The 144,179-nt window shown below is 32.3% G+C and overlaps 4 protein-coding genes across 9 annotated transcripts in view; 2 read left to right on the top strand and 2 right to left on the bottom strand.

Annotated features, from left to right (window-relative positions):
• Positions 1–41,261, top strand: part of LOC140452516 (zinc finger MYM-type protein 3-like) — a 76,360-nt gene extending 35,099 nt beyond the window's left edge. Inside the window, exons 6-12 of one of the 2 annotated variants that reach the window (XM_072546830.1) lie at positions 5,798–6,315; positions 20,305–20,575; positions 23,575–23,822; positions 27,859–28,314; positions 31,501–31,639; positions 31,847–31,946; positions 37,191–41,261. In XM_072546830.1, the coding sequence (XP_072402931.1) occupies positions 5,798–6,315; positions 20,305–20,575; positions 23,575–23,822; positions 27,859–28,314; positions 31,501–31,639; positions 31,847–31,946; positions 37,191–37,365 (1,907 nt within the window). In that variant the 3' untranslated portion in view covers positions 37,366–41,261. Of the gene's footprint in view, positions 1–5,797; positions 6,316–20,304; positions 20,576–23,565; positions 23,823–27,858; positions 28,315–31,500; positions 31,640–31,846; positions 31,947–37,190 lie in introns of both variants that reach the window. The other variant, XM_072546829.1, reaches the window with a different exon arrangement.
• Positions 15,328–16,887, bottom strand: LOC140452517 (uncharacterized). Its single transcript, XM_072546831.1, has 2 exons — positions 16,654–16,887; positions 15,328–16,464 (listed from the first exon to the last, which is right to left on the bottom strand). The coding sequence occupies exons 1-2, from the start codon at positions 16,827–16,829 to the stop codon at positions 15,870–15,872; spliced, it is 771 nt and encodes a 256-aa protein (XP_072402932.1). The 5' UTR covers positions 16,830–16,887; the 3' UTR covers positions 15,328–15,869.
• An 8,895-nt stretch (positions 41,262–50,156) lies between the features above and the next one.
• LOC140452525 (HEAT repeat-containing protein 5B) lies at positions 50,157–112,595 on the bottom strand. Of its 2 annotated transcripts, XM_072546847.1 has the most exons (16): positions 112,201–112,595; positions 101,600–101,811; positions 97,708–98,141; positions 97,484–97,650; positions 89,264–89,657; positions 85,289–85,904; positions 85,129–85,238; positions 82,276–82,439; positions 81,868–81,900; positions 81,662–81,736; positions 78,212–79,129; positions 77,773–78,094; positions 69,309–71,326; positions 62,487–62,700; positions 54,789–54,928; positions 50,157–53,972 (listed from the first exon to the last, which is right to left on the bottom strand). In XM_072546847.1, exons 1-16 carry the CDS (start codon positions 112,324–112,326, stop codon positions 53,799–53,801), a joined length of 6,117 nt encoding a protein of 2,038 aa, XP_072402948.1. In that variant the 5' UTR covers positions 112,327–112,595; the 3' UTR covers positions 50,157–53,798. The 2 variants fall into 2 exon arrangements, with proteins under 2 accessions (XP_072402948.1, XP_072402949.1); XM_072546848.1 differs by lacking the exon at positions 81,868–81,900.
• Positions 112,596–115,027: 2,432 nt separating this feature from the next.
• LOC140452122 (uncharacterized) lies at positions 115,028–141,500 on the top strand. 4 transcript variants are annotated; one of them, XM_072546198.1, is made up of 3 exons: positions 115,028–115,050; positions 133,625–133,867; positions 139,783–141,500. In XM_072546198.1, the coding sequence occupies exons 2-3, from the start codon at positions 133,625–133,627 to the stop codon at positions 141,076–141,078; spliced, it is 1,539 nt and encodes a 512-aa protein (XP_072402299.1). In that variant the 5' UTR covers positions 115,028–115,050; the 3' UTR covers positions 141,079–141,500. The 4 variants fall into 4 exon arrangements, with proteins under 4 accessions (XP_072402299.1, XP_072402298.1, XP_072402296.1 ...); XM_072546197.1 differs by lacking the exon at positions 115,028–115,050 and adding an exon at positions 115,391–115,591; XM_072546195.1 differs by lacking the exon at positions 115,028–115,050 and adding an exon at positions 121,162–121,425 and having other exon boundaries at positions 133,625–133,864.
• The last annotated feature ends 2,679 nt before the right edge of the window (positions 141,501–144,179 follow it).

The raw sequence follows: 144,179 nt of genomic DNA, 5'->3' as shown, positions 1-144,179 counted from the left end.
AACTTGAAATTTAGTACTCGTAGGTTGTTTTTAAATGAAAAATAGCTTCCTTTAGTGAGAAAAAATTGTCCATGGTACAATACAATGGTGTGTATTTAGAAAAATTTTTCACCTTTACTTTTTTTATGAAGTCAGCTATTCTAAAACACAATTATTTTTATTGTAATTGAATTAACAAAAAAAAAACTTTTGTTGAATTTTAAAATAAGTTATATGATGTACTAATGGTTAGTAACAAAAACTAATTTGTGGATTAATACTGCATTTAAAACACTTAGCGAGTGTTTTTTTTCCAAACCAGTTATTTGATTAACCAAAAACACCTTGTATATTTTTATATTTTAAAGGTTGGGTTAAAATAAAGGTTTTTATTTTTATTTATAGATAGCATGTGAGAAGAAATTTCAGATAGACCAACATGTGAGAACTGCTTCACACATTGCAAAAAAAGGAAAAATAGGAGGAAAACATCAAACTTCAATGGCTAAATGTTTCCAATCTACTTCAAAAAAATTAGATGAGCAAGAAACTTTTAATGAAGACTTGTGTCGCGCATTAGTGTCTGCAAACATACCGCTTTCAAAATTAGCAAATGTAAATTTTAGTTCGTTTCTAAAAAAATATTGCAAACTTAATGTTCCAAGTGATCGGTCTCTAAGAAGAAATAATGTGAACGGGCTATACTCGTCGGTGTTAATTAATATTAAGGAAGAAATTGCAGATAATTATTTTTACATATCTGTAGACGAAACCACTGATTCCTCAGGAAAGTATATTGCTCATTTATTGATTGGTGTTCTTAAAGAAGATACCTTACCAAAATCTCATCTTATTTCATGCCAGCAACTTGAGAAAACAAATGCTTTAACAATTTCGCGTTTTATACAAGAAACATTAGCAACTTTTTTTCTTCCGACAACTATTCCTTCTAATAAATTACTGCTTATTTTATCGGATGCTGCTCCTTATATGGTGAAAGCAGGACAAAATTTAAAAATATTTTTCACAGATTTAATACATGTTACTTGTGTAGCGCATGGATTAAACAGAGTTGCAGAGGAAATACGAAAAAAGTTTCCTCTTGTAAATACCATGATATCCAGTGTCAAAAAAGTATTTCTTAAATCTCCTATAAGAATTCAACTTTATAAAGAAATGCTAGCTAACATTCCTCTTCCACCACAACCTATTTTAACGCGATGGGGAACATGGTTAGAAGCAGCTAATTTTTATGCAGATCATTTTGTTAAAATAAAGAACATAATTGATACGTTAACAGATGAAAGTTCCCAATCTCTTTTGGATTCTAAACAAACTTTTCAGAGTAACTTGCTTCAACAAGAACTTTCATTTATAAAATCAAATTTTAGTTTTGTTCAAAAAACAATTACTCAGTTAGAATCACCAAAACTGTCATTGTTCGAAAGTACAGCATTAATAAAAGAATTTGCGTCATGTTGTCGGAACGTTAGAGGTAATATTGGAAAAGATATTTTAAAAAAATTTGAAGCTACTATGGAAAAAAATAAAGGTTACCATATTCTTTCTGAAGTAGTCAGTGTTCTAGCTGGAAATATTTCGGAAACAATTAATTTAGAACCAAATGTTTTGGTTAGTTTGAAAAATGCTCCCGTTACATCAGTTGATGTTGAACGAAGTTTTTCCATATATAAATATATGTACTCAGACAGAAGTTTTTGTTAGAAAATTTTGAACAATACTTGGTCATTTATTGTTACCATAATTCTAAATAAGTTTATTCATACTTAAAAATGATGTAGTTACTTAAAATAAATGTAAATCTTAATGAATAGTAGGAAATATTTAGTTATGTACACTTTTTTTTTAAATAAAATTGTTACTATTTTACGATTTTTTTATTTATTTGTATGCATATTTTGTAAAATATTTGCATATTTTCGGGTAAACACGTGCATATTTATGCGCATATTTTCTACATTTTTATTTGCATATTTGCCGAAGTCTACTTATTAGATTTTCAGATTCAATTAATTTATTAGCACTAGCAAAATTATTGAGTTCTACCTTAATTTTATTCCTACCAACTACCGGAATTTCAGGTACTGAACGTAAAATTCCAATTTGCCGATATTACCGTTTTTTATATGTATTATATATGGTACATTATCTCCTAATTTATATCTATTATTTAATTTTAAATTTATTAGTTTATTTAAATTTGGATTACCTGATCTATATATTTTATTTAATTTGGTCAAAGTTGCATCGTTATTAAAATCAAATTGGTTACATACCTCGTTAGTGCTAGTTGTTTGGCTTTTTTCGTTTGTTACCTTATCATTTACTCTAATGTTCTTATTTTTTAATTTTTCAAATTCCATCATCCTATATTCTCCTAATTCTATATAAAATTTCCTTCTGTCTGGAGGCCTCGGTGGAATTTCTTCCATGCCGATTTATTAGAGATTTCATTCCTACACACGAAATATATACTTTCTTACAGACCACTAGTTTAATACGGCTCTACAGTACTAGTGATACCGTAAAAGTGAAGAAAAAACCTTAACTTTTGCACGCAAAGAATAGGTAACGTTCTTTAAACTTCAAACGATAGTAAGTGAATAATTTTAAATGAAACACCCTATATATATATATATATATATATATATATATATATATATATATATATATATATATATATATATATATATATATATATATATATATATTATAATTTTAATAAAAACAAAAGAAATCAGTCTTTCAAATAGTATTAGGGTTCCCTATACCTAAAATTAATACTTTTGGGAGATAATTGTGGTTTAATGTTAATGATAAGATATTTAGTGTTTTATTCTAGCAGGCCGTGCATGAATATGTCGTAATTGTCATTATTTGTCGTTATTGGCACTTTTGCAAAGTGGTAGAAATGGCTCGTTAAGAATTAAAAAATGGAGAATGCATAAATTTACTTTTAATATATGGAGAATATGACAGTTATTACTAGAACATGTGCTTTATTTGCTAAAAGTTATCCAGATCGGCCACGAACTACCCGTGACACTGTGAAGATATTACTTAGAAATTTAATACATTTAGGTTGTTTTCAACAAAATGTTAAGAAAGCAAAGCCTAATATTAATAATAATGATCATACAGTTAATGTTCTTGGTTACTACGCAGCTTATCCCGAAGCGTTTTTAAACGAGAATTAAAAAACAAAAATATAACTATTCTTTCACCACACTTCAAAGTTTAAAGAAAACAGACTAATAAAATAATAAAATTTGTAACGATAAAACGTCAACATAATGAATTTTTGAAGAATATTATATGATGTGACGAATCAAAATTTACAAAAAACGAAATATTTATTAGGTACAATTCGAATTGGTTCTCAGGATCGATGGGAGTGGGAGTTTAATAATCTTTTGTCGATCACAAATAATATTAATTATGGCATATTCATACACGGCCTGCTAGAATAAAACAATAAATTTTGATTAAAAAGTCATTTATAAAAAGGTACATTTATTTAAAAGAACCCATTCACGCTACATCACAGAACGTTTTAGAAATGACTACTTTAGAATGTATGAAGTATGTATGAATGAGTTAAAAACAGTTATGGGAATTAACATTTTTATTTGCGTCTAATAAAAATTTTTCTTCTCATTGCGCCGTCTCCTTTCGAAGGTTGGCGATCCAAATGGCAATTGTAGTTTTGGAAACTGCTGCGCGAAAGATCTCTGCGGATGAGCGGTCGAACCATCTCCTCAGGTCTTTCAGCCACGAGTTCTGGCGTCTTCCTACTGATCTTTTGCCCTGTACATTTCCTTCTAGTATAACTTGAAGTAATTCATATCTTTCGCCTCTCAACACATGACCCAAGTATTGCATTTTCCTCTCTTTGATTATTCTTAGTAATTCTTTTTGTTTACACATGCGACGAAGTACCTCAACATTAGTAACTCTTTGTACCCATGGAATCCTCAACATTCGTCTGTATATATACATCTCAAAGGCATCTATTCTTTTTTCTATTTCAGAGTCCATAAAAATAGGTTTGTTCTATTATATTGTATAAAACAATTTTTACACAATTTTACAGTACATTTTCTATAATATGTCCTTGGTTTGGCTTTACAGTTTTCTCCTGAACATCGTCTCTTTCCCATCGAATTGCATGTCCGTAAATACTTTAGATGCTGATGTTTCGATCTTTCTACTATACTTTTTTTACTAACTCAAGTTTAGGTTGGGAACTGCTACAATTCGATGAAAATCTAATAAAGTAATATTTGACTTACTGACTCATTTTTAGAAAAGCCACGAATTTATTAATGCCATATAAATTGGTCGTGTGAATATTGGTCAATATCACTTAGTTCTGATTTTATTAGCATATTTTCCAACAAATATCAGTGTTGATACATGCCTCCTATAGATGTATTATATACTTCCGGTTAAGAAATAAACATTTTCTTTTGAGCTTCTGATTTCATCTAGTAGCTTGTGCGAGATGTTCTATATTTTTAAAATTAGATGCTATAGTAATACACTTATTATCGCTTCATTTTACAAAAAGTATCTCTCCATTTAAATCAAATCGAAAAAGTTTTTGTATCTTATATAGGAGATTCCGCTAATAATTTTCCCGCAAGGTTCCTATTGCTCTGTGTTCACATTTTTGTAAATGAAATAATAAATCTCTGCTGGTAAATGAATTATTAAAAAATACCCAGTGGCTTGCAGGTTCAGAAATGCAATCTGACACATCAAGTACTACTCTTGATCCTAAGGTCATATATTCGCTATCAATTGTAACCATTGTTAAGCCATTATAAAAGTTAACTACTTTCACAAAAATCCCAAAATTTGAATCCGAATCGAATAAGCTTTCCGCGTATAAATTACTTCAATGAGTAATATCCATATTATTTCACAATCATTTCATTTACTTTATTTTTATATTTAATATCCAAAATAATATAAGTTTTTATGCAAATCGCAAAATCGTTTATATTTCCTAGATTTATTCATGAATATAATTTATAATAAACATTAATCAACGAGAATAATCCAGTAAACGATAAAAAAGGGCCGATATGAAACTTTTAAACGAAGCAAATGTATCCGATGTTTATAATTTTTTTATTGAAGTGTATTGGAAATATAATACAACAAAAATTATAATTCAGTTTACTACAGCCAAAAATATCTGGAAATTTTTTATTTAAATTCAAACCCATTTTAAGGGTTAAAAAAAAATAAAATTTTCAGTGATCTATAAATAGGACTCTGGCCTATAATGGGTTAATGAAGACAAATGTGTAGCAAATCCATCAGCAGAATGTAGTAGGCTCTAGGTTGCTAATACTAAAAGAAGAAATCAGCAACATAAATATACTAGGATTTATGGATTTATAGAAGGTCAGAGATACATCATATATACATATACAATACACAATTATCTACACAACACATAAACTCGCAACAAATCAGAATTTAATATCGTCCCCAGATAAAACAACTCAAACCATAGCATATCTGCCTGCAAGATCGAGGCTGAGAGAGTTGCCCGACAATTAATTCAACCGCCAACAATTCACAAACATTTAAAACGATTTCCAGGGTGGAAGTCGAAACGTCAAAAACAAATAAAACACCAATTTTCATTACAACCAATTGTGAGTTAATCACATGTAAACATAATATTTGTTACTTTATTGTTACATATTTCAATTAATTAAGGTCATAAAATTAAATTTTCATTTATTTCATATTTACACTGATTCCAAATATGAATTTTTAGATGTAGCTGTATCGGACGTGCCTATGATGCCAATAATTTCCAGTGTTCAGAGTCTTGCCAACACCAATGGTACTTTTCTACCTCCACCACCAGTGCCTCCTAAAGGTACTCGATTTACGCGTTCAAAGAGTTCTTCAGGAGCAAGCCTTTTGGCTTCTACCCCTAGAGTAATCAGCTCATTATCAGAAATACCATTCCAAGTTCAAATCAAACATCATTTTATTTTAAAACAGGCGCCAGTGCCTGAACAAAGAACAGTTGCAACTATGTGTTCTACTAAAAAAATGAATAAAGGCATACTTGCGACACCTACTATGGTAGATCAGGCAGTTCAGACTGACGAGAGAGAAGCAACAAAGATTTTGATACCTGTACCAATTCCAATTTATGTCCCCACACCGATGCACATGTACAGTACACCAACTCCTGTTCCGGTTCCTATTCCAATACCAATACCTGTTCCAATATTTATACCTACAACAAGAAATTCAGCTGCTGGAATTATGAAAGAAATTAAGGTAAAGTCGTAATTTTTTTCTATTTATTTCTTTTTTTTTTGTATTGTTTTTTTCCCTGGCAGCCTTCTACTCTACGCCCGGTATTACTGTGGCCAATTGGTTTATTGTACATATTCCATTAACTATTATACATGCCCACGAAACTTCCGCATATCTGTTATCTAAGCTCTCCGCCTACACCTGATAAACCATTATATATCCCCGTGTAGTGAGGTATTCAGATATTGATATAATTAATTAATTTATAAAAAGGAATACTTTTTATAAATTACGTAAATTGTTTACCCACTTAAATTAGAAACTAGAGTAGTCAGTATAAGACGCAGTCAGAATTAGAGTACTACATCTACAACTTCGACTTAAATCTAACAAACTTCGTAAGAATAAAAATAGGAATCTTAGGCCAAGTAAATACTGTAGCGAGATTAAATAAGACGAGCGGTTCGAATTTATATAAATATATTTATTTATAAGTTTACAGTTCGGTACTCTCTTATTAACTAAACTCTACCCCTAACATCGTTACATATATAGACCAAAAGTATTATGTTCCAGAATATTCTGGAGTAGTCCCACCTCTAATTCGCCTACGTGACGTGTTGTTTCACCTCGCACTCGATACATCGCGAATGTTCTTGATGCCTCTTTAGAGATGCAACCGTTAAATGGGCCATGCCGAAAGCATGTTCGTAACACTGCTCCCCTCTTAAATCTGATCAGCAACTCTATATGTAGGCCCAGGATGGCGGAATCTACAGAGCTCTCCAGCTCTGCATGAACCCCTCAAGAAGAAATAACAGTCTACAGACTTTGAAGGACACGATCTCTTCGGGTTAATACAACACACAGTAATTCGTACGCCGGTTTCTCGGAAGATCACTTCAAGCATGCTTCTGACAATCTTCCAATCCAGATTTTCTAGTGCATGGCCTATCTTGGCTAAGGCCAAATTCTTGATGTCATAATACGCAGCTTGCTTGCAGTACCTCGTAGACGCAGTACTTCTGACACTTTACTTTTAGGTACAATCAACTGAAGCTTAGATTCTGTACGACTTCCTGGTCACCATATACAGCAAAGATCGAGGACCATCTTCTAATCTCAGTACTCTTCCAACTTTAGGCTGCTGGTTTTTTAACTCATCCAAACGACTGAACTTCCTATAGAATACAGATGAGATTCCTTTAGTCATCTCAAGATCTTAAGCAACACAGTGGGCTAGAGAGACGTTATGCGGAACACTAAAAAGATCCTGCTGAACTTCCGTCGTCACGCCGAATCTAGCACTCTTTCTGTCTGCGTAATTTGACATAAATTCATTAAAGCTTAGTCGCCGGTCATCTTTGATCTCATGTTGAAGTGTTCGGGCTTCTTCTGTTTCATTTGAGCCAGCATAAGGTGCAAGACGATTTATGTGAACTACTTTTGGTTTACCTTTCGGCAACTTCTTAATTCGGTATATTACATCATTTATTCTCTTTTTAATTTCATACGGACCCTCCCATTGTCTTTGCAGTTTAGGAGACAGGCCACGACGACGTTGTGGATTATAAAGCCAAACAAGATCACCTACTTCATAGCTTTCATTCTTGCATCGAGAATCGTATTGATCTTTCATTCTGTCACTGGCTAACTGGATGTCGGGCAAGTTTATGAATGTTGTTCATTCTTAACTTCAGGCGTTCGACATAATCTTCGCTTGCAACATGTTCTTCGGAAGGTATGCAGCCAAACTCTAGGTATCGCATAGGCCTCAGTCCATTTTGTAAAATAATTCATGGCTAGGTACCATTTCGTAAAATAATCCATGGCTACCAGGATATATTTATTTCCATCATTTGTCTCTGGAAGTGGACCTGCAATGTCGATTGCTACTCTTTCCATAGGACTGCCAACATTGTACTGTCTCATGGGTGCCCTCTTTTTACCAACTGGACCATTACTGGTTGCACACAGTTCACATTTCCGGCACCATCTTCTTACATCATCTTTACAGTTCACCCAATAGAACCGTTCTCGAACCATTTGCATAGTCTTCGTGATACCAAAGTGTCCACCTGATGCACCGTCATGCAACTGACGCAGTACTTCTGACACTTTACTTTTAGGTACAATCAACTGAAGCTTAGATTCTGTACCATCATCGTTCTCAAAGGTTCTATACAGAAGATCATCTTTTAGCACTAGGCAATTCCATTGGCTCCAGTAACACTTGACTTCGGGACTACATGCACTAATGTCTTGCCAAGAAGGTCTTTCACTTCGACGCATCCAATCCAATACTCTTTTTATACATGGATCATCTGCGTGAGCATCTTGTAGCTGTTGAGGTTGCCATTGATCATTAATGACGGTGGTTCGTCTCACGGGGCAAAGTCGTTCTTCTAATTTAAGACAGTGATTACAATTTTCACTGCACGGCCGTCTCGAAAGCGCATCAGCATTTAAATGAACTCTTCCAGCCCTTTGTTTGATTTGTTCCAGCTTTCTGACTGCGTCGCCATCATGCGAACATCTGGTTTCGTGTCTCTTCGGCATCATGTTACGAACTACTTTCCGTACGATTTCCTCTAGACGTTTATTGGTTTGTTCTTCACTCTCTTCAGAGGTTCGTACTCGATAGCTCGAAACCGATAGCTTGACTAGCTGTTTCATGTTCCAAAGCAATAGCGAGCGCTTCATCTACAAATTTCGGTCTTGCTAGTCGTAAAGCTTTCTGTAGTTCACTGTCTTTCAACCCATTGACGAAGGCATCTACAGCAATTTCTTCCAAAATGTTGTCTGGTGCCTCTGGATAGGCCAACAGCGCTATACGAACAACATCTGCTTCAAACTCTTGCAAACTTGCACTTGCTCGTGGAATTCTACTTTTTAGTTGCGCCTTGTAGATTTGTTGTAGATGGGCATCTCCGTAACGTTTGTCTGGTCGAGTGAACAAGGTCTGGTAACATTTTTCTTGACCCTTAGGAATCGATCTTAAGATATCCACAGCATCACCTCGTAAAGCAGCAGTCAAGGAAACAGCTTTTTCCTGTTCTGTCCAATGATTGGCTGTCACAATAGCTTCAAATTGTCTAAGGTATATGGACCAAGAAGACTTTGGCAATTTGAATCTCATATTATGTGTCGTTTTGTCTCTAGGTGATTCTTCTTTCACTACCGGATCTAAGGCTGTTGTATTAACTGATGGTAGCACTTTTGTGTTAGTTATCATGGTCTCTAATTGTTTGATCTTCTACTTTATCGAATGTTCTTGAGACTTCTTCAAATTTCTCATTGTTTTGATTACATACTTCGTCGAATCTTTTAGACATATTTTCGAATTTCTCGTCGTTTTGTCTAGCTGTTTCTTTAATAATTTGAGACGTTTCATCGAATCTTTCTTCAATTTTTTTAGAAGTTTCTTCAATAATCATTTGCGACACATTTTTGATTTTCGTTAAAACTGCTTCTTCTGCTGACTGGAACTGGAATGTCTCTGGGTCTTCTCCATTCTTGTTGAGAACAGTCTTCAGTCGTTCTTGGAGTATCTTCTTGGACCCACTGCAGTCTTCATCGCGTTCTTCTAGTTGCTCACGCAACTGTTTTACTGAAAGTTCTACTAGCAGCATCTTTGGTCAGGCACACACGTACTTTTTAAATCTTCTTTCATACAAAGATCACTACCGAACTACGCGGATGTTCCCGATGAATAATACTTTTTTTTAAGTTCAAAAGTCTTTTTCAAAAGTCACTGCTCAATTTATTTTCAAATCTCACACCGGACACCAACTGTAGCGAGATTAAATAAAACGAGCGGTTCGAATTTATATATAAATATATTTATTTATAAGTTTACAGTTCGGTACTCTCTTATCAACTAAACTCTACCCCTAACGTCGTTACATATATATACCAAAAGTATTATGTTCGAGAATATTCTGGAGTAGTCGCACCTCTAATTCGCCTACGTCACGTGTTGTTCTACCTCGCACTCGATACATCGCAAATGTTCTTGATGTCTCTTTAGAGATGCAACTGTTAAATGGGCCATGCCGAAAGCATGTTCGTAACAATACATTTATTATAGACACAGGAGCGGATATTTCTATACTTAAATGCTCACAATACTTTATGCGGGATATAAGACCTAATACAAAAACAAGAATAAAAGAAGAATTACAAACAAAATCGAGTCAACACTAGATGTAAGTGGCAATCTTTTTGTACATACCTTCCAAATAGTAGAAAACAACTTTATTTACTATTTCAACGGATGGCATACTCGGAAGAGACTTTATAACCAGCTATCAATGCATATTAGATTACGCGAATTCAAAAATGCACATCAAGGATGACAAAAACTGTTAAATTAGTACCAATATTTTAGATAATGTATATGACAACACGATAATAATGCCACCTAGATGTGAAGTCTACAGAGTAGTTCAATATTTTAAAACGCTGAAGATTGATAGGGTAGTAGAACAACAAGAAATACTATCTGTAATATTCATAAAGAGGGCGATAATATTGAGAAATAACCCGTAAATCAAAATTTTAAACACTTCTCGTAAAACGGTTACGGTAGAGACAAGTAGAATCAAAACAGTAGATATGAAATTGTTCAACGTATACAAATCAACTATCAATCAACAAATACTAATCAACTACAGTAAAGACAGGAAGAAAGAAGTAAGGGAATCACTAAGGCTAGACATCCCAGGATCACACATCGTTTTCATGATGGCGTCCGATAGTCAAGTCACAGTTTTAACGGCGGAACTAAATAAGCTAAAAAAGCATAATAGTGAATTTAAAGTTAGCACTGTCCGGTTCTAATCCTCATTAGCATTCAATGCCGAATATAACCTAGACGTTATTGTGTGTGATCAGTGTATAAAGACTAACAAGGAACTAACTCAAATAAAAAGTGAACTTGCAGCAGTAAGTAAACTATCATTACATCTAGAAAAACGTACGGAGGAGCAACAAGATTTAATTTATTAAAAGATAAATATAATAAAAATTCAGCCATACCCATACCAGCGTCATCTATCGAAAAAACTGCAAATAAAGCAGGCCCGAGGAACTTAGGTTATACCAGTCAAGAACCCATTAAAATGTCATTAAACAAAAACACAAGTCTACCTCATTCATACATGAGTGATAAACAAAAAGAAAATAAAAACAATCTAAAAACAGGACACTTATCTTGGAATACCCAATCGAAAAAATAAACACAAGCCGATTATTGGAAGCAACGAATCTTCTACTGTAAACACCATTCCTAGACAAGGTCATGTACATGAGTCCCGCATAGATGTTGATATGAAAGCCGATGATCCAAAATTTTTGGGTGAGACTGTACCCGATATTACTTTTAACTGCGTGAAATGGCATAAAACTGACAACTACTCCACAAATAAGGTGGATAATAGGTTTTCCCTTTCGATAAAATTGACGAAGTCTACAGTCCTAATATTTGGCCCAAAGGAGCTGCCATTAGGAGGTTTAAATTCAACAGAAATTTTCAGCACATAAAGAAGACGGAGGAAGAATCTTTTACAAACGTTTGTCAAAATAAACTAAGTCGACTAGGTACGGTAAGCATGTTTCATGTTAATTTGCAGTGCATCAAAATTTATATGACGTCATATGTTTTTCGGAGCACTGGCAAAGTGGAAAAAATTTAAAATTAATTAGCATCTCCGGCTTTTTATTAGCTGATTTCTTTTGTAAGGTAAAAAAGAAACAAGGCGGAGTTGCAATTTATGTAAAAGAAAATCTTATGTATTCTTCTCTTAATCTAAATGAATATAATGTAGAGTAAAGTTCTGAGCTTTGTGCAATTTATGTCCCTTCAATAAAAACCAATATTTTAACTATATACAGATCGGGTAAGAGTGACTTTGACTTGTTTTTGTTGAATTTTGAGAATGTCATAACGTCCTTACTTAGTAAAGAAGACAAACTGATCATACTAGGTAATTTTAATATAAATTTTAAAATTGAATGTGACCCTTTTTTTTTGTTATTCAAAATCTATTAACATATTTTGGTCTAAAAGTAACTATAAGCGGTTATACTAAAATCTTACAAATTTGAACTTTGTTTTTCTGACCATCGAGCTCAATTTTTATTTATTGACTCTGAGCATGTTGTTGACACTAATCACAAATTTCAACGGTTTATTACTTCTTCTGGTTTACAGAATCTTAAACGTGCGCTAGATAGTACAAATATGGACTTTTTCTATGATATTAATAAAGATCCTGATTTTTTCACAGTTTTTCTTACTGAAACTTATAACAATATAATATTAACGCATTTTCCACTAAAAAGGTAAGACAAACTGCTGAAAAAACTTCGTGCAGTGGTTTAATAATGAATTAAGGTCTTACAGATCTAATCTTTCTCTTATTAAACACATTGCAGATGCCACTAAGGATCCCGATTTGTTCAAAGTCTATAAACAACAAAAATTTGAATATAATCAGCAATTACAAATTGCTAAAAAGTCAACTTCCTGTAATTTTATTACTAATTCCAGTTCGGTACAACCTGATCTACCTCCACACGAAATAAATCAATTTTTTAATACAATTGCAGGGAATATAATTATATCTCTTCCCACTATTAATGTCGATGTCCTCTTCAATTATAGAAATTATCCTTCTCCGAGCAAGTCCTTTTTTTTCGTCCCGTTGTGGAAGAAGAGGTCTCTCAAATAATAAAGTCTCTTAGTAGTTCTAATTGTAGTAACGTTCACGAAATTAGTAGCAAAATTTTAAAAGAAACTTACCACCTAGTTTTAACACATTTCACTCATCTTATTAATTTAATTCTATTAACTGTATTTCCAGAAGTAATACAATACTCAAAAGTACTACCAATCTACAAAAAAAGGTGATTCATCAAGAACTGTCAATTACAGATCCATAAGCATTGTTTCTAATTTTTGGAAAGTGATTGAAAAGGTTATGAAACAACAATTTTATTCCTATTTTAAGTCAAATAATTATTTTAGCAACTCACAATAGGGATTCTACTACGAACGCGGTATTTAATGTTGTGAGCGAGGGGATTGAGGGGCTTGACCGCGTCAATCGCATAGCAATTTCTCTTTGCGACTTGTCGGAGGCTTTTGATTGCGTTTTTGATTGCGGAATCAGAGGTATCCCTCTTAAGCTTATAACTTCTTATCTATGTGGCAGACAGCAGGCAGTAGTGTCAAAAGGTCATCTTTCCGATTTTCTATCCGTAATACATGGAGTTACACAAGGTTCGGTCTTAGGACCTCTTTTGTTTATTATTTATGTCAACGATTTGCCTAAATTCATATCTCGGTACAAAACGATACAATTTGCAGATGATACGACATACGTTATATCAGGAAAAAATAATGATGATTTAAAAATGTCTTTTGAGGAACTTTCTACTACATCGAGCTCATGGTTTCCTGTAAACAAACAAAAACTTAACTCTGATAAGGCTTAATTTGGTTATATTTGCAAGTAATTTACACAATGATCCAGATAACAAAGAGACTGTTAAACTATTGAGAATAGCCATAGATAGTCGACTCAACTGGTCGGCTCATATCTCACAACTTAAGAAAGAGCTATCAAGTTTATTATTTGTTATTCGCCAACTACCAAGGGTTGTCAACTTTGAAACATTAAAAATTACATATTTTTCTTTATTCCACTCTCGCCTAAACTATGGTGTAATGATATGGGGCAATTCAACAAATGCATTTCAAATTTTTAGAATGTAAAAAAATCTGTTAGGAAGCCATTTAATAAAGCAGTATGATGTCCATGTTCACAATACGCGAAACTGTCACTCCCTACGAACAAATCGCTGTAGATTAAGTCTTTCAGAAAAAAATTGTCGTAATTATAACTATTACAATATTTTACCAAAAAGTATAAAACAGCTAAACTGTAGTAGTTTCGATAAATATTTTAAAAATATCTTCTAAAACATTGTTTTTACTGCTCAGAAGAATATATGAATCATTGTAGAACATCCATTGAACTGCTTACCATAACATTGCCATAAATTTTTTTCTGTTTAATATGTGTTCTCGTTTGTATGTATTAAAGTTACGTTTTATATACCTTTTTATATACTATGTATTATTTTTTGACTTGCTACAAACAATATTTGAATCGCAAACTGCAGAAAGGCAACAAGTCCAAGTTTCCCAATTTTTCAGGAGAGATAAAAAACTTGGTAAACTCAAACACACTACTGGTATTAATTTTTTTGCATTTAAGGATTATGTGATTGGGCATTCTGGACTACTACAGACTTATAAAATATTTAAATATTTTAAGAGGAGAGGGTAGAGAATTTTTTTGTGTTAAGGACATGTTCCCTTTTTGCCGTAATCAAGAAACTTTAAGAAGTTCTAAGGAAAACAATCAATATATAAACAGAATATTTTATGAGAACTAATTTTAATGAAATAAAACAATGTCCTATACATGAAATAAAGCAATTAAATCATAAATTAAAACTTTGAAGTAAATTTCAGTTCAAGTTTTTAGTTTTCTTCTGTTAATGCCGGTGTAATTGGCCATGACAAAATCGGATTCCAAAAATTAATTTTTTCTTCCGGGATGTATACCAATGTTTTCTTCAGGTCTTCCATTTTCTTGTTGTTAATTGGAAGTACAATTGAATATGCTCTTCTATTGCTATTGAAGAATATGCATCTTACATTGAACCGTGTTAGGATTCTTTGATGAAAAAGTCATTTCTCTGTATTGTGATATGGCAAAAGCCCTTTTTTGGTTTCTTGGGACATTTTTGCCATACGAATCATCACTTAGGCAGGTTTTTTTATAAAACTGGGGCCACCATGACCTAAAGTCAATGAAATCATCAGCAGTCATTTTAATAACAGAAAATTTGCCGTCAATTTTGGATGATTTCATTATAAGCTCTACAACCTCATTAATAGTATAATATCGTTCTTCTTGCTTTAATTTTCTTCTGATGATGCCAAAATCTCTCATTTGGCATAAAAGAGTGGCCCCTAACAGGAAAGGTTAGTTTGACTTCATTAAACTTTTTTATCTCACACAAGTACATCATCATGCGAATCACAGTATTATTTTTATTTTGCCCTGCGCAGTTGTCCCCAAACAGATAAAGGTTTTTTACACCACTGCCAATTTTGTTTTTTATGTACCAATCTAACATAGTACAAACTTCGTTTGAGCCTTTACCCCCTTCACCTTCATGATAGATAAAAATTGTACATTCCCGTGTCGCGAGATTATCCACACCAAAAACGTTTACAGTGAGCTGTCTAAGGTAATAGGTATCTTGCACAGGAATACAAGGTAGAGATACGTTGGCCATAAAATCTATGCAGATACCAACATTTTTTTCAGGCATACTGACACACTGCGTGGTCACTTCTTTCAGTGATGCATAGAACTTTTTAGATTTACGTTTATGTACTGTTAGCTCGGCGACAGCTACTCGCTTTGCATTCTCATTCAAAACAGGACTTTTTATTTTTAAATTTAGTTCCTCACACATGCATCTTTAACTGGTTATGCAAAGCCAATAGAAGGGTAGTTTTCCTTGAAATATGTCGAAAAAAACTTGTAGGAGAGCCTTTTCTCAGTTCCTAATGTTGAAATAAGGAAACTATGTTCTTTTTTAATGAACATGTCGTACATGATTTTTAAATTCATATTAGCTGAAAAATACTTTCTTTCTTTTCCTGTATAGTGATGTACTTTGGTGGGGAATGATTCTACATGGGCCCTTAATTTAGATAGTACGGACCCAGGTATTGCATTTCCTGAAACGTTTTTTCCTCTGTTGTCAGTTGCTGTTTCATTTAGTTGCAATAGATGGGACAAACGGTAACACTGCTTTGCAGTGTATCCATAGGTTTTCATAAATCCATTTTTACATACTTTTGTACGTTTTCCATTGTGTACTACATAATAAATCACACTGAAAGCCTTGGGTTTCGCGGTTGACGAACTAGACCTGGGTCTTTCCCTTGCAATCTGACTAACTTCCATAACAGATTGGATGTAAATGTCCTGTTCCGTTTTGGTTGTCATGTTATGTAGTTTGGCGAATATTTCAATCATATCTTTTTCAGTGAAAACTCCAAGGCAATTGGATTTGCAACTGAAACAACAAAAGACTTTATTGTAACAGTAATTTAGAGAAAAAGATATTGGAGATAAGTAAATGACTTTGAGGTTAGGTTTTAGTAGCCTAATATTACTTCGAAATATACACAAGATTAAAGTATCAGTAAAATCGTATTTAAACCAAAATGTACAAATTAACAACAATGAATAAAACAATATTTACCTGCAAAAATTTGAGCCTGGTTTTTTAGCTGGTACAGTTTTGCCAACCCAGTTTACATGTTCTTGTCCAGCTACTTTAGACTTCTTTATTATATTCCTTTTATATTTGTCATCATTCGTAACACCTTTTCTTTTCTTGTTTATTCCCATTCCCCATTCCTCATCTGAACCACTCATTTTAATCTAATTATTAACCACAGTGAAGACGACAACAATCATCAATAAATACAGCACAATATTGTCTGACTCAACTCAGCTGTGAGGATAGTTCGAATATTTGCCACGCAGCTCTAGCGCCGCAACTGTTTACCGCAGAAAGAAAACGTGTCCTGGACTAGTTTCTTTTCTGCAGTAAATAGAATATTGAAAGCGTTGCCATGCCAATACTAATATGCGGACGTGTTTCCTTTTTGTAGTAAACGTTGCGTTTTGCTACTGGAAACAATTTTAATAAAATACACAAAATTCGTACATATTGGACTTGTTGCCTTTCTGCAGTTTGCGATTCATTTGTATCTGTTATGTAGTTAAATACTCTACACACGAGATAAATTAGTATCGTTATGCGAAGACTTTGCAGATATATTTGCATTAAGACATTTCATACTGACATGCAACAACTTTTATGTACAAAAACTGAGATTAACGGAGCACACACTAGTTAACGTAAATTATAGGACACCGCGAGCACAAACAAGAATTAAACAGACAAGTACAACAATTAAGAGAACAAGGAATCGTCGAGCTATCGACATCTGAATACAACAGCCCGGTTGTACTAGTGCCAAAAAAGGCTATAGACGGAAATAAAGCATGGAGGTTATGTATAGATTTCAGACAACTGAACAAGAAACTAGTCAAAGATTAATTCCCGTTACCAAGAATAGACTCAATATTAGAACTACTTGGGAGCGCAAAAAGGTTCTCAGTAATAGACTTAATGTCAGGATTTCACCAGATATCATTAGAACAATCATCAAGGAAATACACATCCTTTAGCACGAAAAAAGGAGCATTTCAATTCACCAGGTTACCTTTTGGACTAAATCCCAAAGAGCTTTTCAAGAATGATGTCAATAGCATTCTCAGGCTTAACACCGGAAAAAGCATTTCTGTACATGGATAACATAGTGGTGATAGGAATATTAGAAAAATGTCACTTAGACAACTTAAAAAAGACATTTGAGATATATCGGAAATGTAACTTGGAAGCTGAACCCAGCAAAATTCCAATTTTTCAGAAGAGAGGTCACATATTTGGGACACGACCTTTTCTTAGGAAGGAGTATCACGCGATAAAGCAAAATAGTCAAAGGACAGCGGACGAAGCTAAAAGGTTCTTAGTATTTTGTAACTATTGGACGTTTTATTTCAAATTTTTGTAGAAATATGCATACCTTTAAATATGTTGTCGAAAAAAGGAGTAGAATTTTTTGGCCGCAAGATTGTGAAGAATCATTTAAAAACTTAAATCATCTTTGACCAAACCACCAATTCTCAAATACCCAGACTTCAGTAAACAATTTATTATAACAACAGACGCATCAAATGCGAGCTGCTCAGCAATTTTAAGTCAGAATTATGACGAAACAGATTTACCAATAGCTTACGCATTGCGCGGCTTCAACAAAGGAGAACTTAACAAACCTATAATAATTAAGGAATTGCTCGCAATTGATTGAGGAATAAATCATTTTAAATGCTATTTATATGGTGCATCAACATTTTTGGTAAAAACGGATCATAAACCGTTAACACATCTATTTTCATTGACAGAACCTACCTCGAAACTCACGAGAATCAGACTAGATTTATAAGAATACGACTTCTAGATAGAGTATATAACAGGGAAAAATAAATACGCAGACAGTCTTTCGAGAATATCAATGAACCAACTGAAAGACATATACATATTCTAAAGTACCAGAAACAATAGAGGATGAAAAAGAAAAACTCAGGATAATAGAAGAATACCATAATCACGCGATGTTTGGAGATCACGTGGAAAATAATAGACTTGTAAAGAAACTAAAAGCGAGATTTAAATGGAAAAATACAAATATATTAAACATTGTCATAAATATCAATAACAAACCAAAAATACAATTTTTTAATGGCATGCCACCCCCCAGTCAATAGGGAGTTGTGAAAAACTACATAGGGCATTAAATGAATACGTAACATCATTCATATACGAAAGCAAGGAAAATTGGGAAGAATATTGCAGAATATTCACATATTTTTACAACACCACCTCTAACTCACATCATGGCGTAAAGTAAATTTGCCAGAAGATCTCACACAAGAAATTCAACCATGCTATAATGCTGATTCCTACTATAACGAGCTCCGATATAAATTACAATTTGCTCACAAAAGAACAAAAACATTTCTATTAAAGCACAAGGGAAGACAATTCGTAAGCAAGCTAATAGCGACACCTCAACATTTTAAAATACGAGACCTAGTTCTACTCAAAAGAGAAAAAATAATAAGTTTGATAGTCTTTATGTAGGTCTTTTCATAATAACAGAAGTAAATAATGTTAACTGTAAAATTAAGTTAGATACAGGCAAGGTTACGGAGGGTGCATAAAAACAGGTTATACGCTTACAGTCGGTAGACATACGTGAACGCGGTGATAGTAAAAGACAATTAGTGATTTGATGAAGTGATAGAACAAATGAATAATCTCGGCGTACATAAACTAGACTATAATTTAGACGTAAAAGACGAAGTGATAACTATTTTTATTACCTCTCGTAATTAGAAAGACAACGTGTATGTTTATTATAAGTAACATCGATAAATAGTACTTATTTGAGGTCAAAAAATGTCTCTTCTTCCGAAGGGAAAGAGAGAAAGGCTTTGGGATTTTTTAATTATATCAATATCTTAATATCTCAATACACCAATATATTCAGGCTCTTGTGTCAAGGTGACACTGAACTTTCGCATAGCAACGGTAAGTTCTGCCATAGCTATTTTCATAATGGTCTCTTCTCTGCTCGTTCCTTATATATTTTTATTTGTAGATTTATAACAGTAACTCTTATGTTATTTGTAACAAACTGCTGCCAGGCACGGCGGCAGTGCGCCCATACAGTGTTCTTTAGCTTTCTGGAGCATCGATTGGATAACATATTTTTTTCTTGTACCATGCACTCCCTGGGCACGATGGGATTACACTTCGGGATTGGGGAGCGCAGTAGTACCAGTACAAATCTCACCGCGTAGTTTTTGTTTATGCGTGAGTTGTGTATGTCATGTTCAATCAATAAATATGTTCAATCAATGTCATGTGTAGCGAATCAATTTTTTTATCTATTTTCTAATTCTTTTAAAGTCATTTACTAACTGGTATTGGTCATTTAGTATCATCTGGATAAATCTTAATGTATAGATTTATTATGTATGTATGTTATTACTTCTGATATTTTCTGCTTTTTTTTTGTTTTATGGTCCAACTTTTTTGTAATATGTGCTATTTTTCGATTCGTTTTGAATAATTAGAATCTAAGTATTTTCTCAATATATTATATTTTTAATATATGTATATCTCAGAATGTATGATCTCAAATTTATCCTTAGTATGATAATATTGTATTAGTCAGTTTGATAATGCTGTAAATGTAACAAATGATTCTTGTAGAAAATTCAAGTCAAGATACCAACAGATCCGTATGAAGCTGAGCTTCTGATGATGGCAGAAATGGTAGCTGAAGAAAAGAAGGATGACATTACCGATTCAGAAAGCGATGTTGACGACACAGGTGGTCCAGAAGATAGTTACAGCCCCGAACCTGTTGATGCTAGCAACACTTTTGGTGACGACATGTTGCAGATGGCATTAAAAATGGCTACCGAACTAGATGAACCTGCAGTTGACCTGGAAGGGGCACTGACAGCAAATACTATAACAGGTGAGTGTTCGTTTGGCGTTTCTATTGAGATTTACCCATGTTTAAAGTAGTTCTAACTATACTGTTATTTAAAAAATCTGAGATTGGGCCCAAAATGGCATCTGTTGGCCGTCGAAATTCTGCGGTATCCCAGGTATACAAATTCGTTCACTGCTTCGATGACGTCGTTTTCTATAACGAGTGGTCGTAGGATTTGTGGTTGCGTGCTTATTTTCATATACTTCGTTTTGTTGGTGTTTATTATTAAACCCATTTTTGTAGCTGATTATCGTACAGCGTTTTCCATTCTCCCAACAATATTGATATTACCCAGCGTAGGCCAGGATTTGCATTGATTTATTATATATTGAACCAGTGGTTGTGATTTGTGACATAGTATTACTTTTCCCAGAGCCAGATTGAACAGTATACAGTCAGCCCATTATTTGTTTTAAAAGGTTCAGACAGTTCCCCCTGAATTCGTACTCTTCATTCAACTTTTTCAAGAGTTAGTTTTGTTAACTTCACCAACTGATTTGGTATTCCTAGCTTTTTCATTGTTTTAACATTTCTCTTCTATTCACAGAGTTGTAGGCTGCTTTGTAGTCTATAAATATGTGATGAGTATCAATACCATATTCCAGTGTTTTTTCCAAATTTTTTTTCAGGGTTGCGATCTGATAAATTGTAGATTTACCACCTCTGAAACCAGCTTGGTATTTTCCTACGGTGACATAGTACTGTTTAAAATATTTTATACGCTGTATTTAAAAGCGTAATTCCTCTGTGGTTAGAGCATTCAAAGAATATCTCCTTTTTTGTGTATGGTGAAAAGTATTTCAATATTCCAATCATTGGGGAGCGATTTCTGTGTTCATATCTCTATATTATTATTATATTATATACTATATTAGCACAACCCGAATAGCTAGGTAAAAGCAATAAATATACGAGAATTAATCACATGGACCGGTAATTATTAGTAAATCCCGTATTAAAACTGTAAAAGTGATAAATTTCAATACCGTTAAGTAAGTGCGTAGAAGCTTCCGTAGTGGAGAGAGGTGTATTAGTCACTGGGACATACCAATGCCAAATAAGGCGCGTACCACAGTGCTAGTAAATTTGTAGTCGGAAGCGGGTAATGTCTAATACACTATTTTAATTGAACGAGCGGTGTGGCGGTTCGAGTGATCTGTGCATACTTGTCTACAATGAGTGATTTAGACTCCATGAAAGCACGATTTAACGATCAAATTAATACGCTTAAATCTGGAAAAGGAAAAAATCGTCAGCTTCACAAGAGATGAGTATTATGCACTCGTTGTAAATCCTTAAGCCATGCAACTAATTCGAGATGTCAAATCGATCTTATTGACATGCAGTCACAAGCGGATGGTAACTACAAATTTATTTATGGTCTATTAAGACCATCTTAGCAAATTTGTCCACCTCAGAGCATTAAAAACTAAGCGTGCCGAAGAACTTGCGTACTATTTGTTTTATATGTTCACCATATTTGGAGCTCCACACATTTTACACACCCTTAATGTCGAGAATTCGCAAACAAGGTTATTGAAGAAGCCTGCAGTATGTGAGATGAGCGGAAAATTGTTCACGGAAACCCAGACACAGCCAGTTACAAGGTTCAGCAGAGAGAGCGAATCATGATATCGAGAAAATGTTGGCCACATGGCTGGAAACACACGAAATAAGTCAATGGTCGGAAGGAGGCAAGTTTATCCAATTTATGAAAAATAGAACTTACTATTCCCGCATTAATGTTAGTCCATACGAAGCACTATTCGGTTGTAAGGCTAAAGTAGGATTAAAAACATCCTTAGCTGCTGGTACTTTATCCAAAATCAGAAGCGAAGATTTAGAAGCGATATTAGCAGATCAGTCTGATGACGCTGAAGATGGAGCAAAACACCATGGTAATGTGGATGTCAACAGTACAACCAAGGATTCACAGTTAGCGAATATTGAAGATCCAGGTAACACTAACAGCTCAATCGAATATAATGCGTGTGCGGTAGTTGCTGTCACTGAGGAATACTGTGCCAGTATTGGAGTTAAAGAAAATGAAGGAGACTAAGAACATAGCACTGCAATTGACAAAACTTTCAAGATCAAGAGATTTCAGATTTTTTAAAACAGTCACTTGTAAAACAAGCTATCAGAGTGTTAAAGCATTATAATGATGGATTCCCTGTTGCAAAAGTAGGTCAATGTCCCCAGAGTGAGGATTCCGTCACTGCAATTGTAGTGGCCAATGCAATTTAAAACGCTGATAATGTAAAAAATTAAGTGTTCTTTGTAGTCCTAACTGCCACAAGAGCCTTTCCCAGGCTATAACAAGTACTTATAGTCTGGTAACATACAGGTTAATGAACTTTATTACCAACTTTCATAAATAATCAATAGTGAAGTCCAAAATGCGTTTTTATTACAATAATCAGGATTGGTAAGAAAGTATTAATAATAGCCGGTAAATCTAATTAGAAATGCATTATTAATTACGACCAACTGCTACGGTTTCTATTAATATTTACCGGTAGTTATTAATACACCGGACTTATCACATCAACCGTAACATATACACAGAATAGTTCTTACTTCTAATAAAAAATAAAAGAATTGCTAGGGCAACGGACGTCCTAAGATCCGGTACAAAAAAATACGGAGATTTTATTAAAGAATACCTTAAAATAATCTGATAGGGGCTCTTCTACCAATCACTGGAAATAATAGTTGGGCCAGAATACTTAGAAATATAAAGTAGACGATTGATGGATGGAACGCAAGCTCTTCTTACATTTTAATATATTTACTAATTATTTTATGTATTTACTAAATGCACTTAATTTTGGTGGATTCTATATAAAAAAAATATATAATTTCCAATACATTAGTATATACAAAAATAATAATAAAAAGTAGTTACGAAACATTTAAAATGGGTATCTCAATATTCTTGGTATAAAAAACCCTAATCTACTTATCCGTAGCGTCACAAGGTGGTGAACCACATCATCCCCAAGATGAGAATGTAGACGAAACTCAGCCCATGCATCATATGATGGAGAGGAGCCCATCAGCAAGAGGCAGAAAGAGGGGAATGCGACAATCCAGAGGGGGAACTAAGCGTGGTAGGCGAATGTCTCATCATCAAGTTGATATGCCAATGATGCAGCATCACCAAGTACAGCAGCCCCCTCCACCATCAGAACCTGCCGAGAAGCCAGATGCTAACATGTGTTTGAAGGTAAAATTAGCAATGAATTTTATTTTGCACTTTCAATGCCCTTTAAATTATTCTTTATAAATTAAGTAACAGTAACTTCCTTGGTAACTTGAGTTTTCTAATCAGGTGGTTGTTCAACATTTTTTTTGTTTTCTTTAGATTGTTTAAAAGTTTTGAATACCATAGAAAAACTTACCAAACTAAAAATTGCTTTAAATATTTTTATTTCAAAACTTGTTTAAGTAAAAAATCCACGTTCACATTGGAGTAAAACCTTCCAAATATGGTATCTATGAAACATATGAAAATAATATGTAGTCAATTAAAGACAAGTACAATTTTAGGCCTCCAAGCAGAGACAGTAAAGTTGATTATGTATTTAACTCTACAAATTATATATATATACATACATATATATATATATATATATATATATATATATATATATATGTATATATATATATATATATATATATATATATATATATATATATATATATATATATATATATATATATATAATGTTCCATGGTTGTGTGGATGCGTGTGATAAACTTATTTACCACGGAAACAAAAATAAAAAATAATAGAATCGAATAAAACGTAGAAAAATGTGTTAATAATATTTATTTTGTAAAACGTAATTAATTCTCGAAGGGACGGTATTTTTTGTATTTGTATCGCGGACCGATGCAAATGGTGTCTCAATGATTACTGAAAACTCAACACAGAACACGCGTTCTTTGTTTTTAAAAGCCAGGCCATAAACTTTTATTATCGGACTGGTCGTTATATTAATCTCGTTTCCCATAAATGCAACGCACTCAAAATGTATAATTAAAGTGTCGAGCATATCTAATATCTGTAGTAAATAAACATATTGAAAAAACATTTCTATTTCTTATGTATATAAACCATTTGCGAAAATTTAAATTTTAATATGAGATTGTTTTATTTAATTTTTGAATTTTTAATACAAAAATTTAATTCGTAATTAGCTTGTCGCTATATATATATATATATATATATATATATATATATATATATATATATATATATACCTAATCATCTATATAGTTAGTATACCAACAATTTACTAGGGAAACGACACCTCTAGCAGATGTCTCCACCATCTTCAACAATAATAATCTCATAAGACAATTCATCTGTCTTAAGATATTTAGGAGCTATTGGAAGCATCTTAAAAATTTTAAGAGAGGTATAAAATAGCTACAAAAAACTGGTCAAGTTGAAAAAAGAAAACAGACCATATAAACCACTAATAAAAGTACCTACAATAAAATCAGCCAAAAAAGTAATGTAATATATAGTAAATGGTAATAAATTTTATGCAAACGTGTGAAAATCAAAATTTAAAATATTAAAATGTAACCAAAAAGTATCAAAATAGAAAGATTAACAAAAAATAAATAGTATTTATTAATATTTGGGATTTTTGTCACCAAACCAAAAACTCAAAGCACAAACCTACAAATGAGATAAGTTACGTTGGGCGTAAATGTGTAACAATATAACAACCAATGTATAAGACTGGAGTTACTAGTTATAACATTCTGTGCTAATCGTTTAAGGCTTCAACTAGCTCTAGTATCTCAGGTGTAGGTACTTCTTATCTTTAATGTAAATCTGAACAAAGAGAAATGGCAAGAATAAATAAAAATTTCCCAGTCTTCATTTATGTCTATCAGCCCAGTCTCCTGGTCGTAGTATTGCCTTTTGGACTCCATTAAGCCATGTTGTTTTCGGTCTTCCTCGACTTTTTCGCTTAGATGGTTGCCAATCCAAGATTATCTTCGGTAGACAATGGTCTGTCATTGTCTGTACATGCTCGTACCAAATAAGCTTTTGGTTTATTTCTACTATAATGGTGGTTGTTCTGTCCATGATTTGTCTTATTCTTTCATGTGATATTCTTTCATTATTCTCGATATACCTGCTGATCTGCGCCAACAGTCCATTTCCAGAACAAAGAAGTAAATCCTGCCTAAAGCTGTACAAAATGTGAAAATAATACTTATGGCAAAATGTATTGTTGGCTACATGTAGTTGAATGTAGGTGAATGTTGGATGTAAGCTGAGCTAGGTTCAGGTAGGTGTTAAGTTCTCCATAGTAACCATGTTACTGCAGATTAGTCCCTGGGGGTGTACCGTGATTCGGGAAGTCTCACCCCAAAAAGGGAACAAGAAAAATTGTAATCAAACGAAAAAATGAAAACAAAAGACCGTGTGTTAGTGACAGCATAAATTTTGCAACATTTCCTTCCGATGTGGTTTTACAAAATTTTAAAAAGTTTTTTAAAATAAAATACTTTCCAGGTGGCTAGGATTAAATGAATATCATTATTATTAAAATAAATTAGTTAAATTAAATAAAAGATTCTACTTACATATACAATTACTAAGGTTGAAAAGAAATGTGGCTAGAAGTTAGGTTATGTCAAAATATTATAACGAATTACAAAATACAAATAGGTGTATGAACTAAAACCCCACTTGAAACAGACAAATGAGATACATAAAAAACATTGCCCTTTCTATAAATGAAACTGATATGACAGAACGGAAGTCACAATTGCCAACCAATCTCTATGGAGTAGATACGGGGAATATATAAAGAGTAAATGGGAATAGAACTGATATAAATGAAAATTGAGATTAAAGAATAAAGATTAAACAGAATATTTAGTTGATAGAAGAGTTGAGCGCCAGTAAAATAAAACTGAAAGTTAATAAATGAATAAAATCAACAGAAATTGGAATAAAATAATTATTTGAAGTAAAATGTGACGTTTATAGCGTTACAAAATATTTTGATACGTGGTATATAATAATCACAGACTAGTATTAAAGGTTTTTTGAATTCTTTAAACTTGACCAAACAAGTGACAGTTGAAAGAGCGAAAGAAATTTTTTCTAGATATGGTATGTGTCAAAAGCTTCGATCTGATAGTTGCTAACAGTTTCGCAATGAATTTTTAAAATTTTAACAAGAATATGATTTTAAATTACTAACCAGCAGCCCTGTTTTTCCACAATCCAACGAATTTTTTGAGATTAAGTAAAAGTTTTGATAAAAAAATGATGACTTTCAAAAGCTCTTTTAGCTTATAGAACTACCCCCTAGAATGTGGTTTTCACCTGCTGAATCGGTTATATGGTAGAAAGATAAGGTCATTTCTTCCTTTGTCACTAATTGACTTAAATAAACCTATCGATTTGAGTTTCTTGTGGGAAAGGGAGGGTAGGCCTAAGGATAACAGTGCAAGACAGTTTAACAAAAGATTGCCGGATCTAACGATTGGGAAATGTGTCTGGGTAACCGATGTTAAAATTTATGCTTGTTGTGAGTCTCTTAGATCAACCTAGATCTTAATAAAATTAAATTGAGGTTAGATTTACCGCCGTAATAGTTGGCATTTAATACCAATACCTTATTACGTAAAACCGAATCAGTTTTCAGTGTTAGTGTTTCTATAGTTGACTATTGTAGATTACCAGTTAGGGCTATGAGGAGGTTAGGTTATTCTGGGCAATAACTGATCGAACTAAAAATGTTACGGATTATTTGTTAAGCCAAAATAAATATATAATAATAATAATATAATAAATAGTAATTTTAAATATACATAAACCCAAACTAAGCTCTATGTAGAGAATAAATTCATGCAATAATAATGCAATAAGTTGCAATTATTCTTTGTTACAGTTTGTAGCATTGTTACATTGTTCGTGTTTGTAGCTTAGTCATCGTTTCATTTATTTTTAGTTTAGCCCCCTATCAATAACTATATTTTTAGCCATATGGCTAAATAGTAGAATAGTAGCTTGAATAGTAGATAGTACAGCAATGTACACTGCAAACGTCGAATATATGAATATTGTCCAGATATTTCGATGCTATTAGATAACTAGTGAAGCATCTGAAATATATGATTTCAGAATAATGTTAAAAATATTTGCTGACAGAATCTCGTGGAAAAATTAATCAATTTATAAGAAGTTGAACTTCAATTATCTAATAGTCCTTTTATTTTAGTACACCTTTGGAGTAAATGCCTGGAAGCAGTGGGTTACTACGAAAAACTCTGACTTGGAAAAAACTCGTCATGTGAAACTGTTCAAAACTGAAATTCTACAATTAACGGCTGATGAATTAAATTTTTCCCTCTGTTTATTTGTGAAAGAAGTCAGGAAACCGAATGGTGCGGAGTATGCACCAGATACAATATATTACCTATGTCTTGGAATACAACAGTATTTGTTCGAAAATGGCCGCATAGATAATATATTTTGCGATCCGTACTATGAAAAATTCACAGATTGTTTAGATGAAGTGGCAAAGAAGTTTTCAATTCTGTACAATGATTCACACTACATCGTTACTAGAGTTGAAGAGGAACATCTTTGGGAAAGTAAGCAGTTAGGAGCTCATTCACCGCACGTTTTACTGAGTACTTTGATGTTTTTCAACACCAAACACTTCAATCTCACAGTAAGTATTGTTTATTTTTTAAGCTGAAACCATTTATATTCTAGCACAGAAATGGTTAGCATATGGGAAAAATGGAAAAATTAATTCCGTATATGCGAATCATTTAATTACAAAATATCGTTCTACCATAACTTAGAAATTAAATACAGACTTAATTTTTAATGAACCAATAGGTACTGGGGAAGATTTATTGCCTCTGACTGATATTTCTTGTTCTAAAGGTGCCTATGTTCCAGTCATTTTGGCGACCACATTGATCCATCTTATTCTGTTCACAGCACCTCGAAATAGACTAGTTGACATTTAGATCAGAGGTGGTCTCTGGTCACTATTCAGAGACCTGGCGGTAGAAGCTTTTACCAGATCAATATTCTGGATCGAACTTGGTTCTCTGTCGTTTTTCGTGGCGTTTTATACTTTTGGCCGGTATTCCATCTCCAGCGCGCGTCGATGGTGGTGGTAGGTTGTTGGTAGGAGTACCGGCTTACAAAGAGAAGCGTTGATGGCGAAATCGTACAAATTTTATGAAAAAAATTTATTCTTTGTAACAAATTCTGCATAGTCCAAAGCCTAAACTACAAACATCAGATATCAAATTTTTAATAGTCGTATACGAGGATTGTCAAAAAATGTATTTTTTTACACCAGAGTAAAGTGTGTTTTTTTGACAATATCATTGGTTTTTGACGATAACGAATATTATCATAAAGAAAAGATGTTTAGATTTAAAAATAACTTTCAAATATTCAACATTGTTTATGTATATTAAAAAAAACTATTTGGTTCAACATTTTCTCTGCGATAACGTTAACAATTTAAGTTTGCTCATTAATGTAATACATTTAATGATTAAAAATTTAATAAAATAATTCTAAATAAACCTTTATGTAAAAATTCTATTGTTATCAAAGTAATTTTCTTTTAATTTCTGTTATTCACCGATAACTTTAAAATTGCTTAATTATAAGTGTGTAACGTTGTATACGACATATTTGAAAAAATAACAAACTAATTTCTTCTGTTATAATAAATACAAATGAACCATTACTATCTTCAATTTACTCTAACGCGTTCGGATTCTATGTCCATACCGTTCTATGACAAGATTCCTAACATACGGGCAGTTATACTACGAATTGCTTCAGTAATTATTCTCTTTTGATGGTGAACATCTTAAAATGGCAGTTGGAAGCATACCTTTTGCTTTAGTAAGTAACCACACAGGAAAAAATCGAGTGAGTTTATTAAATCTTGATGCCAAGAAATTTCAGAAAAACTATGAAAAATTCTTCCATTGAAAATATTTTCAATGTATTGACGTACATCTAATCTGCTGTGGGGCACGTTCAGCTAGGAGAGGATGATCAAGAAGATCACTTATCTTATTGTTTAAAAAGCACATAACGATCCGCATTCAAGGTGTGTCGGAAAAAGGAAGAAAGAATAAAGATTAATTATTTTATCTTTATAAAGTCCCACCACACAGTTGTTTTGAACGTAAAATCACTTAACCAACGGTAGTTTTGGCTAGAAACTGTTCCAGTTGATGGTAATGTTGCTTCATCTCAAAAAATAAGACATATTTATTTAAATGAGTTATCTAGTGCTAAAAGAACTCAAAAAAAGAAAGAAAATCATATTTTTAAGTCGTCCTATTACACATTTTTTAGTAAATAGTGTTTTGCTTAAAAAAATGCCCTGAACAGCCTAAACAAACCGTAGTTATCCCCATACACAAAAAAGGTAATCCTAAATTAACAAAAAACTGCAGACCAATTTCAGTAATTACTTCACTTTGTAAGATTTTAGAAAAAGCAGGGATTTCCACGGAAAATGGCGTATTATATCTATCAAGTAAAATATACAATTTAGTTGATGACAACGTACCAATATATAAAAGGCAGATTCCAGGTGGATGTATAAACACCGAACTTACGAGTCTTCGATTACGAGGTGAAACTCGAACTGGCTTCTGACTGAAAACGTGTGTTCTTTTATCCGTGAGATTCCTTTGTTCTCAGGGATTATGGCGTAGATTTTCGGGCTTTCCAGCTAAAGACCAATCGGCAATTTTTGCCGCTGTGAGAGGTGTTGTCGTTACGCTGATTGGTCAGTGAATGATCGCGTCCGACAACAATTACTTATCTCGGTTCAAATATAAATGAGAATTGGGAGATGAGCAAAGCGATAAAAATCCGCATTGAAAAGGCCAGAGCAGTGCTCTTCCGAATGAAAAAAGTATTGTTTGGAACGAGTATTAAAAATAACCCAAATAATCTGAAAATAAGACTCGTCTAGTGTTACATCTTCTCGACATTATTGTAATTAGTTGAAAACTGGACTCTTACTAAATCGCTACTAAATAAACTTTAAGCTTTCAAAATGTGGGTGTATGGAAGGCTGCTACGCATAACCTGGGTTGACAGAGTGACAAATGAAGAGGTATTACGTTTAAAATTATAACCCGAAGTAGTAAAAACCTTAAAAATACGAAAATTGAAGTATTTTGCCCGTGTCATGCGATACTCAGAACGTTGTGGAGTCCTTTATTTTGTTATTCAGGGTAAAATATGTGGAAAGAGAGAGACTAGCGGAAGAAGAACATGGCTTCGTATCTCAAGTGAGTGGTTTAATCAGTCTTCTTCGTCCCTCTTCAGAGTTATGGTAAATAAAATTATGATAGACAATATTCAGTAATGGACATGGTACGGAAAGAAGAAGTGCAAACTTAAATTTTTAAAGATCTAAATAGTGCAAAGAAAATATGTAACAAAATAGTTTTGTTAATGTAAATAAGCACTGTTAAATTTTTTAAGTTTTTTTTAAATATGAACATTTTTTTTCTTTATAATAGTAAGAATCACATTTTTTGATAAACTTCGTATACGACTAATAAGGAAAGATCTGCCCTCTACACGTTGAAGATGATTGCAACAATTTGAGTATACATCTTTCAACATTAAATATTTAAGTTTATGTAGTATAAACTTTAATGGAATATTAGAAAATGCGACTGACTATCTTATTTATCCTTCTGATATTGGTCCATGTATGATCAATCATATTTCAGTTAAGACTTAATGTTAATTTTGCTGAATTTTACTAAAAAATACTACTTTGACACTATACATATCCATCCTTAATGTTTTAGAACTTTACTGTATTTTCAATGTTTTATTTTTATAGAGTGTAGATGAACATATGCAGCTGTCTTTCTCACATATAATGAAGCACTGGAAAAGAAATCCAAACCAGCCAGGTGCTTCTAAGGTACCGGGTTCCAGAAATGTTCTTTTAAGGTTTTACCCTCCACAAAGTGCAATCCGTAAGTTTATACTACTATCTTTTTTTATTTCTTAAACTATTCATACTATTCATTTATTCTTTAGCGGTTGCTGAAGTTTTGATTCAAATTATTTTGTATGGAAGCTATTTTGCTCCGCAATAACTAGATTCATTTTAAGAACGGAATGTGTCTGAAGTAGAACTTTAAATCAGTTTAGTCTACTTTATAAGCTCTTTTCTATTTTAGAAAATAATGTAAGGAAGAAGAAGGTCTATGAACAACAAGAAAATGAAGAAAACCCTCTAAGATGTCCCGTTAAACTTTACGAATTTTACTTGTCTAAATGGTAAGTTAAACGTTACTTTTGGAAACAATAGTAGGAGTTTTTTCGTCTGTATACTTTGGCAGCTGTTGTTTGCATTAACACGGGTCAAAAAATGATTTTTTTTTACAGTTTTCCGATCATATTTTTGCACATTCTAATTTAGATAAACTAGCTTTTTGATACAATACAATGTATTCGCATATTCGCACCGTACAGCTGAATTAGTATCGCTGTCTGTAGGTTTGAAAACATTTAAAACATTTATAAATCTGTGGTAATAAAACAAAAAAAATTGTAATTAATCGTAAATATAGTCTGTATATTAATTATTTATATATAAATAACGTTATCGTAGTTTTTATGTATTACAAATACATTTCTTAACAGTTCAAAATTTGGATATTTTTACGAACACAGAAGTTGGATTTGTCGATTATCACAAAGCATGCGACAGTATCGAGAAATGGGCTTTGTTAACAGCATTGGACGACGCCAGAGTAGATTCAAGATATGCTGCCCTCCTTAAGAATATATACGATGATGCTATTTTTCACTTAAAAATAGATGATGATCTGGGAACTATGAAAATAGACCTTGGCAAAGGTATGAGACAAGGCGACACCATCTCACCCAACTTATTTACTTTGGCATTAGAAAATGTCTTCAAAAAACTAAATTGGGCCGAAAAGGGATTAAAAATAGATAGAGTATATCTTAACCATTTGCGTTTCGCAGGCGACATAGTACTAATAAGCACAGATATCCATGAACTAAAATCAATGCTACAAGATTTAAATCACAAATCGAATCAAATAGGATTAATAATGAATCTCGACAAAACAAAGATATTAAGCAACAGCCTAGAAAGCATCACGATAGATAACATCAATATATATATATATATATATATATATATATATATATATATATATAATATATATATATATATATATATATATATATAAGAAATACGCCGATTTAACGCCCAGTGTGAACACTTAAAGTTTACGGTCGAGAGAGAAGCTGATAATATGATTCCGTTTGTAGACATGCTTATACATCGTGGCAGTGATGGCATGCTAAGTACGGAGTGGTATCGTAAACCTTGTTTTAGTAACCGTTTCATAAACTTTTATTCCCAACATCCATCTAAGATGAAAACAAATTTGGTTTTGGTCCTTAAAACTAGAGTTATCAACTTATCACACATTGAGTTCAGGGACAAGGGACTAAAAAAGTTGAGATCTATACTACAAGAGAACTCCTATTCTACAGGGCTTTTGAATAAACTCATTTTTGGTTCTCATTTTCCTTTGCAATTTTCTGACGACCAAAATTTTCATAATAATGAGGTGAATGAGGTCCGACAACTGACACAGACATTGACACAGAACACATCAGAGCTACCACAATCTAAAATAACGTATGGTTGCCTACCCTATATTCCAGTTCTCACACCTAAGCTATTGAACATTTTCAAAAATGTTAGTGGCTTAAAAATTGCAACTAAGAATGTGAAAACGGTATCGAAGTTGTACACAAAGACAAAGGATCCTTTCACAATACAGGAGTCATCGAATGTTGTTTATTCTATACCGTGTGCCAATTGTAAAAACGTGTATATCGGAGAATCATCTCGTAATTTTCACAATAGAGTAATATCACATCGCAGCGACATAAAAACCAAAAAGATAAACGCATGTGCGCTCACAGAACATGCATTAACTTTAAAACATGAATTTAATTTCGAAGATTCCTGTATTCTGGCAAAGGAAAAAAACCATTCAAAACGTGTTTTCTTGGAAATGTGTTTCATAAAATCTAATACGTCTTGTATAAATAAAAAGTCAGACATAGATAAATTGAGCAACATTTATTGTTACTTACTGACAAAACATCAAAAATAAAATAAAGATTTACTTTTACATATACACACCGTAATACACCTGCATACAAAACATGTTGCATGCTATCAAGACAGGTTTAATATACTACTTCCATTAATATAATAGCAAGAACTCCTAATTACTTTTTAATCACACTATTTTTGTTTTTTTTTTCTGTTCTCTATGGATCAGTCAAAACACACCATGAAAAGATGTTACTAACAAAATTTTAACTTTCCAACTATATTTTAAAATGTATATTGTCCATTATTTTAAATGTTATATTTTATATGTGTGTTTTTAATGTTGAGTGTCGTAGCTTTACAAAAATAATCTCAACGACTAGTAAGTTGTAATGACAATTTGAGATATGTTGTAAATATTTACACTTTCTTCTAATTACAGTGTCTTGAAAAAGGAATAAAAGAATTCCGAAAGCTCGACCAAAAGTCAAAAGAGTGTTTTTATAACATCCCGGCCAAACCTACTGACTGCAGCCCTAATAAACTGTGTTATTTGTATATATATATATATATATATATATATATATATATATATATATATATATATATATCTAGGACATGCAATTAAAAACGAAAAGGAAAATCAAACCCTAGAAATTAAAAGAAGGACACAATATTGTCATGGGCTGCTTTTGGTAAGTTGAGCTTCATTTTAAAAGACAGAAAAATCCCAATACACTTAAAACGAAAGACCTATGAGACTTGTATACTACCAGTTGCAACTTATGGATTTGAAACTATGGCAATAAAAAGAAAAATGGCAGAACAATTAAGAGTAACTCAACGGGCCATGGAGAGGGCCATGTTAAATATAAGCCGTAGAGACAAAATTCCTAACACCGAAATACGTCGAAGAACTAAAGTAACCGACATCATGGAAAAAATAGCGACATTGAGATGGCAATGGGTAGCACATGTAGCAAGACAAGACACCAACAGGTGGTCTCATAAAGTGACATTCTGTAGAACTCAAGAAATAAAAAGAAGCGTGGGAAGACCCAAAAAGAGATGGATAGACGATATAACAGCTGTAGCTGGAAAGCAGTGGATAAGAATTGCAAAAGATAGAAAAGCGTGGAAGCAATTGGAGGAGGCTTATGTCCAACAATGGATAAATGAAGGCTGAAGAAAAAGAAGAAACATTTTACTAGCTTATTATGTATATATTTGTAACAATAATATAATACCAATTTATAATTATATAATGTATAATTGTATAATTACAGAGTTTATTTGTACTAAAATCGAGTTTGAGTAATTATTTCAATAATGATTTTTTGAGATCCTAATTCTAACCTCACTTTTGCAATTTTAAATGCAGATTTACTGTTGTAAATATATAAATTATAATAATAATATGTAATAGTATTATTTTTTTCCGGAAACGTTTTATAAAACTAGTTAATACGTTGTAACAATATGTGGAATTTAATTTACAGTAATTATTGCATAAAAGTTTCTTTCTATATAAATTATTAGACCTTATAGCTGCAATCCACAGTTCGCATTGATGCTTTTTATGATTTGACACTTTTACTTTTATTGTAGCAGTTTGCTATGCAGCAAACATCACCTACTATCGTTTTAAACAATTATTATAATATTGCAATATAAGTTATAAAAACCTTACGGTGATGAAAAATTTGGCCGATATGAGCGCTTTAAACGTGACATATATCCCCTCCCATCAACTGCACAGAACGCAGATGTTGATATTTTAGTATGAGAGGATCATTTGATACGAGAAGAGAATTAGAACTATTATTAATGTTAAGAGACAGACATGGTTCATACAGGATGTTTCAACGATTTAAATGAGAAGTTTCTTCATCGTTAGATTGGTCGAAGAAGTGAATTTCGATGGCACCTTGATATCTGTTATTAAACTCTTAGAATTCCACTTCTGGAGATACATGAAGAACTGCTAATTTTTTTTTAATTAAAATGATATTCATATTAAATAAATCCAGCAAAATATATAATTATCAACGGAATATCCAGCATCTGTCAAATTATCAAATCATATTAAGTATCAATGAAGCATTTACAGATATGTATGTTTTCGTAAAACAAGCTATCTTCGGTATTTTTATTATTCTTATCATCAGTGGTTACTATTATTATCCAGATTTAGCCAAACGGCTCTCACTCCCTCCCTCTTAGGGAAAAATTTACTTATCCCAGATACCTACGGTATCAAATCCCCTGGAAGCGATCCCGATCCCCTGGAAGCAGTGATATCCAAAACATACTTAAAAGACCCTTTTTTCGGCCAACTCATGTATCCCTAAATTGTATACGTACATGTTTCTTTTATAATACGCAATGGAACAGGCAAAGCCTTTTCTAGGTCAAACGTAAAACAGTTAAGTTTTTCTCTATTTACAATAGAAAATTCCTTGTCATTATCTTGACTTGTTCTTGCTTTTTCAGCCTTTAACAGATGCAACGCAATCTGTGTTTTTAGACTAGTCTTTTCCTGCTCATTGGTGACACACGCTAGTTTTGCCTTAAATGTACCACACACTTCACACAAATGCGTCTTTAGATCGACTATGAAAGTGTAGATTAAAATCACGATCGAATGCATTTCGGTATACATTACTTCCGATACGAGGTATTTTCTATTCGGATTATGACTTCGGGTGTAATGGGACTGGTACATGGGGAAACTGCCAATGTGTTCACGTACATATTGAACGTATTCTTCAGGAGTTTTATATCTTAGTTTATTTCTACCTCGCAAATCTTCTCCAGGCGATGAAACACGCATACCTTGAATTGCTCTTTCAAGTCGACCATTCGAAATTTGAAAGGTTTGCAAAAGTACTGTTTAGAAACATTTAGGGATTATGTATGTTATTTAATAAAAATAATTTAGGGGTTATGTATTTTGTTAAATGTAAACAATAAGTATTTGTACCTGGAGATAATGATTTTGAATTCACCAATCTGTCGGTTCATATTCACTCTCACTGCCAGGAAAAGGTTATATTTCAGATTCGCTAGAACTCAAGTTTCAGATCTTGTCGCTCTCAAAATAAACTGATTTTAAACACGCTACTAAAATCTGTTAAATGCCACAGTGGTATATGTCACGCGTCTACTGACTTGTATCACTCTGCCTTTCAATGCTATTAGCATTTCGTTTAATAGGTAGACTAGTTATGTCATCTCTAGGTACAATGGGAAACATAATGTACTTTAGAAACAAAAGGAAACTCTACTTTTTTGTTAACAAAATCTAAATAACCAAAGATAATATCGGGATTAACCTTTATCGGGACACAATCTTAAGTAAATAGAAAGTCTAACTAAAATATTAGTATTATTTTATTATTTTTATTTTATTTTAGCCCTGAAAGTGTAAAAACAAGAAATGACGTGTTCTACTTACAACCAGAACGATCTTGTGTTCCAGACAGTCCAGTATGGTATTCAACAATGCCACTACCAAGAGAGGCACTGGAAAAGATGCTTCATAGAGTAAAAATGGTTAAGGAGATCAATGTTGCTCTTTTAACAAGTTAATTTTTCAGTTGTATTGTAACGCAGCCATAATATTTAGTAATATTGAGTTGAAGTTGATAACAAAGAAAAAACTAACCAATGTCTTAATGATTGACCTATTTTTTGTGTACCATTTTTATTTCGAGATAGACCAGGCTGTTAATATATTTCGAACATTCATTAATATCTATTAGTATTATCACAATTTCTTTTTTTTTTTTCAAATATTTAACTATATTTTAAATCATGTTAATTAATGCTTTATAGCTATAATTTTTGTGCTTATTCCATGTGATTATATATTTATTACACTTTATATTATTTGTTTTGTAGTTTAAAATGGTTTCTTGTGTCTAGTAAAAATTACTTAAACGTTTTAAACATCGTATGAACATGGCTTCAGAAAAATATTAAGTAAATGAGTTTACATCGACTATTATCCATATTTCATGCCAGCCACTATTTCGATCAAATTTCTGCTGAGTTATATAATAAACGATTTTTATATGTCTAAGTTTTTATTTTGGGTGTTATTTCAGTTGGCTTTGGTTCAGTTCGTATATTATCTACTGCACTCACATTATTTTCACAATCTTAAGTTACCATCTTATTTGCAATAGTATTTCTATTTTTATCCTATTTTAAGTTTTAAATTAACTTAAATTGTCTTCCAAGAGCGTCCAGTCTTGTAAGAAAATGGTGCGCTCTAAGTATTTCAAAGTTCAATGAATATCGTGATAATGAATCTCACCTTGGAGTTTCTCTATTATCTGATCTAATATTAATACGAATACCCACAACTAATTTATCCTTTGAACTTAACGGTGATCCAAGTCGACATCAATGTGAATAGGTATGGATCTTGACATTGTGCTCTGAAGCAATCTCAGTCTCATATGAATTTTATCAATCTGCCCTACACTTATATAAATATATTTACCACAATTTTCAAATACTCAACAGGAACTCATTTTCCATTCAATGACCACTACATAACTTGACGAATTATTATGGTTTCTTAAGATCAATGAAAACCATATGAATACCGTCATCAGCCTCAATGCTGTTGTTAATTAGCCTAACATAAATTTCAACTGACTATGTCATTTTTCTCTAATGGATTCATCCATTGTTTCTCTCCCACGTTTTTATGGTGTGATTAATTAGGATCCTATAAATTACTCATTGTTCTGCATTTTGATTGTTTTTGTACACATGCACTAAGATAGTAGTTCTCTCCAGTCTTAAAAAAACTATTTTGCAACTAGTTCCTGTTTCAACTAAAGCTTTCCATGCCTTTCCAGGATTATCATCTGTCATTTATGGAGTAATTTCGTCGTTCGTTACTTTGTATACTGTGTTAAGTTATGTATAAAGTATTTCTTGGGAGCAATTTTAACATGTTTTCGTGTATTTCTGTTATTTTTGTCTCAAATACATCTAATCTTAGCTGTCTATGTTTGGCCATATTTTTATAGTTTTTTCTTTTATTTTTGACTTCGTATGAATTGCAGAGTCTACTAATACCAATTATATTTATGCAAATTATATGGACCGTTTTTTCCCGTTCTAACACATTTTCTTATTTTTTAACTGAAGTGAATCATAATTCAGTTTTATTATTTTGTCATTTATTGCTCTTATGGCTTCGTATATATAACCACATTGAAAAATAAAAGACGTGGTATACACTCCTTGGTTACATAATTTCATTGACCCATTTTCTTGTTTGTTATAGAGATGATCAGTTTAGCATAAAGGTGAATTGCAGGAGATGCGACCGTTAACAAGAACTTTAATTTAGTCAGTTTTTTATCCTCGAGCTATAGATAAATTTTACAATGCTAGAAAACGGCATTCAGTTTGTTTTTTATTTCTTCTCTATGGGTGCATATTTTTCCTAGTTCTATAAGAAATCATCATAATTATTACAATTAGCTCATAACTTATTTTATTAACTAGAAAATTCTAGGTATTTCTTGGTTAATTCATTTTTAATTTTAACAAACTAGTTGACACACCTTTACTAAAGTATATTATGTATTAGTTATAAAGCATTAACCATATCATTAAACCATATTTAAATATATAGCGAAGCAGAAATACTAAGCCCCTTTTACTATGTTTCAACGTTAACTTTGAAAAGCGGCTCTTGTATTTTAAATACAATAAATTAGTTTTTTTGCAACCACTTAATAAAGATTTTTGCTGGTCATTTACAAAGAAAAGTTAACGTTTACTGAGAACTTGTGCAGTAAAATCTGAGTGCTCACTCACAAATTTACTCGAAGGAAAAGAATATCTGTTAGATCAAAAATATTTCAAAACTTGTAACTTTCAATTGTTTATACGAATAATCAGACATGACAAATAATACAATATCTTTAAACATAAATATTATGTTTATGTGCACAATTGATTGTAATGAAAATTATATGTTTAAATAACGTTTCATATTTCGATTTCCACTCCGGAAATCGTTTTCAGAAAAGTATTATTTAAAAAAGATACAGGAAAATGCATAACCAACAAGTTGTTATTTGTAGGTTGCTTTTCAAAATTGATTGGTTGACCCACTCGGTCCCGAACTCGGCAATAGCCTTCTTTTAGTTGACAAAAAATCTGAAGTGAATTCCATCCTCGGAATATCAAAATTCGGGCTGTTTTGTGTGTTTTATTTGTTTGCATAAAGTTTTTGAAAGAGTTAGTTAATTAGTTAATACAAGGAATTTGGATGTTAAGGCGATGTCTTACCGCATGTTTCTAATACACGAGTTGATCTTTAAGAGATATTCTGATACAGTACTTGTAGTAGCATAGAAAGTTATTTAAATATGCAAGAAGCATTGGTATCCTAAGATTATACATTAGGGAAACTACACAAGATCTTATATTCTCATACAAAAGACCTTATATTGTTCATAGCCTAAATATATCGTTGTAATATACTTCAGTTTATTAGTAGCACCCAATGCAACCGACCGTATATATTTCGTTGATACGAACAGGGTAAATTTATCGTTATACTAAACACTTCTAGCACTAACAGCATGTAACTAAGAGACAATGTATTTTGATATACGTACAACAATAAATCTTATTATACGTAAGTAAATCTATTTCAATTTTCACAACTAATAACATATATAATAAACGAACTTTATAGTGGATATAAAAAAACAAATAAAATTTCCATAACAAATCTTTAAAATACCAGCACAAATACTATTAATTGATTGTCAATCTAATTATAAAGTAGCCACAACTTTCACACAAAAAATACCTTTTGAACAAATACATAAATTTAGGAATTGTGAAATAAAATTTGTAAATAGAAGTCTGATATATTTTTTGTTTTAATTACTTTGACTCTTACATTGGCGTATTATCATAAAGTATCAATAAAAAACGCAAATATGGTTTTTACTATCCTTCCATAACTAATAATGTCACTTTAATTTTTTTATTAATTTTCGGTTTTACTGTTACTTTTTCGGAACTTTTGGAGTTTTAAAAATTTGGAAGATTTGGCTTGAAATAACAATTTTTCAAATTTTGATTCTACAGGTTTCTACAAATGATTTGCTATATTAATTTATATTAGGAATAAGTTAAAAAAATTTTAAACGGTGCGGAATATAAATTATTAACAAAAAAATCGGTCACATTTTATGTACCTTACAAGGACACGTTTGTTTTCGACTTAATATAGACCGTGGTCTGAAGCCAGTAAACCAATGTCTTACTAGGAGATACCGGCCGTGAATGCTGACACTTCTTTATATGTCTTACTTTATAATATAGTTTTAATATCTTGTTTTATTTACAATTAGGAATTTGTAATTTTTGTAAAAAATCATTGTCAATATACAATTTTCAAAATAAATGTTTCTCTCTAATAAATATATTACAAAGTATTTGTTATTCATTTTATTCTAAGTGAATCATACTGAATCAGTTTTAGATACAATGGAAATTCTGCACCCACTGGAGAACTCTTTAATCTATCAAATTAAGATAACAAGATATCAAATTAAGGTAACAGAAAACTTAAGGAGTGACTAAACCATTCAGAGCAAAGAAAACAAAAAAAAAATTAAAAAAAACAACAATATCTTTTGAGAATTAAAAAATCAATTGAAAAGTTGATGAACTAATTTATTTTAAAAACCAAAAATTTGAAAAGGCAGTAAAGCAGTAGCATCATCAAACGCACTGTTGAAGGAAAAAAACGTGTCCAAGGCAGCCAAGATTCGAACTTATGAAACAATAGTAAGACCAACAGTATTGTATGCATGTGAAACTTGGACAATGAATCAAAAAGAAGAAAAAAAGTTAGAGATTTGGGAGAAGAAAATCCTGAAAAAAGTTTTTGGTGGGATGGAAATCTATAAATAACCTAAAATAACGCAGAAAATCAGATCACAGAGAGTTATGATGGTTGGGACATGTTTTACGAATGCCAAAAGAAAGACACGTCCTAAGAGTCCACAAGAAAACTAAATTCCTGTCGTTGGCTGTGTACCATGTATCACAACAATTTTATTTAAAAAATTCCTTTATAAAAGGTATAATATTAAAAGCCTATTGGGCTACATCATAGAACGTTTTCGGAATTAATATTCCATCATCAGTGCAATCTGGATGTACATGTTTGAAGCCACTAAATATATGGATAAAAGCCCTTTAAATGTTAGATTAACTTTGAGTTACATTTTTTAAATTTATAAACTATGATGTTTAAGTTACAACAGGAATAGATTACATGGCAACGTTGCCAAGTTCAACATCATAGTTTATAAATTAAAAAATGTAACTCAAATCTAATTTAACAACATTTAAAGGGTCTTTACCCATATATTTAGTGGCTTCAAACATGTACCGGTTTTCTCATTATATTTTGACCCCCACTTATTTTCCTTAATTTCTGGAATACAAAAAAAAAGTTTCAAATAAAAGTTGTATTATTTTATCTGTACCTACCAACAATGTAGCAACAGTAGTCATGTATAACACTGTGTGATATGACACTTTTGTGCTGATACTTTACTGTGCGTCATGTGTATTGACACCGCGACAATAAAGTGTCATGACACAGTAACAGTGTCGTAACACCCCGAGTGTTTCCGGCCCGAGCAATGCAATTCACCGCAATAGTGCGATTTGATACAAGATACAACAAAAAGAGACAGAACAAGAAAGTTGTGCCTTAAAGTTTTCGAATCTCACCGAAACGACAGTGTCTTTCAACTGCGTTGACTATTTTGTATTTTACCTGGTTGCCACGTGTTATATATTTTACAGTGTCTGCAGATAATTTTAAGTCTTAAAAAATAAATTTGAATATATTTCTGTTTATGCAGATAAAATAATTAATAAAGAAAAAAACTGTATTATAAAAAAAAAACAAATAAATAAAATTTCAAATCTAGGTCCAAACAAAAAACAAAAAATTTGAAATTAAAATTGTTATTGTTTAACCCTTTCGCTCATAGGGTCCTCATATGAGGACATAAAATTCTTCATTTTTTGTATTACTCGAACAACTGTGGTAAACGTTTATTCATGTTGTCCCCATACAGGCACACAAAAAACTTTAATTTAAAACATATATCGCCACCTACTTGTGGGTAGAAGCACTACAAAACGGATTTGAAAATGTGTGAATAAGTGAACTAAATTAGAGGTAAGTTAGTTTTTACGATGAATATTATAAAATAATTAATTTGCTGTTTTCTTCAAGTACTAGTGCTTCAAAATGAGCAGGAGAAAGCCACTTACATATGAAGAACTGCTTCAAGAATTGGAACGGGGCTTGTCGGACGTTGAATGTTTATCAGATGACGGAGACGAATTGTGGGAAATACAGAGCAATACAGGTAATTTTTATTACTACCGAACTAAATCATACAGAAATCAATTAGGGATTCTTTTGTAGAGCAACTGGATCAAAATATTAACGAAATTGATGACATTATAGTTGAAGAGGTCGCTAATGAACAAAATGAAGGAACTTATGCTGGTGGAAGTAGTTACCAAGAAGATGAATTTATAAGTTCAATAACACCAAAAGGTGACATCAAATGGCATACAGGTATTACCTATGTTACATCTACTTTTCCTTATCATCAAGAGGAGGAGATTGAAGTTGTAGAATTGGAGAGCCCATGTACTTTTTTCTTCAAATACTTTACGGACGATTTATTTTCTCGTATGGTGGAATTTACAAATTTATATGCTGTGCCGAATAATAACATCCTTTCACCTACAAATATAGTAGAAATGAAATCGTTCTTTGGTGTTAATATTCTTATGGGAAATTTACACTACCCAAGGATTAAATGTTATTGGGAACCTAAACTTGCTGTTCCGCTAGTTTGTGAAAGCATGCCAATAAACCGTTTTTATAAGTTGAGGCAAAACTTGCATTTTATCAATAATGAAGAGGCGGAACAGAATACTAACGATCGCTTTTCGAAGGTAAGGCCTCTTTACAACACTATAAGAGCTCACCTGCTTTCTCTTCCTTTGGAAGCAAATCTTTCTATTGATGAGCAGATGATTCCATTCAAAGGAAAGCTGAATGTAAAACAATATGTCAAGAACAAACCAAAGCCGTGGTGGGTAAAAGTTTTTGCAATCTGTGAAAGCAGCGGCCAGATGTTTGATTTTATACTGTGTCAAGGTTCCAAAACAGTTTAATCATACTTTGCTAAAGACATTTGGAGAGTCCGCTACTGTTGTACAATTTAGCTGCAGACTAAACAATTCAAAAAATTTCAGAATTTATTTTGATAACTATTTTTCAAGATACAATCTTCTTCAATACCTGAGAAATAAACAGATATATGCAATATGTACAGCACGGTTAGATCGCTTCAAAAATCCACCCTTCAGTGATGACAAAGAAATAAAAAAACGAGGCCGTGGATGTTACGAGCAAGTAGTTAGTGGGGATGGTGAACTCATTATGACTAAGTGGTATGACAACAAATCAGTTGTCGTAGCATCCAATTATATGGGCTCTGGTACACCTGATATGTGCGATCGGTGGGATTCAGGTGAGAAAAAATTTATTAAAGTTCAAAGACCCAAACACATATATGGGCGGTGTTGATAAACTTGATTTTCTAATTGCATTGTACAGGATTTCTATTCGATCTCGTAAATGGATATTGAAAATGTTTAGCCATGCTATTGATTTGGCGTGCTCAAATGCCTGGATTGAGTATACAAAATGCGCCGTGTCTCTTGGTGTTCCTAAAAAACACATTTTAGATTTACTACATTTCAGGGCATACGTGGCAGACACACTTATTTTGGCTAATCAAACTGTTACTAGGAAAAGAGGTCGTCCATCCAATGACTTTGAACAGCCAATTTCCAAAAGAACTAAGGTAGAAGTACGCCCAGTAAAGGCCCAGTAAACAAAAATGATACCAACATAATATATTTTTTGTAATACGAAATAAAAAGTCGTGAGCGAAAGGGTTAAATTTGTTATAGTTTAAATAATTATAGTTAACTTAAAAATCAGTGGAGAGATATTAAACGCTAAAGAAAGAATAAAGATACCTACATAAAAAATCTAAATCTAGGTTAACGCAACAAAACAAAAAATTTAAGTAAAAAAATATACACCTACTTATTCGTTATTGTTTAAGTTATAACTTAAAAGAATCACTTGAGAGATTTTATCCGTCTTTAATCTCTCTCGCTTTTCGTTGACTAGGATATACCAGCAATAGAGGATCCTGGGATATACCGGAGCTATCTTTTCTTGGTAAAATGGGCTCTTTTAAATATTTGTCTACCTCAACAATGGCTGACGCTGTTGGGTTGCTTGGTTGTTGGTACTGTTAAACTTCCTTGTCAAAATCTTTCCATAAATTTTGAAGTAGATCTTCTTTATACGGTATATTTTGAATTGGTTGTTCAATATTTTCCTCTTCGTTTTCTTTTTGTGTGGGTAATTTTGTGTTGGCTATCTTGCTGTACAAACTCTCTACTGCTTTGCGATATTGTCTTTCGTCTATGAAACCAAATTTTTTTAATCTGGGGTCCAAGATTGTTGCTTGAGCTATTAAAGTATGTTTCTCTATATCTGAAAATCTTTGTTTTAGTTCAAATTGCAGCTTTTTTACCATATTTTGAACCTGAGGCATCATTGTATTGTCAATATGTCATATGTCAATTGAATTCATGTGTTTCGTAATTTGTTTGTAATAAAATATTATTGACGAAGCACTAACTTTTTGCTCGGAACTTATGGCAGTTGTAACTAAATTAAAAAATTCCAGATCTTTAATGGACTGTTCAGCAATGTTCGTTTTGTAGAGGCCCAACAGATTCTGTATCGGAACTATTTAAAACTGCCAATGTTGATATGATTGCATTTTTCATCTGTAAAATTCTCTTAATCATATCAAATGTGGAATTCCATCGCGTAACTACATCATTTTTTAACTTCGTTTTGACTTTCCCGTCGTTAAAGGATTAGTGGTATTATCGCCATTATTAATAGACAAATACGTTTTAAATTTCTACCTGACCGCTCAGGGTTGAATCAGGTACGGCTAATGTAATCAGTCATTAAAAATCTCTACTTGCAACTGTGTGTATAGTATATTAGTGAAGATTGTTCGTAACAAATATGTTTCGTCCACGGAAAAATAATCGCTCGAGATCTACTAAACATAATCAAAAGCATTTGTCATTGGACGCAAAAAAATAGTTAAAAATATGTGTCATACTTTAATAGATAGGGGCCTAATCAAACAGAATGTTGTGAAAAGAACATATTTACTTACAAAAACGTCGATATCGTCGACAAAGGCTATTGGCTATTGTAAGCGAAGAACCATTGGCAAGACGAAAAAAAGTAGTAATTTTTAGTCTATATACATATATATATATATATATATATATATATATATATATATATATATATATATATATATATATATATATGGCTTTAAAATAATTAACATTTTTTAATAAAGACTCATAAATTTCAGTTTAAGTACTTGTTTGGCGCTTTTTGTAGCTGTAGACTGTAGTAGCTTGCGTTATCCATGACGTTTACACTACTTTCAGGAATATTTTTCAAAAGAGAATTTTGAAACCAATTTTCAAAAAGTTCTGCACTGGTATCTTCATGATAGTCTAAGCTAAAGTCTTTGATATTCTTTGCAGATAAGAACAAACAGTTTCGAACCCACATATCTTTCGAACTGGCGTGAATTATTGTTATGCGTTTTCCTTTATTTAAAGATGCTTTCGTATGAAATTTTTTACTAAAATCGACCTTCTTTTATATAATATATCATGAGTATCAAACAATGTTTTATCCAGATATATGATAGATTTGTTTTCTAACCTATAATTTCAGAGAGATACTCAGTTCTTCAAGTGTTTAAAACTTATTTTAGAAAGGACTGTATGGAGAGTGGTATCTATATTTGTTTCTTCTTCCTATAACTTCAATTTAATTTATCTAACGTAGGAACTATCTGATTTTCGTAAAGAACAACTTATTGTTCTTCTTATAATATCTTATTGAGTACTGTGCAAATAATGAGACTAAAAATTACTACTTTTTTTCGTCCTGCCAATGGTTCTTCGCTTACAATAGCCTTTGTCGACGATATCGACGTTTTTGTAAGTAAATATGTTCTTTTCACAACATTCTGTTTGATTAGGCCCCTATCTATTAAAGTATGACACACATTTTTAACTATTTTTTTGCGTCCAATGACAAATGCTTTTGATTATATTTAGTAGATCTCGAGCGTTTATTTTTCCGTGGACGAAACATATTTGTTACGAACAATCTTCACTAATATACTATACACACAGTAGCAAGTAGAGATTTTTAATGACTGATTACATTAGCCGTACCTGATTCAACCCTGAGCGGTCAGGTAGAAATTTAAAAGTCTATTAATAATGGCGATAATACCATTAATCCTTTAACGACGAGAAAGTCAAAACGATATATTTTGAGACAAACTATACTTTTATACTAATTTTATCTTTTTTTGTTTCATTTTTATAGAACTTATTTTTATTTTAACACCTACTACCTCCAAAAAATCTAAGCGAAAATATGGTTTCAAAGATTTTATTTGGAAAATACCAAATATCTTATTTTTAATTAAAAGACGTAATTTTTCGTCCAGTTTAAATTTAATATAATACACCTGCTCCTTCCTAATGCCTTACTAGTACTGACTGTCTTTATTTATTATGCTTTATGAAAGACCAACCCACGAACCCATGAAATACGCATGGCATACCAAACTAGTTCTGTTCTGCTTGTTATCACAGTATTAAAATCAAAGTATCGTTACTTTGACGACGCGACGTTGCCAAATAATTTTGTATGAAGCTTTTTTATTGTGGCGTCATAATGCAGTTTATTTTTATTGGGAATAAGGCACAATGTGACTTTAAAATAAGCTTATTTTGAGTTTAAATTTCCAATTCGGAAATCGTGCTTAAAATACGAAATATTAATAAATTTTATTTATACAAAACTATTTCCGAAGTCGAAATGAAAATGTTAAATTAAACTTATTGTAAAGTAAAATTGTGGCATATTCCCAATAAAAAACAGTAAGCAGCCATTTAAATCAATTCGCCCAAATTTTATTAACTTAGAACATTGTTCAAACGCTAAAAAGACAACAGGTCAAATAAAACCAATAAGTTTGGCAACGTTGAACTTCAGCTCTTCTGTTAAATTTATTATTTCCACTAAAGCATTTTCGACGATATAAAGGGCGGACCTAATATACTTCTCTCTCTTTAAACAGATGTTTCTCACTCCATCTCACGTAAGGTCCATATTGACGATAGATTATTACCCAGGCTGTATATGGAAAACAATGTAATTTTTTTGGATACGAATATAAGTTTAGAAAAAAGTATTAGAGGACTTTTTTGTTCCAAATTGTGTATTATATCCATACCTTAAAAGAACGCACTATTTTCGGGGACCCTAGTATATATATATATATATATATATATATATATATATATATATATATATATATATATATATATATATATATATAATTTCTCCCAGCGTATGAAGTGAGCCACATATCAAAAGAAACTGCGGTTGAAGTGAGGTCCTGTACAAAGTGAGGTGTAGTATATGGACCTCACTTAGTCAATCAATGTAAGACTGTTTCGTAGACATACATCGTACTGATACCAAAAACTGTTTTTTTTTACAAAAAAAAGTTGGACCTCATTTTGTATGGTCTCATGGACCTCATTTTTTTGATCTCATTACCTAAAAAAATGGCAAACAGAAAATTTTTGTGATGAATAATAAACATTAAGCATTTTAGAAAATTGTAAAATAGTTATGCAAAAAGTTAATTGTATTGTACAGGGTGAGTCAAATTAGATGCAAAGTATGGGGATCTCGTAAACAGTAAGAGATAGGGAGAGGGAAGAGGGAGAGTAATCAAAAGCGCAATAATTTGACACTAAAAAATCAAGGATATCTTAAAACGTTTTGAAAAAATTCGCAAAAAACATTTTTAATAATTTTACAATTATTAAAGCGACATCCAAACTTATCTAAAACACAAATAAACTCATCTTATTATCAATCAGTGGCGTGCATCGGGGTTACTAGTTGCACAATTTTAAATAGAACTTCTACGCCACTGCATATTTGGCAACATTTCCAAATTTTAATAAATTCTCAATCAATTTTACATAAAAAATGTCTATTGTAAAAATGTCGTATCTCTTTTAGTTTTTGAGAAAAACAGCAGTTAATCATTCTTTGCAGATATTTTTTAAAATACAAAAATTTATTTTTTTAATATATATAATGCCGAACTTTCTTTATCGTCTTCAGATTAAAGCCATTAAAAAAAAATGTATGTATACATACACATATTTTATGCAACATGAGATTTTTTCATTTGTGCGCATAGATTATTATTGGTTTTTGGAGTCTGTTATTATTTTATGTACAAATGTATGTACTTGTTATGTATGTATTTTTCATTTAAATGAAATAAAAGATAAAATGCATTTTAAACGATACACCATGTTGTAGATTTAACAAATTTGGAACCGATCTCACTGAATTTGTATTAAAATAATTGATTCCCTATACGACTTTTCGCTTTGCGACCAAGTTTCGTGGAACGTATCTAGGATGTAAAGCGAGGGATGAGTGTACTAAATTTGAAGAGAGTGGAGGCCGTGACTCATTGGCAATAGTACTGACTTACCAAGTCCGACGAACCAGGTTCGATCCCCGGCACAGACACCAGAAATTTTTCAATTTCTAATTTAACTGAGTATCCATCGTACTTTGGAGTATGACTGAGCCAGGTGGTTACACAAATAGGAGATGTACAATAAGCCAATTGACTACAGTACGACTGGTTATTACAACAAATTCCCAAAAAAAGTTTGATGAGAACTAGTATTTGATAAAGGTATTAAAAAAAAAGAAAAATTGATATTTAAACCAAATCATTGTTATGCCAGGATAGTATCACGAAGTTTTTGTTGAAATGATAGAGTGATTTAAACATTTTTTATAACCATCTTAAGATTGTCTTGTTGCCAATTAAGTTACTTAATTAGTCGACATAAGATTAACTTATCATGATCAAATTATTAAGATCAAATTATGATTTTTTTAAAAATCTGTTAACTTATTATTAACTGCGAAACTTTGTAAACTAAAGAGTTTATTTTAAAATTTATGATTTCTCCCAAGAGGTAATTTAAAAAAGATGATGTGGATGATGCTTATTAGTAAAATACTCATATAGTTTAATATATTATATAATTAATACAAATTTAAATAAATGTAAAATACAGAATTATAAGGGATTTTATACTTAAATATTCAATATATATATATTTACATGATTAATGTTGTCAATTAGTAGCAAAAATAAAGAAAAAAAATTATGAAAAAGTAAAATACTACATAAATATATATATATATATATATATATATATATATATATATATATATATATATATATATATATATATATAAATCAGTTTCGGAAATAATTTATGGTGGGTATTACAATATTAGCGAAATATCTAACAAAGATACTCACAGTATGTTTTCACTTATTATCACAATCGTATTTCCCCATTATAACCTAACGATAAACCGATTGCTTTCGATCGAATTACACTCTTCCAAGTAAAATCTCTCATTTATTTCAGAAGTAGCTATTTGTGACAATTAAATATTCAATATGCCGACTGTTTACACAACTAAAGAAAGATTACAAATAATAAAAGTTTGTACTTTGGGGGCCATTCTTTAGAAGAAACTATTAATTTATGTATTACAGCTGTTGAAAAGTTTGGTTGTACCAATGGCAGATGTAACAACTGCTGCCCTTCAGATCAACTTAGGGAAAAGAAAATTAGTCAAGAACGAGAAATTAGAGAAACCAAGGTCTGTGCTTTGGCTGAAGCGACGCCTTGTTCAAGCAAACAAATTTCCAATGAGGTTGACTTGAAAGAAAAAACAGTGAGAAATATTTTGAAAAGACATAACTACCAATGTTATACAAGTTCGACGAATATTTTGTTTACAGGCTAGTCCTTCACAATTCACAAGATGCATATTTCATTGATTGTACGATAGTGGTCTCAGAAAAATAAGCATATGAATGTGTCTGTGTGTACGCAGTATCCACAAAAATTGAATGTTTGGATTGGAATTTTCGAAGATCATATATTATTGGTCCTTGTTTTATCAAAGGAAATCTAAACGCAGTAAACTATCGAAATTGCGAAAACTATTACTGCGAAATCAAATTATTCCTGCACTTCAACATCTTCAAGTAAACGAAATTTGATTTCAAAAAGACGGCTGTCCTTCACATAATGCATAGACCGTTAGAAACGATTTAGATTTAATTTTTTAAGAAAGTGTGATTAGTATACAAAGTAAAAAATAAAATGACCCATCGGTCACCAGCTCCTCTAGATTTTTATTTTTGGGGAATGCTAAATACCAATTTGTACAGGCATGAATTTGAGCGAGCCACCAACATGGAGCAACTGATATAAAAGATAATCGAACTTAGCCAAAACATCTCGGCAAATGAACTCCACGCCATGAGAAAGGCGTTGTACAATAGATTTGGTTCCTATTTGGCACAAGATGGTGGTTTGTTTGAACATTTAATTCGCTAAGAATTTTACTTGGTTTAGAATTTCTAATTGTTTGGAACTATTTTTAATTTAAGCAGTAGTGTTGGAATTATTTTTTATTTTATTTCACTTTTATAGAACTAATTTTATTATCACAAGTACTACTTTCAAAAAACCTAAACAAAAATATGGTTTCAAAGATACTATTTGGAAAATACCAAATATTGTATTTTTTATTAAATACGTAATTTTTCGCCTATTTTAATCTTAATTGAGTACATCCTTCCATCGATGGTCAGTTAATATTGAATTAATATTCCCTTTTAGTAATAGAAAAGACCACAATAATACAATTTATTATTTTTACTGGGAATAAGCCACAATTTGACTTTAAAATAAGTATATTTTGACGTTTCGATTTAAACTTCGGAAATCGTTCTCAAAATACAAAACATTAATAAATTATATTTATTATACGAATAATATAATATAATATATTATATATTATATTATATATTATATATTATATATTATATATTATATATTATATATTATATATTATATATTATATATTATATATTATATATTATATATAGTATATAATATATATTATTATATAATTTAATATTATAATATTTTGTATTTGTAAAGGGGGAATTAAAACAAATAAACTTATTTTTAAGTAAAATTGTCGCTTATTCCCAATAAAAACAGCAAGCTGCCATTTAAATCAATTCGTCCAAATTTAATTATCTTACAGTTTTCCAATGCTAAAAAGGACGGCACGTCAAATAAAAGCAATAAGTTTGGCAACAATGTTAACCACCCCTCTTGAACTACTTCCTTCTTTAATCCGGTTTACCAGCATACGGAACTACCAGAACGACATGCCTACTTTAAATTATTTCCGAATATATATATATATATATATATATATATATATATATATATATATATATATATATATATATATATGTATATATATATATATATATAATTTTAAATATTGAGAAAATCTGCAAAATAAATCTCAATGTGTAACAATTGTACGTTTTCGTAAATGTTTATTCACTTCTTCAGGGCTGAACGAAAGAAAATATCCGTTAGCCATAATACGTCCTATGTAAATTGTTAGTTGTATTACCAATACGTTGAATTGTAACGTATATGTGTAAAATGTTAGTTGTATTAACAACGGGATAAGGATAAATTTTCTTTCTTTTATTATACTCATTCACAAAAACGGTGGGCCGTAGAACATTGATATATTGAGATTTTTATTGCAGATTTCCCCAATATTTAAAACATATATATATATATATATATATATATATATATATATATATATATATATATATATATATATATATATATATATATATATATATATATCATGTCCAATTAAGTCTGTATTAAAAAGATAGGCATGGTCTAAAACCTAAGATGCAACCTAAGGTGAGATATCAAATTTTATCAATCTTATACGAGATATGTCAATAAATATGAATTCAAGAGTTTTATATTTCACAATATCAATAGAAAATTTTTATTATGACAAGTTGTTTGGAATTAAAAACTATTATTTTAATATGCAATTCTATCCTTCTAATTGAAAAAAAAAATGGCAATTTTTTCTCAAATTACCGACACCCAAAATCATTTTTATTTGTTACAAATATGATAACTCAGACTAGATAGAACTAGATTTTTAATGTGTTTTGTTTTATGAAAATTTTCTTATCATTTTTTATTGGAACGGAAGAGTTATCATATTTGTAATAAATAACAATCATGGATAACGGTAATATGAGAAAAAAAATTTATTTTTAATTAAAGGGATATAATTGCATATTAAAACATAATTTTTAATTTCAAACAACTTTTGATCATAACAATTTTGGATATTGTGAAATATAAAGGTACTTCATTCTTGAGCGACATTCATTTTTTGCGACATACCTTGTATAACATTAATAAAATTTGATATTTGATGGATGTATCTTAGATTTTAGACCATGCACAACTTTTTATAAAGAATAAGTGTTTTTCGTAAAATTAATAATAAAAAAAGTTTCCCATATGATGCCGACTTAATTGGACACAATGTATATATATATATATATATATATATATATATATATATATATATATATATATATATATATATATATATATATATAGATAAATTAAGAGAAAAAAATTAACTAAGATAAAATAATTGTTACAACAATTAGTTAGTGGTATACATACAGCTAAAATTTAAGATTTCCTAATCACAAAATTGCTTACGAAAAATTACTAAAATCTGTTTTTAATTTTATGGTTGGAGTAGTACTAGTTACTTGTTGATTAATATTAATGTCATTTTTAATTCTGCACTTCTGTGTCTGCTGATTCCGTATGGCATTTTCCAGTTTTAATCGAAGATCCTTAGAATGTAACATCATTCGCTTGAATTCCTAAAAGTTATTAAACCATGTACGTTATACTAAACAAAAAAAAAAAGAAATTGCTGATCCAAAGAACGGACTTTTTTGTGATTTTCATGTTTATCAGAAACTGTTGAAGATATAACAGCTTTTTATTTTACTCAAGTTTTAAAAACACTTAAAAAATATTCCAAAAATTAGAGAATTAATTTGTTGACAAATTAACAGAGATTTTTTTTAATGTGGAGACCTAAAAAAGTAAAAACGCATACCTATATGGTTCTGAAATTATTTTATTATGGCCTACTATCATCTACTCTCTTTAATGGGAATAAAATACAATTCATCTGAAATAGTTCTCAAAATACAAATTAAACAAACTATTTTATTTTTTTACTTAGAAATAGAAAAAAAATCTTCAAATAGTTTCATATTATGTCCTACACATAATGGTATTCTGACATATGCTTTCAAATGATATATCACACTTCATATATTCTCATTTAAGAAAAATGTCGATGTAGGTAAATAAAAAAATTTTTTCTCTCACTATCTTGTAAACTGAAAAAGTAAATTGATCTATTCAACCGTTTCGACCATAAAAGCTTTCCAAATTATTAAAGATAGTCTTTTTTACACAATTGCCATTGAATTTTGAAAGACCTTACGTGGTCATAGAAGCTGAACACGTTGAATAAAAAGAAATTATAAGTCAAAACTAATCACAAATGTATTGATTTTATAATTTATGCGATCGTTTCGCCAAGATATTTAAAATAGCAATACTCTTTTTTTAATATTGCAATGGAAATACAGTACGTTCTTTGGATAACATTCCAATTTTACCTGTGGATATTTTGGTCCTATTTTCATTAACCATTGCAAACTAACATCATGCAGTGACGAAGTATATTTATTCTTTTTTGAAGAACCAGGAGATAAGTAGCTTACTAAGGCCGGTACCAACAACGTCAACATTTGTAGACCTAGTAAAAGACAAAAATAAAATATGAATGGTAAAAATTGTATTAATGTATAATTAACTTGCGATATTATTCAATTCTACTAATTATGTCTACCTCTACAGAGGTATTGAATACATAACATGTTGTTCTAGTGAAGGCACTAAATACTATGAAAGTATAATTTTCGCTATTATAATTTACCTTTAGTACTAATTTTTAAATTTCTAATGGTTTAGCGTATTTATAAATCATCACTTAAGGTATACATCTATCGTTTAATATTTATATAATATTTAGAAATCATCATTTAAGGTATACATCTATCTTTTAAGGAGCCTATCACTTTGTCTTTATTGTGTTTTGTGTTTAGATCGATTAAGCTGTACATAAAATAAAAAGGCCATACTGTATCGACAGCATGATTAGAAAAAGTAAAAGTAATATTGTAGATTTCAAAGGGCTAGTTTGACCTCGAATACTTTTCCACACTGCAACTTGAAAGATCTTCTTTGTAGAAACTTATTTTGCACGTTTGTTTGATATGATTAAGGATTGAGATAAACGTCAGATGAACGTATAGGCAGCCTGTTATATTATATTAGTGTGTGTATACAAATAAACAAAAATAATATGTAACTATGTACCAATTATAGGGCCTTAAAATTAGGCAGATTATGAACATATATTAAGCAATAGTTGATTGATAAGTATATACAGAAATAGAAGTATTAATATGAACAACGTCCATATGGTATTCACTGATATATTGAGAAAGCTTTTTTTGAAGGATGTTTTTTGCGCGGATATCTCTGATTATACACTTTTGAAGCTAGTAAACCGTTTCTAAGGTATTCTCACAATACAAATGTCATGTCCATCAATTCTTCAGCTGAAAAATTCATATTTAAAATATACAAATTTGTTACAAATAACAATATATTATTAACAATATTATACTGTAACACAAGTAGAGACTATTTTAATCAATATTTTGATAAATACATTTAGCGTTTCTTTGTTATAAAGCATACTTTTTTTTCCAACCACCCAATGTCACATAAATATGCAGCCTTCCATAGTTATATTCACCGCCTAGAAACAATCCCACTATCACAATCCAACTACCAAACAGAACTCAATATTCTAAAGCAAATAGCATCCTACAATGGGTATGACCCCAACCTCATTAACAAACTTATTAATAAAAGACAACTCAAACTATTGAGAGAGGCTGCGTTCCCCAGAGACTTGACCATTAAACCTCATTATGCTTCTTTACCTTACCTTCAAGAACGTCTTTCTGGAGATATCAGATATATCCTAAAAAGATCTGTTGAGAATACCCACATTTCTTTTAAAGTCCTGAACAATCTAGGACAATGTTTAACCAATTCAAAAGATTGTATCAACTACATGGATCGTAGTGGTGTTTACAAATTACAGTGCTCTGATTGTGATGCTACATATATAGGTAGAACCTGTAGATCACTAACTTCCCGTTCCTTAGAACACACTAAAAAAGAGAACACTTCCACCTTCTCACAACATCTTGCACAACATAAACATACCCTCAACATACCAGAAGACGTCTCTTTGTTACATAATATACCCCAAAAAAATTTTCTAAAATTAGATCTATATGAAGACTTGGAAATAGTCAAAGAAAAGCAAAGAAGCCCCAACTGCGTTAATCGCCATGTATCTTTCAACCGTGACTTTCAACCCTTACACCGACAACTCTTCTCATAACCCACACTTCTCAAATTTACCCCATCTTCTTTATCTGACCTTCCTCTATAAACGTCAACACCTTAATCCTTCTTAACAATTTTTGCTTTTAAAACAACCATTCTCTCTACACTACTGTCACAACACTCCCTCCAAAAGAATTTTTTCAGCCCCCTTTTGTTAACATCATATCTATTATACCTCACTATTTCATTATTTTACAATCTCCACGTTTACATCATATTCATGCCCATTCTTTTTTCTTTTGCTATTTCTCTGTCATTTCATATATCTACCATCCACTCATTAGTTCTAAACTCAGTAACCATTTAAACACAATCCAGCAATTCATCAGAATTCACTTTCTCCCACTTTGCCAAAACCCTTAATCAACCATTGCTCCCCCCTCTCTTAGTCAACAACTTAGTACATCATACTCACAAATAAAATTTCAGGCTTTTATGTACCGAATTTAATATAATCAAAATATATTTTGTTCAGGGTGCTAGATGCTTCAAGCATGAAGGACCTCTTTCATCTCTAATTTTGTTGATTAACTCATTTATTTTCCTTTATCCCACTCTCCTTTATTCTTTAGTCATTTCATCTACTTTTATTCCTGCCAAGTCTCTGAGGATCTCAGCCTTTTCAATTTTTAAATTTAATCACATATATTATAACTTTAATTCCTTCAGCCGGAAGATTTTTAATCCCATTTCTCAATCTATTGGACTCACTTATATTAAAATTTTTACGATACGAGCAGTATTAAACTACTTCATTTAAATACGAAGTCTTACATTAGCTACAAATATATACTATTTATTTTTTTCCTTGTCCTAGATGTAAGCAACATAAAAGGACATTTCCATATATTTAAGCTAATTCGTCACAAATTACACTTTTTAGACCACACTCCATACGATAAAGAGTAACATAAGCGGCCTAATGCATACGTCATTCTCTTAAACATGACCTTCAACAACACCAGTAATTTACATCATGATGATTTAACATCATCAAAGTTTTTTAATCTTTTGGCTGTAGTAATACTATATTTAACTAATATTGTTTCATGGTACATTGACATTTTGTTTTTGACACCGTTCATGGGTATCTTCTTATCAATCAGTTACCAGCTGAAGTCCGTTTGAAGAGGTTTACTCTCCGGACACTGGAACTCACTTAAGCATGGGTGTATGTTACCTGAAGTAAAATTAAATTAAAATATTAAACATCATATAATATTATTAACATCATGTACAATCTTTGGTAACACATTACATTTTAAAGGGTTTTTACCCAAATATTTTGGTGGCTCAGGCATGGTAACCTGTAAGTATAACCATTTTGCTTTTTTTAACCTTAGTCAAAATTTTAAACCACGTTTGCTGTAATTAAATGGTTTATACTTATTTTAGGTATTTTAACCTGATGATGGAACAGTTGTTCCGAAAACGTTCGTGCTTTTAATGTTGCCCTTTTAAGGGTTTTTATAAAATAAAATATACCCACATACAAAGACTAACCTCTTTTTGTTATACGTGGTATACAGCCAGCTGCAGGAATTATTTTCCTTGTGGATACTTTATACATTCTCAAAATGTAGGTATTGACATTAAAAAGTTATTTAACTGATCTTACTCGTAAATACAATTTAACTAACGATAAATTTAGTTAAGAAAAGAGATCACAAATTCATTTATTTGCTAAAAATTACTAGGGTAGATATTAAATAGGTTGTTTATTTAATTTAATAATGAATAAATTGATACTGATTACATTTATTAGTCAGGTAAATATTATTTTGCAACATGATAAGTTATTAAATTCAACTAACTTTTACTAGCATATGCTTTTATTTTAGTGTATGTTTCTAAAATCAAATTATAATTTTTATTTTTACAAGAAAACTAATTGTTTAATAAAAAATCAGCAGAAACATAAAATAAATATATAGTTCTTGTCTAAATATATACAAAAAGAAACATGTTAGATATGTATAACCTCATACCAAAAGAAATGCCGTAATATGTTCTACAAATTACAATATTAGTGTTCCATTACAAAAATGAGAAAATTTTGTATTTGAAAATATTGATCACACTGTATATTGTATGGCTAGATGTCAAAGATATTAAATTATTTAAAAATATCACTACACTTGAAAAATTTTGACATGCCATTTACATTTTTATTTGCTTGAAAACCTAATCCACAGTCCTTTAAATATTTCCATTTTTCTCGATAAAAGTGTTTCGAAGCATTTCTAAAATGATCAACTTAAGACCTATAAAACATCATAAAAACATTTCATATTTTTAAAAAATGTATTCAAAAATGCTTTTATATATAGGGTGTGTATAGATTTGTTTTTCTAAATGGTAGAAAAACAAAACTTTAGTTCATTACGTTGTTCTGTAATGATATACATCAATTTTGTTATAAACATTTTTTTATACACTTCATAGTTTAGTCACAACAAAAGAAAACCAGAGGTTTGCGCACTATATTGTACTTCATAGTAAGTGACTTTTTATTAAAAATCTAAGCTTTCGTTTATGTTTATAGACTTCATCCGAGTTTAAATTACAAAAAAAAAAAGAACGAATTATGACAATTGGAGCTTAGTAAAAAATGGTAAAACTATTACAATCTTACCCAAATATTAGCACAAAAACTTAACGTGATTCGGGTGGTAAAATAAAATGCGAATTAACATCAAAGTATACACAAGACTTTTTTTACACAAGATTTTTAAACTTTATATTATCAAAACAGTTATTCAAAATATAACCAAACAATTATTGAAATAAACAAGTTGTTTTAAGAATGGAACTAATAGACTACCTAAGATCTGACGTCATAATCAGCGAAACTTAAAAACCTTTCCAAATATTTTTAATTTGTGTATATTTGTCCCATAAGAAGTTGGAAATATTGGTTTTTTTAATTGTTTGAATAGTAAATAAAGAAAAAATAAAGACTTTTGGTTATGAACATTCATTCTGTGCGACTGGTATTATTTTGATATTGAATTGATAAGGTAAGAACATCAAACTATTAAGATATTTACTCTTAATGTTCAGGTTTTAAGGTAATAAACTATTAAAGTCTTCTAGAACACCTCCAATGTATGGCCTACCCAAAATTCTCAAACCCAATCTTCTACGTCCCATTGTCAGTGCATACAACTGACCTACACAAGTACACAACAATTGGTCAAGTACTTGGCCAAAACTCTACAACCTCCCGCCGAAAATGCTTCATCCTCCGTCAAAAATTCTTTTTATTTCATCGAAATCTTATCAATACCCTATCTCACCGTCAGACATTCTAGTAAGTTTCGATATCGTTTCACTCTTTACAAACATTTCTATAGACGAAACTCTAAACATTCTGAAAACTCAATACAGTATCCAGCAAGACCACTTATCTCTAATTAAACATTGTATATCTAACACGTATTACATCTTCCAAAACCAGTTCTACAAACAAATAAATGGTGCCAAAATGGGCCAATTGGGGCATTGCCAATATCTATAAAAGACCTCGGGACCCGAGCACTATCCACATCAATGCTCAAACCCACATGTTGACTACGATATGTTGCCGATACATTCGTCATTTGGCCCCATGACAGGGATGCTTTGGTGTCTTTTCAAACCCATCTGAATTGTATACATATTAGTATCCAGTTCACGATGAAATGGAGGTAGAAACTGATTCAAAACTAGCGTTTCTCGACGTTATCATAAAGGAAAACCCATCCCAAGGTTTTCATCACTCTGTTTATCGAATCCACCCATACCAATGGATACTTGCATGTCAACTCTCATCATCCTCCTTCACAAATTAATTCAGTCATTAATACGCTTCTCTCCAGATCAATACGCCTTTGCGATGATGCAAGTAGAACCGCTGAGCTCTCTAGTTTAAAACAAGCCCTCATCATAAAGAAATACCGTCCACTCCACCCGTCAATCTAACTCCTACTGTCCGAAATGTTGGCGCCAACCCATGCACCAATCCCTACGCCAATCTCCATGCAAACAAATTTGTGCAAAATCTCGCGTAACACCCTTCAGCTCAATATCATTATCGCCATTAGAGTTATGCGGCGCTTTACTTCTAGCTCGGCTCTATGCAGCGCTTCAGCATTCTCTTTTACTGGAGGTCAGCGGTACTTATTGTTGATCTGACTAGACCATCACTCTTCACTGGAGATTAATTGGTCGGCGTCATTGGCAGCACGTTTCCTCATTGGACAACCCGGCAGATTCTTTATCGCGCGGTCAACTTCCCTTAGAATCGTTAGAAAATAACATTTGGCAAATCGGTCCGTCTTGGTTATCGCTAACCCAATCTTCATGGCCGAAAGGAATTCTGGATTCGATCGAAATTCCCGAATTAAAATTAGTAAGGCCTCAAACAATAAATTGTATGCAATTTTTGAATAATAATATTTTAAAAAAATACAGCTCGATGCATAAATTAATTCGCGTAATTGCCTATGTTAGTCGATTTATTTTTAACGCAAGGTTGAAGGAAAAAGATAGGCGCAATTTAAACGAATTAAAAGCTCAAGAGTTGGTCGATTAGCAACCTTTAATAATTAAGATAACGCAATTTTCGAATTTTCAAAAGAAATTAATTCTTTAAAAAACAAGGAGTTCGTTATTCCTCTTACCCCTGGACATTTTTTATTTGGTGATCCGATGACAAACAATCCTGAGACTGACCTTTTGTATATGTCATCCAATAAATTATCACCGTGGCAGCATGCCCAACAATTAACAAAAGTAGCACTTGTGGAAACGATGGTACAAGGAATATCTTCATCAATTGATCAGCAGCAATAATGTAAATGCTACTGATAATGGTCGATGCTTTGGTGTTAATTCTTGAAGACAACTTGCCACCGTTGCAATGGGCAGGTGGAAGCATCACATCGGTGCACCCTGGAGAGGACGGCATTGTGAGAGTGGTAACTCTGAAAACCAAAACTGGAGAGTACAAACGTTGCGTGAAGAAGTTGTGCCCACTTCCGATCAGCTAGATAATCGATTTCAAAGACAACTTCAGTTTGATCAGTAGTTTAAGGCGGGCGGCATGTTCCGTCTCCTTATAGTTTAGTTCATTTTGTTTTTCGATTTTATTTTATTATTTTAGATTCATATCGGTAATTCTCTAAGTTTGTGTAAATTAGTTTCCAGAAATTTCTTAAAAGATTAAAATACATTCATTCTTATATATTTCTGGGGAAAATTTGTCTATTATAATCCGTATCTTTAGAAAGTAGGTATTTTAACAGTTCCAGTTAGTCGAAGCCAGCGGTTATTGTTCGATACGTATTTACGTGTTTCTGAGAAGGACAATATGAACGATTTTGTGTAGTTTACGTTCTTCCTCAAGATAAAATTTTATGGTTTTTAGAATCGACCTTCCCTCTCCTAGGGACTTCTATTAAGCATTTTTGTAGATTTGATGTATTGTTGTAGTTAGTAGCCAGCGAAACTAAGTTCTGTAAACACGTACAGTAAATAATAAATAATTCTACGAAAATTGTATATTATTTTAATTTGATAAATATTTTATAGCAACTATATGTCACGGTAAACTAATCGTGGGTCAATTCAGTTGTTGCACTCTTTAATTTAGTTGTTATTATCCCCAGCTCACCCAAACTTGACATTTACTAATTCTCTATTGCTCCATAATGTATTTTATTACCTACTATTTATATTTGGAATAAATAAAACTAAAAAAGGCTTTATTTACTACTAATTACCAAAGTTTTTGTATAAAAATATACGGCAAAATATATGTTTTGTATAAAAAATATACTTACGTTTTTCAGGTTCTGCTAGTTCGATGAGAGATTCTATCGTGGTGATGGTTTCAACGATGACTAAGAGTTCACCATCAGAATAAGGTCTTTTGGCAGCTTCTGAATATAAAAACTCCACTAAATGTGGGGCCAAGGAATGAATGTAAGGAACAGATATCAACGGATTATGATGTGCAAAAATCGATTTTAAAGTTCTTACGCATTTTAATTTTACCTAAAATAAAATATTAACTTCATAAATTTAAGATTTTATGTCCTCGAATTGAAAAGTGATATTAAAAAATTAAACTTGAAACGTGACAAAAAATTATATACATATAGTTAACAATTAATGTATGTATTTGATTAAAGGTGTTTAACTGTTTGGAAAATAATTTTGATTATTAAAATTCCCCATAAACTTATTTAACCATGTCTTTCTTTTTTTCTTTTTCACATTTTTGGTTTTATTTTACAGACAAATATTTTATTGCATATCTCGCAAATTGTTAGGAGCGACTCCATTAATAATCACTTCTTGTCTATGCTAAAGAACCACTTCTTGTCTTGATAATGCTAAATTAAAAGTTATAAACTAAATAAAGCATTTTGAGTAAAAAAAAACATTTCGGAGACCACATTGTGTGGTTCCTGTTTTCTCCTTATATTTGTGGTAAAATAACATTCAGATTCAAAACTTAACTCATCAAACTTACCAATGATCAAACGTACTTGATATTTTAAAAAAACTTATCACATTGTATTTATTAACGATTTGGCATTCATATTTATAAATATTATTAAATAAGTAGACTAATACAAAATTCAATCTTCCATAGCCATCTTTAACACTTCAACGTGAATATCATCTGCATCAGGGGATTTTCCAATGACTAATTTTAATCATATTCGAATTACGAAATACGTGCTAAAGTTTCAAAATGTATAAATCAAGAAATGAAAAGATTAACATTAGAAATGAAAAACACTGAAAATATGAACATTATGTGGAGCAAAATCAACGATTCTGTTATAAAGACACATAACGAAACTCAACAAAAGAAAGAGAAAAGTTAAAAACTTTGGATGACTCAAGAAATACTAGAAATCATGGAATAAAGAAGAAAATACAGAAACAAAAACGCCGATAAATACAGGGAAAAACATAAATAATTAAAGAACAAAATAAAAGGCTAAGGAAAAGTGGATGATTGAAACATGCATTGATATGTAGGAATTGCAGAAAATAACGTGATCATTATAATTTACATAAAAAAGTAAGAGAATTATTAGGAAAATCACGAACAAATACACCTAACCGATTGATTGACAAAAACAATAAACTTATTAATAACCCAATTGAAATAAAACGAGTATGGACTAAATATATTAAAAATCTTTTCATGAACACAAAAAAAGAAACAACTCAAATTGATGGCGAGGAAGCTCCAATAATATTAAAATCAGAAGTGTAACATGCTATAAATAACTTTAAATCTGTCAGAGTCCCTGGATCAGATAAGGTTCACATCGAGTTGATTAAACTTATAGATGTTAAGACAATTTAAGCGCAATAACTATCATCTTTAACAACATATACAAAGCTGGTGAGACAACTACAGAATGGCTGTTATCGACCTGTGTTCCACTACCAAAAAACAAGAACTTCAAACACTGTAATGACTATAGATTAATCAGCTTAATGTCACAATTATTGAAAACATTTTTAAAGGTTATACATGCAAGAATATTCAGAAAGTGTGAATCGGATATGAGTAATAGACAGTTTGGCTTTCGTAATGGCTTCGGAACAGTAGAAGCTCTGTATAGTTTGACAACTTTTGCTAAAAAATGTCTAGACCAACAAAAAGATATTTTCGTCGCATTTATAGATTATGAGAAAGCTTTCGACAAAGTTAAACATAACATTCTCATGGAATATCTATAGCGAAACGGACTCGACAAAAATGATATTAACATAGTGAGAAATCTCTATTGTAACCAACAGGTTGTGGTAACATTAGATAGAAATAGCATGGATACGCAACAGATAAGTAGAGGAGTGGGACAAGGCTGTGTACTTTCTCCATAATTAGAGTTTTTTACACACGCACTTGAAAACTGTACAAAAGGGATCAAGATAAATGGTGAACATATAAATAACATTCGTTATGGCGACGATACAGTCAGATCAAGTATCCGACTTTATGTCCAATCTTTTCAAAAATGTGAGAAAACTCTTAAGTTTTTATATATGTTATAACCTATTGAATTTAACAATATTTAAAAATTAGTGAACATCCCTATTTGGTTGACGAATGTATTGTCGTATTATAAGAAAACATTGCGAAATTAATCCAATCATCCCAATATGTGTGATCGTCTTTGATATAGTGCTTTAGATAGTCTACTAAGGTAGCATTAGATCTTTTGTTTTTCTTCATTTTAGACCATTTGAATTTACTTTAATTCTCTTATTTGTACGATGAAATCCTGAATGACCAGAAATGGAATTAGAATGCTTTTCTTGTAGGATTTCAGGATTTTTTTCAGTATCTGGAGGTATTATAAAGTTTTGATGAATGGTTATATGTATATTATTAGCTATAAGACTGAGTTTGACTAGTAAATTGAATAGCTCAGTCACTTTTTGAATTATTTTTTGCAACAGTAATTTCGTTTAGATCGAATTTGATAATTTAGAGCATTTAAAAGGTAGCATTAGATCTTTTGTTTTTCTTCATTTTAGACCATTTGAATTTACTTTAATTCTCTTATTTGTACGATGAAATCCTGAATGACCAGAAATGGAATTAGAATGCTTTTCTTGTAGGATTTCAGGATTTTTTTCAGTATCTGGAGGTATTATAAAGTTTTGATGAATGGTTATATGTATATTATTAGCTATAAGACTGAGTTTGACTAGTAAATTGAATAGCTCAGTCACTTTTTGAATTATTTTTTGCAACAGTAATTTCGTTTAAATCGAATTTGATAATTTAGAGCATTTAAAAGGTAGCATTAGATCTTTTGTTTTTCTTCATTTTAGACCATTTGAATTTACTTTAATTCTCTTATTTGTACGATGAAATCCTGAATGACCAGAAATGGAATTAGAATGCTTTCCTTGTAGGATTTCAGGATTTTTTTCAGTATCTGGAGGTATTATAAAGTTTTGATGAATGGTTATATGTATATTATTAGCTATAAGACTGAGTTTGACTAGTAAATTGAATAGCTCAGTCACTTTTTGAATTATTTTTTGCAACAGTAATTTCATTTAAATCGAATTTGATAATTTGCGTCTGATGTGGTTTTCAATTTCTCTTAATAATCTTTGATAATTTCATCTTCGATAATTTCATTGTCGGCGGGAAGAAATAGGGCAATGTTATTATGAACTTGGTAGAAGTTATTGGCTGTTTCTTGTATTTTTTCGTAATGATTTTTTGGATTTGCTAATAAAATCGGAATAGGAAGGATTTTTTAGAATCATGGTAAGATAAGTATCTTGGGTAAAATCTACCGGTAGTCGACTTAAGATATCAGCATTATTATTAATTTGCCTTTCTTGTATTTTATTTCCATTCGTCTAAGATCAATCTCCATCAAAAGTGTCTGAAAGATTGATCTTTTACATTAAACAACCATGTTAAAGGCTTGTGTTCTGTAAATATGACAAATTTGTTAGAATATAGACAAACTATGGCTAGAAGTTCTGTTTCGGTCGTATAATAGTTTAGTACTTGTACAGGCCATAGAAAAATCGTTAGGTAGATTATCTTTTAACTAAACCTATTTCGTACTTGATCGCATCTGTTGTAAGATAAAAGGTTTAGTGAGAAATCTGGATACTGAAGAATTGGCTTGGAACAGAGATCTCGCAGGATTTCAAAAGTGTCTTGTTAGAGACTGGTCCAATTAAATTCGGCATCTTTTTTTCAATAATTTAGTGAAAAGATGTGCTAGGATGGAAATGTTTTGAATAAATCGGCGATAGTAGCCGGCTAAACCAAGAAATGATTTAATTTGAATAGGATTTTTATAAAAACTCAGCGACAGCTTTGACTGTGTTATGATCTAGTTTAACATCATCAATATTTCGTTAATCGCTATATCGTTTAACACCTTTAATTCGTTATATCCTCCCCTTTCATATGCAATGTCGCATGTTAGAATTCGATCAATTATTTATTTTGTACCCAGAAGACGCCCTCTTTAAGTCAATAAATCAAAATTTGTCTTAAATCTATTTTTATCCTTAGTGCTCTATGATATCTCGTATGACGCTATACGTTAATTAATAACGACGATGCTTTGCAGTGCCCTTTTGGTAGTCGCCCTTTTTCTTAATCTAAATATATTTGTTATATACTAGATGCCTTTATGAGATGATGTTATGGTTGATTTTTCTATAATTAATTAATTATTAATTCTATTCGGTAAACCCTATCAGATGACACCTCGCATATCCCTGTACGGTAAGTTGTTTAGCCACTACATACCTACGGTCTTTATGGTCCATCGCCATGTTTAATTTTTCTACATGATTGTACCACTCTCCTCTCATTTCCAACGACCCCATCATATGTTACGATCGGACCAATAGGCATAAAGATACATATATGTAATACCTCTAGAGCATTCTTCTTCTCTTCTTGATGTGCCTATCCATTACGAATGTTGGCAATTATCATGGCAATCTTTATCTTATCTGCAGCAGCGCGGAAAAGCTGCACATATGTTGTACTGATCCAGATTCTGAGGTTCGTTAACCAAGATGTTCTTCTTCTTTCTGGACCTCGTTTCCCAAATATTTTTCCTTGCAGGATGGCTTGAAGGAGAGCATATCTGGATTCACTTCACATAATATGTCCGAAGAATTGTAACTTTCGAGATTTGATGACGGTCAGTACCTCTCGGTTCTTATTCATTCTTTTGAGGACCTCCTCATTTGTGACTCGGTCAGTCCACGGGATCTTAATTATTCTCCGATATAGCCACATCTCAAATGCTTCCAGTTTTCTGCAGATATCTTCGTTCAAGGTCCACGATTCAACACCATAAAAAAGAACAGAGAAGACGTAGCATCGCAGCATTCTTACTTTTGTATTAAGAGAAAGGTTGTGACTCTTGAAGAAGGCCCCCATCCGATTCCGATGCGTGCTCTAATCTCCTGGTTGTTGGTCCATTCTTCATTTATTATGGTGCCGAGGTAGTTATAGTGCGTCACTCTTTCTACAGGGGATTGGTTGACGTAGAGTTGACCTTCTGTTATCCTTTTCTTCCTTCTACTTCCTTTCTACCTTCTGTTAAGCTTTGTTTTCTTAACGTTTATATTGAGTCCATATTGTTGACTGTAATACGTGATTTTGTTCATAAGAACTTGTAGTGTCTTCTAAGTTGTCCGCAAATACTATGGTGTCATCTACATATCTGATGTTTAGCCAGTAACCATTTAGTAGAATACCTTTATCAGTTTCGTGCAAAGCTTCGATAACTATTCTTTCAGAGTACAGATTGAAGATTAGAGGAGACAAAATACTTGCCTCACTCCACGCATGATTTTCACATAATCAGTGTGTTCACCTTCAACTCTGAGATTTGCTGTCTGATTCCAGTAAAGATTTCTAATTATTTTCAGATCTTGGTTGTTAATTCCTGCTTCTTTTAGTATTTGCATCATCTTGGCGTGCTGTACTCGATCAAACGCTTTCTCGTAATCAACTAAACATGCGTATACGTCGCAGTTGACGTCTCTGCATCTCTGGAATAAGACTAGTACTGAGAAAAAAGCCTCTCTAGTACCAACAGCATTTGTGAACCCGAACTGGTTCGCATGATGTTGTTTAATTTGTCTATACCATTCAATTCTGTTCGTTAAACCCTATTACATGACACATCGAAGTTCCCTGTACGTTAAGCCGTTTAGGCACTACATACCTACAGCCTTTATAGTTCATCGCTATGTTTAATTTTTCTAAATGATTGTACCCTTCACCTTCTCTCCTTTCCAACGACTCCTAATACGTTACGATCCGACCTTTATAATTATATTAATTTGGATAATAGTTGAACTACAAAAATAATTTATAAATTAATTTGAATTAAAAATAGCGAATTACTGGCGCCTTAAAATTATCGATTAACGGATATCAGAATTATGACAGTCAGTAATGTAGATTCCTTCGACGTTAACATATATCGTCCTCACTATTACTTATCTAAAAGGTAATTCTCTCTACACGTTGATTTTCATATCTCTGTAGTAGAACAAACTTTACAAATCTATGATCATATACAATAGAGGGTAAAAGTGCTAATCACTTGGAGACACTTCTTCCATCTCTAGACTGGAAATACATGCTATATAAATCAGCGGCACACAGCTCAACGGACCTATACTACATCTACATTATGGCTTGAATCAATAACCAAGTCCAGACTGAGTTGGAATATTAACAGGAAACAACACAACAATATATGAAATTTTCCATGTAATAATCTACATTCGTAAATCTCGCACGTATATATCAAGTACGATGTAGATGTCCCAGATATAAATTACACAATCGCAAAAGAAGACCTGCATAAATGTTGCAATTTAATAAATCTCTCCCTTATTCTGTCCAGAGTTTTAAAGTTTTTTACTATATTCAAATATTTAAACAGAACTAGGCGTGTGTTAATTTTGGCTCGAAGCTTTAAATTGATAACCTATACCAATCATATAGGTACAATAGGATTTAAGTATCTGGTTATTGTAAAGTACGGACAAGCTAAGATGATCTGAATGATCCATTTAATCATATAAACTTATAAAAAAATTTCAAGTATACTTACTATAGAATCTGAACTTTCGAAACCCTGCCTAAAATGGTTGATGCAAGGATACTGAATATTTGGTACGGTAACTACTTTATAGGGAGCGTTCAATACAAAAACTGCTATCGCTAACATCATTGTGACTTCATCTAATTTATTACCATCACTTCTTGTCTTTGCTAGATCAATTATTTTCGCTAGAGCACTCTGAAGTAATTTTTGCCAGTTGTTAGCAGTTTCTGGATGATTAGAATAATTATCTGTTGCCAATATTCTTAAGCATTTCAATGCCGCTTGAATACATGAATTATTTGCTAAAACTGTACTATCTGCTACGTTCTTTGTTGCCATTTCTTTTATAACTCCTGTTACCAGATGCAAAATTGTAGGCAGAATAGACAAGGCTCCTTTTGGGGAACACAAATAATGAAGTTTTTCTAAACATTTAATAGAAGCTGCTATTAACTGATTACTCTTTTCAAAAGTTGATGTTATTTTGAGGGAATTAATAACGGCGGTATTCTCAGAAGGACTTATTGTAGGTAAGAGTCGGATTAATAGACACAGACAAACTTCTAAAATGGATACAACCAAAGACTTTCCAGGAATCAGATCTCCTAAATCTCCTTCTTCGAAAATATTTACATTCTTTATATTTTTCATTTCGTTTAATTTTTTCTCCTTTTGTTTGTCAATGTTTTCCTGTGCGGCCTTTATAACTTGTTGCAATACTTCTAAACATAATAATTGACAAGTGTGATTGTCTCTAGTTAAAATAAGTCGATGAAGGACATTACATAATTCAATGCCTAAAAATGAATCAGATACGAGTAATTTTCTAGTATATTCCGTGTCGAGTAACGTATATAATGCGTGTAGACAAGTTTTTACACTTTCTAACGGTTCTATAGAACGTGGACTACAAAGTGCTTCCATACATATTCCAAATAATAAATGAAATATATCTGAGTCTTCATTGATTTTATTACTCTTAACATTACCATTCGTATCTTGGTTTGATTTAAAAGTTCCGGAGTTTAGCCATAATGCAGCCGCATGAAGGATAGGGGACCAGAAAGATGTATAGTAAGTTCTTGACAGGTCCATTGTTTCGTTAGTATAAAAAGCACCACCATCATGAGGCAATTGACTAGAAAATTCACTTGGTAATGAAAGCAAAGCATAGTCTTTCAGTGCTAATAACCAATATTGTGACAAACTCACTAGTTCAGGTTGTACGAGAGTTAACAAACTTTCTCCTTGGCTTTCATAGTTTGTAAATTCATTGTTATCATTATCATTTGTTAATGTTATTGTTACAGTAAAACTAGAAACAGCATCACTTCCTTTCATAGCAACAATATATACTTCGGCCCAAGCTTTTAATATAGATAACTTTTCAAGAGTGACTAGGCTTTCGTTGTATAACTGACTGGAATTATTCTTGTTCCTAAATTTGGTAAGGGAAGACACAAGTAACTGATGTACTCTTTTCAAATCGTTAAGATCTCTTGCAACATTTGATCCAATCCAAGTCGAACAAACTTCACAAGCAGCAGCTGTTACTAAAGACGATGTATCAGGTAAAAATGCAGGTCTTAAGGCGGCTCCTACTTGAGCTTGATACTGTTCGAGAAGCAGATGTCCTGGAAATTCTGGTTCCGGAACTTTGGCAAATTTCTCTATAATATCTTGCATTGTTTTTAATCCTTGTAAACGCAATGGATCGGAATCACTAGTAGCCGCAATAAATGCCATTCTAATGAGATCAGATAAATGCAAGCAGAGGAAATCATTTCTTCCTTGTTTGAGTTGTAATTCTTTAGCCTTTAGAAGGTCAAAGTGATCAGTCTTATTCGATTCACAAACAGCAATAATCTTTCGAACACACTCCGCTGCAAACACTCTAGTTGGCCATCTTGGTTGAATCGTGGGATGAGATGGGTCTTCTTCTGCATGGAACTCGACTTGGTCATCAGCTTCAAAGATTTCTTCAACATCCACGTTTAAAATATTTGAACGATCGTCATTAGTATCTGCAATAAAGGAGACATGGTATATTTGTGTTGGTATCTACTGATCTGTTGTAAATGTGAAATTCCTTTTTGTTTCACAGTTAAAAATATAATCAATACAAAACAAGTATCAACATATAGAGGGTGTCCCATTAAGAATGTGACATCCTAAATATACAGAAGAACTGAAGGTCCCTGCTTCAAAATAAGAAGTTACCACAAAAAAAGAGTTAGATAAAATGTTGCTCGTTTCCGAAATACAGGGTGTGAAGGTTAACAATACAAAAAAATATTGATCAAATTTTTATTACTCGGCATTTTCTTAAACATCATAGGATATACCTGTCAGTAATAAGCTTTATTAATTTTATATCATTGGCGTCAAGCATGAGCAAGCAAAGTTTTCCCTCCTAAATTTTACGCTACTGACGGCACACTAGTTCTGATAACCGTTTTATAGTTTTCGATATTGTTACGTAAATTATATATTTCTGTTCGAAACGTATATAATGGCAGATTTTCAAGATATTAGCACTTAAAAGGGGATACCTTTCATTCCAATTTACTTTCAAATTTTAAAACTTCGCCTATATTTTTCTTATCGTGGATATTAATTATGATGAGATATTTAAAATGTATTGTTCCGTTAGGGACTATTATAAAATCTCCTTACAAACAAATAGGGACAGTGCATACAGAGCAAATGTAATTATTTTATTCAAAAATAATCAAATATCTCTAGTGTGTATCACAGTCATCAGTAAGAAAATAAAACTTCATAATAAAATTTATATATATATATATATATATATATATATATATATATATATATATATATAGATATATTGTATTAACAAAGTTATACATAATTATAAATACACACTTTTTAGACCTTAAATTCAATCAATTAGCTCATCAATTGTCTTACTCTAAACATTGGTTGATTTTGTTGTTCCAAAGCTAAAAACAGTTTATTGTAAACAAACGATTTTATGTTACACCATAATACAAATCTAGATGACTAATTCAAGAACTGCGTGAACGATCAAATTCGCTTCCACGTCCAAACCAACTATAATTATGGAAAACATAAATTAAAATAATTTCGAACTTGCAATGCACTGGTACAGTTATATTAAAAAAAAAGGGTACAAGTATTAGAAAGAGAAGTTAACGTAATATTCTTTTCACAAGATTGGAACGTCTGCTTAAAATGTAAGAAACCAGGACACGTGGTAGCAGCCTGTAACGAACCTACAAATATATCTGCGATACAAAAAACTCCACTAAGTTCTACAACTTCTAATACTACACCTATTGCTGATTTGGCTGCACAAACTGCAACAGCATCGTTTCCTACGGAAACCTTTTCCTTTGCCAGTGCGACTAGTCAACCTGCAATCTCCACCATCACACCAAAGTACCTTTTCACAACCTACTGAGTCAGAATTAGCCAACATACAGAAGTAACCGAAAACAAAGAAATATATTCAAAACGCTCTATAAATGAAGTCATATCTCCAGAAACCCCATTTGTAACACCAAAATTCACAAAAACTATAAAGACGCCAAAGACAACTAAACTTGGAGAAACTCATTCGGATTTATCCATTTTATCCCTCATAGAACCAGCCAAAACCTTCATCAATAATCACGAATCACCATTTGCACTGAACTGTGATCAATTAACCCTCATACTAGACAACACTGCGGGCTTTCACTTCAGATTTACTCTGTCTCACACACATTTTAAAACAAATCCGTCCCTATTTAAAAGAAATATCAATAAACATCATAAACAAAAAAAATTTGCTTATCTTGGAGAGCGGGCTATGAGTTAGAAAGTGACGCATCGCAGTCATTACAAACCGACACTTATTATCAGCTATCCTCCTAGTTCTATATTTTTTTATATCTTATTTCTTACATTTAACTCGATAGTATAATGGAATATTGATGGATTTTTCCATCGCTTGGCTATACTACAGATTATCATTGCCGAAAACTGTCCAAACATAACTGTCTACAAAAAACTCCAATAGAAATAGAGTCGTAAACAATACACATGCTTCCATAGACATGATGCATTTTAACCATGCTAGTGGTGGTGTTGTCATGTTCATAAAAAAGTCTTCCGATGCAAATTTATTTCCCGTAGTAACCAATTTAGAAGCTATAGTCTTCAAAATTAATTCCTCCATGTCATTTTATCTGTATAATATGTCCATTAATTCCAACTCACAGGTAAATTATGCAGACATACTACACTTAATAGACCAAATTCCAATATCACGTATAATCGTAGGTGACTTAATTGGACACAGTATAATATGGGGATCTTCTAATACAAGAAGGATGGAAAGAATAATACATAACCTAATAAATACACTTAATTTAAATTTTCTTAACGATGGAACCCCCACTAGATTTAACTCAACATCAGGAGAATCCTCAGCAATTGGCCTAAGTCTCTGTGATCCAATTTTAACTCTTTGCGAATCCTGGGAAGTGCTGTCGGTAACCTATGGCGCCGACCATCACCCCATTAAAATTTGCAATACTAATACCCTACCGGATCCACAAGACACATTTGTTTCAAAATGGAAAACCGAGAAGGCTGATGGGCTGAGCTTTTCAACTTATATTGATAATTCCATAGAAAGCTGTGAAATAAACTACTGTGTACAGTACTAAAAAAGTTCTAAATAGGTTTAAACGGCATAAAACCCAAGAAAGTAAAATCGAATTCAAATGCTTAAAAGCTAGAGCCCAATGAATTATAGGACCCTTAAGCTAACGGGGACAAATGAGCGGAATCCAATTTAACCTACGTAATATTTTTACACCCATTTTTCACTAATTTATTACCACCCTAATAATTTTTCACCACCTAACCACCCTTAATGGGAACGATTCTGCTGGCTGAAGGTTCAAGTTAGCAGAATTCAGAAAAAAAAACTTTTTGCCGATGGCATATTTTTTACCCATTTTTCACTAATTTATTACCACCCTAATAATTTTTCACCACTAAACCACACTTAAGGGGAGCGATTTTGCTGGCTGAAGGTTCAAGCTAGCAGAATTCAGAAAAAAAACTTTTTGCCTATGACATATTTTTTTCACCCATTGTTCACTAATTTATTACCACCCTAATAATTTTTCACCACCAAACCACCCTTAATGGGAGCGATTCTGCTGGCTTAAGGTTCAAGCTAGCAGAATTCAGAAAAAGAAACTTTTTGCCTATGCCATATTTTTTCACCCATTTTTCACTAATTTATTACCACCCTAATAATTTTTCACCACCAAACCACCCTTAATGGGAGCGATTCTGCTGGCTTAAGGTACAAGCTAGCAGAATTCAGAAAAAAAACTTTTTGCCGATAGCATGTTTTTTTACCCATTTTTCACTAATTTATTATCACCCTAATAATTTTTCACCACCAAACCACCCTTAAGGGGAGCGATTTTGCTGGCTTACAGTAGAACTTGAGGAACTAAAAGAATTCCAAAAAAATATTTATGATATACCACAGTGCTCTGCTAGGTTTTTATGAATTTATTACCACCTTAGTAATTTTTCACCCGTTAACTACCCCTTATGGAAAGTCAATAATTCTAGATTAAAATTTAAGGGGAAATTTACTTTTTTTTTCAAATTCACTATCCTTTACTTATAACTAAAATAAAAAAACTGTTTTTTAAATGTTTACTAAACTTTAACCACCCTACACCCCTAAATCAATCTTATTTGGAAACGTTCCTGATAGCTTAATATTTGAAATATAAAACATACATTTTTGAAATACCACAGTGTTCTGCTAGGTTTTAACGAATTTATTACCACTCTAGTAATTATTCACCCCTCAACTGCCTCTTATGGAAAGCCAATAATTCTATTTGTTTAAAATTTAAGGTGAAAAAAACGTTCTTTTACAATTTCACTCTTCTTTACTTATAACTGAAATAAATACTGTTCTGTTAAGTTTAGACTTAACTTTTATCACCATGATAATTTTTCACCAATAAACCAATCTTATTTGGATATGTTCCTGCTAGCTTAATATTCGAGCCAGCGGAATTAATAAAAAATATTTTTAAAATACCACAGTGTTCTGCTAGGTTTTTACGAATTTGAAGGTGATGAAAAATCTATTTTTACAATTTTACTGTACTCTATAAATCAATATTTCTGTTAGTTTAAAATTTATGGCGATTTTTTTTTATATTCCACTTTAGTCTACTTATAATTGAAATAAAAAAGTGTTCTGGTAAGTTTTTACTACACTTTCACCACCCTGATAATTTTCCACCACTAAAGCAATTTTCTTTGCAAACGTTCCCACTAGCTAAATATTAGCCAGCAGAATTAAATATATATATATATATATATATATATATATATATATATATATTTGTGGAATACCACAGTGTTTTAATAGGTTTTTACAAATTTATTACCACCCCATTCATTTTTCACTTCTTAACTACTCCTTGTGGGAAGTCAATATTAAGCTATTAAGCGGAAGCTCGAATATTAAGCTATTAAATAAAAATATTGAAATACCACACGATTCTGCTCGATTTTTACTAATTTTTCGCCTTTCAACTAACCCGTGGGAGCTTAGGTTAAAATAAAAAAATAATTTTTAAATACCACTGTATGCTACAAAGCTTTTGCAATTCATTTATCACCTTCACAATTGTTTACAGACAAGATACCAAACGAGTTACTGAAATATTGTGGAGCAGCAATGACAGAACAATTAACAAAATTAATGAATAAAATTATAAAACACAATATAATACCGGAAGAATGGAGAACGAGCCAACTAATTCTACTATTCAAAAAGGAGATAAAAAACAGTCAGAAAACTACACAGGTATAAACTTGTTAAATACTACGCTAAAACTTACAACTAAAATTTTACAAGTGCTAATAAATCAGAGGAAAAATTTAGCAGATGAACAACAGAGTTTTCGTAGTGAAAAATCGTGTACAGATGCAATATTCGTTATAAAGCAAATTACTGAGAAATCACTAGAGTATAATAGACCAGCATTTCTGTTTTTGATTGACCTAAAGAAAGTGTTATCCTTCCATTAGTGTTTCTCTCGTTAGTTTATTAACTAGTACGGGGTCTGGTCTATTATGTGCTACTGTTTGGTCTATTATGTGCTACTGTTTGGTCTGTAAGCACAATGAGGTTACAGTATAATTTATCGTTGTCTTATCCAGATTTAGTCATACGGCTCACACTTCCTCTAAGGGGAAAATTTACTCATCCCAGATACCTAGGGTATCAAAAGGATTGAGCTCTGGTGGGACTCTTTCTATAGAGATGTTCATCAAGACTAAGCTGTTTTATGTTCTCTAAGAGGCTGTTCGGAATAATTCCAGTAGTAGAGAGCATAATAGGTATCGTCTGAGTACTTTCCATTCTCCATTGTCTCTTTATTTGTATTTCAGATCTCTGTACTTAGAGATTTTTTCGTTATATTTAACAAGCAGATTATTATTGTTAGGTATCGCCACATCTATTAGTGTTGTCTGTCTAGTAAGTTTATTAACTATTATGAGATCCTGTATATTATCTGCCACTGGTTGATCTGTGAGCACAGTAAAGTTTATAATTGTCGTTTTCAAGCATTCTGTCAGGGACAGCGTACAAAATGGGCAACACAGCAATAAAGATTCTATGCTACGCAGACGACGCAGTAATAATATCAAATAATGACGATGACCTACAACGAATTGTCCACGCTTTGGAAGCTAACGCAGAAAAGTTTAACCTGAAAATATCAGCACTAAAAACAAAGTCACTCGTTATTGCTAGACAGTCAGTGAGATGCAAAATTGTAATAAACGAAGAAATAATAGAACAAGTATCGAGATTCACCTATCTGGGAATGCAAATATCGTATTATGGAAACATTTGCTAAAGAACCCACATACAAGCTAATAAAGCAGCGTACGTGTCAGGATGCCTACGAGACGTGATATGGAGAAATAAGAACATGAGTATAGAAGCAAAAACACGCATATATAAGACTTTTGCACGACCGATATTAACCTATGCTATAGAAACAAGAGAAACAACAATTACAAGGATATCTTAAGAACAACAGAGATCAAAACACTGAGGGCGATAGCAGGTAAAACTTCAAATGAGGGATTTAATTAGGGACTCGATCTACAACTAGCTCTTGGTTATAAATCTCCCGTTCGACTTCGCTTCTGGTGGTATCGCGTCTAGTCTCTGGGATAAGATTATTTCTTATAATTACCCGGTATTGATCTGCTATGTTTGTTTGTATGACAAGGGCCCGCCTCTTTAACACCCTGCCATCAAGGTCCCGCATGCTGTCACGTCCAGTGCCGGCTCCAAACGTGCCCTGGCAATCCCCAGGGAGTTGTCTTATTATTATTATTAGTTTAAACGTTATTAATTTAGAAATTTACTTACCTGTACTAATTGTCAAAACATCTTTGCATAAGCCTAACCATTGGGATAGATTACTTGCAGCGAGAACCTGCAGCATACTAATGATGGTGTCATGAATATCCTTTATAAGAGCAAGATCTGTTTCAGTATCAAGCATACTGAAAAATACTCCCGGTAGTCCTGACTCCGTTATTAAGAGACCTTCCACTTTATTATTATCCCTACTTTCGTTAGCCAAATTCAAAGCATGTTCACAAACTTCCTTGGCTTCTCTTTGAACTAGCTGTCGTAGACAGGATATAGCTGCTTTTCTTAACAAGAGATGATTGCTTGATAATGTTCTCTGGAAAATAATATCTTTTAACGTGAGTAGGATTTTAAATAAATGTATAAGCTTACTCGTTAAACAGACAATATTTAATATACATACACTATGCAAGTTATTGTTCATTTTACTTACACATAAAGTTGGTACGAGTGAAGATAAATTAACATGTTTTGGTGCAAACAGATGTAGCTGTTGAAGACATCCTGTCGCTTCTGCTTGTACTAGAGGATCGTAATGATCTTGCATAACAGCACATGCGCCTAAGAAGGAAGAACGAGCTGTGCAAACACTTGAAATGTTTCCTTGTAGTTCAGGGCCAACAGTTGTAATAAGTGCAGATAATACTTTTCCAATGCATTGATGTACGTCAATATATGATTGTGGAACAGTTAGTAGTAATTTTAAGAGAAGAGATAAACTTGGTTCGACATATCCTCTAAACATTGGACCTCCTGAATCTACTATCAATGCCAAGGCATGAAGAGACCACACTTGGACTATAGGCGACGTTTGATCTTGAGCAAGCGCTAAGAGAATTGAAACGCTTGTATTTAGATGTTGACTAGATCCCATTCCACCCACATATTTATGTAGACAACCTAAAGCTAGCGAATGACCCGTACGACTAGCTACATCTCTAGCAGATTTCAACCTATCAAAGCTAGTCTGAGCAAGCTCAGCTGTAAATTTAGAATCAGATACGACCTGTGCAATCCTTCCGACTGCTTCACCTGCTGCATATCTGAGTATTGGATTTGAAGAAGTCAGGGCACCTATAATAAGGTTGACAGCAGATTTCTTTACATCATCTTGATTTATATTAACTTTCGTTTCTGCCAATCCCTTCAAACCACTTAGAAGTGCAGTAAATACATTCATCTGTACTGCTTCTTGCCTTGTACTACGCACATGTTTGATGCATTCTGTAAAATGGTCTAACATTTGAACTCGGTGTTTGTTGGTTACTCTAGAGAAGATCTGCCCAAACAACAAAACTGATATATCTATGACCGCCACTCCCAAAGGAAGAGGACCAGGAATTTCTTGACCCTAAAAATAAAAAGAAGTAAAGTTATTATTTCATCGAATTCATGAGGTAAGATTTTGTTTATTTTCGTGTTTATATTATAAGAACATTTGTGAGATGTTTTTGATGTAATAAGTCGCCGTAGAAGAGCTGTATATTGACTTAAAATTGCAGGGAGGAAAATTGAATTATTGCCTTGGGATATTGGACAAATTACGAAATAAATTCGAGGAGTAAGAACTCGAAAAGTAGTTAAAAGAGCTAAAGAAATAATTCTGAACACTCCAAGACACTCACAACATGATCCAGAAAACAACACAGCTCAACACTGCCTGGACACATTAAAACAAAAACTCTCCGTTTATTCAGGTCGCCTAAGGAGATAAAAAGTTAGTAACAACCGAAAATGAGACAATATACTTTTTGAGCATGCAGAGAAGGCACTGAATAGGAAAACTGATATAGGAAACTGAATTCCACTGTAGAAAATGTAAATAAATCCTACCCAGGCCAAGAAGAAATTCATGAGTTTTGGGGAAAGCAACTTTCGACGCCAGCTACTTATAACAACAATACTGAACGGATTGAAGAAACGACGAACAACTGTCAACACTACAGTAATATTCCCTATGAACCTTTCATCACTGAAGAACTCTCGAACATTATCAAACAGATTCATAACTGGAAATCTCCTGGGCCAGACGGAGTTCAAAACTTCTGGTTAAAGAAGTTTTGGAGTGTACATAAGCTTCTAACAGTATTAATTAATCATGTTATTTTTAATCCGCAGGGAATACTACCATTTCTTACCCAAAGAACCATTTATCTAATACCGAAGGATCAAAATAACATCCAAGATCCAGCCAAGTATCGCCCAATTACTTGTCTTCCAGCTTTGTACAAATTGGCCACATCCTGTGTAGCCCAGCGTATCTACCAACACTGTTCTCTAAACAATATCACAGAGCCTTAACAGAAAGTATGCGCTAAGGGTTCCATGGGCTGCAAAGAACAACTTTTCAACCAGGCGTACACCCAAAAAAGGAACCTTTTCACCGCCTTCATTGACTACAAGCTTTGATTCAGTACCGCATAAATGGCTTATAGATATAATGAAAATATATAAAGTCGATCGAGCTTCCACTCGAAACCACTTAGATCAGATGCTAAAAACTGTAGAAAATTTCTCAATTTCTAAATATAATCAGAGGAAAGGTTAAAACCGGAGGTTTCAATATGCAAGATAGCCAAAACATCGAGGCAATGGGTGAAAATGATATGTACAAATATCTCGGAGTAAAAAAAGCGCAGAAAACTGACTTTAAACAAATGAAAACTGAACTAACATCGGAGTTCGTGCGAAGAGTAAGACAACTAAATCGGTCATATCTTAATAGTAAAAATTTGTTTAAGGCATTAAATACGTACGCCTGTTCCGCGCTGAGCTACTCATTTGGTCTTATAAAGTGGTCAAAAACCGATACAGAGCGTCTTCAGCGGAAATTCAGAACACTTCTCACAAAGGCGCAAAAACACCAGCCACACAGTGCAGTAGGGAGAACAACATTACCGTGGTATCAAAGGGGAAGAGGACTTCGAGCAATTTGCGCAGTAGATGATTCAAAGAAGAAGCCTTGACGAAGATTGAAGTACTAATAAAACCACCGCAATCAGGCGATTAATTAATTAATAACCTAAGTTTTCAATCACCCGTTCAATATGATTTTGTTAAAACGGTCCTTTTTAGGAGCAACTATTCTAATTATAGGTTTTCACACAGTGGTGCATTCTTCAGTGTTATCTGACGAAGTATTCATTGAGATCAAAATAATCATGGTCATAGCAATCTATTTGTATATAACATTGGGCGACTTTTTAAACACCACTAGCAATGCTAGGTGTTGATGTCAAGAGTGCCTAAGAAACCGACAAAATATCTGAAAACGGTAGAGGACAATCTTCAAGGAATATAAAGAACTAGTATATGGCAAGAACGTAATATTCTTCATAAAAAAAAAGTTCATGTAATATTCTGGATTAGGTCTAGTGTTAGTGTCAAAACTTCAATATTTTCCTGCTCTCAAAAGACTTTCCATTTTAGACCTCACTGCTGTTATTGTTTTTGCAGGTGTTACTGATGCTGTGACAAGTTCTTCATTTAATAACCTATCGACTTAATTCTTCCAGCGGATTTTTACATCTTTTATGTATCTTAATGTTTCTGTTTTCATTGTTTTGCTTCCTTTTTACAGTACTATTTTTTGGAATATTTGTTCTTGACACTTTATTTGACTATGACACCCTGTCTCCTAGTTTTCAAATTTCTTTTCTACAACCAGATTTTCGAAAACTATAATAGAATAGGCTCTCCTGTTCCAATTTTTTCCTTTCAATTCTTGAAATATATACTTTCCTCTTACGCCTCAACATTGCAGTTCTTACATTTACGCAACTTTTCTTGTCATAAAGTCACCTCTTCGGGATTATTGTTGTAAGAAAACACAATAGTGTTTAACACAAAGGACAATTATGCTAAATAGTAATTAATTACTTACTGAATTTATTTGGCGATAAAGGCAGCAGGGATCATGTTCCAATGCTCCTGATCCAGCAGCACTATTCGGTTGAAGCTGTAAATTTCAAAGGTTAATTAATGTTAAAATAAGTACTACTCTAATTTATAAATGTTTTAAGTAATACGGGTTGAAAAAAGTATAATAAACTCATTCAAGCAAAAACACAACACATTTTGACTACTCACATGTTCACCATCAGTTCTTCGATTAGGTTCCATCTAAGCAAAAAAAGTAAAGATACAGTGTTAGACGTGACATTTTAAATATGTTACTCGTTTTCCACTACAACTAATTAGATTTTCAAATAACCTTCTGAATTTCTGGCTATGCTTAGAGTTAATAGTACCTAACGGCTTTATATCTCTTTATGAAGAATCAAACAGAGAAAGAACAATTACTGTACAAGCAATGAGCAGCAAAACGAACAAAATGATGGATGGACAACGAAGGCTGGGCAACGAAGGATGTCGAGAGTATTGGTGTTTTGATGAATAAATAACCTCGAAAGACCGAAAACTGAAGACAATGGCGAAAGTTTTTTTAAGTTCTAACTCATCCAAATACCTAGACACATTCAAATTTTTATTACAAACCTGATCTTCTATAGTCCTATGATCAGTTTCTTGCAAATAAGTTCCAAGTATAACTGAGTCGTTAGCGAGGCAGACAGTTCGCAGTTGAGAAGTTGTTGTATTCGCTGGGTTCTCAGTCAAAGTAAATTCCGCGACCAACATTCGGAGTAGATGGGTGTACGAATCTGAAATTAGAACTTTCAGTTGGAACTTTTACAAGTTTTCAAAGTTGTTAGTAGAAATAAAAACTTTAAATTAAAAATATGCAAAAATAACGTTGATATATCGTGACTTCTAACGGGCTTGCTGATTTTGGGTATGTAATCGAGTCAATGAAATATAAAAATATTCAAAACTACATATTTCTTTATAAAAACACTTTTTTTATAAAATATTTGAAGTCAGCAACATTTCATTCATGTGTCAAATTAAATCTATTTTTTATCCGGGTAAGTAAAATTGGTTTTTCACGTAATACAAATGTATGTAGCTTTATAATCTTATTATTATAAAAATTTGATTTATTTTCTTGTATGCTGATTGATAAGATAACGACAGAATTTAATAATTGTTTTATTCGTTCATATAAAATAAAGAAACGTAAATCTTTGTAATATAATATATTTGTATTCTTATCCTTTCTTCTCTTCCCGATAAAAGACAACTAGAAAATCTTGTGAATCCATCGAACACAGGTAATATCAGGATTATTTTACTTTTGATAACAAATAAGTTATAATTCTTTTTTATTGGCTAAATAAACTAAGATTAAAGTCAAAATAAACAATCATAACAATATATATATATATATATATATATATATATATATATATATATATATATATATATTTATATACCTCTATTTGTTATAGAGACATGTTCTTCCCGATATTCTCAATCTTCCTGATGTACATCAGAGAATGTTTAGTTTCATCAAGTTCACAACGCGCGAATAACTAGGGAGTATTTAAACAATACTTTCCCGAATCGAGTTATCAGTGGAACAGGCGATATTAAGTGGCCTGCGCGATTTCCAGATCTTACATCCATGGACTTCTTTTTTAGGGGAAATTTAAATAGCATCATCTACGATCATCCTGAGGCTAGAGCACAAAATTTGGATGAATTAAATAATCGAATAGAAGTCTCCAAATCTGTTACAGCAGAAACTCTTTCATCTCTACACAGAAGTTTTTATGTAAAATTGGGATACTGCTCGACCGTAGAAGGTCAAATATTTGAATCATTTCTGTAGGACATAAAGCATTATTTCTTATTTTATTAGGAATTATTTTTCATTTTAATTTTTTGTTAAACTGGTTGATCGGGCTGTTAGGCCGTTGTCTTCTGAGATTAGTTCTCGACGTTTCGCCAACACTAGGGGTTGGCATCTTCTGGAAATGTTACTGCTGCGCTTGTAAGCTGAAACTGACGCCGCGTTGTACTACGGAGGTCATATTTATATTTTCTACTCGCTTTCCCTCCACTGGTTTCGGCGCGAAGGGGCGTGTCGTCGTTTGTAGCTTTTCTACAAACTACGAAAGCTACGTAGTGTGCAATATCTAATCCAAAACCTAACTTACTGTATAAACTAACACCAGAGGTCCGTTGTATTCTATGTATTTTTCAATAAGTTGTTCTATCGTTTGCAGGCGGTCGTTGGTGCCAAAATTTTATCGAAATTCCGCTTACTTTCTAGTTTGGTAAAGGTCTAGTTTTTTATCCAATCTCGTTGTTGTGATTCTTGTAAAAAGTTTGTACAAAAGGCTTAATACAGACCATTAAAAACTTAACAGAAAATCTAAGTGAGGAGCCTCAGTCTTAAACTGATGATATCCAAGAGTCGGATATCCCACATAGACGTCCAATAATATTTCGGAACGAACCAAAACGTTTTGGAACTTATTCTACTTTTTGTTTTTGTTACATTCCTAAATTTTCTTTAGAAGTAGAATTTCAGAGTGAGGTTATGTAACGTATTGACAAGGTTTACAGATAAACCCGTTCACGGCGATCATGTATATTTTAACCCATCATATATATATATATATATATATATATATATATATATATATATATATATTACTATCAGAGAGAGGTCTCTGGACTTCTTGTTATTTCGTATAGATGTCGCTGGTAGCGTACCTGGCTGTTATTTTGGTTATAATAACCAAATACTAGACTGCATTTCATTTCAGTTGAACTTCCACAAGTGCTCCTGATGATGAGTTGAATAACTCGAAACACGTGTAGAGCAATGGTGGAGTTCCGATTGAAATGAAATGCAATCTTTTACTTTCATATATATATATATATATATATAAACATTAATTTTGTACTCAAATGTTTTTGTACCAAACATTTCATCCGATTTACTGACCACTAACTACCAAACTAATATGCAGAAATGTTCAATACATTAATAAATCGTGGTATTTAAACGATATTTACACTAATATTTTAGCTAAAAAACTGTTTAAACGATGTTACCCGTTCAACAACCAACTCTCTGATCTTCATCTAATTTAAAACTCCTAATAGATAAAAAATAAATCTTTTTGTGTTTTTATTAGTAAAGTTTAACAAACCTACGAAAAAAAATTAGTTTCGCCATAAATTTGATGGTTATTTACATTTAATTTAATTAAACATTTAACTGCGTACATGGAAATGTTTTTGATTGTAAATAATACACAAAAACTCGTTCTAAAAGATTAAAAAGTAAAAACTTTTATATAGTTCTTTTATAAAAGTTAATGTAATGTAATGTTTTTCGTTCTATAATCTACAAAAACGAGAATTACGCAAAAACAAACTGTGACTATAAGTATTCCATGATCATTAATTTTTATATTAACGCAAAAAAAATCTTACTTTCATAGCACTGTGGATGAAGAAGCAGTAATGTCTCACATAGTCTAAGCCTAACCATAGCAGCCGGCGCTTTTAGATGTTGTCCATATGTTTTTAAAATACCAGAAATGCTGAAAAATTAACAACATTAAAACTGACACTAAAGGTATTTTAAACTTACTTAGAAAGCATAGCTAAAGCAGATTCAATTGGAGCTAGTAATCGTCTTGTTGTATCATCAGTAATTAATTCTGAACAATTCTGAAGAAAACTCTGCATTGCTGATAGCGCTCCCGCTCTTCCTTCTAGAGTAACTTGCCAGGTAAAAACATCCCCTCGGGCCTTTTCCGATTCTAACTCCTTTGCAGATCTAGGGAAAGAATTTCTCCATAAGAGTAACATCCTGGGCAATAACCCTTTGACAACTGGAATTCCCAATGTCATTATTGCGCCTATTAGTAACCACCCAGCTTGTGTTCTATTCAGAGAAAGTCTACTATTCTGACTGGCGCTTCGTAACAATTCTTCAGCAGTATTAAATATTATTTTTCCTTTCATATGAGGCACGCCGAGAGGCGAAAGCTTAACTCCTCCTAATACAGCAGCTAAAGCTGAACTGTAACCTGCAATAGCTTCGGGTGATGTCCTAAACTGTTCAATGCTATTCACACAACGATCTATCAGCGGTGAAATTTGGCTAGGGACTGCAATGCAAATACATCTAAGACACCAAGCAGCAGCTAGTCGAGCAGCTTGACAAGGGTGGATTAAAACACCAATTGTTACATCTATTAGATCTAAAAGAAGAAAAAAACATGTTATTTCTTATAAACTAAATACATTACTTTTCTAAACACCGTTTGACTACCAGGTTTTTCCCTTTGGTCTTTCTCAGAAACTTCTGGTAGACTGTCGCCTTCATATAATTTAGTTTGTTTGAAGTGTTGTCCATATTCAGTAGATAAGTGACACATTAACCACTATTTTCTTTGGCCTGTCTACTTAAAATGGTCAATTATGTTTTGCCCATTGACGCTTGATCAATAGGCGAGGGATCGGTACCAAAAAACCTAATGATCTGTCTTTGAGCAATGCTTGTACCACTTCTGGTTTTATTTTGACTTTACCTAAGCCTTAAAATTCTTGACGAGAAATCGCAGCACAACAGATATTTCGCCAACTCTTGTTTCTCTTGGCAAATTCAAAACATATCGGCTAGCCTGATCTTACGTAGGTGGCACCACATATGGGACCATAAGTTCATCGGCCAGATGTACTGAATTAAATCTGCATTGTTTAAAGGAAGTTCTTTTTCTTTTCAGCTTGGGTTGTCTCAAATCTGGGAGGTTTGCTCATCTAGAGACCCAGTTTGTTGTATTTTGTTTCTAACAAAATAATAAACGATTAAGAGGTTGCTAATGCGAGACCATAATACTAGTGTATAGGAGATAAGTTAATCCTCACAATCTTAGGTAAGTTTTTTATTCTAGTGGAATTGGAGGCTTACAACATATGCCCCATTATCAAGGCACAGTACATAGGTATGTGTTCTAACAAAAACTAAAAGCTAAAAACCAATAACATGAAACAGAATGAACACCTAATACAAAAAAATCAATATTGAAACAATCAAGCAAACAACTGTAACCTTAATTAAGTAAGAGAGTTGGTACTATATATACTGTTAATTAAATGATAACTTTAAAATTAATTTACTGAAAGGATTGACGTAATATATAATACATTGAGACATTTATGGCATTTTTTGTAACCAGTCCGATCGAAACTGTACACTATACTCAGTTAATTGATATAGGGTATGTACCTTAAATTTGAAATTATATGTATAAAGTTAAACAAATTATATGAAAAAATGAAAAAAAAAAGACTTAGATATCAGATACAAGAAAGCCCTTCTATTATGTGAAATTTTGCAACTCACTAACAACCTCAAGGAAACCATTGATTCAGATATGGAAATATGTAATATTATTTTTAAATTGTATGTGACTAAGCCATATGTAGGTAATAGGGAGGTTTTGTCATAATGTCAAATAAATCGAATCAAATATCTTTGTTATCAAATAATATTACATATCTATTTCAATATCTGAATGAATGAGTTCCTTGAGGGTGTTGGTTAGTTGAAAAATTACACATAATGAGTGTAGAGCCGTCTTGTAACTGATATGCAAGTCTTTTTTTTCATTTTTTCATATAATTTGTTTAACTTTGTACACATAATTTCAAATTTAATGTGCGTACACTATATCAATTAACTGACTATAATGTACAGTTTCCATCAGACTGGTTACAACCAATGCCATAAATGTCTCAATTTGTTGTATATTACATCAATCCTTTCACTGAATTACTTTTACAGTTATCATTTAATTAACAGTATGTATAGTACCAACTCTCTTATTTAATACAGGTGACAGTTGTTTGCTTGTTTCAATTTTAATTTAATTTTTTTTTTGTATTAGGTGTTCATTCTTTGTTTCATGTTGTTTTTTCTTTTAGTTTTTGTTAGAACAAAGACCTATGTACAGTGGCCTGATGATGAGGCATATACTGAAAGCCTCGAAACCGGTAGCCTAGAAATTCTACTAGAATAAAAAACTTACCTAAGAGTGTGAGGATTGACTTATCTCCTATACACTAAAATAATAAACGTTTAAAACACCCACTGCTCCACACGTTGGCCAAACCAACTGCCGTCTTATTTCGTTTAATGTCCTCATGATCTGGTATCCACATCAAAGTATCTCTGTTAGACGTGATGAATTGAGAAGTAACTGCTCGCAGATTCACACTAAATTGGATTTGTAATACATGAAAATTTTCTGTTTTAATTACTAAATGAAGAGTTATAATAATATTTTATAAGAATTATAATAATTTTCCTCAATTTTTGGTAACATACTCTAATACCATCAATGACTATGGGTTGAACTACTTTAGCGGTTATTTTAAACTTTATCAACATTCAACGACTCTAAAATAGAAGTAAGTAACGAAATAGGAATAATAGAACACCTGTATTATACTCAAAGAGGGATCAGGAACGAGGGTGTATTTTTTCTTTTTTGTTTCCTCTATATTTGGAGCCTAGAATCGAGAAAACACGATCATGAAAAAGAATATATCCTGGTAATATTTGATCAAGAAAAAATGGTATTCTGCTAAGGAATAAATCTTAAAAATTTACGGGATAATCTGAATAAATGAAGAGAAAATTAGGAAAATATTGATCACGATTATGAACATGAATTTGAAGCAAATCTAATATACACCTTTGCATAAAATTCAAATGATTCAAATTGTTTGGAAAAGTGTCAAGACTCATTTAAATATTTTATTTTTAATATTCAGAATATGACCTTATTTAGTTTAAAATATTTTATTTAATCATAGTATATTAGCTAAGTATAATATGGCTTTAGTTCATCCTTTAAATTCTCGAACTCAAATTGGCTGATTAATTATTGTCAAGTTCTGAGAATTCACTTGTCTGAAAACAACATGTTTTTGGGAAACATTTATCAACCCAAACACTTCAGAGTCCTTAAGGAAACGTACCCATTCTTTGTGTAGAAAGTTTAAAATGCCACTTTAAGCTTAATTTACGGCTATTCACGGAGGTCCTAAGAACAGAAGAACCACCCCAATGGATTCGCGTACATACATTTTTTGTTTCGTATGATCGGCCACTCTACACCAACCTCTCGTCAAGAACACAAGCAAGCAAACCAGCATCGGGTGTGCATCCCATTTTTACCCTTAGACCTTAGACTCCGAGCGAGGCCCAACCACAGACAAAAGGTAAGTGAATCTCATATAGAATTGACAATAAGATATTAAATCTGCCAATTGTTATTTGAATTGCATTTTATTTTACATATCCATTTACGAACATTTGCTATTTTTCGCTAATTTACTTACAAACAAATTATTTCATTTTTTCGTTATTATTATTTATCGAATATCATTTAACCAGCGACCTCATTAAGTTTTATACAAAACACAAATGATTAAATCTAGTTATAAGAATATTTATGTTATAAGAATTATTTGACCTATTATAGAAACGTATGTACTAATATAATAGTCACGATTACATCAATATTATATATTATATAAGACATCTACTTACTCAGTGATTGATCAGTTATCAGATCATGTGCGGTTGTTCCCAAACTAGAAATTAATATGCCAATTTCTTGAAGAGCACAAACCAGTAAATGCTGACTGAAGAGCGTTTCTTGATTAACATCCTTGGCATTTTCTGGATTAAAATCGATTGAGTTCATTTCCTTAATAATAATTTGTGCAATTTCTTTACATGCTAATGCTTGTGCTCTTTCACCCAACATTTTGCCAAAAACGCTTCTTAAAATAAAGTTGATACATTTTCTAGAATAAACTGCATCTACATGCGACGAAGCAGCCTTTGGGTTTGCCGCTAAAGACAAAATATGGATCAGGAAACTTTTCATATTTTTTTCTAACCATTTACCACCCAAAATTTGGACAAGTGTTACATAACCCTAAAATAAATTATTAAAAATCACCGTTATATAATAAACAATAACATCATGTGAAGTTAAAACAATAACAGTTATTAATTATTTTTGCTCAATTTTTTTACAGTAACAAATCAGAAAGCCTTTACTGTCTGATTTTCCCAACTTTTAAAATATCTGAAGTACAGTGAACAGTAAAAAGATTCTTATATTTCAAGGAGGTACTTGGACAGTTCATGGTTTTTTAAGTAACATTTGTACTTTTCACTGTTGAGATACGATTTCAATTGATTTTCTTCTAGATATGCAACATCAACTGTATACTCTACTCTCATTTTGAGAGTATACCCTTTTTATTGACGTGACGTATTCATATGCCATTAACTTTGAGAAAGCTTTCGACAAAATAGAACACAGAAGACTTGCAAACATATTACATAACAGAAATATATTATCGGGATGTGAGAACATTACAAATTTATACCAATATCAGAGAGCCATAATACGAGTAGACCAACAAAAATTTAAAGAGATACCTATAAGAAGAGGAGTACGACGAGGATATGTACTATCCCCTCTACTTTTTAGTATGTGCTTAGAAGAGATGTTTAAAAAGGCACTAGAAGACATCAATGAAGGCATATCAATTAACGGAAAACTAGTGAAGAATCTCAGATACGCAGGCGATACAATAATCCTTGCGGACAGAACAGAAATTATGGTTGATTGCATAACGCAAGTTACAGTACAATGACCGCTACCATCCAGTGAATTCTACCACGTGGGTTTCAACACGGGGCTACCGCTTGAACATTATGCACTAAATTGCGACGTACCGAACAGCAAGATCAGCAATTATAAAAACACCATAATAAAATCAATATTTTCAGTCTGATTTAATTTATTGTTGTTGTTACTAAAATCTTTTTAAAACGAAAATAAAAGTTTTCATTGTGAGTTCAGTTTTTAAAAAAGTGTTTTTCCCAAGAACATTCATAATTGGCGAAGAGTCAGTACGGAAGTGGAAGAGTCTTTATAGATCCTTGTCACTTTTAAGTGTTTGTCCACTGTTCCAAGAACCAGCCCCAGGAAAACCATCTGGAGAGTTCACCCGAGGGAATTAGAAGTTAGAAGCCTTCAGGAGCAAAGGAATGCACATTGGCATCGTCTTTATTCTGCAAGCGATTTTTATCATTACTTAGAATTAAGAAGATTAAATTTTGAAAGAATTGTTAATAAATCAGACTCCTCTGAGTCCTTAGATTGAATCAGAGCTAGATTAGACGATAAATTAAACAAAGACTTGAATAGATTGACAGAAAGATTACAATAATTTAAAAATATCTCCTCTAAGTCCTTAGATTGACTTTAGAGAGATTCAGAAACTTATTTAAAGAAAAAATTGAATACCTTAATAAATACTATATATTAATAAACATAGAGATTATTAGATAGAAAATAAGTAGATTAAGATATATTATTATTGATATATTTATATATTGACTTTTGAAAATTTATTATACTGATTTGACTATTGACTATATATATTGAAAATTTTTAAAATATGGCAGTTCCACAATTTGACGTTAGAAATTTATGCATTCTTCCAAATTTTGACGGAAATCCAAATGAATTACATGAATTTATTAAAGTTTCCACAATACTTCTAAACCATTATTATGACAGACTTAATGCAGCTAATATACAAAACAAATTTTTGCTTCATGGTATTATCAGTAAATTAACTGGTAGAGCCAAGGAAGTTTTATCTGTATATGGATGCGAAAGCATTAATCCAAAATTTTGGAGACCAGAGAGACGAAAATTTGCTTACAAGGGATCTAGTAAATTTAAGACAAGGCTCAACAGAATCTATTATGCATTTTTATGAAAAGATCATGGGACTTTTAAGCTGTATTAATAATTACTTAGAATTACATACCATAAATGCCGATATTAAAAGGAGCAAACAAGAATTTTTCCGTCAACAAGCCCTTACAACATTCTTAGCAGGCCTACGAGAACCAATGGGCTCTGTTATGAGAGCAATGAGACCAGGAAGTTTAGCCACGGCAATACAATACATACAGGAAGAAAATAATGTTCGATACCTTCAAAAAAATCAAATAAGTCAATCTTCAATATCAGGAAGAAGCGAAAATTATCAAGAACGCCGACCGCAGAGACAGCAGATGCCTGTACCTATCCAGAAACGAGTATATCAACAGCCAAATTTTGCACCTCCGCGATGGCAGCAACCAATGAGACAATTCTATACGCAGAATCAGTTTCAGCAACTACATCGGCAACAAAACTTCAATCAAATTAGACAAAATTCAAACCCTCCAGCATTCAGGACCCAGAACCAGTCAAATATATGGGCACCCAAACCCGGACAGTCAAAACAGCCTAGACCAACACCACCTATGAGTGGAATAACAGAAACCACAACCAGAGGCCGTCAAAATTTTACACCGAATTACCGAGCACAGCCAAAATTCACCGTAGAAGAACTTTACAATATACAATGCCACGGAGACGAACAAGAAGAGAATGCCAACTACAACGATTACTACGAACCTGAATAAGACAATTTTCTACAAGATACATACGAAAATCAACCAACTAAATACGAAGAAAACGTAAATTTTCGAGAGGACCCACCAGAAACGATCGGAACGTAATTGAACTTTATTCATTTCCCGATTTCCCGACAAGAAGGAGCTACCTTACATCGAAATTTCTAAGCCTTCTTTACGGCTTTTAATTGATACAAGATCCACAAAGTCATTTCTTAATCCAGAAATAGCTTCTTCATATTTTCCAAGTTACAAACATGAACCCTTTGTCGTCACATCAATTTTTCAAAACTATTCCCAAAAATATTGTGCCGAAATTCCTTCATTTTCAGAATTTAATTCTGACAGCAAAATGAAATTTTATCTCTAAGTTTCACAAAACCTTTGATGGTCTTATTGGCCTCGACAATCTAAAACTCTTCGAAACCCAATTCAACTTCCCTAAATCGCTTCTAGTTACAAAATATTCTACAATCCCCATTAAATATTACGAAACAAATAAAACACAATTTTATTCCATTCATTTGGAAGCAAATTCTATTAGCCAAGTCAAAATTCCTGTCAAAGAAGAAAAAGGAACCATCATTATTCCAACCCAAAAAGTACAAGGCGTCGTAGTACAAGAAGCCCTTACTAACGCCGAGAACCACCTCGCCTGGACCGAAATTGCCAACTCCACGTTATCGACGACTTAATTAAAATCTAACACCTTAACGAAGAAGAAGAGGAACAAGTTCGCCACCTATGCCGAAAATTCTCCGATATATTTCACCAACCAGACACTCCTCTCAGCTTTACTAACGAAGTTAAACACCACATCAGAACCAAGGATGAAGAGCCTGTATATATGAAATCATACCGGTATCCGTATGTGCACAAGGAAGAAGTAAAGAAACAAATCTCTTCAATGTTAGAGAGCCTGTATATACGAAATCATACCGGTATCCGTAAGTGCACAAGGAAGAAGTAAAGAAACAAATCTCTTCAATGTTAGAGCAAGGGATCATTCGACCAAGTCAATCGCCATGGTCCTCTCCCATTTGGGTCGTGGCAAAGAAACCAGATTCATCCGGTAAAATAAAGTGGAGGATAGTGGTAGATTATAGAAAGGTCAACGAGAACACAATTGACGACCGATACAGAATTCCTCACATTAGCGATATTTTGGACAAATTGGGAAGATGTCAATATTTTACAACCCTCGACTTAGCGAACGGATTTCACCAAATCGAGATTAAAAGACGTTATCATATCCAGCTATCGAAAGATCAGTTAAAAGCTGATACCATAAAAATTTTTAAGGAACACCTCAACACGAAAAAGAAGTATGCAATATTATTTGAAGCAGAAGAAGAAATTTTTGTAGAAATTTGCGAAATTATCAGGAAAACTTTTAAACACAACGCATATGACTTAGTAAAATGTAATATTTTAAATATTTTAAATGCTCGCGCTAGTCCCCACGCTAACCCCCACGCCAACCGCCACCCAACACATGTCATCATCAACGATATAAATGAACCGACCGCTGTTCCTAGCAGCAGTAAAGCATTGGTTAGTGATCGGTGTAGTAGTGTCTGGGTCCTCGGGAGACTGAAACCTCGGAAGCCCTGAAAAAGACATCAGAGAGGATGTCGAAAGCTCAGCGCAGTGATAATCGACGCGTTTCAACCCGGAAGACTGTTGAGTTAAACATTAATAATATCATTCTTAGCTTTTACATATTTTACAACTTTAAGTATATATTAACTAGTCATGTGTAACACTGTGTGATATGACACTTTTGTGCTGATACTTTACGGTGCGTCATGCGTATTGACACCGCGATAATAAAGTGTCATGGCACAGTAACATTGTCGTAACACCCTGAGTGTTTCCGGCCCGAGCAATGCAATTCACCGCAATAGTGCGATGTAATACAAGATACAACAAAAAGAGACAGAACACGAAAGTTGTGCGTTAAAGTTTTCGAATCTCACCGAAACGACAGTGTTTTTCAACTGCGTTGACTATTTTGTATTTCACCTGGTTGCCACGTTTTTATATTTGTACAGTGTCTACAGATAATTTTAAATGTTAAAAAATAAATTTGAATATATTTCTGTTTATTCAGATAAAATAATTAATAAAGAAAAAAACTGTATTATAAAAAAAAACAAATAAATAAAATTTCAAATCTAGGTCCAAACAACAAAACAAAAAATTTGAAATTAAAATTGTTATTGTTTAAATTATGTTTAAATTTGTTATAGTTTAAATGATTATAGTTAACTTAAAAATCAGTGGATAGATATTAAACGCTAAAGAAAGAATAAAGATACCTACATAAAAAAATCTAAATCTAGGTTAACGCAACAAAACAAAAAATTTAAAGTAAAAAAATATACACCTATTTATTCGTTATTGTTTAAGTTATAACTTTCCGGCTTTAGAAAATATCCTTTCACAGGGGACAGATGTAGCCATAATATAAAGCCTAGTCTTCATAATTTGGTATAATTTTGGGTAAATGGGCTTCCTTTGGTGCCACCACAATAGAGGATCCTGTGATATACCGGAGCTATCTTTTCTCGGTAAAATTGGCTCTTCTAAATATTTGTCTACCTCAACAATGGCTGACGCTGTTGGGTTGCTTGGTTGTTGGTGCTGTTGGACTTCCTTGTCAAAATCTTTCCATAAATTTTGAAGTAGATCTTCCGTATACGGTATATTTTGAATTGGTTGTTCAATATTTTCCTCTTCGTTTTCTTTTTGTGTGGGTAATTTTGTTTTGACTACCTTGCTGTACAAATTCTCTACTGTTTTGCGATATTGTCTTTCGTCTATGAAACCAAATTTTTTTAATCTGGGGTCCAAGATTGTTGCTTGAGCTATTAAAGTATGTTCCTCTATATCTGAAAATCTTTGTTTTAGTTCAAATTGCAGCTTTTTACCATATTTTAAACCTGAGGCATCATCGTATTTATGTCAAATGAATTCATGTGTTTCGTAATTGGTTTGTAATAAAATATTATTGACGAAGCACTAACTTTTTGCTCGGAACTTATGGCAGTTGTAACTAAATTAAAAATTTCCAGAACTTTAATGGACTGTTCAGCAATAGTCCAGTCTTCGTTTTGTAGAGGCCCAACAGATTCTGTAGCTGAACTATTTAAAACTGCCAATGTTGATATGATTGCATTTTTCATCTGTAAAATTCTCTTAATCATATCAAATGTGGAATTCTATCGCGTAACTACATCATTTTTTAACTTTAGTGATGGTATATCAATTCGCTCGGCTGTCGCTTTCAATTGAGCTAATGCATGGCTACTTCGTCGGAAATAGCTTACTAACAATATTTTTATTTTTTCTACTACTTCTCTAATTTTCTTTAAAGCTGATTGGGTAACAAGGTTTAGGGAATGAGCAAAGCAACACCAAGATTGCCAACCACCAACGCGCACAGCAGCTTTTATATTTGCCGCATTATCGGTAACAACGGCAGCAATTTTGTTGTCTAATTTCCACTCGGCTATCAGATGCTGAATTTTGTTTTGAATGTTTTCAGCAGTATGACGCCCCGCATAAGATACACATCGTAACAGATCTGAGGATAAAAATATTTTTTTATCCTCTTCTACTACGTAATGCGCGGTAACACTATAAAAACTCTCATTTGAACGTGACGTCCAACCGTCAGTCGTGACACACACTGCGTAAGCTCTTTCCACCCGTGCTTTAACAAGATCAACTGTTTGATTGTAGAAAGCTGGAATCACTGAGTTTGAGATAGTTTTTCTGGTAGGAGCCTTATAATTTGGATTTAATAAAAATAATAGTCGCTTAAACTCCTTATCCTCGACAATACTAAATGGATGGTATTCCTTTGTAATCATAACAATTAATTTTTGGTCTATTTCTTTTTGTTTGCTGATAGCCAGAGGTCTTTGGAAAAAACCGGTTATAGTTTGAGGATTTTTTAATATACTTGACGAGGTAGAAGTTGATGAATGAGGTTGCACTATCGATGATGTAGATTCAACAATTTCTAATGTTGTAGGTTGTTTTGAAGTAGAAGGTTGGTCATCATTTAAAACCTCATGTTCGATTCTTTGCCTTTTGATTTGCTGCATTGGATGTCTCTGATTTATGTGTCTGATTAAAGAAGATAATATTTGCCCACAATACAAACATTTGACTTTATTTTCATTCTGGACAGAAAAATGCATCCAAATTTCACTTTTTTTTGGTCCCATATTGACGTGTTATCCAAAAATCTAAAAATATAACAAACATGACATACCTCACCAAAGTTGTTATCACTAAGAACTGTACCTTCAATCTAGAGAGGAGCGGCAACTTATTTAAAATGTATCTAAGATTATTTTATTTATATGATGATTATTAAAAAAGGAAAATTGTAAAACGATCACAAAACGACAAACAGTACACAGTTACAATGAACTTGAACTAATACTAAACTAATGAAATCTGTATTTATGTGATGTGAATAAATTGGTTGTAAACCCCCGACCGAGGAATTGTATCGCAAAGTTAAGTGGTGTGTTGCCAGTTCAGCACAGACAGACTTAGGATAGTAACTTTTGAGTTAACATATTGAATGAATCAGTTCATCATTCCTCAATGTGAAATTCTCAAAGTAATTTATTTATTTCTGTAACAGTGAGTTCAAAAAATTATTTTAACTTTTGAAAACTATTAAAATATTTTTGTCTATCTTCGAGACCGAATCTCTTCTTCTTTCTCTCTCTTTCCCACCTTATGTGATCCTTTGATTGTCAGTTTTCTCGAGGCTTATCTATCTACAATCTCTCTTATCACTTTGATTTATATCCCAAGAAAATATCTCATATTTTTCTCCATAATTTTTTTCAAACTCCTAGCTTTTTCTGCAAATCTCGGACTGCCGTCACAAAAATGGCAACGTCGCAATATATCTAACTAGTTCATCAATCAAACATCAAAAAATACATTTTGAGTTTTTAACCTGTCTGATCTATTATCCCTTTGTGTGCTTTGTTCTCAAAAAGGTTTTATTTGTGAAAAGATCAACTCTCGGTCAGTCTCGCACAGCTATTAAGTAAATGCAAAACAGATGTTACAGCTTAGGGAAGGTTTCAAACTTTCACGTAGTGTCAATGGCTTACTGTGTTATATGACACAATAGTGTTGACACACTGAGTTGATACAATAAACTGCGCCAGTGTTGCTGTATCAACACCCAAAAATTTAGTGTGTTACCCATCTTTAATATTAACAATAACTTACATGAGTCACCCCAACTCGTACTTCTCTGTTAACTCCAGAACTACCTTTGATAATTTCTCCAGTTCCTTTGAGAAATCCTACTCCACCTCTAAGAAATCCAGACATAAAAACTCCTAAAGCTTCATCTAAAGATACAAGTTTGAGTCCTTTTTGAGGTTGTTGATGACCTAATAATAAATTATAGAATAAATTAATGTGAATACAAAGAATTTAAAAAATATTACCTTTGCCTGTTTTTGTTTGTTTTTGCGTCATAGCAATCAATGCTCCTAACAGTTTTGCAACTGTGCATCTTACTGTATAATTTGAACCATCAAAAGCTCTAAAGCATAAAGTAGCTAGACTTTCCAATTCAGTTGTATATAAAAATGGAGCATGATTTAGCATTTCCAGAAGACATCTACTAGCCGCACACCTTACAGCCATCACCCTGTCTATAAGACAATGTCTAGCGGCTTTATAAATATCTTTGTGAACATTATTTATAGCAATTCCCATTCCGGCACAAACTTTCTCCAAAGTTAACATGATTTCTATCCTTGTTTGTGATTCAGCATTTCGCAAAGATCTTATTAAAATTTGAACAGTTTCTTCATAGGATCTCCCCATCATTCTTCCTAATTTTTGATACATGGTACCTACACAGCAAATTGCAGCTCTGAAAACGAAAATATATATATATATATATATATATATAGCGACGCCTGTGGGTTTATTAAGGCCTTGGACTTAGGAGTGCTGACATGGTCAAAGACATTGAACTCAAGAGTGCTGACGCTACGTTTTCGTAATAGTGCGAATTGTATAATTACAATTGTATACATCTTATTTTAATTAATATTTTATTCAGTTTAGAATCCGATCTTATTGTAATTAGTTGTTTTAGCTCTAATAAATTCTTTTTTTAAAAAATACTTTTCGGCATTCCCAAATTTGAGTTATATAATATATATATATATATATATATATATATATATATATATATATATATATATATATATATATATATATATATATATATATATATATATATATATATATATATATATATATATATATATATATATATATTTATGATTCTAAAATAGATCAAGAATAAAATAAATTTTTGTATGCAAAATACTATGAGATCATAAATATTCAATTCAAGACCCTGTATAGACAGTATTAAATATTGTTTAAAATCTTACAAATAATCATACATGGTTTTGTATCAAATAAGAATTTCAAATTAATGTTTAATAGACAATAGTTTGTATATTAATTTTCTTCGAAGGTAATGCTATGAATTAGACGTTATCTTTTACAAATACGGATTTACCTGTAGACATCCTCAGAGCAATTATTTTGAACGATTTATTCAGAAAGTGACCAAATTTCTCCGGATTGCGACATATGGGCAGCATCGACGATGGGATAGGAAAGTAGAGGAAATAGATAATTATCTAAACATCATCCTGAGTACGGTAACAAAAGAGACTCCGGAATACATCATAAAAGGGGTAATGCCGAGAAGACCATGGGAAGATCCAGAGCCGAGAGAATACCAACAGGTGTTGGAAACGGTGCAGAGGACGCTGCGAAAAAGCAATGAGAAATATATCCAAAGGCAGGATCGAAATAGAACACGAAGACCAGGGACTTTCCAGAGGGACGAGAAGGTGCTTATAAGGGCATTACGAGTGTTGAATCTCACAATAAGGGCATTACGAATGTCGAATCTCACATATGATAGTTGTGCAAAGTTCATGCCTGTTTTCGAGGGTCCTTACATAGTGAATAACGAAAATGGAATAAATAGTTAGTAGATATACAAAGTCTTTATCACTACAGAGATAGGGAAATCAATGTGTTAGAGAGAGAAGGATCTTTTAGTGAGTAAGAGTGAGAAAGATATATGACGTCGAAGGAATCTCCTCTACCGTAATTCAACTATTGTCCGCTAGGTGGCGCCGCCATTTTCAATCCAATTTTAAATTAAAATATTAAATAAATTAAAAATTTTAAACAAAGGAATCTACATTACAGACTGTCATAGTTCAGCTATCCGCTAGTTGGCGCCGCCAATTTTTAGTCCAATGTAAGCTAGTTGGCGCTATTTTTTAAATTAAAATATTAAATAAATTAAAAATTTTAATCCAATTTTTCTTATTAGTTCTGTGCGGAACGCTCTTCTTCTTTTTGTCCACTGTCAATTCCTGTTAGGGTCAATAATCGAGACATAACAGCTTTGAAGTAAAAGGTGCAGTAAATTAAATACAATATATACAATAAAGGAGTGTACAATATTCACGATGTATACAAATATTACGAGTAATGGAAGGAAGACATAAAATAAAATTACTTAAGAAAAGGAACTATACAGGGAGTTTGTTTTGCCCCAATAAAAATCAGTTGCATGTGCGAATAATTTTTATCGTTTGCAAAGGCGGGGATTTGGTATGATTCTAAAATAGATCAAGAATAAAATTAAGTTTTGTATGCAAAATACCATGCCGATTGCCGATGCATATTATTGGATCGGTGTTGGATGCCGATACAATTTATTTTTTGTTGCGAGTTTTTTTATAAACAGTAGAGTTTAAATAGTTGGTATGATACTAAATTTTGATATTTTTTGTTAATATGTAAACAAAAAAAAAATACACTCCGATCGGAGTTATCGGCGTTACTCATGAATAATTACATCTGGATTCCGAATACTCCGATCGGAGTAAAGCTAAAGATATAATGGTATTGCGAAAAAAAAAAAACTCTTTTCTCTAATATTTATTTAGTAAATGTATTTATGAAACTTTCTCTGCCTCAACCAATCACAGTCTAGCATTTTCAAACAACCCAAAATTCCATTTATTTAATTTCTATGAAATGTCCAATTTATATATTTTGGATTTTCCATTAAGCCTCCAACAAACAACTTTGCATATATTAAATTTCTAACCGTTTTTTTTAACGAATTTCTAACCGAATTTTTGAAACGAAATCATATTCTAGACATATCTACATTTCTACCTAATGTCTTAATCTATTATCGGTTATACTCTATTTTGTTTGTTCAATGAAATTTGTATACATAAACCACTTTCACCTGAAAGAATCTTATAACACACTATTTATAAGACATTTTCCTGTCTGGGAATTACCAGCCTTATGACATTAACAACGCTAAAAACTGCTTACCATGTAAATTTTGAATATAAGTTTAAATATGGTTGAACTTTTTTTGGTGTCTGTATCTGTAAACAGGAAGATCGTGTATATTTTATTTAAAAAGTATTAGTCAGTATTATAGTTTAATTGAAATATTTAAAAGTTGTAGGAGTAATATAGGACGTCAGCTGTTCTGAGAGTTACAGGAGGGTATATACAAGAAGTTTTGATATTTCTATTTGTTATTTCTAAAAAATGTGAAATTTTAAAAGAGAATATTTTATAATAATCCTAAACACAAGCTAGCTTTAACAGAAAAAGATGTATACATGTGTTTGAAATTATTTAATAGATTATATGAGAGTATAAAAAAATGTAAAAATGAAATCATTATTATTTACTTATTTGTCGACTAATACTGATGTAGATTTTTTAAAATAAAGATTACTACTACTAATCTATTTAAAGCAAAGTTAGACATGTATTTGGTCCAACTAATATATTATATACATATTTTGGTCAAGGAGATACAAATAATATGAAAAGAGTTACTGAGTTACTCTCTAAGGACCAAAGATTCAAAACAAGCAAATACTAATTGAGAAACAAAAGTGAGAGAACAATGGGGTGCAAAATAATATTAGGCGCAGAGACAGTATTGGAAAATTATGTAAGAATAGAAGAACACTCTTGTCTATTACGTAACAAGTACATATCAATGAAGGAAAATGTAACTGGAATATATGAAAGCTTCCAAAAATATGAAATATTAGATTATGAAATAATAGACGACAATGTATATTCCAAGCAATTCATCCTGCAAAAAAGCCTGGATCCGAACACAAATTACCTCTCACTGGGACACCCGGTGAGGAAATACTCTAAAATATGTGTTTATACACTTAAATTTTATAACTTCATTTAAGACGTTTATTACAAAATATACAAATAATGATAGCTACTTACAATTTTGAAGGCAAAACGCTAGGAGAATCATCCTTATTTTTAAGAATATCATTACATTTGTTTACAGTATCAAATAATAAAAACGTATCCCCAACTGAAAATAAAGTTGCGAGACATCTTGCAATTAGTTTCCTTGTTGGAGGGCCTGGTGATTCTTGTATATGATTCATCAACTGCTGTACCAACTGTTTCTGGCATCCTTTTATATCGCTCTAACAAAAAAATGCAGAAATTATTATAATTATAATACAAGACACAACCGTGAGTTAGACAAAAGAGTATAAAACTGATTATACAGATTGAACGAATTTAAAACGGAACATACGAAATCAATGTATTTCGGCCCAACTCCGCTCTAGGTGGTTGGCCAATAAAAGGTTGTCAAATAATTATATTATAAAAATCCAATACTTCAGCGGGCTGCTGGATTCTGAATTCATTCAAGAACAAGTCAAAACTCCACCCAAATAGGTTGCCTAGAATCACCGTGAAAACTAGACTACACAAGCAGTTATTATGCTGTCAAACCACTTATCGCTTCCTTATAGTCCAAGAGATAGAGCCGAAATTTTGAACTGATCAGTAATATGACATTTCTCTATTGGAATATATTCATTGTAACTGGGTTAAGACTTTGCCTTACAGGCGGACGCCCTTCGTGGTACAGGGGGTGGCTATATAGGGATGAAGTTGTAATTTTTTTCAGAAAAATTAACGATCGATAATATGGCTGGAAAATTTTGAGGAAAACTACTTGACGCTTCTCAGAATAGTAACAGAAGTGAGCATACAAATTTTCAAATCAATCGGTATAAAAATATCATAATAAAATCAGTTTGAAAATTGTTACCGAGACCTAAAATGCGCAGGCAAGTGGTACATTTGACCCCGTTTTATGGCTCTCTGTACCAACCCAGCTGTCCGCCCTTTTGTATTCAGAGTTTTTAGGGGCTAAATAATGAGCCATGAAAATGGCGGACATATTACTTATCGTTAATTTTTCCCCAAAAAATTGCAATTTCACCCCTGTCCGCCACCCCTTATGTATCCACTCTCGCGTCCGCCCTTTGGGATTTCGTCTGGTTATACCAAGATCTTACTCTGGGCAAATTTTCAGCCATATTATCGATCGTTAATTTTTCCGAAAAAAATTACAACTTCATCCCTGTATAGCCACCCCCTGTACCACGAGGGGCGTCCGCCTGTAAGGCAAAGTCTTAACCCAGTTACAATGAATATATTCCAATAGAGAAATGTCATATTACTGATCAGTTCAAAATTTCGGCTCTATCTCTCCGACTATTAGGCAAGCTCCTCTTTCCTTTAAAGGAGACAGATAGTTGAACGATATTTTATACAATGTCTATCACCGGGTATGGATTTATTTTTGTCCAAGTTTTATATTGGTCCACTATTTCAAATGCAGTTCAAACAGACATATATTAAATTGTATGTTCCGTTTTAAATTCGTTCAATCTGTATATATATATATATATATTGTTATGATGTATTATTTGTGAATGATGAGCAATGAGTGTTTTTTAATAATATATATAGGGTTTTTATCGCGGTTCTCAAAGAATTAGTTTGTAAGCACTTTTTGAAATTATCTTTATTATATCTATTATGAAACACACATATATATCTAACATAACCAATGTAAAGTTTAAAATAAACTATCTTTAAATTAAAATTCTTATTAAACTAATTAAATTATATAGATAATGTAAATTTTAAACAAACTATCTTTAAAATTGAAATTCTTATGATACTAACTAAATTATATTAACAAAATTTTGTACCTTTCTTTCACTGAATGCCTAAATAAAATGTTCTCCAAAATAAAGATTTTAATCACCACTCAATGTCTTCGTCTCAGCCTCGGTTATCCTTGTTTTTGTGAAATTACTTTTTCCAATTATCAGCTTCCACCAATTTAAAATATTTTTCTTCTTAACAGCATTTATATATATTCTTCTTTTCAATATACCAATATCCAATCACCAAATATATTATATAATTTTAATTTTCAATTAATACTTCCTTCCATTATCCAATTACCATTTTTACATAACATAATATTTAATCTTCAATAATATTATCTTTATACTGTTTCTTAATCTTCATTGAACTTATTATATTGAACATCTGGACCTTCTGACTGACTATCTTGAACTTACTGAACAATTGACTTAACTAACTAAATGTGTCTATCTTCTAACTAACTTTCTTACTAACTGACTGGCCATCTGACTGAACATTTTGAATCCAAATCACCGAGTATTTATATCTTTTTCCATGTTCCAGAATCATCTGGCAAGAAATCATATTCGAATTGTTCTATATGATTGTTCTCGAAAAAGTATATGTTCTGGTTATGTCCATTTCACAGACATAACCATATTCGAGAACGTTCTACCGTAAACAAAGGTTAAATTCTGTATTCTAGAGAATTCTTTACTATTCTATCGAGAATTTTATCGACATTTAGGCTTTTCAGATCAGAATATAAACTTAAATCAGTAACTTAAACACTCTAATTTAATAAACTACACATTTTAAACAACATATAACCCTACTTTATATTCGTAATAATTATTTAAAATGTCATTTAAGTGTATAGTTGGTTGCCTATGCACATGGCTCACTTAAATATATTTACAATATTATAATTATTAAAATAAAACTTTTTACATTTATTATATGCTAATTTCTTAAGAATACCCTCATATAAATAATTTTTATAACATTCTCTAGTATATAACTTATAAATTAATTTTTTAAACACTATTTTTCCTCCTCCTACGTCCAATATCATTTCAATATATATATATATATATATATATATATATATATATATATATATATATATATATATATATATATATATATATAATCTGGAGAAAACAACATAAGCCATTATCAATAAACCTCTCTTCCTGTTGACAAAACAATCTCTAATTCCTCGTGAAAAGTCTTTCAGAACACCTCGAATATATGGCCTACCCAAAATTCACAAACCAGATATTCCTCTATGTCCCATTGTCAGTGCATACAACTCCCTACACAACCATTGGCCAAGTATTTGGCCAAAAGCCTACAACCTTTCGCTGAAAATGCTTCATCCTTCGTCAACAACTCTTTTCATTTCATCGAACTTCTTAAACAATACCCTATATCAGCGTCAGACATTCTAGTAAGTTTCGATATTGTTTCACTCTTTACAAAGATTCCTATAGACGAAACTTATAAACATTCTGAAAACGAAATACAGTATCCAACAAGACCACTTATCTCTCATTAAACATTGTATGTCCAACACCTATTTCATCTTCCAATCGGCTCCCTCTATCTCCAGTAATTGCCAATATCTTTATGGAAGACTTCGAGACGCGAGCACTATCTACATCAATGCTCAAACCCACATGTCGGCTACGATATGTTGACGATACATTCGTCATTTGGCCCCATAACAGGGATGCTTTGGTGTCTTTTCAAACCCATCTGAATGGTATACATCCTAGTATCCAGTTCACGATGGACATGGAAACTGATTCATCCCTACCATTTCTCGACGTTACCATAAAGAAAAACCAATCCCAGATTTGCATTACCCTGTTTATCGAAAACCCACACATACCAATCGTTACTTGGTAATTAATTCAGTCATTATTACCCTTGTCTCCAGATCAATACGCCTTTGCTACGACGCAAGTAGACCCGCTGAGCTCTCTTGTTTAAAACAAGCTCTCATCCACAACAGTTACCACCAAAATCACACCAATAGAAGCATCCACAGACATCAATCCCTATTTTGCATACTTAAGTTTTGACCTTTTATATGATGTGTATAATTTTAATGTCATTTTTTTGGAAATGTATCCAAATGGTCTCAGTACTATAGTATCAATATATTTAAAAAAAGTAATTGTGTTCTGGATTATTTTGGTGCTGTGCCCATACGCCATACAGTAGACTTGTAGCCATTTAATGGCATAATCTTCATAATCCATCATCTCTAAATAGCTATAATGAAGTTGAGCATTCTGATTTACAGTTGTTGTTTGCTTTGATCTAAAATACATGTTACTAACATTTTTTTACTGATTCAATAGCTTCTGGTAATTGTGCTAAAATTTTGAATATTTTATAGATCTCATTCTTTTTATATCTCTCATATTTTTTTGATTATATAGATCTGATCTTATATTTTAGAGATCTCATATATGTCATTCATAGATCTCTACAATCTATATTTTTGTTCTTTAGTATTGCTTAGTATTTCATGGTATACTTGATAACTTCCTTTTAAGAAATTAATGAAATGACAATAAATATCCTAGTTCATATCTAAACATCTCTGAGAGGGCACATGAATATAAAAAACTGCTTCTCCAGTTTTAAGACCTTTATGTGCCCAAATTGATGTGGCATCCATATCTTATATATTTTTTACAGTATTTCATTAATAATTCTCAGATTCTTGTTTATGAGATATTTTTATAATATGAACAATCTTTAAGGTAAGGTATTCAAAATTGAAGGGTAAAAATATTAAATGTACGATGAAATCAATATTTCAGAGATTATAGAAAATAAAAAAATACTCTGAGCTGCCTGGAATTAACCAAAGGTAATCTTAGTCATAAATAATCTTTTATAACAAGTGAAATAGTGCGGGTACAATGACGAGAAGTTAACGATGGTTTTTCCCCATAAGCCATAAAGTGTTCCGTAAGCCGGATTTGCGCCATGAAAAGGATAATAGAAATAGTTAATAAATAAATGACTGTTCGGAATATGTAAATACCCAGTAGAAATTAAGTGTCCTTGTAGAAATAATATGAATTAGGAAAGTTTGTAGGTATTTCTGATTTTATGTGGGAGTGGTATGCAAATTTCTGATTGGCCGAGAATTTGGAAAGTGGTGATGGTTGTGTATAATGATAGGTTGGATGAATGGATAGAGGAGATAAGAGAGTCAGTTAGTTCCAGTTTCTTAAAGTGAATGGTTGGTTTTCGAGGTGGTATCCAAGGGTAGTAAGTGATAAAGAATAAGTTGTGAGTTGGTGAAGTAATTGTGTCCAACGGTAGCTGATCTGGTACAAATTTGTAACTAAACTTTTCCTACTTGTATTCTACGTATCGCTGTTTATTTCGGAACGAGAGATTAAGTTTGGCGAGAGGAAAAGAGGCTGGCATCATTGGAAAGGTACGTGCATTCGAAGGAGAGCATTAAAGGCACTAAATTGCAATATCTTGTTAAATATTGCCAATTACATAGGAGGCTGCTGAGAACTGATAGTTCATTTTGCATAAAACAAGGAATTGGACAACTCAAGGCAGAGGAAGCGTTTCAACGGGAGAAACATTCATAATATATTAAATTTGAGAATTTTGGGTTAAAAAATATTATATCACATTAGTAACGTGTGAATAAGTTGTCGATAGTCGAAGGAGATCAAATTTGTTCTGAGAGGGGACACGGAGCTGTGGAGAGAATTGGATAATTCATACAAATTTTTCTTGGTACAATGGTTATATCAAAATTGCATTAGGAAGGACACTGAATATTATTTGATTTGTTTATGTAGAATAATAAGCTGTATCTTAGATTGTAGTTGTATTATATTATCCATGCATTATTGAAGGTTCATGTACGTAGAACGAATTTTGTTTGATAAACATTGTATGCTAATAATTTTTGGAGGTATTTTAATCAGTTTATTTTATTACATTATTTTCATATCATATTATGTTGTTTTATTCCTTTATTCTTTGGACCTAACCCATCAGCTGTTAAGTATAGATATTGAAACACGAGTAAAACCTGAGATAACAAAATTGAAAGGTGTGATCTAAATCATCAATCAAAAAATTTTAATATTGTTTTATATATATTTTTTGTAAAGTTTTAAAATTAAAATTCTAGATATCACATTAATATATATATATATATATAAGAAATACTGGATATTAGTGACTGTCGATATAAACAAACAACGCAGTTTATTAGGGCTGCAATCAGAAAGTTTGGCTGGGATGTTACAGAAACACTCTTTTGACTTTTGGTCTAGCTTTCGGAATTGTTTTATTCCTTTTTCAAGACACTGTAATTAGAAGAATGTGTAAATATTTACAATATATCACAAATTGTCAGTGCAACTGACATATATATATATATATATATATATATATATATATATATATATATATATATATATATATTAATGTGATATCTAGAATTTTAAAAATTAATTTATAAGTTATATACTAGATAATATTAGATATTAAAAGTATTTGGTTATTTTAATAAGTTATATACTAGAAAATTTTATAAAAATTATTTATGTGAGGGCATTTTTAAGAAATTAGCATGTAATAAGTGTAAAAAAAGTTTTATTTTAGTAATTATAATGTTGTAGATATATTTAAGTGAGCCATGTGACTAGGCAACCAAACATACTCTTTAAAGTAACATTTAAATAATAATTACGAATATAAAGTGGGGTTATAATAATATGTTGTTTAAAATGTGTAGTTTATTAAATTAGAGTGTTAAGTTACTGATTTAAGTGTATATTCTGATCTGAAAAGCCTAAATGTCAACAAAATTCTCGGTAGAAAAGAAAGGAATTCTTTAGAATACAGAATTTAACCTTTGTTTACGGAAGAACTTTCTCGAATATGATTATGTCTGTGGATCGGACATATACTTTTTCCAGAACATTCGTATAGGTAGGGAATAGAACAAATCGAACAGGATTTCTTACCAGATGGTTCTGGAAGATTGAAAAGGTATAAATACTCGGTGATTTGGATTCAAGATGGCCAGTTTAGTATGAAAGTTAGTTAGAGTCAGTCAATCAGTTACAGTTCAGTAAGTTCAAGATAGTCAGAAGGTCCAATTGTTCAATATAGTGAGTTAAATGAAGATTAAGAAACAGTATAAAGAAAATATTATTGAAGATTAAAAATTATGTTATGTATAAATGGTGATTGTATAATGGAAGAAGTATTAATTGAATATTAAAATTATATAATATATTTGGTGATTGGATATTGGTATATTGAAAAGAAGAATAAATATAAATATATAATATATTTGGTGATTGGATATTGGTATATTGAAAAGAAGAATAAATATAAATGCTGTTTGCTGGTTTGCTTGGTGGTTTATAAATGTTGGTGAAGAAAAATATGTTAAATTGGTGGAAGCTGATAATTGAAAAAAGTAATTTCACAAAAACAAGGATAACCGAAGCTGAGAACGAAGATATTGAGTGGTGATTAAAATCTATATAGTGGAAAACAGTTCATTTAGGCATTCAGTGAAAGAAAGGTACAAAATTTTGTACACACACATAAACACACATATAAAATAATGAAGTATATGTATATATATATATATATATATATATATATATATATATAAATATATATAAATATATATATATATATATATAAATATATAAATATATATATATATATATATATAAATATATAAATATATAAATATATATATATATATATATATATATATATATATATATATATATATATACTGTGAACTTTGCGCATTATTTAAAACTAACTTAACAAAAAAAACAAAAAACACACAAACTCTGCAGAAAATAATGTTCATATTCGTAGATACGAAGATTTAAAAAATTTTAAACGGACATTTGGCAACATTTAGAGATGGTTCTCCACTGAAGACATACAAAGCACTGATTTATTGCAATCCATTGCAATCTACCAAAACGACGTGACGCGATACCGAAAATTTTTATATATGGTTTAAACTGTACCGTACTACTCAAGAGATGGAGCAAACTTAATGAAAAACTGGCGAGAACTGAAGCAAAAAGACCTTTCTGATTCAATGCAGAAAGACGAAGAGATACCCAAGGTTCTTAAATGATCGCACCGACCACCTCATATAGTCCACCATGGGAACACTATCTAACAAATTAAAAAGAAGAGCGGATGCCATCAACACACAGGTAAGAGCACGATTATTGAACTTCCACATTTCCTCGGTACATTCCGACATAGCATTCATTTATCGACAAATGTCAAACATATTCATCCAACTTGAACCTCTCCTACCTTCCATTTTGGATCAATATGAAACTTCTCAAAAAATATACGTTGTTTCTAAACAATTCTTTATCTCACCTCCAAACAAAATTAAATAATCTAGGGTCCACTCCTTTCAGTCGTCTACCATTTTACGATAAATGGATTAAAAATCTCACAAACATCCAAATCCCTAGAAATATCTTAAAACTTCTATCTCTCAGACCTAAGTTCGGATTACAACCCTCGCTTAAAGATTATTCCGTATGAAATTTCGTAGCTGACATAGAAAACATACTTTCACATTGCCAATGGAAGCCAATGAACTCCTCAAATTAAGATCTGCTAATAATATTCTCACCAACTTTTCACATAAACCTCCCTATGCCAGCTCGGATATAGATGATATCTATAAGAAAACATCCACCACTGAACTAAAAAATAAAAAAATCATCGATGATAAACTAGCTAAATCGCTCCATAACTATAATGGCAATGCCCTCAGGTTCTATTGTCTTCCTAAAATCCATAAGCCCCAACTGAGTATGCGTCCTATATTATCGTCAATAAACGCTCCTAATAAGTCTTAGTAAGCTTCGACATAGTATCCCTGTTTTCTAATCTCCCACTCTCTAGCGTCGTCACGTCACTCCGGAACCATTGGAATGAAATCCAACCACACAGTTCAGTATCGTGGGAAACATTCTTGGAATTATTAAAACTGACATTTGACACCAATTATCTAATATTTATTGACAAACACTATCATCAAATGTTTGGAACTCCCATGGGATCGTCCATTTCCCCCATTCTAGTTAATTTCATACTTGACGACCTTATTAATGAGTATCAGTAAGTAGTTAGATTTCCAGGTTCCCTTTGTAAAACGTTATGTCGACGACTTGATCCTAGCAACACCACCTGATAAGATTTTAAGCACCTTATCAGTCTTCAATAGCGTTGATCCTCACCTTCAATTTACATGTGAATTGGAGGTTGATAACAGCATACTGTTTTTGGATATGTGAATCATACGCACACATAGTAACACATTGGGCACTACGTGGTACAGGAAAGAAATGGCGAGCAACCGGTTCTTAAATTACCACTCTACACACCAAATGAGATACAAACATAACCTTGTACAAGCTCTTAGCTTTAGAGTACACACGTTGACCCATACGCGGTACAAGAGGGTATCTTTAGATTTACTCAAATCCATTCTCATTGATAACTCTTACCCCCTATCCATCATCAACAGATATCTTTTCTCTAAAAGCTAAGGTCATTCTATAGATACCCTGTTCAGAATGCAACTCCTGCTACATTGGCCAGACCAGTTGGTCGCTTCTAGGGCGTATAACTTCACACAAAAGCGACATTGGACTTTCCAAAACCTCTTGTGCCCTTGCACAACAAGCCATTTCCACCATACATCACATTGACTTCACAAATACCAAAATACTGGCGACATAAAATAACCATCAGAAACACTCCTTTATTGAAATGTGTGGGATCCTCAAGAGCCCATCTACAATAAACAAAAGAAGCGACATCGACAATTTGAGCCAGGTGTCATCTTACGAAATAAATAATACCTACCAATTATTCTTCAGTCAAAATGTGGCTTATTTTCAATTCAAAATAATAACACAATCATCCCATATTTCCAAGTTTCATTAAAACATAAATTAAAAAATATATCAAATATTTCCGCCATGCAAATCCATCCATCCAACTAATCATTCAATAACTCCCGTAGAAGTTCTTAATTGTCTCACACCTTGGAATTTGATGACATATGGCCCTTAAAAATTTTCGGTATCGCGTCACGTCGTTGGCATGGATTGCAATAAATCAGTGCTTTTATTGTCTTCAGTGGAGAACCATCTCTCAATGAAGCCAAATGTCCCTTTAAAAATTTTTAAATCTTCGTATCTACGAATATGAACATTACTTTCTGCAGACTTTGTGTGTTTTTTGTTAAGTTAGTTTTAAATAATGAGTAAAGTTCACAGTACATATTTAATAACATCGATAATATACTACATATTGAGTTGTATGTTATAAACTATTAACATATGTATTTCTTATAAACTCTATGTCATCTGTTATATTTTAGAGAACTGATGAAGCTTTAGAAATATAAAGCAAAACATTTTGGATAAACTTATGAAGTAGTTGACTTGTTTTTTATTTGCCAACCTGAATGACCAATTAAACCTCTGAATTCACTAGTTGAATACTTTAGATATTAAATTATTAAGATATCGAGATATTAAAAAATACTCAGGTCATAATCATATTTCAGATATTGTGTATTATCATGGTTTACAATAAATGTTATATACTATATTACTGTAATTAAGGCAATGATATAAAATGAAAATGTTTAGACTTGGTTTATCTATAATGTACAATCTACTAAAAATTAGCACACAATGTTGCATTTTTCGAATATAGAGGTATTAAGTATCTATAAAAATATTTATTTTAAAAAGTAAAAATATTTTACTTACTTTTTGAGCAGCAGTAAGAACTTTATCTAAAAACCTAAGCCATTCAAATATAAACACAGGTCTTCTTGCCTCGCTTATTTGTGATAGTGCTTCTTCGTTTAAAGTTAAACTATGAGATAATTCCATATTTACTGATTTACTGTAAATTTAGACTGTTTGCTGTGCAATGAGAGCAATTTTTAATGGTTATGTGACCTCAATTAGGTGTATATACATATGTATTTCAGTTGAATATAGTCATTTTATAAAAAATTTGATCTGCTTTCAAAAGTAAAACCCTTTTAATTTTAATCACATTGCATTATTTGGCTTTGAATCACAATCTTACTATTAGTTATAAATAAGTACACAACCACAACAGTCACATTCACAGTACACTAGTACACATCACAGAGTCACACGTCACACTCAAGTCACACAGAGTGTTTTTTGTATATACTATGGACACAAAATACAAAATCCCAACCTATGGATGGTATGGTCAGAGCAATGTTGCCAACTCTATTGAAAGTTATATATACATTAAAAAATATATAGTAAAATGAGAAATTGAGGGGTTCGGCAGTAAAAAATGGTAAGGGACAATAAAGGAGATTTGCGTTTTGAAGTGTTGAAGACTATGAATCATGCTAAAATTAGCTGATTATCTATGTTGTTAATCAGTAGGCAAAATATGAAATACCAAATATTCTTTTACAATGTTTATTGAGAAAAATATGAAAATATGTACTACAACTTAACATTATTTTTTCCTAAAATATTTGAAAAAGTTTAACACATTTAAGTGGTGTTGACTTAACATAATTTGGTAGTGTCGCTGGCCTGAACCCTCGGGAATGAGGGAAGGTGGTCCAGTCGCACTATCCATAGCTGAAATGGACTGGAGCAGGTAAGGGTCACGGTCCGTGGACATATAGGCCGTATATGCCCACAAAGCTAGAGGGAAATACCTTTTTAAGGAAATGAAAATAAATGTTTACTAAAACTAAGAATCTGCAAATAAAGTGTTAATTAGTCTTAGAACTAAGAATCTGTAAGAGAAAGTTATTAGTTATCACACCTAAGACTAATTAATGCAAAAATTTCGGAAAAAGGAAAATTTCTACTAAGTCGATTTCGTCCAAAATGTGATAGAAGTGTTTGTCGTGGTGACTTCGGGACGAATCAACAAACACATGTAACAAAATATCAACACAAAGAAAGTTATTGGAAATTTTAGAGTATCGAAAATTTTGATGAGACCTAAAATGTAGAAAAATATTCTAAGTTATATTTTGTACCAAAATATTTCAAAGTCCAAAAGGTAAATAAAATGTTAGAAAAATATTTTGTTATTTTTATAACAAAAATATTTCAAAGTCAATAAAGAAAAATAAAATACTAGAAATATTTCAAAGTCCCTTACGAGAGAAATAAAATATTAGTAAAATTATTCTGTTATTTTCGGTCTGAAAATATTTCAAAGTCCCTAAAGGAAAAGAAATAATTTGTCAGAAATTATCCTAAGTCGCCGAAAGAAATATTATAAAAATATGAAATACCTTTAGGTCATTTTCAGGTTACAAGCGAAGCAGTAACATCTCCAGAAGATGCCAACCCTGCAGCTGTTGGTCTTCCTCTTTTATTCAAGGACATAAAATTAAATAATCCATTGTATTTATTGTAGTTGTACATCGTACCTATTGTCTTCGTATTTTTTTATAAGGTAGGTTAAAACTTTAAAATTTCATTGTGTATTAAACGTAATAATAATGTTGATGAAATTTTAGAATGCCAGGCACAGGTTGCAGTGTGAAGGAAAAATATTTAAAAAATGGAAAAAATAGTTATGTAATTCGGTAATGCATTTAATAGTTAATCCAGTATTGATGGAAATTCAGTATACGCGACAAATTTTCAGTGTAAAATGGAGATTGAAGTCCTAGATTTACGTAAATCCTGCATTAACACGGGATAAACGTTAACAACCGGTTCTCATTTATTTTAAGTACCAAACTGCCTACATATCAACAGTTTTCCATAATTAGGTATAATAATCCACTAGACATCTTTATTTCATAATTATCTTTACTATTTTCCACACATCAAAGACATAAAAACGACGATTAACAATGTTACGACTCAAATTACTGTACTCTCGTGACGTAATTTCGGGCTTAATGTTCATTGGTTAGTCGCAAGAGGCAACCGTAGTAAGTCTAAGAACCGTGGGTTAACGATATCAGTCATGTCAGTCAGAATTTTTCATTAAATTTTTGTCTTTGTCTGCAACTCTGCAAGGTGCATGTGCATGGAAAGAATAAAGAATATAGACGCAAATCATAATGTATCAATATAAAAGTAAAACAAGAAATTGCCAGGAAACATGCAAAGTAGAAATAGAGTATCTGGTTAACATAGGTTGAACAACTTTTCATGGATTGATACATGTTTCCATGTTTGATTTTTGAGATATTTGTTAAGATTGTAAAATATACTTTAAAATAAGTTTACTTTAGTATATATATATATATATATATATATATATATATATATATATATATATATATATATATATATATATATATATATATATATATATATATATATATATAAATACTATATAATATGATTGTTTGACTTGTAAACCTTCTGTAAAGAATGTATAAAATAAAAATAATATTTTATTTTTGTACTTTTTTTAAGTAAATAATTAAATCAAAGTTTACGATTATTTAGAACTTTAGAATTAGGTATATCATGGAAAAAATGTATCTTTTGAATTTAATCTATATGTTTTTCTCCTTACGGCATAGTGACGCCGCGCGCCCATACCTGTGATTTTTAAAAGTGCGCCCGCCCGAGGGTTAAGTAAGGCTATTTTATATTACATAGAAGGAATCAAATCAATATTTTTGAGAAAATTGATTGACTCAATCTCAAATGTTTTAAATATTTCTCTGTGACCAATACTGCAATTTCAAAAGTATGGTTATATTTTTGTAAGATTAGATTGTAGAAACATGACATGAAATTAAAAACAAAATTGTAAATCTTATTTTATTATTCAGTTTCTTTTGAACCGAATACAATTTTATATAAAACAATATATAAAACAATACCTATAACAGTTCCAAGTGTCCTAGTCGCCATAATATTATGAACCGGCGCAGTATGTGATAAACCTACTTAGTGCGCAGGTAGAGGGTAAGATAACATAAAGTTTAGACAGAAGTGCAGGCATAGCTTTGTATATTAATAATTAATTCATATTTAAAATTAAGATTTCTTTAAAATATTGATTTAAGTGAGCGTTTCATAAGTACTGAAATATGTAAAGACATTATCTTCTTTATTTTATGTTAAATTTAAGGACAAAACTTTGAAAAATTATAGAATAATCCACAAAAAGGTAACTAAATTTTATTTGTAATGGATGCCATTATGGTCTACTTTTGTGTGACTAGAAAGCAAGCTGTCGAGCGAATTTGATCTTTTCTTTGCTACTTTAAAGACTGTTTTCCTTTAAAACAATTATATGTATTGATGTCATTATTTTGTTTATAAACATGCAATTTTGTGGTTATATTTTTATATAACAGGTATATAAAACAATATCACAGGTTAATCTATGATTAAATACTCACACTCTATAGTAACATTAAAGTAAAAATTTTCGTGTAATTAAAAGTATCTTTAAATACCAACTTTATCAGTTCATCCTAAGTTACAATCTGCCCATCATTTTAAACCATTGGAAATTATAACTGTTTCTGTTTTTCCTGTTTTTTTTTTTACAAATTAGTATTTCAAAAATTGTGTCTAATTTGGTACTCAAACTAATAGGAAATAAAAATAAAATTTAGAATATTGTATATAGAATAGTGCATACCTACTTTTCTATGCCTAAACAAAGTTTTGTAGTCATTATATTGTTATTAGATATAACATGAGTAAAATTAAATACCCTTCAGTGAGGTAAACTTTTCCTGCACTACCTACCTAACTAATAAATTCAAGAGTTAAAACAGTAACAAGGCAAGAGTAAAAATTCCTGATTTAATTTCTTCTTCATTCAAGAACTTCTTTTAATAGGCTTTTAGTTTGCACATGTAAGATTGTGGATATATATATATATATATATATATATATATATATATATATATATATATATATATACATATATACATCCTGCTATCAAATGGACTTCCGTTACATATGCTAGCATTCGGCGTCCACCTTAATAACTGACTTTTTGCGATATTTCTGAATGTATAAGAGCTAACAATGGTATTATAATGGTACATGGCTCAGTTTTATAAAAATAGAGATAGTAATTTTTTCAAAAATATCCTTAAACATAATAATCTGATATTTGGACTTTTAGATGTATAAAAATTGGACTTATTACAGTCATCAAAAGTCTGGCAGTGTTATCATGTGTTATCGTGTTAACAGATCTAAGTATTATTAAATAAAATATACAGACATCTAATGATTGACATCAGGAACCTTTATAGTTTTAGTTATCTTAGCTGATTATGAAAAAGTATAGTAAAGACATCTTTAAGATTCCTATGGAATTTATTCAGTAAACTATAACAAAAATGAAAGTAGAAAATTGAAAAAACTTAAATTAGGAAATAATTAAAATGAAATAAAAAACAAAATAATTTCATGTTACGTGAACACTTCTTGCAACATAAATTTTGAACAAAAACTTTAATCTTAGATCAATTTTTATCAAGTTTCAGGGTTGGCTTTGATCAGTTCTTCACATATGAGGTTTTTTATTCCGTATATCTCAGTGTCGGCTTTTGGGGGTAGGCAGGATAGGTCCGACCTACCCAATAGTTTTAAGAGCTTTAAAATTGGAAAAAATATATTCAAAAATTATGTTAATGCATGTAAATAACTTTTAAATGTACTAAATCACTTAATACATTAGCGTCCGTTAAAACAACTATGTTATTATATTACCACAGAAAGCATCAAATCGTATTCAGGCATTTTAAATCATTAATAGGCCCGATCGGAACTGGCCGACCCAGCTCACATAAGATCCCCGTACAAAAAGCGTTTGAAGTTAAGCAGCTTGCCGGACAACGATTTATATTGTCGTGTTTATGCTTGCTGTTTAGGCACCAGACGATCGGGGCTACGCCGATCATCCTTGTCACTTGTAACGTAATTATTGAATTGTAATATAAATTTTCTTTTAAATTATGATAAAAAAATATGTAACATAATCTATAATTGTAACATATTTTTAAACAAACAACACGATTGCAAACAAGTGCACGGTTGCCCAAATAAATTGTAAAAAAATTGTAAAATTCGAAAAAAAAAGATTCCCACTCTCACAAAAAAAAATATGTATTACACACATTGGCGGCTACAGAAGTTTTTTTGGGGAGGTCATGGATCTTGAGGGTGATTACTTTTCTCTGATGCAAGGTCACTTTTAGTCTTACCACCAATAGGATAAGTGGGTTTCCAAATATTTTTAGGGGGGGGGTCATGACCCCGTGACCCCTCCCTCTGGATACGCCACTGATTACACATACCTATTTGTAATTTGCTGGTTTGGCCTACCCAAAATTTTAACACACCAGCCGCCACTGGTATATCTACTAAACTACCTTCTTTTTGTGTTCTGTACATTTAATTCTTATAATTGGTTTTTGACTTTCAGGTTTTTTTGTTTTGTACATTATTAGCCAATTCTGTTTTTTCTAACAGACTCTGTGGTTTAGTTTCCGGAAAATCATCTTCTATTGCAGTTTCATTTTTAAGATCATCTTCTAAGTTAATATCTATTTCGTCTATTGATTTCACTTTAAAATTTGCTGCTAACTTATGTTCCATTAATAATAGAATTTTAGCTACTTAGATGACTGGTACACATCTTGAGGGAAAAGGTAGAAAATTAAGTACCAGGAGTGAGCCCCATGAAACTGATAATTTATCAGTACCAGGAGTATGCCCCATAAAACTTGATAATTGTTCTAGGTCAAACTCTATCATATTATAGATTTAAGATAAGGTAGCCAAATATTTTCTAAGATAAGTAGAAGTACCTTTATATCTTTTGGCACCACTACTTTTGGCATATTTTGCAAGAAATTTATATCCAACAATATGGTGTTTGCTATGTGGAGGTGCAAATAAATATTTATTCGTTTGTTCAACTACAATAGCTCTAGCTTTTAGTATAATTGTTATGTCTTTTTGGACATGAATACTGATTAGAACTGAAACACTTCTGTGTATTTTACCTGGCATCACAACTCATTTAAACCTCTTTAATAAATAAAATCTTTTCTATTGGAGACTATGTCGAAAAACTCTGTCAGGGTATTTTCTATTTAATAGTATTATTCGACAATAAACTGTTTTTAATAATATTCTGTATGTGAGTATGTATGAAGGGCATTTGTCATCATAGTGTTGATGTCGTGAAATGTTTGCAGATTGCGCTGGATTAAGTCTTCCAATAATTCAAGTTAGAAAATACCCTAGACGTTTTGACTAAAATTCTTAATTTTTTATTTCTTTTTTTACAAGACAGACATAAATAAGTTGGAAAAAAAGAATTTAATCAGATTGGCGTTTTTTAAATATTTCTATTTTGTTAGTTTGTGTAACAATGTGCAAAAAAATTTAATGCTTATGTTAAATGCATAATAATAAGCTATATAAATTGTATCCATTTATTTTCTTGTTTTATATTTTTCCTAAACATTTAATTATTAAAATAAACTAATTACAACATTCTGTGGACTTATCATGTCTCCAATTAGCTGAAATTAGTGGGAACATTGTTTTAATAGCTGACTCTGCTTCTGCTACAGACACTGTTGAGTATACAGATTGAACGAATTTAAAACGGAACATACAATTTAATATATGTCTGTTTGAACTGCATTTGAAATAGTGGACCAATATAAAACTTGGACAAAAATAAATCCATACCTGGTGATAGACATTGTATAAAATATCGTTCAACTATCTGTCTCCTTTAAAGGAAAGAGGAGCTTGCCTAATAGTCGGAGAGATAGAGCCGAAATTTTGAACTGATCAGTAATATGACATTTCTGTATTGGAATATATTCATTGTAACTGGGTTAAGACTTTGCCTTACAGGCGGACGCCCCTCGTGGTACAGGGGGTGGCTATACAGGGATGAAGTTGTAATTTTTTTCGGAAAAATTAACGATCGATAATATGGCTGAAAATTTGCCCAGAGTAAGATCTTGGTATAACTAGACGAAATCCCAAAGGGCGGACGCGAGAGTGGATACATAAGGGGTGGCGGACAGGGATGAAATTGCAATTTTTTGGGGAAAAATTAACGATAAGTAATATGTCCGCCATTTTCATGGCTCATTATTTAGCCCCTAAAAACTCTAAATCCAAAAGAGCGGACAGCTGGGTTGGTACAGAGAGAGATAAAACGGGGTCAAATCTACCACTTGCCTGCGCATTTTAGGTCTCGGTAACAATTTTCAAACTGATTTTATTATGATATTTTTATACCGATTGATTTGAAAATTTGTATGCTCACTTCTGTTACTATTCTGAAAAGCGTCAAGTAGAGTTTTCCTCAAAATTTTCCAAAAAAATTTCCGTAGAAAATTTTCGTAATTTTTTGAGGTAAAATCTAATTTGTAGAATCCTTTCGATTTTCTGTCAGTTATACCATGATTTTTTTCCAAAAATTTTCAAATGATTTCGTCCGCCTGTAAGGCAAAGTCTTAACCCAGTTACAATGAATATATTCCAATAGAGAAATGTCATATTACTGATGAGTTCAAAATTTCGGCTCTATCTCTTGGACTATAAGGAAGCGATAAGTGGTTTGACAGCATAATAACTGCTTGTGTAGTCTAGTTTTCACAGTGATTCTAGGCTACCTATTTGGGTGGAGTTTTGACTTGTTCTTGAATGAATTCAGAATCCAGCAGCCCGCTGAAGTATTGGATTTTTATAATATAATTATTTGACAACCTTTTGTTGGCCAACCACCTAGAGCGGAGTTGAGCCGAAATACATTGATTTCGTATGTTCCGTTTTAAATTCGTTCAATCTGTATATCTTTATGTGTTAAAGCAAACACCAAGGCTAATTCACAGCACTACTTTAAAGTTGTAGAAATATCCACTGCAAATGTTGGTGATTTAAAATATTCTTTTGTTTTGCTATAATTAGCAACAATTTTGGTTGCCCCTATTAGAATATCATAATACTTACGCTGCAATAAATTCATCAAAGATTTTACCAATTTATTAATGTCAATTATAGCAAGGGGCTATCTGGCTAGTTCACGCATCTTTCGTAATGCTACATTGACAAAATGACTTTAGCGATGAATTTTTATATATCTCTATTGAAATGCACTAATAAGACTGGGGCAATAACTGAAATTTTATCTGGTCGCATTTTTGGAAAAACTTTCATTATAATATTATCATCTGTAATTATTCGTTTAAAATATGTTCCTGTTCAATCAGTTAAATTACCATCAATATTTGAATTTTCCTTACAAGTTTTCTTATGTCGCCATAACTGTCTGGATGCATAAAAGCTGTAACAGTATATAAAAGAAACATCCCTTTGTCAAGAGGCTTAAGAAACCTTTTTGCAGTTTTGTAGTAATTGCCTTTTGTCTTAGACTAGGAATAAAATCCTTTCGTTCTTTATTTGTCACTGGTTTAGATAGAATTCTTTGAACTTCTACTTCCCTAGAATGATCTCTACAAATATGTCTTGCAAAGTTAAGTACTAAACTTTCACAGAAGTAGCAGAAATCCCTATCAGCTGGTTTCTTTCTTTGTTTCAGTGTGCTGCTTGCCTAAAAGCATACAACAGATAAGTAATTAGGGACCTCTGATAACGTAATAATTTACAAAAAGGAATATCCGTATATTACCACATCTAAGGACTTCCAGTAGCGGTAAAATTTACTTACGAACTTCAGCAGCAACTGTTCTAGTTCTCTGCATAACACCGTTAATCAACTGTCACTGTAAGATGGCAAGTGAGATCTCTTTTGGAAACGTTGTCAAATTTCAGGTTGTCCGATTCGCGTATTGTGAAAGTTAGTAAAATGTATATATTATTATGTATATAATGAAATTCAAACAATGACCTTTGCGCTGCACGCAAGAATCTGGTGAACTACGGTATACGATTTCATTCACAAACATGTAAATGAACGTCCAAGTTGAAATTTATACGACTAGGGTAAGCTACCTAAATTAAAATCACAGTTTAGTAATCGGTTAGTATTCCTGCTCCTTAGGGGCCTATTGATAAACCTTACATTCACCTTAAAACAATGTCATGAGTAGATAGTAGAATTTTGGTGATTTTTGAGTTTATATCAAGTGATGATATACAGATTGAACGAATTTAAAACGGAACATACGAAATCAATGTATTTCGGCTCAACTCCGCTCTAGGTGATTGGCCAACAAAAGGTTGTCAAATAATTATATTATAAAAATCCAATACTTCAGCGGGCTGCTGGATTCTGAATTCATTCAAGAACAAGTCAAAACTCCACCCAAATAGGTTGGCTAGAATCACTGTGAAAACTAGACTACACAAGCAGTTATTATGCTGTCAAACCACTTATCGCTTCCTTATAGTCCAAGAGATAGAGCCGAAATTTTGAACTGATCAGTAATATGACATTTCTCTATTGGAATATATTCATTGTAACTGGGTTAAGACTTTGCCTTACAGGCGGTCGCCCCTCGTGGTACAGGGGGTGGCTATACAGGGATGAAGTTGTAATTTTTTTCAGAAAAATTAACGATCGATAATATGGCTGAAAATTTGCCCAGAGTAAGATCTTGGTATAACCAGACGAAATCCCAAAGGGCGGACGCGAGAGTGGATACATAAGGGGTGGCGGACAGGGGTGAAATTGCAATTTTTTGGGGAAAAATTAACGATAAGTAATATGTCCGCCATTTTCATGGCTCATTATTTAGCCCCTAAAAACTCTAAATCCAAAAGGGCGGACAGCTGGGTTGGTACAGAGAGCCATAAAACGGGGTCAAATGTACCACTTGCCTGCGCATTTTAGGTCTCGGTAACAATTTTCAAACTGATTTTATTATGATTTTTTATACCGATTTATTTGAAAATTTGTATGCTCACTTCTGTTACTATTCTGAGAAGCGTCAAGTAGAGTTTTCCTCAAAATTTTCCAAAAAAATTTCCGTAAATGAAAATGTTCGTAATTTTTTGAGGTAAAATCTAATTTATAGAATCCTTTCGATTTTCTGTAAGTTATACTATGATTTTTTTCCAAAAATTTTCAAACGATTTTTCCGATAAGAAAAAAAAAATTAGAAAAACTTTTCTAAAACATTTGATAAAACTCTACGTCATCGTCTGAATCTTTTATAGAATATTTTGTAGTTTTAAAATGATATTATGATAATGTTTTTTTTTCAAACTATTTATTTAGATTTACTTTACAAATCACATTTTTTTCTTAAATATAAATATTTTACGAATTAATTTTTAATTGAATAAATGTTTGATATTTGATATTTTATTAAATTAAAGTAATTTTATAATGTTAACTATTAAATATTTTTGGTATAACAAATAGTAATTTTACTTATTTTTTATTACAATAAAAAGGTTTTTAAATTTATATTGCATAAATAAGGGTTGTTCAGATATAAGAAAATTTTTATTTATTATTACATTAATAATCAAATACAAAATATATTATTTCTATTTATCAATAGGTAAAATTCAATTTGTAGAATTCCTTTAACATTTTACAAATAATTATTAATAAAAATCAATTTAATAGTAGAATTATCAATTTTTTAAGTTTTGAAATTTAGTTTTTACTTAGATATTTTCAATATTTTTTTTAACTTTCAAATTGATTGATTTTTTTTTTCATTAGTTAATTATAATTTTACAAATTCTGTTTGGACATTAATTTTGCATCATTATTATTTTAAAATATTAAAATAATAATGATGCGCGTTCCATTTAGATCAGTAATTCTAGACGCATGCCCTAAATGTAATAAGTATCAAGATGCTTTTATCCAACTTGGTGAAACTGACTTCGATTGTAATGAAGTTTTTGAAACCTTAGAAACTTTCATATGTCACTTATATGGAACAGGACTGACGAGAACAATTCCAAAAAGAAAAGTAAACGATGTGAGATTTTCACTATTTAACCGGCAGTATAAGTTGCATGATATGAACGAGCCTTTTAAAAAAAAAACTAAAAAATTTCGATGCTTCAAGCTTACCACCATGTCTAGATGAATTACACCAACATCTACTGCGAGCCCATTATATTTCAAATATTTGGACAAATGCTCATAAAAAAGTACCAACAGAATTGATTGTTGAAGAACATGGTTGGGAGTTTGAAGATGAAACATATAAATTCAAATGGTTTAGTGGACCTCAGATGCCAGAATCAATTCGAGAAGTAGTGATTGAAAATGAAGCAGATAATGAATGTGATATTATTGAAAGTGAAAGTGACGAAGATGATGAATGTGATGACATCAGTGAGAGTGAGAAAAATGACGAAATTTTTAAAGTTTTTCTAAATTTTTTTTTCTTATCGGAAAAATCGTTTGAAAATTTTTGGAAAAATTCATGGTATAACTGACAGAAAATCGAAAGGATTCTACAAATTAGATTTTACCTCAAAAAATTACGAAAATTTTCATTTACGGAAATTTTTTTGGAAAATTTTGAGGAAAACTCTACTTGACGCTTTTCAGAATAGTAACAGAAGTGAGCATACAAATTTTCAAATCAATCGGTATAAAAATATCATAATAAAACCAGTTTGAAAATTGTTACCGAGACCTAAAATGCGCAGGCAAGTGGTACATTTGACCCCGTTTTATGGCTCTCTGTACCAACCCAGCTGTCCGCTCTTTTGGATTTAGAGTTTTTAGGGGCTAAATAATGAGCCATGAAAATGGCGGACATATTACTTATCGTTAATTTTTCCCCAAAAAATTGCAATTTCATCCCGAGGGGCCACGTACCACGAGGGGCGTCCGCCTGTAAGGCGAAGTCTTAACCCAGTTACAATGAATATATTCCAATAGAGAAATGTCATATTACTGATCAGTTCAAAATTTCAGCTCTATCTCTCCGACTATTATGCAAGCTCCTCTTTCCTTTAAAGGAGACAGATAGTTGAACGATATTTTATACAATGTCTATCACCGGGTATGGATTTATTTTTGTCCAAGTTTTATATTGGTCCACTATTTCAAATGCAGTTCAAACAGACGTATATTAAACTGTATGTTCCGTTTTAAATTCGTTCAATCTGTATATGCAAGAAAATGTATCAATACAATAAGGTATTTCTGTAGTGTTTAAATTTTGGTAGATAGTTAAAGAATGACATATAAATCAACATTTATTTTCATTACAAAAAAAAACATCAAATACTGAAAATATTATAACGTGGGCTTACAACCAAAAGGCACTACTTAAGTCAAATTTTTTTCTTTTGAGATAAAAGGATTGTTTTAGGAAACACTAAAGGTTGATTCAGACCAACAGTCACGCCACAGTCAGAGACAATACAGTCAAGATTGCTTCTGTGGTTTTCTAATAAGGTAATTTCCATGTTTGCTTCCCATGGGCTTTTAACAACAACTTAGTCTACAAACTCCAAGTGACTCAGAGGGCTATGGAACGGAGAGTGCTCAACATTAAGCTCAGCAATAGTAAGTCCAATGAAGAAATAAGAAGACAAACGAAATTAACAGATGTAATCCAAAAGATCTTTATCTTAAAATGGAACTGGGCAGGACACATATAAAGAATGGAAGACAACCATTGGACGAAGTGAATTATTGAATGGTGACCAAGAGCAAACAAGTAACGTAGCAGACCTCAAACCACATGGACTGATAACATCAAGAGAATGGCTGGTTACGAATGAATGCAACAAACAACAAACAGAAATGATGGAATAGCTGTTGATGGTGATGATGATGAATTTCCATGCACTAGCACAGTATACTCGCTCAGCCAGTGATCAAGACTGTCACTTGATCTTGACTGGACTGCCGGATTCGTGTGAATAGGACACAGTCAGTCAGTCACCTGTTTTGAGTTGTTGTATCATATTTTCGTCACTTTTGGTAATAATGGAGGATGCAAAATTAATAGAGTGCGTTTGTGAAGAAAGATTATGATTTATTACATCCATTATAGTCTGATTCTCAGCGAAAATTAAAAACATGACATGAGGTCATGTTTTTAATTATGATAATATTTCCTCATGTCATGACATGACATGCCATGAGGAAATATTAATATGTATATTAGGGTGGATCGAAAAATCGAAGTTTTCTAAAACTGCTTTGGAATAGTGCGCAAAAGTTGCCAATTGGTATTACAAAATTAATCTTTATTTGCGATTTTTCAAAAAATGTTCATCTTCTGCCCTCTACGGGGGGTTGAAAAAATAAAAAATACGAACTGATGATTTTAATTAAAAAGTTAAGTAATTTTATTATTATAAAAATGATATACAATTGAAATATCTTTGAAATATGTCATTTTTATTCCATTACTCACTCCCTACTCCTCCTTTTAATTTTGATTATTTATTGTTTATAGTCTTTTTTCGGCTTAAATTTTGGCATATCTTTGCGCGAATCAATTTTTGCATTGATAAAACTGTCTCTTTTTTGTGACCCAACAACCGATGAAGATGCTTCATTTAAGAGCTTCACGAATCTCTTTACTGATTGGATGTGACAGGGAAATGTAGCGATCTCGATGAATTTTTGAGGATAATCAGAAATAATATTTTTTAAATCCTCTACTTTCAAACTTTGAAGCAATGGAAGGCAAGTTATTTTATTGTTTTGCCAATCAATCAGATCAATATAGTCATCTGCGTCAAAATTAATTTAAGGAATAATTAAAGGTCGGATATAAGATGAATCCTTATTGGCCTTAGTTTTTGCAATGAGAATGCGACGAAGTGAAAGCTGTCTTATATGCAGGCGAGTGTCATGTGCACACTCCGTTTATTTTGGGTACCTTTTTTCCTTGTCTCAAGAACATTGTTCAAACATTTTCATTTGAAAGCCCTGATATCAAACAGATGAGTGTTATCAGTTTGAAATTCCTGGACACGTTTTTGTAACTATCATTTTTCTTAACTTCCGAATACCTCAAAAGTTTTAAATACTTGTCGTGATGAGTTTTATTAATTGTAAAACACGTTTTCTTGTTATTGTAGGAATTGAAGCTTACTGCCACATACTTAAAGTTTTGTCAGATAGTATGTTAGATTCCTTCCCTGAATTTGGAGATTTTAAATTATACCTTGTCCATAAATAAAATTGTAAAACATCAGCTTTCGAAGGAAGTACGTTACCTTTAAAATCTGTAGGGACACCAGTTAACGGATACTCAATGTATTGCCTAGTAAAACGTATCTTTGGAAAACTCATATTTTATGACACGATCGCCGAAAACGACAAACCTGTTCAATTTTCACGACTAACTGCAAACTAAGTACGTGCGAGACGTGCGAACTTACAAACATTACTGAAAGTCGCAGCATCCCCGCAGATGAGACTACACTAAACAAACTAGGACCGCCAGGATCAGACTTCTGTTAATAAAAACATTTTTTTTTTCGTTTTTCAAAAGCCTGTAGAGGAAAGAGGAAGTAATTTTATCCAAAAGTCGCAATAAAACTTTCTTATTAACCGTTATTTAAGGTAACTTTTGGTGGGTATTCCAAATCAATTTGTCATTTTTTTTTAATTTTGCGATTATCGATCCACCCTAATATATTTCTTCTTCCTTGGACAGTATATGGAGTTTGTCTAAGGGGATGTGATCTATCCTCAATGGTTTGAATTTCGTTGATGTTTGAATATCTATGGTCCTAATTTTGGGAAGCATTACCGGTTCCTCGGGAATGGTTGTTCTTGAATTTATATAACTCTGGTGGCTTGGCGGAAGATTAATGAGATGAGTTCCTTTTAGGCCCAAAATTTTTGTTGTAGAACATCGAGTTGTAATTTGGGTTGATTCTGGAAATATTCCAATATCATGGGCTTCTGACAGTCTTTGGATGAGTGGAAGTTTGTACAGGAGTGAATTCGGTTTTCGTTGCTTCTAGTATGGTTCCTTCTTTGCAAAGATATCTCGTGTCGATTTGGCACAGGGTTCTTCCAAATATTAAAAAGGATTTATTATCATTTATAAGGAGATATGATTCAGGAGGGATAATTGTAGTATAATTTGCGGTAGGTATCGGAAATAAATGATAATAAGTAAGGGAGTAGGGCTGGAAAATGGAGAATAAATATAATAGTATGGTTTGAATAATAGGCATCTACTTTAATGATTTGGAATATATATGTAAAAGGGCAAAACTGACCGACAAGGGCATAAACATAAACGGAGAAAAGCTTAGCCATCTAAGGTTTGCAGATGATATTGTACTAATAGCTGATAGGATAGATGAGGCCAAAGAACTTTTAAATCAGCTCTACCTTTCCTCGCTAGAAGGGGGATTGAAAATAAATATATCTAAAACCCAGATGATGACAAATCTTGTAGTCAGCGAAGATATATGCGTAGGAACAAGATCCATAGACCAGGTAATGGCCTATAAATACCTAGGTCATGAGATTCGCATAGGAAAAGATAACCAAACCGTTGAGCTTCTCCGTCGTATAAGACTGACTTGGGCAGCCTTCGGCAAGCTGAACCATATTTTCAAATCGTCTGATATACCAATATGCCTTAAAAGAAAAACGTTTAATCAGTGTGTTTTGCCAGTGTTAACTTACGGTGCCGAAACGTTGACCATGACAAGGAGAACAGTTCAAAAGATCCGTGTGTGTCAAAGGGCGATGGAGCGTGCTATGTTGGGCGTTTCACTACGAGACAAGATCCCAAATCGCCAGCTACGACAAAGAACAGGAGTGGCTGATGCAGTAGAGAGAGTAGCAACACTGAAATGGAACTGGGCAGGTCACGTGGCTCGAATGACAGATAATAGATGGACAAAGCGGATACTGGAATGGAGACCAAGAGATGATGCCTACCGAAGCAGAGGTCGCCCACCAACACGTTGGACTGACGATCTAAAACGTTGTCATAGGAATTGGATGCAAGAGGCACAAGATCGAAATAGATGGAAAATTATGAGGGAGATCTATGTCCAGCAGTGGATAAGCGAAGATTGAATGATGACTTTAATGATATCGTAGTATTTTAGGATGTCTTCGTCTTTGATGTACACTATCTGGTCTGCCTTATGGTGTTAAGCCTCTGCCTAACATTTTATTGATGACCCATTTTATTTCTTGTTCCTTGATCACACTGTTGTGTAGAGTATTTACACGAGAATATGTAATGGCTTCTTCTGGGTCATTTATTAGATGAAGAATAATTTGAAGAGTTAAATTTAATTGGTCCAGAACATTCCTTGCTTGTAAATAATGGTTGAAGTCAAAAAGAAATTTATTGAGGTTCGCGTTGATATTATTTACTTCTTCAGTTATTATTTCTTCGTTGTGTGTTAGTAATGTGATAGTTTCGTTAAACTTTTATGATCTTCTTGTTCAGGATAACGTGATGATTAAAATGAATTATTTTTTTTCTTGATTTGTCTGTAAGGTATCTATGGCATTGTTGTATTTTTCTGCATCATCTTGATCTAGATTGCCAGAAATGGCTTTGATAATGCTTCCTATATAATACATTTATTAGTCCTCTTCTTGTTCTACTATATGGTTAAACTGTTGTGAATTTTTTTTGAGCTGATTTTAATTGGTAATCTTAGTGCTTGGTCAAAGTTTTGTAAACTGCTGAAATACGGATAGCTGAATCTATTTTGAATTGCTGTAGTAACTGCGTTATGAACTGTGGCTTTTGATGTATTAACAGTCACTTTGTTATTTTCTTTTATAAGTTTCCCAGAATATCGCGGAAGTAATTTGTTTCTGCGGCAACAAGACGCACAGAACCGTGAAGAGTGGCGAAAAATGGGAGAGACCTATGTCCAGCAGTGGACAGAAGAGGTTGCATAATGATGATGAATTTGTTTCTGGTGACTGTTTTCCTGGTATAAATTTTTGTGTTTGGTTTATATGTAATAGGAAGTTGGCTAGATTTGTTTCTGTTTTCGATTACTTTCTCTTTGTTTTTTTGTATATGCCGGTTAACTTCCTTGTATAGTTTTTAGTTATCTCTCTATGATTTTGTACATAATTGTTTAATATTATTTTCTCTATGTCAACGTCAAATGGATCTTTTGCATTGATATGTCCGTTCAGGATATCAATATTTTTTAACTTGGTTGCTGAATGTATGGAATAATTGTACCCAATTATAGCGTATACCATTTGTTATTTTATCGATAACGTTGCTTTGGCGTTTCTTAAGATCCGAAGGTGTTCAATTAGTGTAGAATGAAATCTCTCAATTATCACGTTGGATTGCGGATTCTCTGGCGTTGTATAGTGGATTGAGATTTCATGTGAGTCGATAAATTCTTGTCTTACCCCATTTTTGAATTCTGTACCATTATCGGCTACTATCATTGTTGGGAGTCCACGGTGTGTTACAAAAATTAATAGAGCGTTGAGTACATTGATGGCATTTCCTCTATCTATTGGGTAGGCTTGTCCATACTTCGAAAATACGTGTATTATGGTTAGAAACTTCTGTCCATTGGCCTAAAATTTCTAGTGGTTTAGTAGCAGTTGGTGTAACCATAAATTTTGGTTTGGGAGGAAGTCTGTCATATTTATTTTCTTGGCATATATCGCAGAAGTTTATGACATCTTCTATGTCTTTCTTGATATTAGGCCAGTAATATCGTTTTCTTATTTGGTTTTCTGTTTTAGCTATTCCTCTATGGTTAGTTTTTTCTTGATGATAGTTCTTTATAAGTTCATTTTGTTTTTCTTCGGAGTTTCTTCTTTCAATAACATCTTTCAATAAAAGATTACATTTTACCAGATCATATGCGTTGTTTTTAAACGTTTTTCTGATAATTTGGCAAATTTCTGCAAAGACTTATTCCTCTTCAAATAAAATTGCATACTTCTTTTTCGGGTTGAAACTTGAACTTCGGGTTGTACTTGAAAAATTTTATAGGATCGGATTGTAACTGGTCTTTCGATAGATGAATATAATAACGCTTTTTATTGGAAAAAGTTTGGGCAATTGTTGGAGGTCGTGGGCTGTAGTGGACGGTTTTGATAAGTAATAATTTGGTTATTGTAAAAGTTATGTGATTTTTCTGAAATAGGAATGCCAAGATCTGGATTTTCTGCTGCTGTATGTCTTGTTTTATTTCCGTCTTCGTCTATGTTTTGAGCTTCTTTTTCAACCATATCGTCTGAAATATTTTCTGAGATTAATTGATTTGCTTTTTTAATTACAATCTCGTTGACTATTCGATCTTCATCTGGATTATTATATGTTGACCATCCATCATCTTCCATGTTGCCTAAATCATCAAAAACTTCCTTAATAAACTCTCCTCTTAGTCGTTGAAAAATACCTTTGTGAGATTTACAATGTGCTCTTGCAGTGATGTTGAATATACGATTACGTCGTCCATGTAGACGAGAAAGATTTCTCCTTAGAGTCCTTTTAATACGTTGTACATCATGCGTTGGAACGTAGACGGGGCGTTCTTAAGGCCAAATGGCATTGTTACATATTAGTAGGCTCCATTTTCCACATTAAATGCTGTTAAAATGAAATCCGCTCTCTAAGTCGAGGGTGGTAAAATACTGACATATCATATCGGTCTTCTATTGTTTTCTCGTTGACCTTCCTATAATCTACTACTATTCTCCACTTTATTTTACCGGACGAATCTGGTTTTTGGCACGATCCATATGGGTGACCACCATGGTGATTGGCTTGGTCTAATGATGCCTTGATCTAACATTGAAGATATTTGTTTCTTTACTTCTTTCTTATGTACATATGGGTACGATTTCATATATACTGGCTCTTCATCTTTGGTTTTGATATGGTGTTTAACTTCGTTGGTAAAACTTAGAGGAGTGTCTGGTTAGTAAAATATATCAGAGAATTTTCGACACAGGCGGCGAACTTGTTCCTCTTCTTCTTGGTTAAGATGTTCGGTTTTATTCAAGTCATCGATATCTTGCCTGTATTCTGGTCCGAAGGTTGTTTCCATGTAATATATATGAAAATCTTCGATGTATATTTCCTTAGTATCAAGTGGTTCCGTAAGGAAAAGATGAATAGGTTCTGACGTGAAGTAGGCAATTTCGGTCCAGGCGAGATGCTTTTCGGCATTGGTAAGAGATTCTCATACTACGACGCCTTTCAAACTTTGTCTGGGAATAATGATAGTTCCTTTTTCTTCTTTTCTGGAACTTTGACTTGGCTAATTGAATTTGGTTTCAAGTGAATGTCTAATAATATAGAATTACTATTCTAGTAATATATAAGGTTATATTGGGGGTGAAGACACCATTCTAATAAGATAGGATAATTTATTATTGGAAGCTGTAATTAAATCTAATATACCCCTCTAATGAATTGTCTCCACTCTGATAATATGTTGTCACCATTGTAGAAGGCGTCCGTTCAATCTCCTTATCAATGTCTCTACAATCCTTAGGGGATACTTATCCCTGCGAGCGGGGCAAGGCTTACTGGCTCCACTAGTCTGAAACTGACTGGTTTCGCCCTCGCGGATTTACAAGAGGGTAGAGAAATCTTTTTGGAGGGGAAGGGGATCAAGGACTTCTCGGTCTCAGGTCCTGCAAAGAGTGAGAGGCTATGGGCTTACGTTAGAAGCCGGAGCACTGCATAGCGAAATGTGTATCTCTTCTAGTCTCGACCTGTAACGCTAGGAATAACAAAACAAATTTCGAATTTACAATGTATTAACTAGACTGTACATTACAAATATCAGTTATGACAAAAATGTTCGCTCAGGCGCGAAGGGAGACGAGAAGAAACCAGCAAGGAATTAAAGATCAGACAATTTCCGTATTATTAGATATACCTGGGGTTAGTATATAGAGATCTTAGTTACCTCTGCGTATCTAGGCTCTAGCTAGGGAATACGCCTCCAGTCTACCGGGATTTGAGATTTCGTACCTTCGAATCTCCAGTTGCCGACACTTTATACGTCACACTGCCCCGTCGAGTTAATTAACGCGTCCACTGTCTGCGTACCTCCCGATCTCCACACTATGGCGTGGAGCTGCTGCGTGAAAACTTCCCACTAACTCCGCTCTCGCGTGGGGCCCTCAGGCGCCGCGCTACTACTGAACGACTGACCAACTTCTGTTTGTTTTTATGTATCGCCAACTCCTCCTTAGATTCTTTATGTCACGTATTCCATGTGTTAAACTGGATCACGCTATGGAAAAGCTCTTTACTCAGCACAATTCTTCTCACTTGTTTAACAATTCGTACTATGTATTAATTTCCAACACGGTCTAAGTGTCGTAATTTTTAAACATTCAGGCTTGTGTTAAACTGGGTCAATTATTTTGTTTTTAATTTGAAATGTATACGTTAAACGGTGTCGAATTTATTCTTTATTAATTTGGAATATATAATAATTTCTTAAATAATTATTACTCATTACTAGGCTAATTACCTCTTAATTTTTCCTTCTTTATTTCCTTGCTGTTTACATTACAAATGGAATAAAATTGTGTTTTATTTGTTTTATAATATTTAATAGGGATTGTGGAATTTTTTGTAACTAGAAGTGATTCAGGAAAGTTTAATTGGGCTTGAAAGAGTTTTAAATTGTCGAGGCCAATAAGGCCATTAAAAGTTTTAGTAGATGTGACAAGTTCTTTCTGGAGCGAAAGTGACCTGTCACTATGTCCATACCGTTCCTATGATCATTGGTCAGGCGTTTACATGGGGGCGTTCCTATGACACCATTACTCGAGGGGCGTGGCCTTGAGGCACGAGGGGGCGTTCCTACGTCACCAGGGGCGTGGCCTAGAGTGACAGGTCACTTCCGCAGAACGAACTTCTTCTAGTTTTGTGAAATTAAACAGATAAAATTTCATCTGGTTGTCAGAATTAAATTCTGAAAATGAAGGTTACAAAAGCAAAATGGTGTAATATCGAAACGAATTATAAGCAATAAAAATTACGAGTGAACTTGTTGTACAATTTGTTTTGACTCCCGGCCTAAACCCCACTGAACTTTTGTGTTATATACTTGATCTACATGTTCACAATCATCCAGTCGTGCCACATACTATTCAGCATGCCTCTGAGGGTGTTTTGAAGAATGGTAAAATATGCCATACCAAATAATACCTTGGGTGTTAAGAATATATTTTGTTCAATATTAACATGATTTCTATACATGTGCTAATCTATGTTAAAAACTTATTTTTTTTTAGATGTCAGTAGTCGATGACTCAGCTGAGAAGGAAGCTAGTGAAGTCTTACATACATTGCTATCAGTAGAGAGAATTGAAAAACAAGAGGATGTTGTAGAAAACCAAACATATCAGTCTTCGACCAATGCTGATGGACAGGAAGAAGCACAGATACAATGGCACACACCAGTGTCTATATCTCATTCATTATTTTCAGCTATTGATTCAGGGCACTTCACACATAATCTGGATGAGCAGCAGGTAGTTGTACATATACTTTTTCCATTGTCGCAAAGTGTCACTTTATCTCTCATGTGTTCTTCAATTAGAATATTATCTTACATATATGTATGTTAAAACCTAATTTTACTAGATAGTTTTTCTTCTATTTTTTGGTTTGGCTTTATCGACCTCCAACTCTCTTGACCAACCTGTTCTCTTATATTCCAAAACTGTGTCCACGGCCATTGCCTTATCTCTCATGATTTTTCCTTTCGTAGACCTATATTAACTATTGAGTAGGTTAAAATCCATGACTTTCTTTCTTAATATTCACTTTGAATCATACCAGACATGGTTTCATAGCCTAATGGGCATAAATAAAACATTTAAATTATGCTTAAGCATAACCTGCTACAATTTTTTTTGTACACAAGATCGAATTATTAGAACATACATTCATTAGAATATCATCGCACTTGAAAGCAGCACATTATCTATTATGTCAGTAACACTGAAAACGTGGTGCGAATTGTATTCTTGGAGACAAAACAAGGAAGATTGAATAGAATCTCCCTGCGCAAGGGAGACTCTATTCAATATGTCTTTGGAAAAGTAATACGTATGTCACAAATCACAACCACCGGCTCAATATATAACAAATCAGTGCAAATCCTTTCCTATGCTGATAATATCAATATTTTTGGTAGAATGGAAAACGCTCTACTAGAGACGTATATAGCACTAAAGGAATCGGCTACAAAAATGGGTTTAATAATAAACACCAACAAAACGAAGTACATGAAAATAACCACGCAACCACAAATCCCACGGTCACTTGTTATAGAAAATGACATCATCGAAGCAGTGAACAAACTATACCTGGGAACGCTCGTTAACACTAAAAATAATATTACCGCAGAGTTTGCACGGCCAACAGATGCTATTTTGGGCTCAATCTCCTTAGATCCTCAATTATATCGAGAAATACAAAGGTAAAACTCTACAAAACAATAATACGCCCAGTCCTAACATATGTTTGAGACCTGAAATCTAACAAAAAGTAATGAAAACATGTTATTTTTCGAAAGAAAAGTAATAAGGCGAATCTATGGAGCGCTGAGTGTGGAGAGGATACAACTTCCAACTTTATAGAATATACCAGGAACCAGATATCGTAAAATATATTGAGATAGGACGTCTGATGTGGATAGGGCATAATAAGGCGGATGGAACAAAATAACGCTCCTTGATAGATCCATTGGTCAGAAAAGAAGAGGAAGACCCAGAACAAGGTTCCTGTATAACATCGATGAAGACATGAGAAATATGGGAATACGTGCTTGGCGGAGAAAGGCGATGGATATTGTAAAATTTTTGAAAATTTAATTTATGCGTGTGGTCTGCCAATACATCACCTAAAAGTTATAGTCATATTTCCAAGAAATAACGGGCTGTCTGTGGTTATAAATAATGTAATATATTCATTGTATTTTTTTCTGCTGACTCCTTTTTCTGTCGTGGCTATATCAATATAAATTATAAAAGATATGAATGTACCAAATCTCTCACGAATTAGGTGTTTTGCTGCCTTGTTATACTTTTTTTTTTCATCAACTATTCATATTCAATGATTGTCATATTTTAAGTTGAATTGTATTTAGAAGTTTAACACACATGCTCCATCATTTTAGCATTTAGCAAGCACCATATTCAGATTTTCTGTAATATATTTATTTAATAAATTTGTTTATATGGGATTAAGCCACATTTGATAGTAATGATAATTATATTTTTAACTATGTTTGTCAACAGTCGTTCTCTTCTTCTTCCTCTTTATAAGCAATTCTGCTTATTCATTGGCTGATTAATACCTATATGGAAGGTTGTCACTCCATCTTCTGCCGATTGGTGACTTATCTCTTGCTATTTTGACGACACGGGTCTCCTCCATTCTGCTTATGTGGTTATTCCATTCTTTTTTTCTATTTTGTGTCCATTCATTTATACACTGTACGTTACATTTTCTTCTAATGTCTTCACTTTTCTTTCGATCTCTCAGCGTATTTCCTGTAATTCTTCTCAGTACTCTCATCTCTACCGTTTCCAGTAGCCTTTGCGTTGTAACTGTGTCTGGTCTTGTTTCTGAGGAATATGTCATTATTTGTATGACACTGGCTTTATAAATTATTGATTTCATCTCAGTTTTTGTGTCTTTTTCGCCATATAGTGTTATTAAGGCAGTCTGTCAGTCTATTTGCTTTTTGTACTTTTGTGCTCTCACTTCTTTGTCCAGGTCTCCATAGCTAGACAGTGTAATTCCCAGGTATTTTATTTCCATTACTTGTTCAATACTGATGCCATTAATTATTTCTATTTTACATCTGGTTCGTTATTTGCTGACTACTATTGTTTTAGTTTTCTGAGATGAGATTGTCATATGAAATTCTTTTTCTCTCATGTTATATCCGTGGACCAGTCTTTGCAGACTATCTTCATCTTGGGCTATCAGTATTGCGTCGTCTGCGTAACGAGAGTATTTTGATTTCTTTGTTTCCCATTCTGTATCCTCTTTCTTTGTTAACGCTTTTGATGATTTCATCCATGGTCAAATTGAAGAGCATGGGGCTCAATGAATCCCCTTGTCTTATTCCGCTGCCTATTTCAATAGGTTCTGTAAGTTGTCTATCTATTCTGACTTCCATTTTGTTGTTTTGGTAGATGTTTTTAATAGTTTTTATAATATGTAGGGAAACTTCTCTATTATACAGAAGATGGATTACATCTTTAAGTCTTACTCTGTCAAACGCTTTCTTTAGATCAATCAGACACAGAAATGCTGGTCTATTATACTCGAGTGATTTCTCAGTAATTTGCTTTATAACGAATACTGCATCTGTACACGATCTTCCACTACGAAAACCCTGTTGTTCATCTGCTAAACTTCATCTGATTTATTAGCACTTGTAAAATTTTAGTTGTAAGTTTTAGCGTAGTACTTAACAAGTTTATACCTTTGTAGTTTTTTGGCTGTTCTTCTTTTTTGAATAGTAGAATTAGTTCGGTCGTTCTTCATTCTTCCGATATTTTATTGTGTTTTATAATTTTATTAATTAATGTTGTTAATTGTTCTGTCATTGCTGCTCCTCGTTTGGTATCCCGTCTTTACCTGCTGCTTTTCTGTTCTTCGGGTTTTAAAGTATTTTCCGAACTTCCTGTACATTTATATTAAGTTCTTCATTTATGGTAATTTCTGGTGTTTCCGATTCTAGCGTGGTTTGTTCTTCTTCTGCATATAGTTTTTATAGGTAGTCAATCCACATATCCTTTTCTATGTGTTTTGGTTCTATTAGTTCCTTTACCTCCGTTTTTTGACCTTATGAAGCGCCATATTTCCTTTTGCAGACCGTAAACATCATGTTCCATTTCTTTCGAAAAGCGTTCCCAGTGATCATTTTTTATTTTTCTTACAAGTGCATGTGTTTCGTTTCTAATTGTCTTGTAATTATGGTATGCCTCTTGTGTTTTGGTTGACATGTATTTCAGGTAAGCTTTTTTCCTTTCTTTGCATTTTTCCTTCACTTTTGTACAAAACCATGGAGTTCTTCGCCTTGGGAACGATTTATTTTTATTTATATTTCTTTCGCCAAGAACTTCCTTGACCAAGACTAAGATATTAGACTTAATTTTTGCATAACTTTCTTCGACTCCATCACTTTCTGTGATATATGTATTTCTGCTTTTTTCGGTTATTTCTTTTTGGAATAAGTATCTTGTGGAGTCATCCTGTAAGCTTTCGACTTTTAACTTTGTGGTGTATTCTGGTGTTTTGTTATCACATATATGTTTTCATTCTGATTTTGCACAATACCAATTTATGATCGCTTCCTGTTTCTGCTGATGTTCGTGCTCTTACAGGCAAGATTTGAGAGGGCTGTAACACTATATTCGACATAATATAGTCTATCATAGATCTTTGTCCTCTACTGTTTTCAAAAGTGTATTTGTATTGTTCTTTGTGAGGAAAAAATGTATTATTAATACGAATCTCATTTATACTGCAGAGGTCCGTCAGAAGGTCTCCGTTTTCATTTCTGATATTTTTGTTATATTGCTGTTTTATCCTGAAACTATATCATTGCCAATACGGGCATTAAAATCACCCATAATGATTATATATTCATCATTTGGGGTCTCGTTTATTACAGTCTGAAGGTGTTCGTAGAAGTTTTCCCCTGTGGTATTATCTCTGTTGTTTCTGGTTCATAGATTGTTATCACATTCAAAGGTTTGACATCCAGTATAATTTTTACACTTACTATTCTTTCAGATGTATATTTACATTCTTGTACTTGGTGTCAAAAATTTTTGTGTACTAACAGGGCGACTCCTTCTTTGGCTCTGGTTTCTTTTGAACCACCACCGTAAATTATCAGATAGTCATCTAGCATAATTTGACCCTTCCTTTTTTCTATGTCTCTTGTAGTATATATATGTCTATATTTTTTTCTATAAGCTCTTTTGTAATTTTCTTCTCTCTTGTGTTTAGAGACGTTAGGTTCTAAGTACCGATGCGAAGTATATTTCTCGTTTTCCATAAATTCGTTGTCCTCTTTGTCGCGTTAGTCTTCGTAATGAAATCATTCCTGTTCCGATGCATAATCCTGTTTCTATGAGTTGTATGGTTTTAAAGTCTATCAGTAGGGTGCTAACCTGGCTGTAGACCAGGTTCGGACCAAGTTGTAGACCAAAAATCGTTCTCAAAAAGATTATTTCAAAAATTGTGAGGTGTGATTTGTTTATAACCTAAAGTTGTTTAAGGTTATCATACCTATCAAATTGGGAACGATTTCCGGAATGGAAACATCAAACATGTTTAAAAATGTAATTGTCATTACAATCAACTGTGGCTTAATCCCATATAAACATAATATTTATCTTGAACATGCCACAAGAAAACAGTTTCAGAACCTGTTAAACTGTTTGTTCGGGCTGTTAGGCCGTTGTCTTCTGAGATTAATTCTCATACATATCATAAACATATCGACAAATCTGCCGTTGCCGAACACGCTTTGGGAAGCGGAGAACATCGAATACTGTTTGAAGAAACGCAGATGCTGGACAAAACTTCACAGTACTACCCACGGTTATATCGGGAAGCGGTGGAAATATATAAGCACCCAAATAATTTTAATCGTATAGAAGAAGGACTGAAAATTAACAAGACGTGGATACCAATATTAAAATCCACAAACACCCTTCCCGCCAAACACGGAGAAAGAAAAGCTACTACAAACGACGACACGCCCCCTCAAGCCGAAACCAGTGGAGGGGAGGCGAGTGGGAAATATAAATATTGCCTCCGTAGTACAACGCGGCGTCATTTTCAGGTTACAAGCGAAGCAGTAACATCTCCAGAAGATGCCAACCCCTAGTGTTGGCGAAACGTCGAGAACTAATTTCAGAAGACAACGGCCTAACAGCCCGAACAAAGTTTAACAAGTTAGACGATGGCCGTGAAAGCCTAATGCAGTTTATCAGTTTCAGAACCCTTTTAATTTTGTTGTTTCGGTCATCCATCGAACCATACTTAGATTTAGGCTACATCAATTTAGTGTTTTTCTATTTGTTACTATCGCAACATTCATTATATATACGTCCATATGGACGTATAAATCATATATATGATAGATGGCTTTATAAAAGTTTTCTAAAATTTGCTATAATTGGATTGGTATTTTCCAATACACTGTATGCCATTTGCTTCCTTCCATTGGACTAATCCTGTTTTAACTATATTATCTATCCGTTTCACACTGCCTTATGCATAGATCCTAGGTACCCAACATATCCAAACTTGCCATTATATTTAAATTGGCAGTTCGTCTTTCAATATTCTAAATAATTTGTTAATAAAATGTACCTAATATATTGAACTTAATTAATTCTATATATTTTAGGTCATTTGGGAGGGCCACACAATAGTTGATCCAGAGAGTAATATTAATACTATTTACACTGGCCATTCTATAGAAGAATCTGAAACAGGTGATGAATCCCCAAAAGGCACAGAAAATGAAATTAAAAAAGAAAATCCGAAGCCTAAAAAAAAGATTACAGTGAAAAAAAAGAAAAAAGTAGTTAATGGAATGCCAAATGATCCAACAAAGATAGAGGAAAGTGTTGCTCAAGTAAAAGATAGATTTAAAAGAGGTTGTGAATGCCAAGATGAAAGCTGTTTCAGGGGTTTAAATGCTGAGAGTGTCTATAAACATCGACTTAATATAGCTGAACTTACCAAAGGTGAACACGATATGTATTTAATGGGAGTTACTATGGCTTGTTTAGCAAACCCTGATACTACGGTAAGACACAAGGAACGAAGGAGGTTAAGAGCACAGTATGTGTATCAAGGTAGAAGAGTATGTCTTGATGCTTTTTTATATTTAGAAAACTGTACACATTATCAATTAAAAAGGATAAGAAAACACGTAATGACACATGGTGTCGCTCCTAGAGTACATGGTAATCATGGTAAAAAACCTCATAATACCTTCTCTCTCGATATTTATAGACACGCCACTGAGTTTTTGAAACAGTATTTACAACAGCATACCGGAGAAAAAGATATCGTAAATACCAAACAGCCTATACAGCTTCCGTGGGATGTCACACGAAAAAATCTACATGATTCTTATAAAGAATATGGACAGATTCTTGAACCTGGTATTAAATTAATGGGTTATTCAACATTTAGGCATTTTATGAAGGAACAATTTCCACATGTAAAATTCTGCAAAGTCGAACCAAAATCTTGTACCCCACATCATTCCACTAATCAAAATACTACCCATAACAGTAGTCAACAGCAGCAACAAACGGCACAAGTTCAAACTGCTACCCAAAATCAACAAATACAAACGGTTATTGAAAGACCTCGTGAACAGCAAATTCAAGTACAAAAATGTGTCATTACCAACGAAGTTCAACAAGTGATTCCGTTAGTAGTTGCTCCATCTCCAACTGATACTACCAATGCTCAACATCACCAGCAAACCTTTTTAGTCACTCCTGTTCCGCAGTTAGTCCCCAACGCAAATGTTGTGACTCCTCAACATAGTAATAACCATACTACAACAAATACATTTTCGTATCAGTTAGCAAATACAGGATATGTTATTAACGAACAAGGGAATTTGGTGACTACTATGGCTAATACACAACATCACACACCATATACATTTGGTAGAATGTAAATTGTAAACGTTTTTCTATTCAACTGATTACATTCAAGAGTTTTCTCATTATTAACTTATGTTTTCATTAGCTTTAACGGAAATTAGTAATCAGTTTCAGAAAAACGGTATTAACAACGACAACAAGTGCTGATAATAAATCAATCTGTAGTATAATTCATAACTTCTATAATTCCGTCTCTACGACCATAGTCTAAACAAAAAAGCTATAGCATTATGTACAGATTTAAAAAGAGTACAGATTTTACTGAAAGTTCTAGATATTTTTTAACTGAACATATTTGTTGTTCCTGTCGACAAAATACATACTTGTTACTTTTCTTTATACAATTTTTTTGTATCCATTTTATGAACAGTTGTAAATAATTGTGGTAAATAATTTTAATGTTTTGTACATATGTAATAAATTTTATTTTAATCTGCTTGTTTTGTTTTACCATTATCTGCTTTACTCTCATAGGATGCTGATGGATCCTAGAACTTGTTCGATTCGATGTTCACATAACAGAATCTCACTTCATGGTCTCGAACTTAAAGAAACTAGAGTATTTCTGTATTTGCATGGTAATGGAACTTCTTCCATTGTGAGGGCCATACTTAGGACTGGTCTCAATCAATGTCCAAATCTATATGTACGTTTACGAAATTTCAAGTGGCATCGACGTTTATGATAAATTCGCTTAAGCTTCCTAGTACCTAGTATTAGCTTCATTCAATTTCATTTTTTTTTAATTTGATGATTACTGTCTAATAAGGAAAATTGTGTTATTTATTAAGCTTTAGCGGTGGATAGATTTGTCAAAAATGTCTACATTGTCTATTATGGAGCAATTTCTTCGGAAATTGGTCTACTCGTTCTTGATGTTCTGTTTTGTTATTACTTCTACCTTAACTCTTACTATTTTGCTATGGTTGTTAGAGTTACTGGCACATTAAACTCCTTTTAGTGCTCTTATGTTAGATATTCTTATAAATTTGTTGTAGCTATCTGCTATAGTTATCGAGTATCAGCATAAGTTAATTTTGTTGTAAGAAGTTACCACAGCAGTTCACATGCTTTGGTACTCTACCTTTTTGAGTTCAAGTGTTCAGCTTTGCATTTGCTAGGATGATTAAGTTTATAACACCTCCTAGTTTTTATTTTTGGTCTTTATTTTGGATCCCAAATGTACTGATGGCAGATCATCAGGATGGAATCGATTTTATGGTTGTCCTTTTGTTTAAGCCGTTAGTCCCACATTTTGATCCAATAATTTATTTGATGTATTTTAAAGTTAGGCACATATTACCGGATGTGGGTATATGTGGACCTACCATATTTGGTTTAGTTGGTTATAGTGTGAATTGGGTCATTATTTGCCTGATTGATTATCTTTGGATATGCTGCTTTATAAATCTGTTGTCCACTGTATGGTCAATTTTGGATTTACCATCCAATTCGACACTTATATTGTTTTATATACGTTTGGTATTTTTATTGTGTATCGGTCCACCCATTTGCATGATTGATTATTCCTTGGATATGCTCTTCTATAAATCTGTTGTCCATTGATGAGTCAATTTTGGAACCAGGGTCCGATTTCACATTATTTTGGATTATTTGCATTGAGTATTTGTAGTACTAGTCTATACTATGCTATGTTAAAGCTTTACGCTACTTTAATTTTACTCTAGATAGTATGTGACTTTGTACTTAGTTACATGTGGGTATCTTTAGATGAAACCATATCTTTATTTCTACATCACTCATAATCTGTGGTTAATGATAATCGTGTGAATCGATGTAGATTGTTTTGGAAGTATTTTAGTGAGTTAATATAGTTTATAGCTGTATTTGGCAAACTGGTGCCATGGCTATAATTTTTTATATATAAGTTTATTTTTTTTTCTCGATTCTTGATTGCACCACAAATCGTTGAAGTATTGGTTAACCTACAGCTAAACAATCAGTCAAGTACAAGAAAAAAAAATTTTTTCACTTAAAATTTTTTTTCTCCAAGTAAGAGGGGACTGTAACGAGTCCGTTACTTAAATAATCGTTTACCTTTTTTTGTGACTGGAATCTTTTAATTTAATTCTAAAGTAAATTCATATTGAAATATTCTTAAACTAAATATTTAAATAACTCCCAGTAAATCTTATTTTCTAAGGTTGGCATTAAACCGCGCCACCAGTGGTAAGATTCTGAAAGTACATCCACTCGACGACGTGTAGAACCTTAACAGGGCACTTGTCAACTGGATGTGATCGAAGAAGGATCGTTTCGATCAGAGTAGTTGCGGCTGGGAAGTGCCATTTTTTTTCCCGAATTGAGTTTAAGTTTATTTTATTGTCAAGAGCTGTTTGTTTTAGAAGAAATCATTTGAGTTATTTTGATGTTTGTACGAGGATACTTTCAGTTGGATCACCCTAGCCGGTAAGATGAAAATTATAAGGAAAAATCCTTCATATCGTCCGCCATTTTTAGTAAAATTCAGATCTATTTTTAATTTCTTCTTTGATAGGTATTTCATATATTTTATACATGTAATATTTCACCTTATTTCATTAAGGGAAATGTTTTATACCTAAATAAATTATAAGTATTAGATTCTATTTCTATCTCAAATTTTTATTTCCTTTCAAGAGTGAAAGCACACAATTATTTATTTCAATTTCAGTTAATCTATCGCATCCAGTTTTCAGCTAGAAGTAAATCCAAGGTAGTTCATATCGAGAGACTAGCTCCATACCATGGAACTGATCCACCCCGTTGGCTTCAATCGATCCCCGATAGTCCAGTTACTCGAGGCGAATAACTATAAAGGAGGAAGCAGTGTTACGAAAGATTTATCACACATAGGAAAAGTCCATTGACGAAAAAGAAGAAGTAGTTCGAGAACATTCAAGATGACATCGAAAATTCTTAAAATGTCTAGTGAAGTTTGGAACGTCAGAAAATATATAATTATATAGTTGTCAGTTAGTTAAAAAGTATTGTAATATTGTTGGTGTTGAATAAACTTAATTTTCAAGAAGTGTAACAATACTTAGTTGACGATGGTACACGGTTACCTTTGTATTAGTCTGGCGTGACTATTCTCGAGTAAATAGGAATACAT

This window comes from Diabrotica undecimpunctata, chromosome 10 (assembly GCF_040954645.1).
Source record: "Diabrotica undecimpunctata isolate CICGRU chromosome 10, icDiaUnde3, whole genome shotgun sequence".
Classification (NCBI taxonomy): domain Eukaryota; kingdom Metazoa; phylum Arthropoda; class Insecta; order Coleoptera; family Chrysomelidae; genus Diabrotica; species Diabrotica undecimpunctata.
Note: the sequence above shows the minus strand (reverse complement) of the source record. Positions and strands in the feature narration are given on the sequence as shown.

Coding starts and splice junctions, on each gene's coding strand:
- LOC140452517 (XM_072546831.1), bottom strand. CDS start 16,829: ATGAGTGGTTCAGATGAGGAATGGGGAATGGGAATAAACAAGAAAAGA. Junction 16,465..16,653: donor CCAGGCTCAAATTTTTGCAG/GTAAATATTGTT, acceptor TTGTTGTTTCAG/TTGCAAATCCAATTGCCTTG.
- LOC140452122 (XM_072546194.1), top strand. CDS start 121,393: ATGAACGTCCAAGTTGAAATTTATACGACTAGG. Junction 121,426..133,624: donor TTGAAATTTATACGACTAGG/GTAAGCTACCTA, acceptor ATTTTTTTTTAG/ATGTCAGTAGTCGATGACTC. Junction 133,868..139,782: donor ATCTGGATGAGCAGCAGGTA/GTTGTACATATA, acceptor TATATATTTTAG/GTCATTTGGGAGGGCCACAC.
- LOC140452525 (XM_072546847.1), bottom strand. CDS start 112,326: ATGGAATTATCTCATAGTTTAACTTTAAACGAAGAAGCACTATCACAA. Junction 85,239..85,288: donor GCTTTAGCTATGCTTTCTAA/GTAAGTTTAAAA, acceptor TTAATTTTTCAG/CATTTCTGGTATTTTAAAAA. Junction 53,973..54,788: donor TAGGACCAAAATATCCACAG/GTAAAATTGGAA, acceptor AATAACTTTTAG/GAATTCAAGCGAATGATGTT.